Here is a 118,441-nt window from a genome sequence, read left to right as displayed (position 1 = left end):
CCACTCCAGTGCTTAGTACAGTGCCTGGCACATAGTAAGTGCTTAACAAATACCATATTATTATTATTTTAATAATAATAAATGCGATTGAATGAATGAATGGATGGATGGATGGATGGATGGATGGATGGATGGATGGATGGATGGATGAATGGATGGATGAATGGCACAAATACCATTATTATTATTATTTTAATAATAATAAATGCGATGGAATGAATGAATGAATGAATGACAGGGACTGTGTCCAACCCAATTTGCTCCTACCCATCCCAGTGCTCAGTACAGTGCCTGGCACATAGTAAGCGCTTAACAAATACTATTATTATTATTATTATTTTAATAATAATAAATACGATTGAATGAATGAATGAATGACAGGGACTGTGTCCAACCCAATTTGCTCCTACCCACCCCAGTGCTTAGTACAGTGTCTGGCACATAGGAAGCGCTTAACAAATACCATTTTTATTATTATTATTATTTTAATAATAATAAATACGATTGAATGAATGAATGGATGAATGGATGGATGGATGGATGGATGGATGGTTGGATGGATGGATGAATGGCACAAATACCATTATTATTATTATTTTAATAATAATAAATGCAATAGAATGAATGAATGAATGACAGGGACTGTGTCCAACCCAATTTGCTCCTATCCACTCCAGTGCTTAGTACAGTGCCTGACACATAGTAAGCGCTTAACAAATACTATTATTATTATTATTATTTTAATAATAATAAATACGGTTGAAAGAATGAATGAATGACAGGGACTGTGTCCAACCCAATTTGCTCCTACCCACCCCAGTGCTTAGTACAGTGCCTGGCACATAGTAAGCGTTTAACAAATACCATTATCATTATTATTTTAATAATAATAAATACAATTGAATGAATGAATGGATGGATGGATGGATGGATGGATGGATGGATGGAGGGAGGGAGGGAGGGAGGGAGGGAGGGATGGATGGATGGATGGATGGTTGGATGGATGGATGAATGGCACAAATACCATTATTATTATTATTTTAATGATTATAAATGCAATGGAATGAATGAATGAATGAATGAATGAATGACAGGGACTATGTCCAACCCAATTTGCTCCTATCCACTCCAGTGCTTAGTACAGTGCCTGGCACATAGTAAGCGCTTAACAAATACTATTATTATTATTATTATTTTAATAATAATAAATACGATTGAATGAATGAATGAATGACAGGGACTGTGTCCAACCCAGTTTGCTCCTACCCACCCCAGTGCTTAGTACAGTGCCTGGCACATAGTAAGCGCTTAACAAATACCATTATCATTATTATTTTAATAATAATAAATACGATTGAATGAATGAATGGATGGATGGATGGATGGATGGATGGATGGATGGATGGATGGATGGTTGGATGGATGGATGAATGGCACAAATACCATTATTATTATTATTTTAATAATTATAAATGCAATGGAATGAATGAATGAATGAATGAATGAATGACAGGGACTATGTCCAACCCAATTTGCTCCTATCCACTCCAGTGCTTAGTACAGTGCCTGGCACATAGTAAGCGTTTAACAAATACTATTATTATTATTATTATTTTAATAATAATAAATACGGTTGAAAGAATGAATGAATGACAGGGACTGTGTCCAACCCAATTTGCTCCTACCCACCCCAGTGCTTAGTACAGTGCCTGGCACATAGTAAGCGTTTAACAAATACCATTATCATTATTATTTTAATAATAATAAATACAATTGAATGAATGAATGGATGGATGGATGGATGGATGGATGGATGGATGGATGGATGGTTGGATGGATGGATGAATGGCACAAATACCATTATTATTATTATTTTAATAATTATAAATGCAATGGAATGAATGAATGAATGAATGAATGACAGGGACTATGTCCAACCCAATTTGCTCCTATCCACTCCAGTGCTTAGTACAGTGCCTGGCACATAGTAAGCGCTTAACAAATACTATTATTATTATTATTATTTTAATAATAATAAATACGGTTGAAAGAATGAATCAATGACAGGGACTGTGTCCAACCCAATTTGCTCCTACCCACCCCAGTGCTTAGTACAGTGCCTGGCACATAGTAAGCGCTTAACAAATACCATTATCATTATTATTTTAATAATAATAAATACAATTGAATGAATGAATGGATGGATGGATGGATGGATGGATGGATGGATGGATGGAGGGAGGGAGGGAGGGAGGGAGGGATGGATGGATGGATGGTTGGATGGATGGATGAATGGCACAAATACCATCATTATTATTATTATTATTATAATAAATGCAATGGAATGAATGAATGAATGAATGAATGACAGGGACTGTGTCCAACCCAATTTGCTCCTATCCACTCCAGTGCTTAGTACAGTGCCTGGCACATAGTAAGCGCTTAACAAATACTATTATTATTATTATTATTTTAATAATAATAAATATGATTGAATGAATGAATGAATGAATGAATGAATGAATGAATGAATGGATGGATGGATGGATGGATGGATGGATGGATGGATGGATGGAGGGAGGGAGGGAGGGAGGGAGGGATGGATGGATGGATGAATGAATGAAGGGGGGGCTCTCTCAGTCTTCAGAGGGCAGGATCTTTCATCCACAGGCCTCCATCCCTTAGCCAGAGGCCAAGACGACAGGAAGCGCCACAGCGTCTGACTCCCAAGAAAGGGATTTGGGTTTGGAAGGGATTCAAGCCTCAGAAAGAAGCTGTCATTGGTGGGAACAACTTCTCCAGCCTCCGGCCTCCTGGCCCAAAAACCTAAAATGAAGCTAATTCCCGTGATGGGGGAACGGATCCCCATTCTTGGGTCCCCCCACAAACCCCAGCACATCTCTGCTTTTTTCTTTTTTGTATCGTTTTTGTTAAGTGCTTACTATGGGCCAAGTAATAATAATGATAATGATGATGGTATTTGTTAAGCGCTTACCTGGCACATAGTAATAATAATGATAATGATGACGGTATTTGTTAAGCGCTTACTATGTGCAAAGCACTGTATTAAACTCTGGGGTAGATTATTATTATTCATTACTACGGTCTTTGTTAAGTGCTTACTGCTTCCTTGAGAAGCAGCGTGGCTCAGTGGAAAGATCCCGGGCTTTGGAGTCAGAGGTCATGGGTTCAAATCCTGGCTCTGCTGTCAGCTATGTGGCCTTGGGCAAGTCACTTAACTTCTCTGGGCCTCAGTTCCCTCATCTGTAAAATGGGGATTAAAACTGTGAGCCCCTGGTGGGACAACCTGATCACCTGGTAACCTCCCCAGCGCTTAGAACAGTGCTTTGCACATAGTAAGTGCTTAACAAATATCATTATTATTACTATGTGCCAGGCTAGAGTAGTTACAAGGTAGTCGGGTTGGACGCAGTCCCTGTCCCACTTGGGGCTCATCGTTCCAATCCCCATTTTACAGATGCGGTAACTGAGGCCCAGAGAATAATAATAATAATGATGATGGTATTTGTCAAGCGCTTACTATATGCCAAGCACTGTTCTAAATGCTGGGGTAGATACAAGGCGATCAGGTTGTCCCACGTGGGGCTCACAGTCTTCATCCCCATTTGATAGATGAGGTCACTGAGGCCCAGAGAATAATATAATAATAATAATAATGGCATTTATTAAGCGCTTACTATGTGCAAAGCACTGTTCTAAGCGCTGGGGAGGTTACAAGATAATCAGGTTGTACCACATGGGGCTCGCAGTCTTCATCCCCATTTGGCAGATGAGGTCACTGAGGCCCAGAGAAGTGAAGTGACTTGCCCAAAGTCACCCAGCTGACAAGCGGCGGAGGCGGGATTAGAACCCACGACCTCTGACTCCCGAGCCCGGGCGGCTCTTTCTGCTAAGCCACATTGCTGGCGGAGACGGGATGAGCCCGCTGTGGGGTAGGGGCCGTCTCTATTTGTTGCCAACTTGCACTTCCCAAGTGCTTAGTACAGTGCTCTGCACACAGTAAGCGCTCAATAAATACCATTGAATGAATGAATGATTAGAACCCCTGGCTTTCCAACTCCCAGGCCAGGCCAGGCTCTGCCGCTTATCAGCTGTGTGACTTTGGGCAAGTCACTCAACTTCTCTGTGCCTCAGTTCCCTCATCTGGAAAACGGGGATGAAGACTGGGAGCCCCAGGCGGGACAACCTGATTACCTTGTATCTGCCCCAGCGCTTTGAACAGTGCTCGGCACATAATAATAATAATAATAATAATAATAATAATAATAATAATAATAATGACATTTATTAAGTGCTTACTATGAGCAAATCACTGTTCTAAGCACTGGGGAGGTTACAAGGTTTTAGTAAGCGCTTAACAAATACCATTAACATTAATATTATTATTACTCTATCCTCTACGCCAATACCGTCATCATTAATATTATTATTACTCTATCCTCTACGCCAATACCATCATCATTAATATTATTGTTACTCTATCCGCTACTCCAATAGAGTACCCAATAGAGTTGGGTATGCTGCACAGAGTAAGTACTCAAGAAATACCTAATTTTAAAAAATATCAATAGTTATTTAATAATAATAATTATTAAAATAATAATAATGGTATTTGTTAAGCACTTCCGGTGTGCAGAGCACTGTACTAATCATTAATATTATTATTACTCTACCCTCTACGCCACGCTGCTTCAGTAAGTGCTCAATAAATAGGTCGAATGAACGACTGACTAACCTCTCCCCATCTCTCCCCCACTCCAACACTCCCATCTCCTCTGAGCACTTCAGTACTCATTTCACCACTCTGTGAGATGTAAAGATGTTTTTTTTTATACTCAATTTTTTCCCCCTACCTGTGATTCATTTCATGTCTAGACTGTGAGCCCACTGTTGGGTAGGGACCGTCTCTATATGTTGCCAACTTGGACTTCCCAAGCGCTTAGTACAGTGCCCCGCACGCAGTAAGCGCTCAATAAATACGATTGATTGATTGATTGATGTCTGTCTCCCTAAGTAGATGGGAAGTTCCTCCGAGGCAGGGATCGTGGGTGTAACTGTGTCCCAAGCCCTCAGTCGAGTACGCTGCGCAGAGTAAGTACTCAAGAAATACCTAATTTTAAAAAAATAATAGTTATTTAATAATAATTATTCTTAAAATAATAATAATGGTATTTGTTAAGCGCTTCCGGTGTGCAGAGCACTGTACTAAGCGCTTGGAAAGTACAGTTCGGTAACAGAGACAATCCCCACCCAACAGTGGGCTCACAGTCTAGAACGGGGAGACAGACTACAAAACAAAACAAGTAGACAGGCTGATTGGTTAGGCGCTTACTACGTGCCAAGCACTGTTCTAAGCGCTACAGTACGGGGACATTTATTTATTTACTTATTTGTTAAGCGATTCCTGGGTGCCACGCTGCTTAAGTCCTCACGTTGGGAGAGTCTTTGAATATGGGGGAAGCAGCATGGCTCATTCGTTCATTCAGTTGTATTTATTGAGCGCTTACTGTGTGCAGAGCACTGTACTAAGCGCTTGGGAAGTCCAAGTTGGCAACATCTAGAGACGGTCCCGACCCAACAGTGGGCTCACAGACTAGAAGGGGGAGACAGAGAACAAAACAAAACATATTAACAAAATAAAATAAATAGAATATGTACAAGTAAAATAAATAGAGTGATAAATACGTAAAAACATATACAGTGGAAAGAGCCCGGGCTTTGGAGTCAGAGGTCATGGGTTCAAATTCCGGCTCCGCCACTTGTCAGCTGCGTGACTTTGGGCAAGTCACTTCACTTCTCTGGGCCTCAGTTCCCTCATCTGGAAAATGGGGATGACGACTGTGAGCCTCCTGTGGGACAACCTGATCACCTTGGAAACTCCCCAGCGCTTAGAACGGTGCTTTGCACATAGTAAGCACTTAATAAATGCCATTATTATTATTATTATTATGGGGGAAAAAATGGATTTGTTTAATGTATGACCAACTTCCCAAAATTCAAATAAATACTCAGGACCCACACTATCATCATTTTGTCTTTTTTTTTCAGTTCATAGTGAATTCTTCTCAATATGAGAAGAATATTCATATTCTTCCACCCACGATCCCTGCCTTGGAGGAACTTCCCATCCACTTAGGGAGATGAATATCTTGGAACAAGCAGCGTGGCTCGGCGAAAGAGTCCGGGCTTTGGAGTCGGAGGTCATGGGTTCAAATCCCGGCTCCGCCAACCGTCGGCTGTGTGACTTTGGGCAAGTCACTTCACTTCTCTGGGCCTCAGTTCCCTCAGCTGGAAAATGGGGATTAAAATGGTGTGAGCCCCCCCGTGGGACAACCTGATCACCTGGTAACCTCCCCAGCGCTTAGAACGGTGCTTTGCATGTAGTAAGCGCTTAAAAAATACCAACATTATTATAAGCTGCTCTCGTAGAATGCAGTCCCTCAAATGGATCGATGGTACTTGTTGAGTGCCCAAACAGCTAGCCCGGCCTGCTCGGGCCTAGGCCGGGGACTAGAAGCCGGACGGGTGGACGTCTGGTTTTGATCTTTCTGGTTGGGACCTCCCTTGTGCCTCAGTGTACCCCTCTGCACCACAGGGACCGAGGGGAGAGAAGCCGGGAGTTTCCCTCGGAGGATGAATCAGCCAGTGACCCACGGATGGATCCGTGTCAGGCGGCCCGGCCCGGCCTGGAGATGGGCCAGCGGGAGATGAAATCCGTGGCCCCTCCCAACTCCCGGGTCGAAGACTCAGCGTTGGAGCCACTCAGGCCAGGGAATTCCCCCATTTGGGAATTTGCGGCCCATCCAAACCCCAATCCCTCTCCAGTCACCCGTTTCCGGTCGCCTTTTTAACCCCTTCTTCCTGCCGCACCTCTGAGGAAGGGCCGGTTCTCGGGGCGCAGTTCAGGGGTGGCGGGGCGAGAGGGATAATAATAATAAGAAAGGCATTTGTTAAGCGCCGACGATGCGCAAAGCCCTGTCCTAAGCGCCGGGGAGAATCCGAGGTGATCGGCTTGTCCCACGTGGGGCTCGCGGTCTAAATCCCCGTTTTCCAGATGAGGTAACCGAGGCACAGAGAAGTGAAGTGACTTGTCCCAAGTCACACAGCTGACAAGTGACGGAGCCGGGATTAGAACCCGTGACCTCTGACTCCGAAGCCCGGGCTCTCGCCACTGAGCCACGCTGCTTCCCATGGGGGAGACAGCTTGTTATTTTTCCAATTACTATGTGTCACAACACTGGGAATCCGAACGGTCATGGGTAACGTGTCCGTGTGGGGAAGCGGGGAGAAAGAGAGGGGGTCATGGGTTCTAATCCCGGCTCCGCCACCTATCTGCTGTGGGACCTTGGGCAAATCGTTTCACTTCTCCGGGCCTCAGTTCCCTCATCTGTAAAATGGGGATGAAGACTGGGAGCCCCACGTGGGACAACCTGATTACCTTGTATCTACCCCAGCGCTTAGAACAGTGCTTGGCGCATAGTAAGCGCTTAAAAAATACCAACATTATTATTGTTATTCTCTGGGCCTCAGTTCCCTCATCTGTAAAATGGGGATTAAGACTGTGAGCCCCACTTGGGACAGGGGCTGCGCCCAATGCGATTTGCTTGTATCCACCCCAGTGCTCAGTACAGTGCTGGCACATAGTAAGTGCTTAACAAATGCCACAGTTATCATTATTACAAGTCAATTAGACTGTAGTTACAGACTTTAAGCTCATTGTGGGCAGGGAATGTGTCTGTTTATTGTTCTATCGCCCTAATCACAGGTTAGACTTTAAGCTCATTGTGGGCAGGGAATGTGTCTATTTATTGTTCTAGCGTCCTCTCCCAAGCGCTTATTACAGTGCTTTGGACACAGTAAGTGCTCCCTAAATACGATTGAATTGAATAAATGAGAGAAAGGTCAGACCCGATCCCTGCCCCGCGTGGGGCTCCCAGTCTAAATAGGAGGGAGAACAGGGATTTAATTGCCAATTTGCAGTTCATTCATTCATTCAATCGTAAATACTGAGCGCTTACTGTGTGCAGAGCACTGGACTAAGCGCTTGGGAAGTCCAAGTCGGCATCATCTAGAGACGGTCCCTACCCAACAGCGGGCTCACAGTCTAGAAGGGGGAGACAGACAACAGAACAAAACATCTGAGGTAACTGCGGCACAGAGAAGTTGTGATTTACCCAAGGTCACCCAGCAAGGCGTCGGCAGAGCCAGGATTAGAACCCAAGTCCTTTGACTCCCCAGTCTGGGCTCTTTCCACTAGGCTACACTACTTCTCAGTTGATGACGCCCAGGTTACATTCGTTCATTCCTTCATTCAATCGTATTTATCAAGCGCTTTCTGTGTGCAGAGCACTGTACTAAGCGCTTGGGAAGTACAAGTCGGCAACATATAGAGACGGTCCCTACCCAACATGTATATATGTTTGTACATATTTATTACTCTATTTATTTATTTATTTTCCTTGTACATATCTATTCTATTCATTTTATTTCGTTAGTATGTTTTGTTTTGTTCTCTGTCTCCCCCTTTTAGACTGTGAGTCCACTGTTGGGTAGGGACCGTCTCTAGATGTTGCCAGCTTGTACTTCCCAAGCGCTTAGTCCAGTGCTCCGCACACAGTAAGCGCTCAATAAATACGATTGATGATGATGATGATTCATTCATTCATTCATTCAATCGTATTTATAGAGCGCTTACTGTGTGCGGAGCACTGGACTAAGCGCTTGGGAAGTCTAAGTCGGCATCATCTAGAGACGGTCCCTACCCAACAGCGGGCTCACAGTCTAGAAGGGGGAGACAGACAACAAAACAAAGCATATTAACAAAATAAAATAAATAGAATAGTAAATATGTACAAGTAAAATAAATAGAGTAATAAATATGTACAAACATATATACATTATTGAGCGCTTACTGTGTGCAGAGTACTGTAGTAAGCGCTTGGGGAGTCCAAGTTGGCAACATCTAGAGACGGTCCCTACCCAACAGCAGGCTCACAGTCTAGAAGGGGGAGACAGACAACAAAACAAAATATATTAACAAAATAAAATCAATAGAATGAATATGTACAAGTAAAATAAATAGAGTAATAAATTGGTACAAACATATATACACATATACAGGTGCTGTGGGGAGGGAAGGAGGTAAGGCGGGGGGGATGGAGAGGGGGACGAGGGGGAGAGGAAGGAGGGGGCTCACAGCCCCAACATCATCATTGTCATCAATCGTATTTATTGAGCGCTTACTGTGTGCAGAGCACTGTACCAAGTGCTTGGGAAGCACAAGTTGGCAACATCTAGAGACAGTCCCTACCCAACAGTGGGCTCACAGTCTAAAAGGGGGAGACAGAGAACAAAACCAAACATACTAACAAAATAAAATAAATAGAACAGCGGGCTCACAGTCTAGAAGGGGGAGATGGACAACAAAACCAAACATATTAACAAAATAAAATAAATGGAATAGTAAATATGTTCAACCTTGCAGCCTGTACCTTTAAGCGGGCAGAGAACTGTTGTATTGGACTCTCCCGAGCCCACTGTTGGGTAGGGACCGTCTCTATATGTTGCCAACTTGTACTTCCCAAGCGCTTAGTACAGTGCTCTGCACATAGTAAGCGCTCAATAAATACGATTGATGATGACTTAATACAATAGCCTGCGCATGATAAGCTCTCAATAAATACCACTGTTGATGATGATGAGGGTGAGGGGTGAGAGGGGGACCCCACCTCCCCTCCCCAGGCCACCCCACTCCCCTCCTCCCTAAAACTCACATTTATTGAGCGCTTACTGTGTGCAGAGCACTGTACTAAGCCCTTGGGAGAGGACAGTAGAAAAATTAACATCCCAGCCCTCAGTGAGCTTCCAATCTAGAGGGGGAGTTTCCAGCCTGGCCCAATCTTCTCTTCCTGGAATGCCCTCCCTCATAATAATAATAATAATAATAATGATGGTATTTGTTAAGCGCTTACTATGTGCCAAGCACTGTTCTAAACGCTGGGGTAGATACAAGGTAATCAGGATGTCCCACATGGGACTCACGGTCTTCATCCCCGTTTTATCGACGGGGCCACTGAGGCCCAGAGAAGTGAAGTGACTCGCCCAAAGTCACGCAGCTGACAAGCGGCGGAGGCGGAATTAGAACCCACGACCTCTGACTCCCAAGCCCGGGTTCTTTCCACTAGAGAAGCAGCGTGGCCCAGTGGAAAGAGCCCGGGCTTTGGAGTCAGAGGTCGTGGGTTCAAATCCCGGCTCCGCCAACTGTCAGCTGGGTGACTTTGGGTGAGTCACTTCACTTCTCTGGGCCTCCGTTCCCTCATCTGGAAAATGGGGATGAAGACTGTAAGCCCCATGTGGGACAACCTGATCATTTTGTAAACTCTCCAGTGCTTAGAACAGTGCTTTGCACATAGTACGTGCTTAATAAATGCCATTATTATTATCTGGAAAATAGGGATTAAGATTGTGAGCCCCACGTGGGACAACCTGATCGCCCTGTATCGCCCCAGCGCTTAGAACAGTGCTTTGCACATAGTACGTGCTTAATAAATGCCATTATTATTATCTGGAAAATAGGGATTAAGATTGTGAGCCCCACGTGGGACAACCTGATCGCCCTGTATCGCCCCAGCGCTTAGAACAGTGCTTTGCACATAGTACGTGCTTAATAAATGCCATTATTATTATTATCTGGAAAATGGGGATTAAGATTGTGAGCCCCACATGGGACAACCTGATCGCCCTGTATCGCCCCAGCGCCTAGAACAGTGCTTTGCACGTAGTAAGCGCTTAACAAATGCCATCTTTCTTCTAAGCCACGCTGCGCTGACTCTCCCCACCTTCAAAGCCTTATGGAAGGCCCATCTCCTCCAAGAAGCCTTCCCTGACTAAGCCCCCATTTCCTCTTCTCCCACTCCCTTCTGTGTCGCCCTGCCTTGCTCCCTTTATTCTTCCCCCTTCCCAGCCCCACACCACCTATACACATAGACGTCACGTATTTATTTGTATCAATGTCCATCTTCCCACCTCTAGACTGTAAGCTCGCTGTGGGCAGGGAATTCATTCATTCATTCATTCAATCGTATTTATTGAGCGCTTACTGTGGGAAGTACAAGTTGGCAACATATAGAGACGGTCCCTACCCAACAGCGGGCTCACACTCTAGAAGGGGGAACTTCTACATATTTATTACTCTATGTATTAATTAATTAATTAATTAATTAATTAATTAATTTTACTTGTATATATCTATTCTATTTATTTTATTTTGTTAGTATGTTTGGCTTTGTTCTCTGTCTCCCCCTTTTAGACTGTGAGCCCACTGCTGGGTAGGGACCGTCTCTATATGTTGCCAACTTGTACTTCCCAAGCGCTTAGTACAGTGCTCTGCACACAGTAAGCGCTCAATAAATACGATTGATGATGATGATGATGATGAACTGTTATATTGCTATATTACGCTCTCCCAAGCACTTAGTACAGCGCTCTCCCAAGAATACGGCCGAATGAATGAATGAATGAGTGAAAGCCCTTAGAAAAATACCACAAAGATTGTTATTACTGCTCTGTGGCTTCTCCCTCACCCCACGGTGCTCGTGTCCGGATCCTCGATTTATTTATTTCTATTAACGTCTTCCTCCCCCTCTAATAATAATAATGATAATGATGATGGTATTTGTTAAGCGCTTACTGTGTGCCAAGCACTGTTCTAAGCGCTGCAGGTTGGGGTGGGGGATACAAGGTAATCAGGTTGTCCCCCGTGGGGCTCCCAGTCTTCACCCCCATTTTGCAGATGAGGGAACTGAGGCCCGCAGAAGTGAAGTGACTTGCCCAGAGTCACCCAGCTGACGAGTGGCCGAGCCGGAATTAGAACCCACAACCCCCGACTCCCCACGCTGTGCTCGTTCCACTGAGCCGTGCTGTATAATAATGATGGCATTTGTTAAGCGCTTACTATTTGCAGAGCACTGTTCTAAGCGCTGGGGGGGATACAAGGTGATCAAGTTGACCCACGTGGGGCTCACAGTCTTCATCCCCATTTTACAGATGAGATAACTGAGGCTCAGAGAAGTTAACTGACTTGCCCAAGGTCACACAGCAGACGTGGCGGAGCCGGAACTCGAACCCATGGCCTCTGACTCCAAAGCCCGGGCTCTTTCCACTGAGCCAGGCTGCGCTGTAGACTGTGAGCTCGCTGTGGGCAGGGAATGTGTCTATTTATGGTTGCGTTATATACTGCCCCAAGCGCTTCGTACAGTGTTTTGCCTGCAGTGAGCGCTCAGTACGTCCGATTAAATGAATGATGGATTACAGGGGGGCAGGGGAGGGTGGTAGTCCCTTGGGTACGTCCCTTACAACATGAGTTGACTGAGCCCCTTCCTTCCTCTCCCCCTCATCCCCCTCTCCATCCCCCCCATCTTACCTCCTTCCCTTCCCCACAGCACCTGCATATATGTATAGATGTTTGTACATATTTATTACTCTATTTATTGATTTATTTTACTTGTACCTATCTATTCTATTTATTTTATTTTGTTAATATGTTTGGTTTTGTTCTCCGTCTCCCCCTTTTAGATTGTGAGCCCACTGTTGGGTAGGGACCGTCTCTATATGTCGCCAATTTGTACTTCCCAAGCGCTTAGTCCAGTGCTCTGCACATAGTAAGCGCTCAATAAATACGACTGATGATGAGTAAGAATACTGTGCTGCCAAGAGCTCTCCCTTTTAGACTGCGAGCCCACTGTTGGGCAGGGACTGTCTCTATATGTTGCCACCTTGTACTTCCCAAGCGCTTAGTCCAGTGCTCTGAACACAGGAAGTGCTCAATAAATACGACTGATTGATTGATTGATTGCTGTCAAATGGCATGCGCCCCAGGAACCCGGCAAGTTTGCAGGCCCGATGGAGCCTGACGAGGGTGGAGCGGTTGGGTGGGGGAAAGAGGAGGAAAAGGGAGACAAAGGATCCCCGGAAGAGCGGATGAATCACCCCCCGATTACAGGATGGAGGGGTGGGGGAGAATCAAGAAGGGCGTGCTCACCACGGCCCCCTTCTTCCAGGCGGGCCGCGGGCCGGACCCCGGGGACGCCGGACTCCCATCCCAAGGCCGAGGAGCCCCAAAGTGGGAAAGTTGGCCCTTCCTCATCCCCGGAAGAGTGGATGAATCACCCCGAATACAGGATGGAGGGTTGGGGGAGAAGGGCGTGCTCACCACGGCCCCCTTCTTCCAGGCGGGCCGCGGGCCGGACCCCGGGGACGCCGGACTCCCATCCCAAGGCCGAGGAGCCCCAAAGTGGGAAAGTTGGCCCTTCCTCATCCCCAGCCTCATTTCCCCTTGACTCACCCCACTTCCACTTCCCCCACCCCGCGCCCCCCGCCAAGACACCAGTCACCCCCGTGGCATCTCCGCTCCCTGCCTTTGGGATTCCAATGGTGTGAGGCTTCTGGGGCCTGAGTCACCTCTGGCACGAGAGCCGCATCCTGGCGGGCCCGGGGCCAACAGATGAGTCCCCGGGGCCGGACCCTCGATGGAGGGGGGCAGCTGGCAGATGGACACAGAGAGAGAGAGAGAGAGAGAGAGAGAGAGAGAGAGAGTCCCTACAGCGGGAGGGGGCAAATGGCCCAGGCCTGAGTCACACACGGCCAGTGCATTCATTCATTCATTCATTCATTCATTCATTCATTCAATCGCATTTATTGAGCGCTTACTGTGTGCAGAGCACTGGACTAAGTGCTTGGGAAGCACAAGTTGGCAACATTCCTTCCTTCCTTCCTTCCTTCCTTCATTCATTCAATCGTATTTATTGAGCGCTTACTGTGTGCAGAGCGCTGGACTAAGCACTTCGGAAGCACAAGTTGGCAACATTCCTTCCTTCCTTCCTTCATTCATTCATTCATTCAATCGTATTTATCGAGCGCTTATTGTGTGCAGAGCAGTGGACGAAGCACTTGGAAAGTACAAGTTGGCAACATTCCTTCATTCACTCATTCAATCGTATTTATAGAGCACTTACTGTGTGCAGAGCACTGGACTAAGCGCTTGGGAAACACAAGTTGGCAACATTCCTTCCTTCATTCATTCAATCGTATTTATTGAGCGCTTACTGTGTGCAGAGCACTGGACTGAGCGCTGGGGAAGTACATGTTGGCAACATTCCTTCCTTCCTTCCTTCCTTCATTCATTCATTCATTCAATCGTATTTATTGAGCGCTTACTGTGTGCAGAGCACTGGACTAAGCACTTGGGAAGTACAAGTTGGCAACATTCCTTCCTTCATTCATTCATTTAATCGTATTTATTGAGCGCTTATTGTGTGCAGAGCACTGGACTACGCGCTTGGGAAACACAAGTTGGCAACATTCCTTCCTTCATTCATTCATTCAATCGTATTTATTGAGAGCTTACTGTGTGCAGAGCACTGGACTGAGCGCTGGGAAAGTACAAGTTGGCAACATTCCTTCCTTCCTTCATTCATTCATTCAATCGTATTTATAGAGCACTTACTGTGAGCAGAGCACTGGACTAAGCGCTTGGGAAATACAAGTTGGCAACATTCCTTCATTAATTCATTCATTCAAACGTATTTATTGAGTGCTTACTGTGTGCAGAGCACTGGACAAAGCGCTTGGGAAACACAGTGCTCTGCACACAGTAAGCGCTCAATAAATACAATTGATGATGATGATGATAAGTTGGCAACATTCCTTCCTTCATTCATTCATTCAATCGTATTGCTTGAGCGCTTCCTGTGTGCAGAGCACTGGACTAAGCGCTTGGGAAGTACAAGTTGGCAACATTCATTCATTCATTCATTCATTCATTGTATTTATTGAGTGCTTACTGTGTGCAGAGCACTGGACTAAGCGCTTGGGAAGTACAAGTTGGCAACATTTCTTTCTTCCTTCCTTCATTCATTCAATCGTATTTATTGAGCGCTTACTGTGTGCAGAGCACTGGACTAAGCGCTTGGGAAGCACAAGTTGGCAGCATCCCTTCCTTCATTCATTCAATCGTATTTATTGAGCGCTTACTGTGAGCAGAGCACTGGACTAAGCGCTTGGGAAACACAAGTTGGCAACATTCCTTCATTAATTCATTCATTCAAACGCATTTATTGAGCGCTTACTGTGTGCAGAGCACTGGACTAAGCGCTTGGGAAACACAAGTTGGCAACATTCCTTCCTTCCTTCATTCATTCAATCGTATTGCTTGAGCGCTTACTGTGTGCAGAGCACTGGACTAAGCGCTTGGGAAGTACAAGTCGGCAACATCTAGAGGCGGGCCCTACCCAACATCATCATCATCAGTCGTATTTATTGAGCGCTTACTGTGTGCAGAGCACTGTACTAAGCGCTTGGGAAGTACAAGTTGGCAACATACAGAGACAGTCCCTACCCAACAGCGGGCTCGCAGTCTAGAAGGGGGAGACGGACGACGAAACAGAACATATTAACAAAATAAGATAAATAGAATAAATATGTACAAATAAAATAAATAAATAGAGTAATAAATCCATACAAACATATATCCATATATACAGGTGCTGCGGGGAAGGGAAGGAGGTGAGGTGGGGTGGGTGGGAAGGGGGAGGAGGGGGAGAGGAAGGAAGGGGCTCAGTGTGGGAAGGCCTCCTGGAGGAGGTGAGCTCTCAGTAGGGCTTTGAAGGGAGGAAGAGAGCCATCTTGGCGGATGTGCGGAGGGAGGCCATTCCGGGCCAGGGGGAGTGCAGCGGCCCCCTTGGCCTCGGTTTCCCTCCCCATCTTAGAGAAGCAGCGTGGCTCAGTGGAAAGAGCCCTGGCTTCAGAGGCAGAGGTCGTGAGTTCGAATCCCACCTCCCCCACTTGTCAACTGCGTGACCTTGGGCAAGGCACTTCACCTCTCCGGGCGTCAGTGACCTCATCTGGAAAATGGGGATGAAGACTGGGAGCCCCTCGAGGGACAACCTGATCACCTTGTAACTTCCCCCGCGCTTAGAACAGTGCTTTGCACATGGTAAGTGCTTAATAAATGCTATCATTATTATTATTATAATTCTCCGGGCCTCAGTCACCTCATCTGGAAAATGGGGGTGAAGACTGTGAGCCCGAGGGACAACCTGATCACCTTGTAACTTCCCCAGCACTTAGAACAGTGCTGTGCACATAGTAAGCACTTGATAAATGCTATCATTATTATTATTATTATTATTATTATTCTCCAGGCCACAGTTACCTCATCTGTAAAATGGGGATGAAGACTGTGAGCCTGAGGAACAACCTGATCACCTTGTAACTTCCCCAGCGCTTAGAACAGTGCTTTGCACATAGTAAGCGCTTGATAAATGTCATTATTCTTATTATTCTTATTATTCTCTGGGCCACAGTTACCTCATCTGAAAAATGGGGATGAAGACTGTGAGTCCCCCGAGGGACAACCTCATCACCTTGTAACTTCCCCAGTGCTTAGAACAGTGCTTTGCACATAGTAAGCGCTTGATAAATTCTGTCATTACTATTATTATTCTCCGGGCCACAGTTACCTCATCTGAAAAATGGGGATGAAGACTGTGAGCCCCCCGTGGGAAAATCTGATCACCTTGTAACTTCCCCAGTGCTTAGAACAGTGCTGTGCACATAGTAAGCACTTGATAAATGCTATCATTATTATTATTCTTCTCTGGGACTCAGTGACCTCATCTGGAAAATGGGGATGAAGACTGGGAGCCCGAGGGACAACTTGATCCTTGTAACTTCCCCAGTGCTTAGAACAGTGCTTTGCACATAGTAAGCGCTTAATAAATGCTATCATTATTATTCTTCCTCTCCAGGCCTCAGTTACCTCATCTGAAAAATGGGGATGAAGATTGTGAGCCCCCCGTGGGACAATCTGATCACCTTGTAACTTCCCCAGCGCTTAGAACAGTGCTTTGCACATGGTAAGCGCTTAATAAATGCTATCATTCTTCTTCTTCTTCTCCAGGCCTCAGTGACCTCATCTGGAAAATGGGGATGAAGACTGGGAGCCCCCCGTGGGACAATCTGATCACCTTGTATCCTCCCCAGCGCTTAGAACAGTGCTTTGCACATAGGAAGAGCTTAATAAATGCTATCATTATTATTATTCTTCTCCGGGCCACAGTTCCCTCATCTGGAAAATGGGGATGAAGACTGTGAGCCTGAGGGACAACCTGATCACCTTGTAACCTCCCCAGCGCTTAGAACAGTGCTGTGCACATAGTAAGTGCTTGATAAATGCCATCATTATTATTATTATTATTATTCTCCAGGCCACAGTTACCTCATCTGTAAAATGGGGATGAAGACTGGGAGCCCGAGGGACAACCTGATCACCCTGTATCCCCCTCCGGCGCTTAGAACAGTGCTGTGCACATAGTAAGCGCTTAATAAATGCTATCGTTATTATTATTATTATTATTCTCCAGGCCACAGTTCCCTCATCTGGAAAATGGGGATGAAGACTGTGAGCCCCCCGTGGGAAAATCTGATCACCTTGTAACTTCCCCAGTGCTTAGAACAGTGCTTTGCACATAGTAAGCGCTTAATAAATGCTATCATTATTATTATTATTCTCCAGGCCTCAGTTACCTCATCTGGAAAATGGGGATGAAGACTGGGAGCCCCACGTGAGACAATCTGATCACTTTGTATCCTCCCCAGCGCTTAGAACAGTGCTTGGCACATAGTAAGTGCTTAATAAATGCTATCATTATTATTATTATTCTCCGGACCACAGTTCCCTCATCTGTAAAATGGGGATGAAGACTGGGAGCCCCACATGGGACAATCTGATCACCTTGTATCCTCCCCAGCGCTTAGAACAGTGCTTCGCACATAGGAAGAGCTTAATAAATGCCATTATTATTATTATTCTTCTCCGGGCCACAGTTACCTCATCTGGAAAATGGGGGTGAAGACTGTGAGCCCCCCGAGGGACAACCTGATCACCTTGTATCTTCCCCAGCGCTTAGAACAGTGCTTGGCACATAGTAAGCGCTTAACAAATGCCATCATCATCATCACCCCTGCCCCTCTCCAGAGGCTTTTGGGGCTCCCCTTAGTAATAATAATGACGGCATTTATTAAGCGCTTACTATGTGCAAAGCACTGTTCTAAGCGCTGAGCACTGTTCTAAGCGTTGAACTTTGGGGGATCCCGGGCCTACCTCCCCACCAGTCCCAACTCCATCGAGAGGGCGTTTGGCTCTTTCCCCCATCGTACTGACACAGCGTGGCCTAACAACATTAGTGGCAAGCACGGCTCAGTGGCAAGACCCCGGGCTAGAGAGTCAGAGGTCGCGGGTTCAAATCCCGGCTCGGCCACTTATCAGCTGCCTGACTTTGGGCAAGTCACTTCACTTCTCTGAGCCTCAGTGACCTCATCTGGAAAACGGGGATTAAGTCTGCGAGCCCCACGGGGGACAACCCCCCTAAGCGCTTAGTCCAGTGCTCTGCACACAGTAAGCGCTCAATAAATACGATTGATTCATTCAATCGTATTTATTGAGCGCTTACTGTGTGCAGAGCACTGGACTAAGCGCTTGGGAAGTACAAGTAATGAATGAAAGGGACTGTCTCTAGATGTTGCCGACTTGGACTTCCCAAGCGCTTAGTACAGTGCTGTGCACAAAGCGCTCAACAATGTATCTATGTTTGTACATATTTATTCCTCTATTTATTTTACTTGTACATATTCTATTTATTTTATTTTGTTAATTTGTTTTGTTGTCTGTCTCCCCCTTCTAGACTGTGAGCCCGCTGTTGGGTAGGGACCGCCTCTAGATGTTGCCAATTTGTCCTTCCCAAGTGCTTAGTACAGTGCTCTGCACACAGTAAGCGCTCAACAATGTATCTATACATGTACATATTTATTACTCTATTTATTTGACTTGTACATATTCTATTTTGTTACTATGTTTTGTTTTGTTGTCTGTCTCCCCCTTCTAGACCGTGAGCCCGCTGTTGGGCAGGGACCGTCTCTAGATGTTGCCACCTTGGACTTCCCAAGCGCTTAGTACAGTGCTCTGCACACAGTAAGCGCTCAACAATGTATCTACGTTTGTACATATTTATTCCTCTATTTGACTTGTACATATTCTATTTTATTTTGTTAATATGTTTTGTTTTGTTGTCTGTCTCCCCCTTCTAGACTGTAAGCCCGCTGTTGGGTAGGGACCGCCTCTAGATGTTGCCAATTTGTCCTTCCCAAGCGCTTAGTACAGTGCTCTGCACACAGTAAGCGCTCAATAATGTATCTATGTTTGTACATATTTATTACTCTATTTATTTGACTTGTACATATTCTATTTTATTTTGTTAATATGTTTTGTTTTGTTGTCTGTCTCCCCCTTCTAGACTGTAAGCCCACTGTTGGGTAGGGACCATCTCCAGATGTTGCCAACTTGGACTTTCCAAGTGCTTACTACAGTGCTCTGCACACAGTAAGCGCTCAATAATGTATCTATGTTTGTACATATTTATTACTCTATTTATTTGACTTGTACATATCTATTTATTTTATTTTGTTAGTATGTTTGGTTTTGTTCTCTGTCTCCCCCCTCTAGACTGTGAGCCCGCTGTTGGGTAAGCACCGTCCCTAGATGTTGCCAACTTGTCCTTCCCAAGCGCTTAGTCCAGTGCTCTGCACACAGTAAGCGCTCAATAAATACGATTGAATGAATGAATGAACCCGATTCTCTTGTACCTACCCCATCATCAATCGTATTTATTGAGCGCTTACTGTGTGCAGAGCACTGTACTAAGCGCTTGTACTACCCCAGTGTTTAGAACAGTGCTTGGCACATAGTAAGCATTTATATATATATATATATATATATATATATATATATATATATATATATATATATATATGTATATATATTTAACAAATACCATCATTTGTTGAGCACTTACGATGTGCCAAGCATTGGGGTGGATTCAACCAAATCAGATTGGACACAGACCCTGTCCCACATAGGGTTCACATTCTTAATCCCCATTTTTCTTTTTCAATCAATCAATCAATCAATCGTATTTATTGAGTGCTTACTATGTGCAGAGCACTGTACTAAGCGCTTGGGAAGTACAAATTGGCAACACATAGAGACAGTCCCTACCCAACAGTGGGCTCACAGTCTAAAAGGGGGAGACAGAGAACAGAACCAAACATACCAACAAAATAAAATAAATAGGATAGAAATGTACAAGTAAAATAAATAAATAGAGTAATAAATATGTACAACCATATATACATATATACAGGTGACAGATGAGGTAACTGAGGCACAGAGAAGTGAAGTGACTTGCCCAGGATCACACAGCAGCCAAATGGCGGATCAGAACCCAGGTCCCTCCACCTCCCAGGCCTCATCTCTATCCACTAATAGTAATAATAATAATAATAATAATGATGGCATTTATTAAGCGCTTACTATGTGCAAAGCACGGTTCTAAGCGCTGGGGAGGTTACATGGTGATGAGGTTTTGAACCCACGACCTCTGACATGTTTTGTTTTTTTGTCCGTCTCCCCCTTCTAGACTGTAAGCCCACTGTTGGGTAGGGACCATCTCTAGATGTTGCCGACTTGGACTACCCAAGCGCTTAGTCCAGTGCTCCGCACACAGTAAGCGCTCAAGAAATACGATTGAATGAATGAGGTTGTCCCATGCGGGGCTCACAGTCTTAATCCCCATTTTACAGATGAGGGAACTGAGGCCCAGAGAAGTGACTTGCCCAAAGTCACACAGCTGACAAGCGGCAGAGCTGGCCATGCTGCTCTATGATAATTAAAATACTAATTGTGGTATCTGCTAAGCCCTTACTATGCGCCAGGCACTATAATGATGATGATGATGATGGCATTTATTAAGCGCTTACTATGTGCAAAGCACTGTTCTAAGCGCCGCTCTGGGGTGGATACAAATGCCCGTTTCACTTGTTGTGATGTGCACATGTATCTCTATTTCTATTTCTTTTTACTGATGCCTCTTTACCTGTTTTGAGATCTGTCCCTTCTAGACTGCGAGCTCACTGTGGGCAGGGATCGTCTCTCCATTACTGAATTGTACTCTCCAAATAATAATAATATTAATAAAACGGCATTTATTAAGTGCTTACTATGTGCAAACCACTGTTCTAAGCGCTTGGGAGGTACAAGGTGATCAGGTTGTCCCACGGGGGGCTCACAGTCTTAATTACCTCCTCCCCCTCCCCACAGCAACTGTATATATGTTTGTACGGATTTATTACTCTATTTTATTTGTACATATTTATTCTATTTATTCTATTTTGTTAATATGTTTTGTTCTCTGTCTCCCCCTTCTAGACTGTGAGCCCCCTGTTGGGTAGGGCCCATCTCTATATGTTGCCCGCTTGTACTTCCCAAGCGCTTAGTACAGCGCTCTGCACACAGTAAGCACTCGATAAATACGATTGATTGAATGAATGAATGAACCCCCATTTTCCAGATGAGGGAACTGAGGCCCAGAGAAGTGACTTGCCCAAAGTCACACAGCTGACAATGGGCGGAGACTGAATTTGAACCCATAACCTGACTCCAAAGCCCGGGCTCTTTCCACTAAGCCACGCTGCTTCCCCAAGCACTTAGTGCGGTGCTCTGCACGTAGTAAGCGCTCAATAAATGCGACAACGAACGGATACGAGCAAATCGGATCGGACGCGGTCTTTGTCCCATATGGGACTGATGATATTAATCCCCATTTTTTTTCCCGACAGATGAGGTTACCGAGGGTCAGGGAAGTGACTGGTCCAGGTTCACACGGCAGCCAAGGGGCAGAGCCGGGATTAGACTCCCCAAGCCCGGGCTCTATCTACTGGGCCATGCCGCTTCTGGAAAAAACCCAGGCCGGGGACTCAGAGGACCTGGGTTCTAATCTCAGTACCGCCCCCGGCCTGGGGTGTGACTTTGGGCCAATCCCTTGGCTTCCGCGGGCCTCAGTTTCCTCATCTGCGAAATGGGGATGAAAGACCTGTTCTCCCCTTCAGACCGGGATCCCCAAGTGGGTCCGACCCATCTTCTGTTGATTCCAGCGCTTACTACAGTGCTCGTTGTCTCATAACTGCCGAATAGCTACCATAATGACCCGTTCTCCCCTTCGGACCGGGATCCCCAAGTGGGACGGGGATTGGGTCCGACCTATCGTCGTCATCATCAATCGTATTTATTGAGCGCTTACTATGTGCAGAGCACTGTACTAAGCGCTTGGGAAGTACAAACTGGCAACATAATCTGTTGATTCCAGCGCTTAGTACAGTGCTTATCGCATAGTAACTGCCGAACGGCTAACGTAACCTGTGAACGCCCACCCACCGAGGCAGTCGACCAACAGGGCAACCATGGAAGGGAATTAACCAAAAAAAAGTGAAGGGACCTCACTGGTCTTTATTGAAAGGAAGGAAAGGAAGGGGGAACTGTGGTCTCAGTCCAGGGTCGGGGGGAGTGTAGAGATCACCATTTTGGGGGTCAGACCCCACCTCCGCTTCTCCTGCTCCAGGCCAAACAGGGTCGCGACTCCCAACACGCCCCGCGCTCCCCTCTCCACCCGGCTGTGGGAGCGGAGAGGGAAACCGAGGGAGAAAACGGCAGCGTTTGGGGGGGAAGAGCTGGGGAACGGAGCTGAGGTGGCGGGGAGAGGGGATCTGCTTCCAAGAGGGCCGGGTTTCCTCCCAAGCCAAACAGGGTCGCAATTCCCAACACGCCCCATGCTCCCCTCTCCACCCGGCTGTGGGAGCGGAGAGGGAAACCGAGGGAGAAAACGGCAGCGTTTGGGGGGGAAGAGCTGGGGAACGGAGCTGAGGCGGCGGGGAGAGGGGATCTGCTTCCGAGAGGGCCGGGTTTCCTCCCAAGCCAAACAGGGTCGCGATTCCCAACACGCCCCGCGCTCCCCTCTCCACCCGGCTGTGGGAGCGGAGAGGGAAACCGAGGGAGAGAACGGGGGGAAGAGCTGGGGAACGGAGCTGAGGCGGCGGGGAGAGGGGATCTGCTTCCGAGAGGGCCGGGTTTCCTCCCAAGCCAAACAGGGTCGCGATTCCCAACACGTCCCGCGCTCCCCTCTCCGCCCGGCTGTGGGAGCGGAGAGGGAAACCGAGGGAGAGAACGGGGGGAAGAGCTGGGGAACGGAGCTGAGGCGGCGGGGAGAGGGGATCTGCTTCCGAGAGGGCCGGGTTTCCTCCCAAGCCAAACAGGGTCGCGATTCCCAACACGCCCCGCGCTCCCCTCTCCACCCGGCTGTGGGAGCGGAGAGGGAAACCGAGGGAGAGAACGGGGGGAAGAGCTGGGGAACGGAGCTGAGGCGGCGGGGAGAGGGGATCTGCTTCCGAGAGGGCCGGGTTTCCTCCCTGACATTTTTAGCAGCAGGGACGGGAAGACCCGGAAGGGAAGCCGACCTTGCTCCCGGGAACAGGAGCCAGCGCGGGGGCTCTTCCCTTCTGGATGGGCGAGGAGAGGGAGGAGCGGACCCTCCCGAGGGACGGGGTGGGGGGGTTCAGGAGTACACGGTGCATCACACGCGGGGAGGGGGGACGTCGTGAGCGCCGCCGCCGCGCAGGTGTCCTCTCCCCGTGCCGCCCCCGGCCCCCGCCTAGGTGAGCTCCACGTTGCGGGCGCGGTCCAGCACCCGGGAGCAGCGGGGCCGGCTCTCCAGGTGGTAGCGGCTCTCGTAGAGGGTGGGGCAGAGGTGCCAGCGGTTGGCCCGGTAGATGCCCAGGTAGGTGTAGACGTCCGGCTTGTAGGTGAGCAGGCACTTGACGCCGGCGGCCCGGATGGCGGCGTCGGCCTCCAGCACGCCCGCCCGGTCCGTGAAGTCCTCGGTGTAGACGCAGATGACCTGCCGCTCCCCGTGGCCGCCCCGGGGGCTCACCTTGGCCACCCGCAGCTTCCCGGCCACCACGGCCCGGGCGATGCCGGCCCAGGCGTGGTCCAGCTTGAAGCCGGGGGCCAGGTAGATGAGCCACTTGCCCGTGAGGACCCGGTGGGTCAGGGCCAGGTCCTGCAGGGTGGCCGGGGTGACGGGGCGGCCGCCGGCCTGCAGGGCCTCCCAGGCCACCTGGAGCCCCTGGACGTCGCCGGCCCCGGGCGCGTAGTCCGGCCCGTAGGCCGCGATCCAGCCCACGGGCTGGGGGTTGGGGCCGCTGGGTCCCCCGTAGCGGGAGACCCGGGAGGGCGGGTAGGCGGCCAGCCAGGCGGCCAGCTCCGCCCGCGGGGTGCTGCGGGCGTCGAAGACCAGCCAGGGGTCCATGTCGGCCGCCATGGCCTCGGCCGCCAGGTGCTCCGCCGTGAAGCCGTCCTCGCCGCCTCCGGGAGACGACGCCTCCTCCTCCGCCTCGTCCCCCGGCTCCATCCTAAAGGGGGGCTGGGGATGGGGGGATGGATGGGTGGGTGGATGGATGGATGGATGGATGGATGGACGAATGGGAGGATGGATGGATGGGGGGGATGAGATGGAAGGGAGGATGGATAGATGGATGGAGAAATGGAGAGATGGGGGTGGGGATGGGGGGATGAGATAGAAAAGGGTATGGATGGATGGGTGGACAAATGGGAAGATGGATGGATGGATGGAGGAATGGACAGATCGGGGTGGGGACGGGGGGATGAGATAGAAGAGGGGATGGATGGATAGGGAATGAGTAGACGAGGGTGGGGACGGGGGGATGGACGGGAGGATGGATGGAGGGGATGGACAGGAGGATGGACGGGGGTGGGCGGGCGGTGGATGGAGGAGATGAATGGGGGAAGGAATAGACGAGGGTGGGGACGGGGGGATGAGATGGATGGGGGGGTGGACAGGGGTGGGGAAAGGCAGGGGATGACGGGGGATGGATGACGGGGGATGGACGGGGCAGGGATGGAGGGATGGATGGGAGGATGGAGATGGGATGGATGGGAGGATGGAGATGGGATGGACAGGGGGATGGATGGGAGGATGGAGGTGGGGATGGATGAGGGGATGGATGGGAGGATGGAGGTGGGGATGGACGAGGGGATGGATGGAAGTGGGGATGGACGGGGGATGGATAGGGGGATGGATGGGGATGGTATTGAGGGGATGGACAGGCGAATGGATGGAGGAAATAGATGGGGGGTGGGGATGGACGGGGGATGGATGAGGGATGGGATTGAAGGGATGGACAGGCGAATGGATGGAGAGAATCGATGGGGGGTGGGGATGGACAGGGGATATACATGGGGGTGGGGATAAGGGGATGGACAGGGGAATGGATAGAGGAAATGGATGAAAGGATGGATGGGGGGTGGACGGGTGATGGATGGGGGATGGAGAGTATGGATAGGGGTGGGGATGAGGGGATGGCAGGCGGATGGATGGAGGATGGATGGGGTGGGGATGAGGGGATGGACAGGCGGATGGATGGACGATGGATGGGGGTGGGGATGGATGAGGGGATGGATGGGGGATGGATGGAGAGTATGGATAGGGGTGGGGATGAGGGGACGGCCAGGGGAACGGATGGGTGGTATAGATGGGGGTGGGGATGAAGGGATGGGCAGGAGAATGGATGGGAGGATGGATGGAGAGGATGGATGAGGGGATGGACGGGGGGGATGGATGGGTGATGGATGGAGGGGATGGATGGGGTGGGGATGAGGGGATGGACAGGCGGATGGAGGGAATGGATGGGTGGTATGGATGGGGTGGGCATGAGGGGATGGTCAGGATGGATGGAGACGATGGATGAGGAGATGGATGAGGGGATGGATGGAGGGGATGGATAGGTGATGGATGGAGGGAATGGATGGGGGTAAGGATGAGGGGATGGATAGGTGATGGATGGAGGAAATGGATGGGGGTAAGGATGAGGGGATGGACAGGCAGATGGACGGGGGATGGATGGGGAGGTGGATGGGGGATGAGAGTATGGATGGGGGGGATGAGGGAATGGACAGGCAGATGGACGGGGGATGGATGGGGAGGTGGATGGGGGATGGAGAGTATGGATAGGGGTGGGGATGAGGGGATGGACAGGTGAATGGATGGGTGGTATGGATGGGGGTGGGGATGAGGGGATGGACAGGGGGATGGATGGGGTGGATGGGGGTGGGGATGGAAGAGGAGATGGATGGAGGAATGGATGGAGAGTATGGATAGGGGTGGGGATGAGGGGACGGACAGGGGAATGGATGGATGGGGTGGGGATGAGGGGATGGACAGGAGAACGAATGGGGGGATGGATAGAGGGGATGGATGGGGGGATGGATGGAGGGGATGGGTGGGTGATGGATGGAGGGGATGGATGGGGGTGGGGATGAGGGGATGGACGGTGTAGATGGGGGTGGGATGGAGGGGATGGACGGGGGGATGGATGGGGTGGGGATGAAGGAATGGACAGGTGGATGGATGGGGATGGACGGGGGTGGATGGGGGTGGGGATGGATGAGGAGATGGACGGGGGGATGGATGGGGAGGTGGAAGGGGGATGGGTGGAGAGTATGGACAGAGGTGGGGATGGACGAGGGGATGGATGGAGGGAATGGGTGGGTGGGGTGGGTGGGGGTGGGGATGAGGGGATGGACAGGAGAATGGATGGGGAGGATGGACGAGGGGATGGGTGGGGTGGGGATGAGGGGATGGATGAGGTGGGGATGAGGAGAATGGAGGGGGAGGATGGATGGAGAGGATGGGTGAGGGGATGGATGGGGGGATGGATGGAGGGGATGGATGGGGTGGGGAGGAGGGGATGGACAGGAGAATGAGAGGGGGCGGGGCAGCTGAGCCTCCTGCAGGTCTCCCTCTCGCCCCGCTCCCCCCCGCCCCTCCCCCAGCCCGGGGCCCCGACCTCCTCGGGGGAAACGGGAGGGAAGGAGGGAGGGAGGGACAGAGGGAGGGAGGGAGGAAGGGCAGCTCCAAGCCCCCTCCCCACAAACCCAGCCCCTCCTCCATGGGGGCGAGGGGCGCTCACCCCAGCGCTCTGCACACCGGAAGCGCTCAGTAAGTGACGCTGAGGGAATCGGCGGGGGGGGGGGGGGGGGGGCCGGGGGCGGGGGGGGGGCGGGCCGAGCCGGTCCCGCGGGCCGCCGCCATCTCACCGAGCGCTCGCTTCAACAACAACTTTATGGAGACACAGTGGGCGGCCGGAAGGAGGGGGGCGGGGACGGAAGGAGGGGGGCGGGGACGGAAGGAGGGGGGCGGGGCCCCGACGCCCACCCCTTATAGGCCCGTCCGCCTCCCAGAGGGCTGAGCGGCAGCGTCCGCATCGGCAGGCGCTAGGACCCGGGGGCGGGGCGGGAGGGCGGGCGGACGGGCAGGAGAACGGCGGGCGCTAGGACCCGGGGGGACCCGGGCGGGATGGGGGGGAGCGGGGCCTGGGCTCTCATTCATTCAATCGTCTTTATTGAGCGCTTACTGTGTGCGGAGCGCTGGGCTAAGCGCTTGGGAAGGACAAGTCGGCAACATTTAGTGACGGTCACTTTCATTCATTCATTTATTCATTCATTCAATCGTCTTCGTTCATTCAATCGTATTTATTGAGAGCTTACCGTGTGCGGAGCACTGGGCTAAGCGCTTGGGAAGGACAAGTCGGCAACATCTAGTGACGGTCACTTTCATTCGTTCATTTATTCATTCATTCAATCGTATTCGTTCATTCAATCGTCTTTATTGAGCACTTACTGTGTGCGGAGCACTGGACTAAGCGCTTGGGAAGGACAAGTCGGCAACATCTAGTGACGGTCACTTTCATTCGTTCATTTATTCATTCATTCAATCGTATTCGTTCATTCAATCGTATTTATTGAGCGCTTACTGTGTGCGGAGCACTGGGCTAAGCGCTTGGGAAGGACAAGTCGGCAACATCTAGTGACGGTCACTTTCATTCGTTCATTCATTCATTTATTCATTCGTTCAATCGTATTCGTTCATTCAATCGTCTTTATTGAGCACTTACTGTGTGCGGAGCACTGGACTAAGCACTTGGGAAGGACAAGTCGGCAACATCTAGTGACGGTCACTTTCATTCATTCATTTATTCATTCATTCAATCGTATTCGTTCATTCAATCGTATTTATTGAGCGCTTACTGTGTGCGGAGCACTGGACTAAGCGCTTGGGAAGGACAAGTCAGCAACATCTAGTGACGGTCACTTTCATTCATTCATTCATTCATTTATTCATTCGTTCAATCGTATTCGTTCATTCAATCGTATTTATTGAGCACTTACTGTGTGCAGAGCACTGGACTAAGCGCTTGGGAAGGACAAGTCGGCAACATCTAGTGACGGTCACTTTCATTCGTTCATTCATTCATTTATTCATTCATTCAATCGTATTCGTTCATTCAATCGTCTTTATTGAGCACTTACTGTGTGCGGAGCACTGGACTAAGCGCTTGGGAAGGACAAGTCGGCAACATCTAGTGACGGTCACTTTCATTCATTCATTCATTCATTTATTCATTCGTTCAATCGTATTCGTTCATTCAATCGTATTTATTGAGCACTTACTGTGTGCAGAGCACTGGACTAAGCGCTTGGGAAGGACAAGTCGGCAACATCTAGTGACGGTCACTTTCATTCGTTCATTCATTCATTTATTCATTCGTTCAATAGTATTCGTTCATTCAATCGTATTTATTGAGCACTTACTGTGTGCAGAACACTGGACTAAGCGCTTGGGAAGGACAAGTCGGCAACATCTAGTGACGGTCACTTTCATTCATTCATTCATTCATTTATTCATTCGTTCAATCGTATTCGTTCATTCAATCATATTTATTGAGCACTTACTGTGTGCGGAGCACTGGACTAAGCGCTTGGGAAGGACAAGTCGGCAACGTCTAGTGACGGTCACTTTCATTCATTCATTCATTTATTCATTCGTTCAATCGTATTCGTTCATTCAATCGTATTTATTGAGCACTTACTGTGTGCAGAACACTGGACTAAGCGCTTGGGAAGGACAAGTCGGCAACATCTAGTGACGGTCACTTTCATTCATTCATTCATTTATTCATTCATTCAATCGTATTCGTTCATTCAATCGTATTTATTGAGCGCTTACTGTGTGCGGAGCACTGGACTAAGCGCTTGGGAAGGACAAGTCGGCAACATCTAGTGACGGTCACTTTCATTCGTTCATTCATTCATTTATTCATTCGTTCAATCGTATTCGTTCATTCAATCGTCTTTATTGAGCACTTACCGTGTGCGGAGCACTGGACTAAGCGCTTGGGAAGGACAAGTCGGCAACATCTAGTGACGGTCACTTTCATTCGTTCATTCATTCATTTATTCATTCATTCAATCGTATTCGTTCATTCAATCGTCTTTATTGAGCACTTACTGTGTGCGGAGCACTGGACTAAGCGCTTGGGAAGGACAAGTCGGCAACGTCTAGTGACGGTCACTTTCATTCATTCATTCATTTATTCATTCGTTCAATCGTATTCGTTCATTCAATCGTATTTATTGAGCACTTACTGTGTGCAGAACACTGGACTAAGCGCTTGGGAAGGACAAGTCGGCAACATCTAGTGACGGTCACTTTCATTCATTCATTCATTTATTCATTCGTTCAATCGTATTCATTCATTCAATCATATTTATTGAGCACTTACTGTGTGCGGAGCACTGGACTAAGCGCTTGGGAAGGACAAGTCGGCAACATCTAGTGATGGTCACTTTCATTCATTCATTCATTTATTCATTCGTTCAATCGTATTCGTTCATTCAATCGTCTTTATTGAGCACTTACCGTGTGCGGAGCACTGGACTAAGCGCTTGGGAAGGACAAGTCGGCAACATCTAGTGACGGTCACTTTCATTCGTTCATTCATTCATTTATTCATTCATTCAATCGTATTCGTTCATTCAATCGTCTTTATTGAGCACTTACTGTGTGCGGAGCACTGGACTAAGCGCTTGGGAAGGACAAGTCGGCAACGTCTAGTGACGGTCACTTTCATTCATTCATTCATTCATTTATTCATTCGTTCAATCGTATTCGTTCATTCAATCGTATTTATTGAGCACTTACTGTGTGCGGAACACTGGACTAAGCGCTTGGGAAGGACAAGTCGGCAACATCTAGTGACGGTCACTTTCATTCATTCATTCATTCATTTATTCATTCATTCAATCGTATTCATTCATTCAATCATATTTATTGAGCACTTACTGTGTGCGGAGCACTGGACTAAGCGCTTGGGAAGGACAAGTCGGCAACGTCTAGTGACGGTCACTTTCATTCATTCATTCATTTATTCATTCGTTCAATCATATTCGTTCATTCAATCGTATTTATTGAGCACTTACTGTGTGCAGAGCACTGGACTAAGCGCTTGGGAAGGACAAGTCGGCAACATCTAGTGACGGTCACTTTCATTCATTCACTCATTCATTTATTCATTCATTCAACCGTATCCATTCATTCAATCGTATTTATTGAGAGCTTACCGTGTGCAGAGCACTGGACTAAGCGCTTGGGAAGTCCAAGTCGGCAACATCTAGAGACGGTCCCTTTCATTCATTCAATTGTATTCATTCATTCAATCGTATTTGTTCATTCATTCAATCGTATTTATTGAGAGCTTACCGTGTGCAGAGCACTGGACTAAGCGCTTGGGAAGTACAAGTCGGCAACATCTAGAGACGGTCCCTTTCATTCATTCATTCATTCATTCATTCATATATTGAGCACTTACTGTGTGCAGAGCACTGTACTAAGCGCTTGGGAAGTACAAGTTGGCAACATCTAGAGACGGTCAATTCATTCATTCAATCGTATTTATTGAGCGCTTACTGTGTGCAGAGCACTGTCCTAAGCGCTTGGGAAGTACAAGTCGGCAACATCTAGAGACGGTCCCTTTCATTCATTCAATTGTATTTATTCATTCATTCATCGTATTTATTGAGCACTTACTGTGTGCAGAGCACTGGACTAAGCGCTTGGGAAGGACAAGTTGGCAACACCTACAGACGGTCCCTTTCATTCATTCATTCATTCATTCATTCAATCGTATTTATGCATTCAATCGTATTTATGCATTCAATCGTATTTATGCATTCATTCAATCGTATTTATTGAGCACCTACTGTGTGCAGAACACTGTACTAAGCACTTGGGAAGTACAAGTTGGCAACATATAGACACGGTCCCCACCCAACAGCGGGCTCACAGTCTAGAAGGGGGAGACAGAGAACAAAACAAAACATATCAACAAAATAAATAGAATAAATATGTACAGGTAAAATAAATAGAGTAATAAATCCGTACAAACATATATACATATATACAGGTGCTGTGGGGAGGGGGAGGGGGAGAGGAAGGAGGGGGCTTCCTCCCTACCGATCAATGGGCTCACAGTCTAGAAGGAGGAGACGGACAATAAAACAAAACATAGAGGGGTGCCAAAACCGTCAGAATAAATAGAATTAAAGCTATATGCACATCATTAACAAAATAAACAGAATAGTGACTCTGTACAAGTAAAATAAATAGAGTAATCAATCTGTACAAGTATATACAAGTGCTGTGGGAAGGGGAAGGAGGTAGGACTGGGGCGGCATGGGGGATGGAGACGGTGTTTCCTCAACTCCAAGTCCATCCTCGACCCCCTCCAATCTGGCTTCCGTCATTCATTCATTCATTCATTCATTCATTCATTCAATCATTTATTGAGCGCTTACTGTGTGCAGAGCACTGGACTAAGCGCTTGGGAAGTCCAAGTCGGCAACATATAGAGACGGTCCCTACCCGACAGTGGGCTCACAGTCTAGAAGGTGGGCTCCGAAACCGCCCTCTCGAAGGTCACCGATGGCCTCCCTCTTGCCAAATCCAACGGCTCCTACTCTATCCTAATCCTCCTCAACCTCTCAGCTGCCTTCGACACTGTGGCCCACCCCCTTCTCCTCAACACGCTATCCAACCATGGCTTCACAGACTCCATCCTCTCCTGGGTCTCCTCTTACCTCTCCGGTCATTCATTCTCAGTCTCTTTTGCAGGCTCCTCCTCCCCCTCTCACCCTCTTACTGTGGGGGTTCCCCAAGGTTCAGTGCTTGGTCCCCTTCTGTTCTCGATCTACACTCACTCCCTCGGTGACCTCATTCGCTCCCACGGCTTCAACTCTCATCTCTACGCTGATGACACCCAGATCTCCATCTCTGCCCCTGCTCTCTCCCCCTCCCTCCAGGCTCGCATCTCCTCCTGCCTTCAGGACATCTCCATCTGGATGTCCGCCCGCCATCTAAAACTCAACATGTCCAAGACTGAACTCCTTATCTTCCCTCACAAACCCTGCCCTCTCCCTGACTTTCCCGTCACTGTAGACGGCACTACCGTCCTTCCCATCTCACAGGCCCGCAACCTTGGTGTCATCCTCGACTCCGCTCTCTCATTCACCCCTCACATCCGATCCGTCACCAAAACCTGCCGGTCTCAGCTCCACAACATCGCCAAGATCCGCCCTTTCCTCTCCATCCCAACCACTACCCTGCTCGTTCAATCTCTCATCCTATCCCGACTGGATTACTGCATCGGCCTCCTCTCCGATCTCCCATCCTCGTGTCTCTCCCCACTTCAATCCATACTTCACGCTGCTGCCCGGATTATCTGTGTACAGAAACGCTGTAGTTGGCTCATAGTATGCCCTTAACAAATGCCATTATTATTATTATTATTATTATTATTATTTTTGTTATTATAATCCCGGCTCCTGTGTGGCCTTGAGCCAGTCATTTCACTTTCTGGGCCTCAGTTCCCTCATCTGTCAAATAATAACTGTATTTGTTAAGCGCTTACTTATGTGCCAAGCACTGTTCTAAGCGCTGGGCAGGTACAAGGTAATCAGGTTGTCCCACGTGGGGCTCACAGTCTTTATCCCCATTTTCCAGATGACGTACCTGAGGCCCGGAGAAGTGAAGCGACTTGCCCAAAGTCACACAGCTGACAAGTGGTGGAGCTGGGATTAGAGCCCACTGTTGGGTAGGGACTGTCTCTAGATGTTGCCAACTTGTACTTCCCAAGCACTTAGTACAGTGCTCTGCATACAGTAAGCACTCAATAAATACGATTGATGATGATGATGATGATGATGATCTCGCCCTCCCCAGAACCAGCTGTACGCCAGGCCTGCTGCTTTCATTCATTCAATCGAGAGGGGGAGGAGGAGGAGGGGAGGAGGAGGGGAAGAGGACGAGGGGAAGAGGACGAGGGGGGAGGAGAGGAGGAGGAAGAGGAGGAGGGGGAAGGGGAGGAGGAGGGAGGAGGAGGGAGGAGGGGAAGAGGACGAGGGGAAGAGGACGAGGGGGGAGGAGAGAAGGAGGGGGAAGGAGAGGGGGAGGTGGGGGGGAGGAGGAGAAGGAGGAGTAGCAGTCGGTCGGCGCTAGGGCGCGGGGGGATCCCGGGGCGGGTCGGGGGGATCCCGGGGCGGGTCGTGCGGAGCAGGAGGAGAAGAAAGTCTCCGCTAGGACCCGGGGGGAGCCGGGGGCGGGGAGGGTCGCGCGGAGCAGCACGAGGAGGAATCGGGCGGCGCTAGGGCGCGGGGGGAACCCAGGGCGGGGCGGGCCGCTCGGAGCAGTTGGACGGGAATGAGGCGGCGCTAGGACCCGGGGGGAGCCCGGGGGCGGATCGGGTCAAGCGGGGCGGGTCGTGTGGAGCAGTTGTAGGGGAAAGAGGCGCCGCTAGGACCCGGGGGGAACCGGGGGCGGAGCGGGTCGCACGGAGCAGTTGGAGGGGAATGAAGCGCCGCTAGGGCCCGGGGGGCGCCGGAGGCGGGGAGGGTCGCGCGGAGCAGGAGGTTCGGTCGGCGCTAGGACCCTGGGGCGGATTATTTGGGTCGTGGGGAGCAGGAGGAGGGGGGAAAGGCGGCGCTAGGACCCGGGGGGAGCCGGGGGCGGGTCGGGTCAATCGGAGGAGGAGGAGGAGGAGGAGTCGGTCGGCGCTAGGGCGCGGGGGGAGCCAGGGGAGGGGCGGGTCGCTCGGGGCCGGAGGAGGAGTCGGTGGGCGCTAGGACCCGGGGGGAGCCCGGGGCGGGGCGGGTCGGTCGGAGCAGTTGGGGGAAAAGAGGCGCCGCTAGGACCCGGGGAGAGCCGAGCCGGCCGCCGCCGGTGGGGCTGGGGCGGGGGGGGGGGTCCGTCGGCGCTAGGACCTGGGGGGGAGCCGGGGGCGGGGCGGGTCGCGCGGAGCAGGAGGAGGAGTCCGTGGGCGCGGAGCAGGAGGAGGAGTCGGTGGGCGCTAGGACCCGGGGGGAGCCCGGGGTGGATTATTGGGGTCGTGGGGAGCGGGGGGGGGGAAAGGCGGCGCTAGGACCCGGGGGGAGCCGGGGGCGGATCGGGTCGCTCGGAGGAGGAGGAGGAGTCGGTCGGCGCTAGGGCGCGGGGGGAGCCAGGGGAGGGGCGGGTCGCTCGGAGCCGGAGGAGGAGTCGGTGGGCGCTAGGACCCGGGGGGAGCCCGGGGCGGGTCGGCTCGGTCGGAGCCGTTGGGGGAAAAGAGAGGGCTGGAGCGGGGGGGGGGGGTCCCTCGGTGCTAGGACCCGGGGGGGGGCCGGGGGCGGGGCGGGTCGCGCGGAGCAGGAGGAGGAGGAGGAGGAGGCGTCTGCGGGCGCTAGGACCCGGGGGGAGCCCGGGGCGGGGCGGGTCGGTCGGAGCCGTTGGGGGAAAAGAGACGGCGGGGGGTGGTCCCTCGGCGCTAGGACCCGGGGGGAGCCGGGGGCGGGGCGGGTCGCGCGGAGGAGGAGGAGCCTGCGGGCGCTAGGACCCGGGGGGAGCCCGGAGCGGGGCGGGAAGCGGCGGCGGGAGGAGGAGGAGGAGGAGGAAGGAGAGGAGGAGGAGGAGGAGGAGGAAGAAGGAGGAGGAGGCGGAGCGGCGTCGTCCCCGCGCTATGCCGAGCAAGAAGAAGAAGTACAATGCGCGGTTCCCCCCGGTGAGCGGGCGGTGGGGGTGGGTGGGGGGCGGGGGCGGCCCCCGCTTCCCGATCCCGGTCGGTCCCTGATCCCGATCCCGGCCGCTTTTCCCGGCGCCCTCCCCTGTGCCGGCCCCTCCAGGCGCGGATCAAGAAGATCATGCAGACGGACGAGGAGATCGGGAAGGTGGCGGCGGCCGTGCCCGTCATCATCTGTATCCTCGGGGCGGGGCGGGGGGGGGGTCCCGGTGGGGGTGGGGGTGGGGGTCCCCCGGTGTCCCCCCCCCCCCGTTTTTTCCGTTGACGGTTGCCGTCCGGGCGGCGGCACGCCCCAGCCCGGGCCCTGGAGCTGTTCCTGGAGTCGCTGCTGAAGAAGGCCTGTCACGTCACCCAGGCCCGCAACGCCAAGACCATGACCACTTCGCACCTGTGAGTCCGGGCCCTTGCCCTCCAGCCCTCAATCGATCAATCAATCGTATTTATTGAGCTCCTACTGTGTGCAGAGCACTGGATTTTAGCCTGTGAGCCCACTGTTGGGTAGGGACTGTCTCTATGTGTTGCCAGTTTGTACTTCCCAAGCGCTTAGTCCAGTGCTCTGCACATAGTAAGCGCTCAATAAATACGATTGATTGATTGATTGATTGACTAAGCGCTTGGGAGGGACACGCACACACACACACACACACACTGTGCGCAGAGCGTTGGGACACGGGGCCGCCCGCACCCGCAGGCAGAGACAGGCACGGACAGACAGGGAGAGGCAGTCGGAAACTGACCCAGACAGAGGCAGACAGACAGACACAGACAGACGAGGAGAGACAGACACATGGGGTCAGAGAAAGAGAGGCAGACAGATACAGACAAGGAGAGGCAGGCAAACAGACACAGACAAGGAGAGACAGACAGGCAGGCAAACAGACACAGACGAGGAGAGACAGACACATGGGGTCAGAGAAAGAGAGGCAGACGGATACAGACAAGGAGAGACAGGCAAACAGACACAGACAAGGAGAGACAGACAGGCAGGCAAACAGACACAGACGAGGAGAGACAGACACATGGGGTCAGAGAAAGAGAGGCAGACGGATACAGACAAGGAGAGACAGACCAGGCACAGAGAGGCAGACAAGGAGAGGCGGACAAGGAGAGACAAGAAGGCAGGCAAACAGACACAGACAGACGAGGAGAGACAGACACATAGGGTCAGAGAAAGAGAGGCAGACAGATACAGACAAGGAGAGACAGACCAGGCATGTAGAGGCAGAGAGGTAAACAGACACAGACAAGGAGAGACAGAGAGGCAGGCAAACAGACACAGACGAGGAGAGACAGACACATGGGGTCAGAGAAAGAGAGGCAGACAGATACAGACAAGGAGAGACAGAGAGGCAGACAAACAGACACAGACAAGGAGAGACAGAGAGTCAGGCAAACAGACACAGACGGACGAGGAGGGACAGGCACATAGGGGCAGAGAAAGAGAGGCAGACGGATACAGACAAGGAGAGGTAGACAAACAGACACAGACAAGGTGAGACAGGGAGGCAGGCAAACAGACACAGACAGACGAGGAGGGACAGGCACATAGGGGCAGAGAAAGAGAGGAAGACGGATACAGACAAGGAGAGACAGACCAGGCACAGAGAGGCAGACAAGGAGAGACAGGGAGGCAGGCAAACAGATACAGACAGACAAGGAGAGACAGGGAGGCAGGCAAACAGATACAGACAGACAAGGAGAGACAGAGAGGCAGACAGACAAGGAGAGACAGAGACAGACACATAGGGTCAGAGAAAGAGAGGCAGACAGATACAGACAAGGAGAGACAGAGAGGCAGGCAAGGAGAGGCGGACAAACAGACACAGACAAGGAGAGACAGGGAGGCAGGCAAACAGACCCAGACAGACGAGGAGGGACAGACACATAGGGTCAGAGAAAGAGAGGCAGATGGATACAGACAAGGAGAGACAGACCAGGCATGTAGAGGCAGAGAGGTAGACAGACAGACACAGACAAGGAGAGACAGAGAGGCAGGCAAACAGACCCAGATGGACGAGGAGGGACAGACACATAGGGTCAGAGAAAGAGAGGAAGACGGATACAGACAAGGAGAGACAGACCAGGCACGCAGAGGCAGAGAGGCAGACAGACAGACACACACAAGGAGAGACAGAGAGGCAGGCAAACAGACACAGACAGACAAGGAGAGACAGGCAGACAAACAGACGAGGAGAGACAGAGACAGACAGACAGACGAGGAGAGACAGAGACAGACACATAGGGTCAGAGAAAGAGAGGCAGACAGATACAGACAAGGAGAGACAGAGAGGCAGGCAAGGAGAGGCGGGCAAACAGACACAGACAAGGAGAGACAGGGAGGCAGGCAAACAGACACAGACAGACAAGGAGAGGCAGACACATAGGGTCAGAGAAAGAGAGGAAGACAGATACAAACAAGGAGAGACAGACCAGGCACAGAGAGGCAGACAAACAGATACAGACAAGGAGAGACAGGGAGGCAGGCAAACAGACACAGACAGACAAGGAGAGACAGACACATAGGGTCAGAGAAAGAGAGGCAGACGGATACAGACAAGGAGAGACAGAGAGGCAGGCAAGGAGAGGCGGACAAACAGACACAGACAAGGAGAGACAGGGAGGCAGGCAAACAGACACAGACAGACGAGGAGGGACAGGCACATAGGGTCAGAGAAAGAGAGGCAGACGGATACAGACAAGGAGAGACAGACCAGGCACAGAGAGGCAGACAAGGAGAGGCAGACAGACACAGACAAGGAGCGACAGAGAGGCAGGCAAACAGACACAGACAGACGAAGAGAGACAGGCACATAGGGTCAGAGAAGGAGAGGCAGACAGATACAGACAAGGAGAGACAGAGAAGCAGGCAAGGAGAAGTGGACAAACAGACACAGACAAGGAGAGACAGAGAGGCAGGCAAACACACAGACGAGGAGAAACAGATACATAGGGTCAGAGAGAGGCAGACAGATACAGACAAGGAGAGACAGAGAGGCAGGCAAGGAGAGGCGGACAAACAGACACAGACAAGGAGAGACAGAGAGGCAGGCAAGGAGAGGTGGACAAACAGACACAGCCAAGGAGAGACAGGGAGGCAGGCAAACAGACCCAGACAGACAAGGAGGGACAGGCACATAGGGTCAGAGAAAGAGAGGAAGACAGATACAGACAAGGAGAGACAGACCAGGCACATAGGGTCAGAGAAAGAGAGGAAGACAGATACAGACAAGGAGAGACAGACCAGGCACAGAGAGGCAGACAAACAGATACAGACAAGGAGAGACAGGGAGGCAGGCAAACAGACACAGACAGACAAGGAGAGACAGAGAGAGTCAGAGACAGAGAGGCAGACAGACAGACAAGGAGAGACAGCGACAGACACATAGGATCAGAGAAAGAGAGGCAGACAGATACAGACAAGGAGAGACAGAGACCAGGCACACAGAGGCAGAGACAGAGAGGCAGACAAGGAGAGGCTGACAAACAGACACAGACAAGGAGAGACAGCGAGGCAGACAGACACAGACAGACAAGGAGAGACAGAGTCAGGGACAGAGAGGTAGACAGACAAGGAGAGACAGAGTCACAGACAGAGAGGCAAACAGACACAGACAGACAAGGAGAGACAGAGGCAGACAGACAGACAAGGAGAGACAGAGACAGAGAGGCAGACAGACAGACAAGGAGAGACAGAGACAGACAGGGAGGCAGAGAGACAGACAGGGAGAGTCAGAGACAGAGAGGCAGACAGACAGACAAGGAGAGACAGCGACAGACACATAGGATCAGAGAAAGAGAGGCAGACAGATACAGACAAGGAGAGACAGAGACCAGGCACACAGAGGCAGAGACAGAGAGGCAGACAAGGAGAGGCTGACAAACAGACACAGACAAGGAGAGACAGCGAGGCAGACAAACAGACACAGACAGACAAGGAGAGACAGAGTCAGGGACAGAGAGGTAGACAGACAAGGAGAGACAGAGTCACAGACAGAGAGGCAAACAGACACAGACAGACAAGGAGAGACAGAGGCAGACAGACAGACAAGGAGAGACAGAGACAGAGAGGCAGACAGACAGACAAGGAGAGACAGAGACAGACAGGGAGGCAGATAGACAGACAGGGAGAGACAGACACAGAGAGGCAGACAGACAAGGAGAGACAGAGACAGAGAGGCAGACAGACACAGACAGACAAGGAGAGACAGAGACAGAGAGGCAGACAGACACAGACAGACAAGGAGAGACAGAGACAGAGAGGCAGACAGACAGACAAGGAGAGACAGAGACAGAGAGGCAGACAAACAGACAAGGAGAGACAGGGACAGAGAGGCAGGCAGACACGGACAGACAATGAGAGAAGAGAGACACAGAGAGACAGACAGACAAGGAGAGACAGAGACAGATGCAGACACAGAGACAGACACAGAGGAAGAGACAGACAGACACACAGAGTCAGAGACAGAGAGGCAGACAAACAGGCAAGGAGAGACAGAGACGCACAGAGAGGCAGACAGACACAGACAAGGAGAGACAGAGACAGGCACAGAGAGGCAGACAGACAAGGAGAGACAGAGACAGACACAGAGACAGAGACAGACACAGAGGAAGAGACAGACAGACAGACACACAGAGTCAGAGACAGAGAGGCAGACAAACAGGCAAGGAGAGACAGAGACGGACAGAGAGGCAGGCAGACACAGACAGACAATGAGAGAAGAGAGACACAGAGACAGACAGACAGACAAGGAGAGACAGACACAGACACAGAGACAGAGGAAGAGACAGACAGACACACAGAGTCAGAGACAGGCAGACAAACAGGCAAGGAGAGACAGAGACGGACAGAGAGGCAGGCAGACACAGACAGACAATGAGAGAAGAGAGACACAGAGACAGACAGACAGACAAGGAGAGACAGACACAGACACAGAGACAGAGGAAGAGACAGACAGACACACAGAGTCAGAGACAGAGAGGCAGACAAACAGGCAAGGAGAGACAGAGACGCACAGAGAGGCAGACAGACACAGACAAGGAGAGACAGAGACAGGCACAGAGAGGCAGACAGACAAGGAGAGACAGAGACAGGCACACAGAGTCAGAGACAGAGAGGCAGACAGAAACAGATAAAGACAGACAGACAAACATGGGGACAGGCAGAGGCAGAGACAGGCAGACAGAAACAGACACAGACAAGGATGGACAGAGACAGACAAACACAGACAGAGACCAAGAGGCAGACAGACATAGACAAACACAGAGACAGACAAGGACAGACAGAAGCAGACAGAAACAGACACACACAGACAAGGATAGACACAGACAGACAGACGGAGCCAGAGAAACAGAGGCAGAGACAGACGGACTGAGGGCAGAGACGGACATAGACAGAGGCAGCAGAGACAGACACAGACAGACAGACATAGAGGCAGACACACAGAGGCAAACAGAGACATACAGACACAGAGACATAGACAAACACAGAGGCAGAAACAGATGGACATACAGACGTAGAGGCAGACACACAGAGACAGAGAAACAGGCAGAGACAGACAGACACAGAGATAGGTAGACAGACAGAGGCAGACACACAGAGACACAGACAGACAGAGCTTATTAAGAAGAAGGAGAGCGACGAGCACCCCAAGGGTCTAGCAAACCCCAAAATGATTCCTTCCCCCCCTCTCATCTGTGAGCTCACTGGGGGCAGGGATTGTCGCCAGTGATTGTCAATAATAATCAGTATAATAATGATGATTCATTCATTCAATCGTATTTATTGAGCGCTTACTGTGTGCAGAGCACTGGACTAAGCGCTTGGGAAGTCCAAGTTGGCAACATGTAGAGATGGTCCCTACCCAACAACGGGCGCATTAATTCATTCAGTCATATTTATTGAGCGCTTACTGTGTGCACAGCGGTGGACTAAGCGCTTGGGAAGTCCAAGTTGGCAACATGGAGAGAAGGTCCCTACCCAACAACGGGGCTCACAGTCTAGAGGGGGGAGACAGACGACAAAACAAAACGTAGACAGGTGTCAAAGTCGTCAGAGCAAATAGAATTAAAGCCAAATTCATTCATTCAATCGTATTTATTGATGATGATGATGATGGTATTTATTAAGCGCTTACTGTGTGCATTTTTTTCAATAGTATTTATTAAGCTCTTACTGTGTGCAAAACAAAACGTAGGCAGGTGTCCAAGTCGTCAGAGCAAATAGAATTAAAGCCAAATTCATTCATTCAGTCGTATATATTGATGATGATGATGGTATTTATTAAGCGCTTACTATGTGCATTTTTTCAATCGTATTAAGCTCTTGCTGTGTGCAAAACAAAACGTAGGCAGGTGTCAAAGTCGTCAGAGCAAATAGAATTAAAGCCAAATTCATTCATTCAATCGTATTTATTGATGATGATGATGGTATTTATTAAGCGCTTACTGTGTGCATTTTTTCAATTGTATTTATTAAGCTCTTACTGGGTGCAAAACAAAACGTAGGCAGGTGTCAGTCGTCAGAACAAATAGAATTAAAGCCAAATTCATTCATTCAGTCGTATTTATTGATGATGATGATGGTATTTATTAAGCGCTTACTTTGTGCATTTTTTTCAATCGTATTTATTAAGCCCTTACTGTGTGCAAAACAAAACGTAGGCAGGTGTCAAAGTCGTCAGAACAAATAGAATTAAAGCCAAATTCATTCATTCAGTCGTATTTATTGATGATGATGATGGTATTTATTAAGCGCTTACTATGTGCATTTTTTCAATCGTATTAAGCTCTTATTGTGTGCTAAACAAAACGTAGGCAGGTGTCAAAGTCGTCAGAGCAAATAGAATTAAAGCCAAATTCATTCATTCAATCGTATTTATTGATGATGATGATGGTATTTATTAAGCGCTTACTATGTGTATTTTTTTCAATCGTATTTATTAAGCGCTTACTGTGTGCAAAGCACTGTTCTAAGCGCTGGAGCGCTTACTGTGTACAGAGCACTGGGCTAAGCGCTTGGGAAGTCCAAGTTGGCAACATATAGAGACGGCCCCTACCCAACAACGGGCGTATTCATTCATTCAATCGTATTTATTGATGATGATGATGGTATTTATTAAGCGCTTACTATGTGTATTTTTTTTCAATCGTATTTATTAAGCGCTTACTGTGTGCAAAGCACTGTTCTAAGCGCTGGAGCGCTTACTGTGTACAGAGCACTGGGCTAAGCGCTTGGGAAGTCCAAGTTGGCAACATCTAGAGACGGTCCCTACCCAACAACGGGCGCATTCATTCATTCAATCGTATTTATTGAGCGCTTACTGTGTGCAGAGCACTGGACTAAGCGCTTGGAAAGTATAGGTCGGCAACATATAGAGACGGTCCCTACCCAACAGCGGGCTCGCGGTTTCGAAGGGGGAGAGAGACGACAAAACAAAACATGTAGACGGGTGTCAGAATCGTCAGAACAAATAGAATTAAAGCTCTAGGCACATCATTAACAAAATAAATACAATATACTAGTGTATTACAGTGTACAATACAATATACTGTAAATATGTACCAGTAAAATAGAGTAATAAATCTGTACAAATATATATATATATACAGGTGCTGTGGGGAGGGGAAGGAGGGAGGGCGGGGGGGATGGGGAGGAGGAGAGGAAAAAGGGGGCTCAGTCTGGGAAGGCCTCCCGGAGGAGGTGAGCTCTCGGTAGGGCTTTGAAGGGAGGAAGAGAGCTAGCTTGGCAGATCAATCAATCAATCAATCAATCAATCGTATTTATTGAGCGCTTACTATGTGCAGAGCACTGTACTGAGCGCTTGGGAAGTACAAATTGGCAACACACAGAGACAGTCCCTACCCAACAGTGGGCTCACAGTCTAAAAGGGGGAGACAGAGAACAGAACCAAACATACCAACAAAATAAAATAAATAGGATAGAAATGTACAAGTAAAATAAATAAATAAATAAATAAATAGAGTAATAAATATGTACAACCATATATACATATATACAGGTGCTGTGGGCAGATATACAGATGGGCAGAGGGAGGGCATTCCGGGCCAGGTCATGGGTTCTAATCCCGGCTCCGCCACCTGTCAGCTGTGTGACTTTGGGCAAGTCACTTCACTTCTCTGGGCCTCAGTTACCTCATCTGGAAAATGGGGATGAAGACTGTGAGCCCCCCGTGGGACAACCTGATCACCTTGTAACCTCCCCAGCGCTTAGAACAGTGCTTGGCTCCTAGTAAGTGCTTAACGACCGCCATTATTGCGGAAGCAGCTTGGCTCAGTGGAAAGAGCCCAGGCTTGGGAGTCAGAGGTTGTGGGTTCTAATTCAGGCTCTACCACTTGTCAGTTGGGTGACTTTGGGCAAGTCGCTGCACTTCTCGGAGCCTCAGTTACCTCATCTGTAAAATGGGGATTAAAACTGTGAGCCCCCCCATGGGACAACCTGATTACCTTGTATCCCCCCAGCGCTTAGAGCAGTGCTTGGCACATAGAAAGCGCTTAATAAATGCCATTATTATTATTCTCTGGGCCTCAGTTCCCTCATCTGGAAAATGGGGATGAAGACTGTGAGCCCCCCCCCCATGGGACAACCTGATTACCTTGTATCCCCCCAGTGCTTAGAGCAGTGCTTGGCACATAGAAAGCGCTTAATAAATGCCGTTATTATTATTCTGTGTGCCTCAGTTCCCTCATCTGGAAAATGGGGATTAAGACTGTGAGCCCCAAGTGGGACACCTGATTACCTTGTATCCACCCTAGCGCTTAGAACAGTGCTTGGCACATAGTAAGCGCTTAACAAACAACATTATTATTATTATTATTATTATTATTATTATTATTATTATTATTATTATTATTATTATGGAGAGGCGGGAGGCAAGCCCCAAAATAGTTTATTGATAGAAAGAAGCGGGAGAAATCTCGCCAGGTCTGGCAGGGGGCTATGTGTCAGACCTTCCCTCTAGATTGTGAGCTTGTGGTGGGCAGGAGTGTGTCTGTTGTTGTATTGTCTTCTCCAAGCTCTGCACACAAAAAGCGCTCAAAAAATCCAGTTTCCTAAATGAATCTTCCCAGGCTCCCAGCCTCTGGCCCTCCTTTCCCGGAATCCAAAAAGACTGAAAGCTGCCTATGGCCCGGGAATGTGCCTGGCAATTCATTTCTTTAGTCGTCTTCATCGTCCCACGTGGGGCTCGCAGTCTTAGTCCAGTGCTCTGCACACAGTAAGCGCTCAATAAATACGATTGATTGATTAATCCCCCTTTTACAGATGAGGTAACTGAGGCCCAGAGAAATTAAGCGGCTTGCGCACGGTGACAGGTGGCGGATCTGGAATTAGAACCCGCGTCTTCTGACTCCCAAGCCCGAGCTCTATCCGCTAAGCCATGCTGCTTCTCTACGTTTTCTGCCTGGAATAATCAATCAATCAATCAATCAATCATATTTATTGAGCGCTTACTGTGTGCAGAGCACTGTACTAAGCGCTTGGGAAGTACAAGTTGGCAACATTTAGAGACAGTCCCTACCCAACAGTGGGCTCACAGTCTAAAAGGGGCGGGGGGAATAATAAGAATTGTAATAATAATAATAATAATGGCATTTATTAAGCGCTTACTACGTGCAAAGCACTGTTCTAAGCGCTGGGGCGGTTACAATAATAATGATGGCATTTGTTACAAGGTTACAAGGTGATCAGGTTGTCCCTCATGGGGCTCACAGTCTTCACCCCCATTTTACAGATGAGGGAACTGAGGCCCAGAGAAGTGAAGTGACTTGCCCAAAGCCACCCAGCTGACAAGTGGTGGAGCTGAGATTTGAACCCATGACCTCTGACTCCAAAGCCCAGGCTCTTTCCACCACGCCACACTGCTTCGGTGTAGTATTCAGCTTACTGTAGTATTCAGTCAGGGCTTACTAGGTGCCGGGCACTGTACTAAGCGCTTAGAACAGTGCTTTGCACATAGTAAGCGCTTAATAAATGCCATCATTATTATTATTATTATTACTAAGCGCTGAGGTGGATGCAGACAAATCGGGTTGGACACAGGCCCTGTCCCACGTGGGGCTCATAGTCGTAATCCCCATTTTACAGGTGAAGGGACTGAGGCCTTCGTTGAGTCGTTTTTATTGAGCACTTACTGCGCGCAAGGCACTGTACTAAGCTCTTGGGAGAGGACAGTAGAACAATAAACAGACACATTCTAATAAACAGAAGCAGAGTGACTTACCCAAGGTCACACAGCAGATAAGTTGTAGAGCTGGTTTTAGAACCCAGAGCCCTCCGTTTCCCAGACTCCGTGCTTTAACCGCTAAGCCGTACTGCTTCTCTTCCTAGTGTAGAGTCTAGAGATAAGTCTCTAGGGGTGAGAGGAAGACGCCCTTCTCTTAAGAGTCTAGTACAGCACCTCCCGCTCCCCTCAGCCCCTTTAAAAAGAAAAAAAAAAGTATTTGCTAAGCTCTTACTATTTGCCAGGCACTCGACTAAGCGTGGGGTAGATAAGAATAATAATAATAGTGATGGCATTTATTAAGCGCTTACTATGTGCAAAGCACCGTTCTAAGCGCTGGGGAGGTTACAAGGTGATCGGGTTGTCCCACGAAGGGGCTCAGAGTCTTCATCCCCATTTTACAGATGAGGTAACTGAGGCCCAGAGAGTAATAGCGATGGTATTTGTTAAGCGCTTACTATGTGCAAAGCACTGTTCTAAGCGCTGGGGGGGGTTACAAGGTGATCAGGTTGTCCCCCGGGGGGCTCACAGTCTTAATCCCCATTTTACAGATGAGGTAACTGAGGCCCAGAGAAGTGAAGTGACTTGCCCAGAGTCACATAGCTGACAGTTGGCGGAGCCGGGATTTGAACCCATGACCTCTGACTCCAAAGCCCGGGCTCTTTCCACTGAGCCACGCTGCTTAAGTCAAGTGACTTGCCCAAAGTCACCCAGCTGACAGTTGGCGGAGCCGGGATTTGAACCCATGACCTCTGACTCCAAAGCCCGGGCTCTTTCCTCTGAGCCACGCTGCTTCTCTACAAAATCATCAGGTTGGACACAGTCCCTGTTCCCCCGTGGGGCTCGCGGTCTCAATCCCCATTTGACAGATGAGGGAACTGAGGCCCAGAGAAGTGAAGTGACTTGCCCAAGGTCACGCGGCAGACGAGTGAAGCCGCGTGGCTCAGTGGAAAGAGCCCGGGCTTGGGAGTCAGAGGTCAGGGGTTCTAATCCCAGCTCCGCCACTTGTCTGCTGTGTGACCTTGGGCAAGTCACTTCTCTGAGCCTCAGTGACCTCATCTGTAAAATGGGGATGAAGACTGTGAGCCCCACGTGGGACAACTTGATCACCTTGTATCCCCCCAATGCTTAGAACAGGGCTTCGCACATAGTAAGTGCTTAAAAAATGCCATTATTATGATTAAAAATGATTAATTATTAATAATGATTAATAATGATTAATTATTATTAATCATTAATAATGATTAATTGATTATTATTAAAATAATTATTAATTATGATTAATTATGATCTGTCTCCCCCTTTTAGACTGTGAGCCCACTGTTGGGTAGGGACTATCTCTATTTGTTGCCAACTTGTACTTCCCAAGCGCTTAGTCCAGTGCTCTGCACGCAGTAAGCGCTCAATAAATACGATTGATTGATTGATTAATCCCCATTTTACAGATGAGGGAACTGAGGCACAGAGAAGTCAAATAACTTGCCCAAAGTCACACAGCTGACAAGTTCCGGAGCCGGGATTTGAACCCATGACCTCTGACTCCAAAGCCCGGGCTCTTTCCACCGAGCCACGCTGCTTCAACCTCTTGCCCAAATCCTCCCTCTTTTTCCTTTATGGAGCTCGTTAAGTGCTTGCTGTGTGCCAAGCACTGTACTAAACGCTGGGGTAGATACAAGATAATCCGTTCGGCTACAGACCCTGCCCCTCATGGGGTGTCCAGTCTAAATAGGAGCACACAGTAAGCGCTCAATAAATACGATTGATGATGAAATAGGAGGAAGTAGGATTTAATCCCCATTTTACAGAGGGAGGTAACGGAGGTCCAGACTTGCCCAAGGCCATGGAGCAGACAAGTGGAGGAGCCTGAATTAGAACCCAGATCCTCTGAATCCCAGGCTCGTGCCCTTATCTTCTCACTCAGACTCTGCCGTCCCCAACTTTCCCATCACTGTAGACATGACCACCATCCTTCCCGTCTCATGAGCCCATAACTGGGGCGCCATCCTTGACCCCTCTCTGCCATTCAACCCACATTTTCAATCCGTCATTAAATCCTGTCGTTTCGACCTTCACCACGTCGCTAAAATCCTCTCCATCCAACCCTTTCCTCTCCCCTTTCCTCTTCCCATCCTCTTCCCATCCTCCCATCCTCATCCTTTCCTCTTCCCATCCCTTCCTCTTCCCAAGAGGAACCCTTTCCTCTCCATCCAAACTGCCGCCGTGTTAATCCAAGCAACTTATCGTATCCCTAGAGAAGAGAGAGAAGCAGCGTGGCTCAGTGGAAAGAGCCTTGGCTTTGGAGTCGGAAGGTCACGGGTTCAAACCCCGGCTCCGCCGATCGCCAGCTGGGTGACTTTGGGCAAGTCCCTTCACTTCTCCGGGCCTCAGTTACCACATCTGGAAAATGGGGATTAAGACTGAGCACCACCCCGCTCCATCCCCCATCTTACCTCCTTCCCTTCCCCACAGCACCTGTATAGATGTTTGTACTTATTACTCTATTTATTTTACCTGTACATATCTATTCTATTTATTTTATTTTGTTAGCATGTTTGGTTTTGTTCTCCGTCTCCCCCTTTTAGACTGTGAGCCCACTGTTGGGTAGGGACTGTCTCTCTATGTTGCCAACTTGGACTTCCCAAGCGCTTGGTACAGTGCTCTGCACACAGTAAGCGCTCAATAAATACGATTGATTGATTGATTGATTACAGCCTAGAAGGGGAGACAGACGTACATGTATTTAAATCCATTGGCGCGTATGCGCACGCCGGGGGCTGGGAGGGGGGAAGGGTCTCTCAGAGGAGATGTGCCTTTGGTGGGGGGAAGAGCCCCCCAACCTGATCACCTTGTAACCTCCCCGGCGCTTAGAACAGTGCTTTGCACATAGTAAGCGCTTAATTAATGCCATTATTATTATTATTATCCCTCCTTAATTACGGTATCAGCCTCCCCACTGACCTCCCAGCCTCCTGTCTCTCCCCACTCCAGTCCATATTTCACCCGGCTGCCCGGATCGTTTTTCTGCGGAAACGTTTAGGACGCGTCTCCCCGCTCCTCAAGACCCTTGCCCATCCACCTCTGCATCCTCAAAAATCTCCAGTGGCTCCCAATCAACCTGCGCATCAGGCAGAAACTCCTCACCCTGGGCTTCAAGGCTGTCCATCCCCTCACCCCCTCCTACCTCACCTCCCTTCTGTCCTTCTCCAGCTGGAGTCAGAGGTCATGGGTTCGAATCCCAGCCCCTCCACGTGTCTGCTGTGTGACCTTGGGCAAGTCGCTTAACTTCTCTGCGCCTCAGTTACCTAATCTGTAAAATGGGGATGAAGACTGTGAGCCCCCCATGGGACAACCTGATCACCTTGCATCCCCCCCAGCGCTTAGAACAGTGCTTTGCACATAGTAAGCGCTTAACAAATGCCATTATTATTATTATTATTATTATTATTATAATCTCCTCACCGTTAGGCCTCGTTCTCGCCTGTCCCGCCGTCGACCCCCGGCCCACGTCCTCCCCCTGGCCCGGAATGGCCTCCCTCTGCCCATCCGCCAAGCTCGCTCTCTTCCTCCCTTCAAGGCCCTGCTGAGAGCTCACCTCCTCCAGGAGGCCTTCCCACACTCAGCCCCTTCCTTCCTCTCCCCCTCGTCCCCCTCTCCATCCCCCCCATCTTACCTCCTTCCCTTCCCCACTGCACCTGTATACATGTATATATGTTTGTACATATTTGTTACTCCATTTATTTATTTATTATTTATTATGATGCCAATTTGTACTTCCCAAGCGCTTAGTCCAGTGCTCTGCACACAGTAAGCGCTCAATAAATACGATTGATGATGATGATGATTTATTTATTTTACTTGTACCTATCTATTCTGTTTATCTTATTTGGTTAGTATGTTTGGTTTTGTTCTCTGTCTCCCCCTTCTAGACTGAGAGCCCACTGTTGGGTAGGGACTGTCTCTAGATGTTGCCAACTTGTACTTCCCAAGCGCTGAGTCCAGTGCTCTGCACACAGTAAGCGCTCAATAAATACGATTGATGATGATGATGATGCCTCAGTCGGAAACTCTTCAACATTGACGTGAAAGGCCTCAATCCCCTCGTCCCCCCCACTTCACCTCTCCCCTCTCCTCCAACCCATCTTCGCCCCTCTAACACCAACCCGCTCATCGTGCGTCAGTCTCGTTTATCATTTATCGTTTATCTCACTGCCGATCCTTCGCCTACCTTCTGCCTCGACGCCCTCCTTCCTCAGATTCATCAGACAGACCGTCTCTATATGTTGCCAGTTTGTACTTCCCAAGCGCTTAGTACAGTGCTCTGCACATAGTAAGCGCTCAATAAATACGATCGATGATGGTGATGATGATCAAAGGCTTAGCGAAGGCACATCTCCTCTGAGAGACCCTTCCCCCCTCCCGGCCCCCAAACACTCATGCGTGTGCATACGTGTCAGTGGATTTAAACACACGTATGTCTGTCTCCCCTTCTAGGCTGTAAGCTCGTCGTGGGCCGGGAAAGTGGCCGTTTACTATTCCAGCAAACTCTCCCCGGCGCTTAATACAGTGCTCGGCACACAGCCAGCGCCTAACGAACGGAGAAGCAGCGTGGCTCAGTGGAAAGAGCCCGGGCTTTGGAGTCAGAGGTCATGGGTTCAAATCCCGGCTCCGCCAAGCGTCACCTGTGTCACTTTGGGCAAGTCACTTCTCCGTGCCTCAGTGACCTCATCTGTAAAATGGGGGTGAAGACTGTGAGCCCCTCTGTGGGACGGCCTGATCACCTTGTAACCTCCCCAGCGCTTAGAACAGTCCTTTGCACAGAGTAAGGGCTTAATAAATACCATTTTTTAAAATACCATAATTATTATCATTATTATAAAATGGCTCCAAAGCCCGTGCTCATGCTCTTTAATAATAATAATAATGGCATTTGTTAACCGCTTACTATGAGCAAAGCACTGTTCTAAGCGCTGGGGAGGGGAAACAAGGTAATGAGGTTGTCCCACGTGGGGCTCACAGTCTTAATCCCCATCTTACAGATGAGGTAACTGAGGCCCAGAGAAGTTAAGTGACTTGCCCAAGGTCACGCAGCAGACACGGGGTGGAGGCGGAATTCGAACCCATGACCTCTGACTCCAAAGCCCGTGCTCTTTCCACTGAGCCACGCTGCTTCTGGACTGTGAGCCCGCTGTTGGGTAGGGCCGTCTCTAGATGTTGCCAACTTGTACTTTGCAAGCGCTTAGTACAGTGCCCTGCATCAGTAAGCGCTCAATAAATACAATTGAATGAATGAATTAATAAATGCTGTTGACTGACTGACTTTCCACCAGGCCACAGTGTTCGTCTGGCCTGGAAGTCCCCTCCCCCCGTCTTATACGGCAAATAATAATAATAATAATGGTATTTATTAAGCGCTTACTTTGTGCAAAGCCACTCTCCCCACCTTCAAAGCCTTATTAAAATCACATCTTCAAAAATGCCATCTCCAACCAAGCTCTCATTTCCCCTACTCCCTTTTCCTTCTGTGCTTCTCATCATCATCATCATCATCATCAGTCGTGTTTATTGAGCGCTTACTGTGTGCAGAGCACTGTACTAAGCGCTTGGGAAGTCCAAGTTGGCAACATATAGAGACAGTCCCTACCCAACAGTGGGCTCACAGTTCTCTTGCGCTTGTATCCACCCCACCCTCATCCTCTCAGCACTTGGGCAGGGAATATGTTGTATTGCTTAGTAGAGCACTCAATAAGTAGGACTGATTGTTCGTATTTATAATCACAATAGAATTTGTTATGTGCTTATTGGGTGCCAAGCACTGTTTTGTTTTGTTGTCTGTCTCCCCCTTCTAGACTGGGAGCCCGTTGTTGGGTGGGGATTGTATCTAGCTGTGGCCAAATTGTACTTTCCAAGCGTTTAGTACGGTGCTGTGCGCACAGTAAGCGCTCAATAAATACGATTGAATGAGTGAATGAGTGAATGGGGTAGATACAAGATCATCAGATTGGACACAGTCCCTGTCCCACATTCATTCATTCATTGTTGAGCGCTTACTGTGCGCAGAGCACTGTACTGAGCGCTTGGGAAGTCCAAGTCGGCAACATCTTGAGACGGTCCCTACCCAACAGCGGGCTCCCAGTCTAGAAACAGCGTGGCTCAGTGGAAAGAGCCCGGGTTTTGGAGTCAGAGGTCATGGGTTCAAATCCCAGCTCCGCCAGTTGTCAGCTGGGTGACTTTGGGCAAGTCGCTTCACTTCTCTGGGCCTCAGTGACCTCATCTGGAAAATGGGGATTAAGACTGTGAGCCCCCCGTGGGACAACCTGATCACCTTGTAACCTCCCCAGCGCTCAGAACAGTGCTTTGCACATAGTAAGCGCTTAATAAATGCCATCATTATTATTAGAAGGGCAAGACAGACAACAAAATAAAACATAGTGCTCACCTGCTAAGCGGGAGGGAGAACAGGTATCGAATCCCCATTTTATAGATTAGAGAGCTGAGGCACAGAGAGTTTGAGTAATAATAATAATGGCATCTATTTTTTTTTTGATGGCATTTATTAGGCGCTTACTATGTGCAAAGCACTGTTCTAAGCGCTGGGGAGGTTACAGGGTGATCAGGTTGTCCCACGGGGAGCTCACGGTCTTCATCCCCATTTTCCAGATGAGGGAACTAAGCCTTTATTAAGCGCTTACTATGTGCAAAGCACTGTTCTAAGCGCTGGGGAGGTTACAGCGTGATCAGGTTGTCCCACGGGGAGCTCACGGTCTTCATCCCCATTTTCCAGATGAGGGAACTAAGCCTTTATTAAGCGCTTACTATGTGCAAAGCACTGTTCTAGGCGCTGGGGAGGTTACAGCGAGATCAGGTTGTCCCACGGGGAGCTCACAGTCTTCATCCCCATTTTCCAGATGAGGGAACTAAGCCTTTATTAAGCGCTTACTATGTGCAAAGCACTGTTCTAAGCGCTGGGGAGGTTACAGCGTGATCAGGTTGTCCCACGGGGAGCTCACGGTCTTCATCCCCATTTTCCAGATGAGGGAACTAAGCCTTTATTAAGCGCTTACTACGTGCAAAGCACTGTTCTAAGCGCTGGGGAGGTTACAGCGTGATCAGGTTGTCCCACGGGGAGCTCACGGTCTTCATCCCCATTTTCCAGATGAGGGAATAAGCCTTTATTAAGCGCTTACTCTGTGCAAAGCACTGTTCTAGGCGCTGGGGAGGTTACAGTGTGATCAGGTTGTCCCACGGGGAGCTCACGGTCTTCATCCCCATTTTCCAGATGAGGGAACTAAGCCTTTATTAAGCACTTACTATGTGCAAAGCACTGTTCTAGGCGCTGGGGAGGTTACAGCGTGATCAGGTTGTCCCACGGGGAGCTCACGGTCTTCATCCCCATTTTCCAGATGAGGGAACGAAGCCTTTATTAAGCGCTTACTCTGTGCAAAGCACTGTTCTAGGCGCTGGGGAGGTTACAGCGTGATCAGGTTGTCCCACGGGGAGCTCACGGTCTTCATCCCCATTTTCCAGATGAGGGAACTAAGCCTTTATTAAGCGCTTACTCTGTGCAAAGCACTGTTCTAAGCGCTAGGGAGGTTACAACGTGATCAGGTTGTCCCACGGGGAGCTCACGGTCTTCATCCCCATTTTCCAGATGAGGGAATAAGCCTTTATTAAGCGCTTACTACGTGCAAAGCACTGTTCTAAGCACTGGGGAGGTTACAGCGTGATCAGGTTGTCCCACGGGGAGCTCACGGTCTTCATCCCCATTTTCCAGATGAGGGAACTAAGCCTTTATTAAGCGCTTACCACGTGCAAAGCACTGTTCTAAGCGCTGGGGAGGTTACAGCGTGATCAGGTTGTCCCACGGGGAGCTCACGGTCTTCATCCCCATTTTCCAGATGAGGGAACTAAGCCTTTATTAAGCGCTTACTCTGTGCAAAGCACTGTTCTAAGCGCTAGGGAGGTTACAACGTGATCAGGTTGTCCCACGGGGAGCTCACGGTCTTCATCCCCATTTTCCAGATGAGGGAATAAGCCTTTATTAAGCGCTTACTACATGCAAAGCACTGTTCTAAGCGCTGGGGAGGTTACAGCGTGATCAGGTTGTCCCACGGGGAGCTCACGGTCTTCATCCCCATTTTCCAGATGAGGGAACTAAGCCTTTATTAAGCGCTTACCACGTGCAAAGCACTGTTCTAAGCGCTGGGGAGGTTACAGCGTGATCAGGTTGTCCCACGGGGAGCTCACGGTCTTCATCCCCATTTTCCAGATGAGGGAACTAAGCCTTTATTAAGCGCTTACTACGTGCAAAGCACTGTTCTAAGCTCTGGGGAGGTTACAGCGAGATTAGGTTGTCCCACGGGGAGCTCACGGTCTTCATCCCCATTTTCCAGATGAGGGAACTGAGGCCCAGAGAAGTGAAGTGACTTGCCCAGAGTCACCCAGCTGACAATTGGCGGAGCCGGGACTTGACCTCGTCGTCACCATCATCATCAACCCTGACTCCCAAGCCCGAGCTCTAGCCACTAGGCCACACTGTGACTTTGGGCGAGTCACTTGACTTCTCTGAGCCTCAGTGACCTCATCGGTCAAATGGGGATGAAGACTGGCACGAACTCCAGAGCCCGTGCTCTTTCCGCCGAGCCGCGCTGCTTCTCTTGTTAGGTGACTTGCCCCGGTGACTTGCTGGGATTATAAGGGGCGTGTGGCCCCCCACCAGATGACGGGGTTGGGGCGAGCACCTCCAGTCTGGGCCAACATCAGCGGAGGCCGTCCGGAGAATCAGAGGGAAGGGGGTTCATTCATTCATTCATTCATTCAATCGTATTTATTGAGCGCTTACTGTGTGCAGAGCACTGGACTAAGCGCTTGGGAAGTCCAAGTTGGCAACATCTAGAGACGGTCCCTACCCAACAGCGGGCTCACAGTCTAGAAGGGGGGAGACAGACAACAAAACAAAACATATAAACCAAATAAAATAAATAGAATAAATATGTACAAGTATAATAAATAAATAAGTAGAGTAACAAATATGTACAAACATATATACAGGTGGTGTTGCCCTTCAGACCCGAGACCGGCCTTGCCCTTCCCCTCCTTGGCCCTTTCATTCGTATTTATTGTATCAATCGTATTATATCAATATTATATCAATCGTATTTATTGAGCGCTTACTTTGTGCAGAGCACTGGACTAAGCGCTTGGGAAGTCCAAGTCGGCAACTTAGAGAGATGGTCCCTATCCAACAGCGGGCTCACAGTCTAGAAGGGGGAGACAGACAACAAAACAAAACATATAAACCAAATAAAATAAATAGAATAAATATGTACAAGTAAAATAAATAAGTAGAGTAACAAATATGTACAAACATATATACATATATACAGGTGGTGTTGCCCTTCAGACCCAAGACCGGCCTTGCCCTTCCCTTCCTTGACCCTTTCATTCGTATTTATTGTATCAATCGTATTATATCAATATTATATCAATCGTATTTATTGAGCGCTTACTTTGTGCAGAGCACTGGACTAAGCGCTTGGGAAGTCCAAGTTGGCAGCATACAGAGATGGTCCCTACCCACCAGCGGGCTCACAGTCTAGAGGGGGGAGACAGACAACAAAACAAAACATATAAACCAAATAAAATAAATAGAATAAATATGTACAAGTAAAATAAATAAATAAGTAGAGTAACAAATATGTACAAACATATATGCATATATACAGGTGGTGTTGGCCTTCAGACCCAAGACCGGCCTTGCCCTTCCCTTCCTTGGCCCTTTCATTCGTATTTATTGTATCAGTCGTATTATATCAATATTATATCAATCGTATTTATTGAGCGCTTACTGTGTGCAGAGCACTGGACTAAGCGCTTGGGAAGTCCAAGTTGGCAGCATACAGAGATGGTCCCTACCCACCAGCGGGCTCACAGTCTAGAGGGGGGAGACAGACAACAAAACAAAACATATAAACCAAATAAAATAAATAGAATAAATATGTACAAGTAAAATAAATAAATAAGTAGAGTAACAAATATGTACAAACATATATGCATATATACAGGTGGTGTTGGCCTTCAGACCCAAGACCGGCCTTGCCCTTCCCTTCCTTGGCCCTTTCATTCGTATTTATTGTATCAGTCGTATTATATCAATATTATATCAATCGTATTTATTGAGCGCTTACTTTGTGCAGAGCACTGGACTAAGCGCTTGGGAAGTCCAAGTTGGCAACATATAGAGACGGTCCCTACCCACCAGCGGGCTCACAGTCTAGAAGGGGGAGACAGACAACAAAACAAAACATATAAACCAAATAAAATAAATAGAATAAATATGTACAAGTAAAATAAATAAATAAGTAGAGTAACAAATATGTACAAACATATATACATATATACAGGTGGTGTTGCCCTTCAGACCCAAGACCGGCCTTGCCCTTCTCCTCCTTGGCCCTTTCATTCATATTTATTGTATCAATCATATTATATCAATATTATATCAATCGTATTTATTGAGCGCTTACTTTGTGCAGAGCACTGGACTAAGCCCTTGGGAAGTCCAAGCTGGCAACATCTAGAGACGGTCCCTACCCAACAGAGGGCTCACAGTCTAGAAGGGGGAGACAGACAACAAAACAAGACATATAAACCAAATAAAATAAATAGAATAAATATGTACAAGTAAAATAAATAAATAAGTAGAGTAACAAATATGTACAAACATATATACATATATATAGGTGGTGTTGCCCTTCAGACCCAAGACCGGCTTTGCCCTTCCCTTCCTTGACCCTTTCATTCGTATTTATTGTATCAATCGTATTATATCAATATTATATCAATCGTATTTATTGAGCGCTTACTTTGTGCAGAGCACTGGACTAAGCGCTTGGGAAGTCCAAGTTGGCAACATATAGAGATGGTCCCTACCCACCAGCGGGCTCACAGTCTAGAGGGGGGAGACAGACAACAAAACAAAACATATAAACCAAATAAAGTAAATAGAATAAATATGTACAAGTATAATAAATTAGTAGAGTAACAAATATGTACAAACATATATACAGGTGGTGTTGGCCTTCAGACCCAAGACCGGCCTTGCCCTTCCCCTCCTTGGCCCTTTCATTCGTATTTATTGTATCAGTCGTATTATATCAATATTATATCAATTGTATTTATTGAGCTCCTCCTTTGTGCAGTGCACTGTACTAAGCGCTTGGGAAGTACAAGTCGGCAACTTAGAGAGACGGTCCCTATCCAACAGCGGGCTCACAGTCTAGAAGGGGGAGACAGACAACAAAGCAAAACATATAAACCAAATAAATAGAATAAATATGTACAAGTAAAATAAATAAATAAGTAGAGTAACAAATATGTACGAACATATATACAGGTGGTGTTGCCCTTCAGACCCAAGACCGGCCTTGCCCTTCCCTTCCTTGGCCCTTTCATTCATATTTATTGTATCAATCGTATTATATCAATATTATATCAATCGTATTGAGCGCTTACTTTGTGCAGAGCACTGGACTAAGCGCTTGGGAAGTACAAGTTGGCAAGTTAGAGAGACGGTCCCTATCCAACAGCGGGCTCACAGTCTAGAAGGGGGAGGCAGACAACAAAGCAACATGGAGACAGTTGTCAAGTCGTCAGAACAAACAGAATTAAATCTAAATGCGCATTCATTCATTCAGTTGTATTTATTGAGTGCTTACTTTGTGCAGAGCACTGTACTAAGCGCTTGGGAAGTACTAGTTGGCAACATAGAGAGGCGGTCCCTATCCAACAGCGGGCTCACAGGCTAGAAGGGGGAGGCAGACAACAAAACAAAACATGGAGGCAGTTGTCAAGTCATCAGAACAAACAATTAAATCTAAATGCACATTCATTCATTCATTCAGTTGTATTTATTGAGCACTGACTTTGTGCAGAGCACTGGACTAAGCGCTTGGGAAGTACAAGTCGGCAACTTAGAGAGACGGTCCCTACCCAACAGCAGGCTCACAGTCTAGAAGGGGGAGGCAGACAACAAAACAGAACATGGAGACAGTTGTCAAGTCGTCAGAACAGACAGAATTAAATCTAAATGCACATCGTGGAAAGAGCCAGGGCTTGGAAGTCAGAAGTCATGGGTTCAAATCCCGGCTCCACCAATTGTCAGCTGTGTGACCTTGGTCAAGTCACTTCACTTCTCTGGGCCTCAGTTCCCTCATCTGGAAAATGGGGATTAAGACTGTGAGCCCCCGTGGGACTGTGAGCCCACTGTTGGGTAGGGACTGTCTCTATATGTTGCCAGTTTGTACTTCCCAAGCGCTTAGTACAGTGCTGTGCACACAGTAAGCGCTCAATAAATACGATTGATGATGATGATGGTGACAACCTGATCACCTTGTAACCTCCCCAGCGCTTAGAACAGTGCTTTGCACATAGTAAGCGCTTAATAAATGCCATTATTATTATTATGATGATTCATTCATTCAGTTGTATTTATTGAGCGCTGACTGTGTGCAGAGCACTGTACTAAGCGCTTGGGAAGTACAAATCGGCAACTTAGAGAGACGGTCCGTACCCAACAACGGGCTCACAGTCTAGAAGGGGGAGGCAGACGACAAAACAAAACTCGTGTCTTGTCCGCCCCCGGCCTGCCTCGACCTCTCCCCTTTCCCGGCCCCCCGGCTCTTGTGCCTCCAGGAAGCAGTGTATCGAGCTGGAGCAGCAGTTTGACTTCCTGAAGGACCTGGTGGCCTCCGTGCCGGACATGCAGGGCGATGGAGAGGACAACCACGTGGATGGGGACAAGGGACCCCGCAGGTAGGGGAGCCCCCCGGGCCCGGACCCCCGAGGGAGCTGGAGGGGGTGGCCACGACGGCGGGGGGAAGGCGAGCACGGGGCATAATCGACTGTGAGACCACCGTTGGGTAGGGACCGTCTCTATATATTGCCAACTTGGACTTCCCAAGCGCTTAGTCCAGTGCTCTGCACACCGTAAGCGCTCAATAAATACGACTGACTGAATGAATAATAATAATAACAATATAATCACGGCGTTGATTAAGCGCTTACTATGTGCAAAGCACGGTTCCAAGCGCTGGGGAGGTTACAAGGTGATCGGGTTGTCCCACGGGGGGCTCCCAGTCTTCATCCCCATTCTACAGGTGGGGGAACTGAGGCCCAGAGAAGTGAAGTGACTTGCCCAAAGTCACACAGCTGACAGGTGGCACGAGGTCCTAGGCTGCAGTAGGGGTTGGGGGCTTCCCTTGGAGGGAGGAATAGTAATAATAATGATGATAATGATGGCATTTGCTAAGCGCTTACTATGTGCAAAGCACTGTTCTAAGTGCTGGGGAGGATACAAGGGGATCAGGTTGTCCCCCATGGGGCTCCCAGTCTTCATCTGTATATATGTATATATGTTTGTACATATTTATTACTCTATTTATTTATTTATTTTACTTGTACATATCTATCCTATCTATTTTATTTTGTTAGTATGTTTGGTTTTGTTCTCTGTCTCCCCCTTTTAGACTGTGAGCCCACTGTTGGGTAGGGACTGTCTCTATATGTTGCCAATTTGTACTTCCCAAGCTCTTAGTACAGTGCTCTGCACATAGTAAGCGCTCAATAAATACGATCGATGATGATGATGATCCCAGCAGCGTGGTTCAGTGGAAAGAGTACGGGCTTTGGAGTCAGAGGTCAAGGGTTCGAATCCTGACTCTGCCACACGTCTGCTGTGTGACCTTGGGCAAGTCGCTTCACTTCTCTGAGCCTCCGCGACCTCATCTGTAAAATGGGGATCGAGACTGTGAGCCCCACATGGGACAACCTGATCACCTTGTATCCCCCCCCCAGCGCTTAGAACAGTGCTCTGCACGTAGTAAGCGCTTAACAAATGCCATCATCATTATTATTATTATTATCTCCATTTGACAGATGAGGTCACTGAGGCTCAGAGAAGTGAAGTGACTTGCCCAAAGTCACAGTGGGGCCTAGTGGCTAGAGCTCGGGCTTGGGAGTCAGGAGGACCTGGGTTGGTGATGATGGTATTTGTTAGCGCTTACTATGTGCCAAGCACCGTTCTAAGCACTGGGGGAGATACAAGGTGATCAGGTTGTGTGCCAAGCGCTGTTCTAAGCGCTGGGGGGTTATGAGGTGATCAGGTTGTCCCCCGGGGGGCTCACATTCTTAATCCCCATTTTACAGACGAGGGAACTGAGGCCCAGAGAAGTGAAGTAACTTGCCCAAAGTCACTCAGCTGACAGTTGGCGGAGCTGAGATTTGAACCCACGACCTCTGACTCCAAAGCCCGGGCTCTTTCCACTGAGCCATGCTGCTTCTCTATACAGAGACGGCCCCTACCCTTCAACGGGCTCACAGTCTAGAAGTTGCCCTGTCCTCTCCCGAGCGCTCTGCACGCAGTGAGTGCTCAATAAATGCAACTGAATGGATAATAATAATAATAATGATGATGGCATTTGTTAAGCGCTTACTATGTGCAAAGCACTGTTCTAAGCACTGGGGAGGATACAAGGTGATCAGGTAGTCCCCCGGGGGGCTCACAGTCTTAATCCCCATTTTACAGATGAGGGAACTGAGGCCTAGAGAAATGAAGTGGCTCGCCCAAAGTCACACGGCTGACAAGCGGCGGAGCCGGGATTAGAACCCATGACCTCCGACTCCCAAGCCCACGTTCTTACCACTAAGCCATGCCCCGCCTCTTGTCCGCTGTTGTGATCTTGGGCGAGTCACTTCGCTTCTCTGGGCCTCAGTTCCCTCATCTGTAAAATGGGGATTACAATGATGAGCCCATGTGACTGACCCAATTTACTTGTATCCACCTCAGCTCTTCGTCCATTGTTTGGCGCATCATATACAGCTACCACAATTATTTTTATTATCATTATTGTAGAGCACAGGCCCGGGCGTCAGAAGGACCTGGGTCGTAATTCCGGCTCTGTCCTTGTCTGCTGGGTGACTTTGGGCAAGTCACTTCCCTTCTGGACCTCAGTTCCCTCATCTGGAAAATGGGGATGAAGCCTGTGGGCCCCTCGTGGGACAGGGACCCTGCCCAACCTGAGTAACATAATCATAATAATAATAATGACATTTATTAAGCGCGTACTGTGTGCAAAGTTTACTGTTCTAAGCGCTGGGGAGGTTACAAGGTGATCAGCGTTAGAGAAGCAGCGTGGCTCAGTGGAAAGAGCCCGGGCTTTGGAGTCAGAGGTCACGGGTTCAAATCCCGGCTCTGCCAACTGTCAGCTGTGTGACTTCGGGCAAGTCACTTCACTTCTCTGGGCCTCAGTTCCCTCATCTGTAAAATGGGGATGAAGACTGTGAGCCCCCCGTGGGACAACCTGATCACCTTGTAACCTCCCTAGCGCTTAGAGCAGTGCTTTGCACACAGTAAGAGCTTAATAAATGCTGTCATTCAGGGGAAAAGAGCACGGGCTTTGGAGTCAGAGGTCACGGGTTCAAATCCCGGCTCCGCCAATTGTCAGCTGTGTGACTTCGGGCAAGTCACTTCACTTCTCTGGGCCTCAGTTCCCTCATCTGTAAAATGGGGATGAAGACCGTGAGCCCCCCATGGGACAACCTGATCACCTTGTAACCTCCCTAGCGCTTAGAGCAGTGCTTTGCACACAGTAAGCGCTTAATAAATGCTGTCATTCAGGGGAAAAGAGCACGGGCTTTGGAGTCAGAGGTCATGGGTTCAAATCCCGGCTCCGCCAATTGTCAGCTGTGTGACTTTGGGCGAGTCACTTCACTTCTCTGGGCCTCAGTTCCCTCATCTGTAAAATGGGGATGCAGACTGTGAGCCCCCCGTGGGACAACCTGATCACCTTGTAACTTCCCCAGCGCTTAGAACAGTGCTTTGCACATAGTAAGCGCTTAATAAATGCCATAATTATTATTATTATTATTATTATCAGGTTGTCCCAAGGGGGCTCGCAGTCTGAATCCCCATTTTACAGACGAGGTAACTGAGGCCCAGAGAAGTCAAGTGACTTGCCCAAAGTCACCCAGCTGACAAGTGGCGGAGCCGGGATTGGAACCCATGACCTCTGACGCCAAAGCCCGGGCCCTTTCCATTGAGCCACGCTGCTTCTCATGTATAACTACCCCAGCACTTAGTGCGGTGCTTGGCACGTAGTAAGCGCTTAACAAATACCATTAAAGAAAATAATAAAGTGGGACAGAGGATGCAGGAGGGATGGGGAGGGAGAGGTCAGTCAGTCCATCGTTGTTCCTGAGCGCTTACCGTATGCAGAGCCCTGTACTTAGCGCTTGGGAGAGCGCAGTACAACAATAAACAGACACATTCCCTGCCCACAACGAGCTTCAATCAATCAGTCAATCAATCGTATTTATTGAGCGCTTACTGTGTGCCGAGCACTGGACTAAGCGCTTGGGAAGTCCAAGTTGGCAACATATAGAGGCAGTCCCTACCCAACAGTGGGCTCACAGTCTAAAAGGGGGAGACAGAGAACAAAACCAAACATACTAACAAAATAAAATAAATAGAATAGATATGTACAAGTAAAATAAATAGAGTAATAAATATGTACATACATATATACAGGTGCTGTGGGGAAGGGAAGGAGGTAAGATGGGGGGATGGAGGGGGGACGAGGGGGAGAGGAAGGAAGGGGCTCAGTCTGGGAAGGCCTCCTGGAGGAGTTGAGCGCTCAGTAGGGCCTTGAAGGGAGGAAGAAAAAATATGGAATGCGTCACGAATTTGCTTCAAGTCTAGAAGGTCAGTGCCAGGGAAGTCGAGGGCTTGCCGGGTGACGTCGGGACAGGCTGGCAGGCCTCTAGACTGTGAGCTCTTTTTGGGCGGGGAATGTGCCTCTTTGTTGTATCGTCCTCTCCCAAATGCTTAGTCCAGTGCTCTTCAATCAATCAATCAATCAATCGTATTTATTGAGCGCTTACTGTGTGCAGAGCACTGTACTAAGCGCTTGGGAAGTCCAGGTTGGCAACATATAGAGACAGTCCCTACCCAACAGTGGGCTCACAGTCTGCACCCGGTAAGCGCTCAGTAAATAGCACTGAGTGAAGGACTGAAACCATCCTCTCCCTCCGCTCGTCTCCAGGGGCCGGAGGTCCGGCAGCGGGCGGAAGAACGGCGGAGCCGGCGGGAAAGGGAAAGATAAGAAGCAGTCGGGGACGGACTCGGAGCAGGAGGTGAGGAGAGCCTTCTCGGGACCCCAGCGGGCCGCTCGCCCCCACGGGGGGTTGGGGTGTGGGGGGGGGTCCCCTCTCTTCCGACTCCCGCCCCTCACCCGCGGAGCCTTGGTGCCATCCCTGCCGGACGCCCTTCGACCCTTCCAGGACGACTCGGAGGGCACAGAGACGGACGGGGAGGAGGAGACGACGGCGCCGCTACCGCCCCAGGCCGGCAGGCCCCCCCCCGCCCCGGTTCCAGAGGTGATGATGATGGCATCTCTTAAGCGCTTACTAGGTGCAGAGCACTGTTGTAAGCGCTGAGCACCATTCTAAGAGGCCGAAGCGGAGGGCTGGGGCGGCCCTGTTCGGGGAAGTGGAGGCGGGGAGGAGGGCGTCCAGGTGGAGTCTGTTTCCTGCCCCAAAGCCTCCCAGGAAAGAAGGGGTTTAAGTGATGATGATGGCATCTATTAAGTGCTTACTAGGTGCAGCGCACTGCTCTAAGCACTGAGCACTGTTCTAAAAGGCCGAGGAGGGGGGCTGGGGGACCCTGATCGGGGAAGTGGTGACGGGGAGGAGGGCGTCCAGGTGGAGTCTGTTTCCTGCCCCAAAGCCTCCGAGGAAGGAAGGGGTTTAAGTGATGATGATGGCATCTATTAAGTGTTTACTAGGTGCAGAGCACTGTTCTAAGCGCTGAGCACTGTTCTAAGAGGCCGAGGCGGGGGGCTGGGGGGACCCTGATCGGGGAAGTGGTGGCGAGGAGGAGGGCTTTTCGCTTACTAGGTGCAGAGCACTGTTCTAAGCACTGAGCACCGTTCTAAGAGGCCAGAGTGGAGGGCTGGGGTGGCTCTGACTGGGGAAGTGGTGGCGGGGAGGAGGGCGTCCAGGTGGGGTCTGTTTCCTTCCCCAAAAGCCTCCGAGGAATGAAGGGGTTTAAGTGATAATGATGGCATCTATTAAGCGCTTACTAGGTGCAGAGCACTGTTCTAAGTGCTGAGCACTGTTCTAAGAGGCTGAAGTGGAGGGCTGGGGCGGCCCTGACCGGGGAAGTGGTGGCGGAGAGTTGGGCTTCCAGGTGGAGTCTGTTTCCTGCCCCAAAGCCTCCGAGGGGTTTAAGTGATGATGATGGCATCTATTAAGTGCTTACTAGGTGCAGAGCACTTGTTCTAAGTGCTGAACACAGTTCTAAGAGGCCGAGGCAGGGGGCTGGGGGGACCCTGACTTGGGCGTGGTGGTGGGGAGGAGGGCTTCCAGGTGGAGTCTGTTTCCTGCCCCAAAGCCTCCGAGGAAAGAAGGGGTTTAAGTGATGATGATGGCATCTATTAAGCGCTTACTAGGTGCAAAGCATTGTTCTAAGCGCTGAGCACTGTTCTGAGAGGCTGAAGCGGAGGGCTGGGGCGGCTCTGACCGGGGAAGTGGTGGCGGGGAGGAGGGCTTCCAGGTGGGGTCTGTTTCCTGCCCCAAAGCCTCCGAGGAAAGAAGGGGTTTAAGTGATGATGATGGCATGCATTAAGCGCTTACTAGGTGCAGAGCACTGTTGTAAGCGCTGAGCACTGTTCTAAGAGGCCAAAGTGGAGGGCTGCGGCGGATCTGACGGGGGAAGTGGTGGCCGGGAGAAGGGCATCCAGGTGGGGTCTGTTTCCTTCCCCCAAAGCCTCCGAGGAAAGAAGGGGTTTAAGTGATGATGATGGCATCTATTAAGTGCTTACTAGGTGCAGAGCACTGTTCTAAGCGGTGAGCACTGTTCTAAGAGGCCGAGGCAGGGGGCTGGGGGGACCCTGACCGGGGGGTGGTGACAGAGAGGAGGGCGTCCAGGTGGGGTCTGTTTCCTTCCCCCAAAGCCTCCGAGGAAAGAAGGGGTTTAAGTGATGATGATGGCATGCATTAAGTGCTTACTAGGTGCAGAGCACTGTTCTAAGCGCTGAGCACCGTTCTAAGAGGCCGAAGCGGAGGGCTGGGGTGGGCCTGACTGGGGAAGTGGTGATGGGGAGGAGGGCTTCCAGGTGGAGTCTGTTTCCTGCCACAAAGCCTCCGAAGAAAGAAGGGGTTTAAGTGATGATGATGGCATCTATTAAGCACTTACTAGGTGCAGAGCACTGTTCTAAGCGCTGAGCACCGTTCTAAGAATCCGAGGCTGGGGACTGGGGGGGCCCTGATCGGGGAAGTGGTGGCGGGGAGGAGGGCATCCAGGTGGAGTCTGTTTCCTGCCCCAAAGCCTCCGAAGAAAGAAGGGATTTAAGTGATGATGATGGCATCTATTAAGTGCTTACTAGGTGCAGAGCACTGTTCTAACCGCTGAGCAGTGTTCTAAAAGGCCGAAGTGGAGGGCTGGGGCGGCTCTGACCGGGGAAGTGGTGGCGGGGAGGAGGGCTTCCAGGTGGGGTCTGTTTCCTTCCCCAAAAGCCTCCGAGGAAAGAAGGGGTTTAAGTGATGCTGATGGCATCTATTAAGCGCTTACTAGGTGCAGAGCACTGTTCTAAGCGTTGAGCACTGTTCTAAGAGGCCGAAGTGGAGGGCTGGGGCGGCCCTGACCGGGGAAGTGGTGGCGGAGAGGAGGGCTTCCAGGTGGAGTCTGTTTCCTGCCCCAAAGCCTCCGAGGGGTTTAAGTGATGATGATGGCATCCATTAAGTGCTTACTAGGTGCAGAGCACTGTTCTAAGTGCTGAGCACAGTTCTAAGAGGCCAAGGCAGGGGGCTGGGGGGACCCTGACTTGGGCGTGGTGGTGGGGAGGAGGGCTTCCAGGTGGAGTCTGTTTCCTGCCCCAAAGCCTCCGAGGAAAGAAGGGGTTTAAGTGATGATGATGGCATCTATTAAGTGCTTACTAGGTGCAGAGCACTGTTCTAAGCGCTGAGCACTGTTCTGAGAGGCTGAAGCGGAGGGCTGGGGCAGCTCTGACCGGGGAAGTGGTGGCGGGGAGGAGGGCTTCCAGGTGGAGTCTGTTTCCTGCACCAAAGCCTCCGAGGAAAGAAGGGGTTTAAGTGATGATGATGGCATCTATTAAGTGCTTACTAGGTGCAGAGCACTGTTGTAAGCGCTGAGCACTGTTCTAAGAGGCTGAAGTGGAGGACTGGGGGGACCCTGACCGGGGGGTGGTGGCAGGGAGGAGGGCTTCCAGGTTGAGTCTGTTTCCTGCCCCAAAGCCTCCGAGGAAAGAAGGGGTTTAAGGGAGTGGGGGACCCCTCGGGGTGGGCATGCATTCATTCATCATCATCATCAATCGTATTTATTGAGCGCTTATCATGTGCAGAGCACTGTACTAAGCGCTTGGGAAGTACAAATTGGCAACATATAGAGACAGTCCCTACCCAACAGTGGGCTCACAGTCTAAAAGACATTCATTCATTCAATTGTATTTATTGAGCACTTACTGTGTGCAGAGCACTGTATTAAGCGTTTGGGAAGTAGAAGTTGGTCAGCGTGGCTCAGTGGAAAGAGCCCGGGCTTTGGAGTCAGAGGTCATGGGTTCAAATCCAGACTCTGCCAATTAATAATAATAATAATAATAATAATAATAATAATGGCATTTATTAAGCGCTTACTATGTGCCAAGCACTGTTCTAACCGCTGGGGAGGTTACAAGGTGATCAGGTTTTCCCAAGTGGGGCTCACAGTCTTAATCCCCATTTTACAGATGAGGGAACTGAGGCCCAGAGAAGTGAAGTGACTCGCCCAAAGTCACACAGCTGGCAATTGGCAGAGCTGGGATTCGAACCCACGATCTCTGACTCCAAAGCCCGGGCTCTTTCCAGTGAGCCCGGCTCCGTCTCACAATTGCCAATTGTCGGCTGTGTGACTTTGGGTAATCAATCAATCAATCAATCGTATTTACTGAGCGCTTACTGTGTGCAGAGCACTGTACTAAGCGCTCGGGAAGTACAAGTTGGCAACATATAGAGACAGTCCCTACCCAACAGTGGGCTCACAGTCTAAAGTCACTTCACTTCTCTGGGCCTCAGTTCCCTCATCTGGAAAATGGGAATTAAGACTGTGAGCCCCCCGTGGGACAACCTGAGCACCCTGTTACCTCCCCAGTGCTTAGAACAGTGCTTTGTGCATAGTAAGCGCTTCACGAATGCCATCATTATCATCATCATCAATTGTATTTATTGAGCACTTACTATGTGCAGGGCACTGTACTAAGCGCTTGGGAAGTCCAAGTTGGCAACATATAGAGACAGTCCCTACCCAACAGCGGGCTCACAGTCTAGAAGGCAGGGCCTGGGGTGGGCACAGAACGGGGACAGAGGAGGGGGCTGCCAAGGTCCGGCAGGTCCGTCCGTCCGTCCGGAGCTGGGCAGGCGACGGGGGAGAAGGAATCAATCAATCAGTCGTATTTATTGAGCGCTTACTGTGTGCAGAGCACTGTACTAAGCGCTTGGGAAGTCCAAGCTGGCAACATATAGAGACGGTCCCTACCGAACCAGCGTGGCTCAGTGGAAAGAGCCCGGGCTTTGGAGTCAGAGGTCGTGGGTTGGAATCCCGGCCCCGCCACACGTCTGCTGTGTGACCTTCTCTGAGCCTCAGTTACCTCATCTGTCAAATGGGGATTAAGACCGAGCCCCACGTGGGACAACCCGATCACTTTGTATCCCCCCCCAAGTGCTTAGAACAGTGCTTTGCACATAGTAAGCGCTTAACAAATGCCAACATTATTATTATCATTAGAAGGGGGAGACAGAGAACAAAACCAAACATACTAACAAAATAAAATAAATAGAATAGATAGGTACAAGTAAAATAAATAGAGTAAAAAATATGTACAAACATATATACGGGTGCTGTGGGGAAGGGAAGGAGGTGAGATGGGGGGGATGGAGAGGGGGAGACGAAGGAGGGGGCTCAGTCTGGGAAGGCCTCCTGGAGGAGGTGAGCTCTCAGTAGGGTCTTGAAGGGGGAAGGCCTGGGCGGGAAGGGTTAGGGGTTCTGCCGGTGGATCTGACCCCTCTTTTTTCCTCTCTCCCCCCCGCACCCCAATTTCCAGCCCCCCGACCCCTTTCCTGCCCTTCCCCTCCACCCTGCCCCTGCCTCCGCCGCCGCCCCCCGCTCCCGCAGCTGCTGACGAAGAAGAAGAAGATTACGACTCGTAGCCCCTTTCCCCCGCTAGCCCCCCACCCCCTTTTAGTCGGTTTTAGTTGCCCCCCGGGGGGGAGGTGGGGAGGGTGGGGACGTTCTTAAATTTATTAAAAAAAAAAAAAAAAAAAGGAAAAAAAGCAGAAAAGCGGCCGAGTCTGTGTGTCACTCGTCACCCTCCGGGGCCCGGGAGTCGGTGGTTTCCACCGCGTGGCGCAGTGAGGTCGTGGGTTCAAATCCCGGCTCCTCCGCTCGTCAGCTGGGTGACCTGGGGCGGGTCACCTCTCTGGGCCTCAGTGACCTCATCTGGAAAATGGGGACTAAGACTGTGAGCCCCACATGGGACAACCCGATCACCTTGTATCCTCCCCAGCGCTTAGAACAGTGCTTTGCACATAGTAAGTGCTTAACAAATACCGTCTTTACCGTCACAGTCTTTTAGACTGTGAGCCCACTGTTGGGTAGGGACTGTCTCTATATGTTGCCAATTTGTACTTCCCAAGCGTTTAGTCCAGTGCTCTGCACATAGTAAGCGCTCAATAAATACGATTGATGAAATACCAACATTATTATTATTTTATTGAGCGCTAACTCACTGGCCTAAACGCTAGGAAAAGGATTCCACGACAGCATCAGTAGATATATTCCATGCCCACAATGAGCTCCCGGTTTAGCTTCCAGTTTTCCGCCCCCCTCGATCTCCCATCCCCCCAATAATCTCCCGTCCCCCCAATCCCCCGACGCGAGGTGTTCGGTTCCAGGCGATCGCTTGTCCGCCCCCCTGCAACGTCCACTAAAGCCAAGTCGTCCGGGACCCGAGGAAGCCTCCGTGGGAAGGGAAACTAAGCTGGCGAAGCTGGGATCCGGGAAGAACCGAGATTCCCTTCTCCTGCAGGAAGCTGCCGATAGCTCCAGCCTCCCTTCTAATATCTGGTGTTTGTTACCGACGCTTACTTACTTAGGTACTGTACTAAGCGCTGGGGTGGGTACAGAGAAGCAGCGTGGCTCAGTGGAAAGAGCCCGGGCTTTGGAGTCAGAGGTCATGGGTTCAATCAATCAATCATACTGAGCGCTTACTGTGTGCAGAGCACTGTACTAAGCGCTTGGGAAGTACAGAGAGACGGTCCCTACCCAACAGTGGGCTCATCCCAGTTCCACCGACTGTCAGCTGTGTGACTTTGGGCAAGTCACTTCTAGACTGTGAGCCCACTGTTGGGCAGGGACCGTCTCTATATGTTGCCAACTTGGACTTCCCAAGCGCTTAGTACAGTGCACGCAGTAAGCGCTCAATAAGTGGGATTGAACGAACTTCTCTGGGCCTCAGTTCCCTCATCTGTAAAATGGGGATTAAAACTGTGAGCCCTCTGTGGGACCACCTGATCGCCTTGTAACCTCCCCAGCGCTTAGAAGAGTACTTTGCACATAGTAAGCGCTTAACAAATACTATCATTATTATTATGGGTTCAAATCCCAGGTCCGCCAATTGTCAGCTGGGTGACTTTGGGCAAGTCACTTCACTTCTCTGGGCCTCAGTTCCCTCATCTGTAAAATGGGGATGAAGACTGAGCCCCCCGTGGGACAACCTGATCACCTTGTAACCTCCCCAGCACTTAGAACAGTGCTTTGCACATAGTAAGCGCTTAATAAGTGCCATCATTATTATTATACAAGCAAATGAGGTTGGACACAGTCCCTGTCCCACGTGGAACTCACTGTCGTTCATTCATTAGATCGTATTTATTTAGTGCTTACTGTGTGCAGGAGCACTGTACTAAGCGCTTGGGAAGTACAAGGTGGCAACATATAGAGACGGTCCCTACCCAACAGTGGGCTCACAGTCTGTCACAATCCCCATTCTCCGGCTGAGGAAACTGAGGCCCTGAAGTGTGAAGCGACTTGCCCAAGGTCACACAGCAGCACACAAGTGGCGGAGCCGAAATTAGAACCCAGGTCCTTCTGGCTCTCAGGCCCGGGTGCTGCTCCTCTCTCCCTCCCTCACCCCCCACCCCGACTCCTTATTTCATCTTCCTGTGAGAAGCAGCGTGGCTCAGTGGAAAGAGCCCGGGCTTTGGAGTCAGAGGTCATGGGTTCAAATGCCGGCTCCACCAATTGTCACCTGGGTGACTTTGGGCAAGTCGCTTGACTTCTCTGTGCCTCAGTTACCTTATCTGTAAAATGGGGATTAAGACTGTGAGCCCCCCCGTGGGACAATCTGATCACCTGTAACCTTCCCAGCACTTAGAACAGTGCTTTGCACATAGTAAGTGCTTAATAAATGCCATCCTCATTATTATTATTATTATTATTATTATTATTAGAAGGGGGAGACAGAGAACAAAACAAAACATATTAACAAAATAGAATAAATATGTACAAATCAATCAATCAATCGTATAAAATAGAGTAATAAATCCATACAAACATATATACGTATATACAGGTGCTGTGGGGAGGGGAAGGAGGTAAGGCGGGGGGGATGGGGAGGAGGGGGAGATAATAATGGCATTTATTAAGCGCTTACTATGTGCAAAGCACTGTTCTAAGCACTGGGAAGGTTACAAGGTGATCAGGTTGTCCCATGGGGGGCTCACAGTCTTACTCCCCATTTTACAGATGAGGTAACTGAGGCCCAGAGAGGTTAAGCGACTTGCCCAAAGTCACACAGCTGGCAATTGGCGGAGCTGGGATTTGAACCCATGACCTCTGACTCCAAAACCCGTGTTCTTTTCCACTGAGCCACGCTGCTTCTCTAATGATGGTACTTGTTAAGCGCTTACTATGTGCAAAGCACTGTTCTAAACTCTGGGGTGATACAAGGTGATCAGGTTGTCCCATGTGGGGCTCACAGTCTTAGTCCCCATTTTACAGATGGAGGGAACTGAGGCACAGAGAAGTGAAGTGACTTGCCCAAAGTCACCCAGCTGACAAGTGGCGGAGCTGGGATTTGAACCCATGACCTCTGACTCCAAAGCCCGGGCTCTTTCCACTGAACCACACTGCTTCTCTGTTGTAAGTAACTCTGGAGGTCCCCAGGATCAAGGGGGGGAGCCATGTCCAGGGTAAACAAGACTCAAGGGAAGGTGGGAGGCCCCGGTGGTGAGTGACCCCAAAACCCCACCCTCCCCACACTCCTGCCACCATGCTGTTTCAGTTTTTATTTTATATTTTATTTTATTTTATTTTATTTTTTATTTTATTATTTTATTTTATTATTTTATTTTATTTTATTATTTTATTTTATTTTATTATTTTATTTTATTACTTTATTTTTTTGTTTTATTTTATTTCATTTTATTTTATTATTTTATTTTATTTTATTTTATGGTCTTCCTTAGGCGCCTACTAGGTGGCAGGCCCTGTACTCTCCCTCTCCCCCTCCTCCCCCACCACCCCCGCCTCACCTCCTTCCCCTCCCCACATCACCTGTATATATGTATATATGTTTGTACAGATTTATTACTCTATTTATTTTACTTGTGCATATTTATTCTATTTATTTTATTCTGTTAATATGTTTTGTTCTGTTGTCTGTCTCCCCCTTCTAGACTGTGAACCCGTTGTTGGGTAGGGACTGTCTCTGTATGTTGCCAACTTGGACTTCCCAAGCGCTTAGTCCAGTGCTCTGCACACAGTAAGCGCTCAATAAATACGATTGAATGAATGAATGAGGAAGAGAAGCAACACGGCCTAGTGGACAGGACCCGGGCATCCGAAAAAGCTGGGTTCTAATCCCGGCTCTGCGGCTTGTCTGTTATGTGACCTGGGGCAGGTCACTTCTCTTCTCTGGGCCTCAGTTCCCTCATCTGTAAAATGGGGATTAAGACTGTGAGCCCCATGTTGGGTAGGGACCGTCTCTATATGTTGCCAACTTGGACTTCCCAGGCACTTAGTACAGTGCTCTGCACACAGTAAGCGCTCAATAAATACCATTGAATGAATGAATGAATGAATCTTCTAGACTGTGAGCCCACTGTTGGGTAGGGACCGTCTCTATACGTTGCCAACTTGGACTTCCCAAGCGTTTAGTCCAGTGCTCTGCACACAGTAAGCGCTCAATAAATGCCATTGAATGAATGAATAAATGAATGAATGAATGAATCTTCTAGACTGTGAGCCCACTGTTGGGTAGGGACCGTCTCTAGATGTTGCCAACTTGGACTTCCCAAGCGCTTAGTCCAGTGCTCTGCACACAGTAAGCGCTCAATAAATACCATTGAATGAATGACTGAATGAATCTTCTAGACTGTGAGCCCACTGTTGGGTAGGGACCATCTCTATATGTTGCCAACTTGGACTTCCCAAACGCTTAGTCCAGTGCTCTGCACATAGTAAGCGCTCAATAAATACCATTGAATGAATGAATGAATGAATCTTCTAGACTGTGAGCCCACTGTTGGGTAGGGACCGTCTTTCTATGTTGCCAACTTGGACTTCCCCAGCGCTCAGAACAGTGCTCTGCACACAGTAAGCGCTCAATAAATATGATTGATTGATTGAGCACTTACTATGTGCAGAGCACTGGACTAGGCGCTTGGGACATCCAAGTTGGCAACGTATAGAGACGGCCCCTACCCAACAGCGGGCTCACAGTCTAGAAGGGGGAGACAGACGACAAGGCAAAACATGTGGACAGGTGCTTATTGTCGTCGTGTCCCTTCCCAAACGCTTAGTACAGTGCTCTGCACACAGTAAGCGCTCAATAAATATGATCGAATGAATGAATGACCCAGGAACGAGACACCCCCGCTGCTCCCGATTCCGGTCTCTGCTTCCCTGTGTCCAGGGGGCCACCGTGTTCTTTTTTTAATGGCATTTATTAAGCGCTTACTATGTGCAAAGCACTGTTCTAAGTGCTGGGGAGGTTTCAAGGTGATCAGATTGTCCCACGGGGGGCTCACAGTTTTAATCCCCATTTTCCAGGTGAGGTAACTGAGGCCCAGATTATAATAAGAATAATAATAATGGCATTTATTAAGCGCTTACTATGTGCAAAGCACTGTTCTAAGCGCTGGGGAGGTTTCAAGGTGATCAGGTTGTCCCACGGGGGGCTCACAGTTTTAATCCCCATTTTCCAGGTGAGGTAACTGAGGCCCGGAGAATAATAATAATAATAATAACGGCATTTATTAAGCGCTTACTATGTGCAAAGCACTGTTCTAAGCGCTGGAGAGTTTACAAGGTGATCAGGTTGTCCCACGGGGGGCTCACAGTTTTAATCCCCATTTTCCAGGTGAGGTAACTGAGGCCCAGAGAATAACAATAATAATAATAATAATGGCATTTATTAAGCACTTACTATGTGCTAAGCACTGTTTCAAGCGCTGGGGAGGTTACAAGGTGATCAGGTTGTCCCACGGGGGGCTCACAGTTTTAATCCCCATTTTCCATGTGAGGTAACTGAGGCCCAGATAATAATAATAATGATGGCATTTATTAAGCACTTACTATATGCAAAGGGAAGTGAAATGACTTGCGCAAGGTCACACAGCTGACAATTGGCAGAGCCAGGATTTGAATCCATGACCTCTGACTCCAAAGCCCGGGCTCTTTCCAGTGAGCCACGCTGCTTCCCTCCTTCCTCAACCCGGCCAGGTTCCCTGAAACGTCACCTCGGGCAAGTCACTTCACTTCTCCGTGCCTCAGTTACCTCATCTGTAAAATGGAGATTAAAACTGCGAGCCCCATGTGGGACAGGGACTCGGTCCAAACTGATTAGCTACTCCGGGACTCCTGGCACATAGGAAGCGCTTAACAAATACCACAATTATTCGTTTATTTATCAAGCAGCTCAGCCCCCGCTATCTGAGGCGCGCACCTCTCCCCGCCGCCTACCAGCTGCTATCTCTGCTTCCAGAAGCAACGCGGCCTAGTGGATAGAGAGGCCGGGCCTGGGATTCAGAAGGACCTGAGTTCTAATTCCGCCTCCGCCACGCATCTGCTGTGTGACCTTGGGCCTGTCGCTTCACTTCTCCGGGCCTCAGTTCCCTCATCTGTAAAATAGGGATTAAGGCCGTGAATCCCATGTGGGATAGGGACTGGGCCCATCCGGATGAAGTTGCATCTACCCCAGCGCTTAGTACAGCGTCTGGCATGTAGAAAGTGCTCAACAAATACCGCAGTGGTTATTATTATTGTTATTACTATCCTTTCCATTCGTTCAGTCGTATTTATTGAGCGCTTACCGTGTGCAGAGCGCTGTTCTAAGCACTTGGAAAGCACATTTCAGCAATAAAGAGAGACAATCCCTGTCCACACTGGGATTACGGTCTAGAATAATAATAATAATAATAATAATAATAATAATAATAATAATAATAATAGCATTAATTAGGCGCTTACTATGTGCAAAGCACTGTTCTAAGGGCTGGGGAGTTTACAAGGTGAACTGGGGAGACAGGCATCAAAATGAATCAATCCATCAATCGTATTTATTGAGCGCTTACTATGTGCAGAGCACATAGAATAAACATAGAATAAACGGGTGTTAGTATTTCCAGTCACTCCCCCCCAGGGTCCACGCTTTTAGACTGTGAGCCCACTGTTGGGTAGGGACTGTCTCTATATGTTGCCAACTTGGACTTCCCAAGCGCTTAGTACAGTGCTCTGCACACAGTAAGCGCTCAATAAATACGATTGATTTTCCGAGACCTCCCTGAGTCACGATCCAGGGCCGCAACGGGAGAGGTGGGAAGACGGGCCGGCAGAGAATTCCCCCCAGTCCCACCCTTTCTCATCCTGGCGTTGGCCCCGGTCCTCTCGTGGGTACCTATGAGAATAATCAGAATGATAAAAAATAATAGGAATAATGGTGTTCGTTAAGTGGCTACTGTTGCTAAGCACGGTACTCCGTGCCGGGATCGCTACGAGGCGATCGGGTCGGACACGGTCTCCGTCCTTCGAGGGGCTCACGGTCTAAATCGGAGGGAGAACAGGGATCGAATCCCCATTTCACCGAAGAGGAAGTTGAAGCCCGGACCAGTGAAGTGACTCGCGCACGGTCACCCTCTAGACTGTAAGCTCGTCGTGGGCAGGGAAGGAGTCTGTTTATCATTCATTCATTTAATCGTATTTATTGAGCATTTACAGTGTGCAGAGCACTGTACTAAGCGCTTGGAAAGTACAAGTTGGTGACATATAATAATAATGGCAATGGCATTTATGAAGCGCTTACTATATGCAAAGCACTGTTCTAAGCGCTGGGGAGGTTACAAGGTGATCAGGTTGTCCCCCGGGGGCCTCACAGTCTTAATCCCCATTTTACAGATGAGGGAACCGAGGCCCAGAGAAGTGAAGTGACTTGCCCAAAGTCACACAGCTGACAGTTGGCGGAGCTGAGATTTGAACCCGTGACCTCTGACTCCAAAGCCCAGGCTCTTTCCACTGAGCCACGCTGCTTCTCTATATGGAGACGGCCCCTACCCTTCAACGGGCTCACACTCTAGAAGTTGCCCTGTCCTCTCCCAAGCGCTCTGCATGCAATGAGTGCTCAATAAATGCAACTGAATTCATTCATTCATTCAATCATATTTATTGAGCGCTTACTGTGAATGGGTAATAATAATAATAATGATGATGGCATTTGTTAAGCGCTATGTACAAAGCACTGTTCTAAGCGCTGGGGAGGATACAAGGTGATCAGGTTGTCCCACGGGGGGCTCACAGTCTTAATCCCCATTTTACAGATAACTGAGGCTCAGAGAAGTGAAGTGACTTGCCCAAGGTCACACAGCAGACATGTGGCGGAGCCGGGATTCGAACCCATGACCTCTGACTCCAAAGCCCGAGCTCTTTCCACTGAGCCACGCTGCTTCTCTGTATGGAGACGGCCCCTACCCTTCAACGGGCTCACAGTCTAGAAGTTGCCCTGTCCTCTCCCGAGTGCTCTGCACGCAGCGAGTGCTCAAGACGGTGAGCCCCCTTCTAGACTGGGAGTTGGGTAGGGACCGTCTCTAGATGTTGCCAACTTGTACTTGCCAAGCGCTTAGTCCAGTGCTGTGCACACAGTGAGCGCTCAATAAATACGATTGATGAATGGATGAGGCAGGTGGCCGCAGGCCGGGGCTGCCTCTGCTAGGCCGCGCCGCTTCCCTCGGCGTCGGGGCCGGGCTCCGGGGCGGAGGGGGGTCCCCGCGCCCCCAGGACTTCGGCCAGCAGCGTCTCGGCCCGGCGGAAGGTGGGCTGCTTCTCCAGGGCGACTTGCAGGGCGGCGACGGCGGCCTCCAGGTCTCCGGGCCCCCCGCCTCGCCGGGCGGCGTCCAAGTGGTGACGCCCCAGGTCGAAGTGGAGCTTGGCGTGGTCGGGGGCCAGGTCCAGGGCCCGCCGCAGCAGCCCCAGGGCCCGGGTGGGGGACAGGGCCCGGGCCACCGCCCTCAGGACCTCGGGGTCCCGGCTGTGGCGCGCGGCCTCGTCCAGAAGGGCCGCGGCCCTGCCGGGCTCCCGCTCGCGCAGCAGCAGGGCCAGGGCCACCTTGGCCTCGTAGTTCCCCGGCTGGCGGCCCGCCACCTGCTCCAGCTGCTCCCGGGCCTCCCGCCCCACCTCCTCAGCCCCCTCCCGGGCCCGCGGGTGCTTCCAGGCGGCGAAGAGCGCCAGGGCCAGCCCGGCTCGGTGGTCCTCGTCCTCCGGTTGCCCCCGCAGGGCCTCCCGGAAGCAGCCGGTTGCCCGGGCCGCGAACCGCGGGCCCAGGGCCAGCAGGGCCCGGCCCCTCAGGGCGGCCGTCTCGGGGCCCGGGGCGGCCCAGGGCATGGGGCTCCCCAGCCCGCGGCAGATGGCCCAGACCTCGGCCAGGGCCTGCTCCAGCTCCTCGGGACGGGCCAGCTGGTCGGAGAGCCAGGCCCGGTCGCCGCAGAGCACCAGGGCCTGGTGCGGGGTCAGGGCCGGCTGGCGGCCGGCCTCGCCCAGGCTGCCGAGGGCTTCCTCGGCCCGGCCCTGCCTCTGCAGCAGGAAGGCGCGCAGGGCCAGGAGCTCGGCCCGCCGGCCCGCGGGGCAGCGGGCCAGGCGCAGGGCCACCGAGGCCAGGCCTTGGGCCGGGTCCAGGGGCTCGGCCGCCGCCCCGTCCAGATCCCAGGTGAAGTGGCACTGGAGATCCTGCAGGGCATCGTGGAGGAAGGGCAAGCTGCCGGCGGGCGACAGAGACACGGGAAAATCAATCAATCAATCAATCAATCAATCAATCAATCGTATTGACTGAGCGCTTACTGTGTGCAGAGCACCGGACTCAGCGCTTGGGAAGGACAAGCCGGCGACACATAGAGACGGTCCCTACCCAACAGCGGGCTCATAGTCTAGAAGGGGGAGACGGAGAACAAAACCAAACAGACTAACAAATAGAATAGATATGTACAAGTAAGATAAATAAATAGAGTAATCAATCAATCAATCGTATTGACTGAGTGCTTACTGTGTGCAGGGCACTGGACAAAGCGCTTGGGAAGGACAAGTTGGCAGCATATAGAGACAGTCCCTACCCAACAGTGGGCTCACAGTCTAGAAGGGGGAGACGGAGAACAAAACCAAACAAACAAAATAAAATAAATAGAATAGATAGGTGCAAGTAAGATAAATAGAGTAATCAATCAATCAATCAATCGTATTTATGGAGCGCTTACTGTGGGCAGACCACTGGACTAAGTACTTGGGAAGGACAAGTCGGCGACACACAGAGACGGTCCCTGCCCAACAGCGGGCTCACAGTCTGGAAGGGGGAGACGGAGAACAAAGCCAGACTAACAAAATAAAATAAATAGAATAGATAGGTACAAGTAAGATAAATAAATAAATAGAGTAATCAATCAATCAATCGTATTTATGGAGCGCTTACTGTGGGCAGAGCACTGGACTAAGCGCTTGGGAAGGACAAGTTGGCAGCATATAGAGACGGTCCCTACCCAACAGTGGGCTCACAGTCTAGAAGGGGGAGATGGAGAACAAAACCAAACAGACTAACAAAATAAAATAAATAGAATAGATAGGTACAAGTAAGATAAATAAATAAATAAATAGAGTAATCAATCAATCAATCAATCAATCGTATTGATTGAGCGCTTACTGTGGGCAGAGCACTGGACTAAGCGCTTGGGAAGGACAAGCTGGCAACACGTAGAGACGGTCCCTACCCAACAGCGGGCTCACAGTCTAGAAGGGGGAGATGGAGAACAAAACCAAACTTACTGACAAAATAAAATAAATAGAATAGATAGGTACAAGTAAGATAAATAGAGTAATAAATATGTACAAACGTATACACATATATACAGGTGCTGTGGGGAAGGGAAGGAGGTAAGATGGGGGGGATGGAGAGGGGGAAAAGCGGGGTCAGAGGAGCGCAGTCGGTGGGGGACGAGGAGAGGGCTGAAAGGACGGCCTAGTGGGGGGATCTCAAGCCTGGGAGGACCCGGCTTCTAATTGATATTATTCTCCCTGCCTCAGTGACCTCATCTGTAAAACGGGGATGAAGACTGTGAGCCCCCCTGTAGGACAACCTTCTTACCTCCCCAGTGCTTGGAATCAATCAATCAATCGTATTTATTGAGCGCCTACTGTGTGCAGAGCACTGTACTAAGCGCTTGGGAAGTCCAAGTTGGCAACATATAGAGACGGTCTCTACCCAACAGCGGGCTCATGGTCTAGAAGTTGGAACGGTGCTTTGCACATAGTAAGCGCTTGGGAGGACCCGGCTTCTAATTATTATTATTCTCTGTGCCTCAGTGTACTGAGCAGCGAAGCTCAGTGGAAAGAGCCCGGGCTTTGGGCTTTCTAGACTGTGAGCCCACTGTTGGGTAGGGACCGTCTCTATATGTTGCCAACTTGGACTTCCCAAGCGCTTAGTACAGTGCTCTGCACACAGTGAGCGCTCAATAAATACGATTGATTGATTGATTTGGAGTCAGGGGTCATGGGCTCGAAATCCCGGCTCTGCCAATTGTCAGCTGTGTGACTTTGGGCAAGTCACTTCACTTCTCTATGCCTCAGTTCCCCCATCTGTCAAATGGGGATGAAGACTGTGAGCCCCCCATGGGACAACCTGACCTTCTTGTTACCTCCCCAGCACTTGGAACAGTGCTTTGCACATAGTAAGCGCTTAAAAAGTACCATCACTATTATTATTATTATTCTCTGTGCCTCAGTAACCTCATCTGTAAAATGGGGATGAAGACTGTGAGCCCTCCGTGGGACAACCTGATCTCCTTGTAACCTCCTCAGTGCTTAGAACAGTGCTTTGCACATAGTAAGTGCTTAATAAATGCTATTATTATTATTAATAATAAAAATCCCAGCTCCACCACTTTGCTGCTGTGGGACCTTGGGCCAATCACTTCACTTCTCTGGGCCTCAGTTCCCTCGTAATAATAATAATGATGGCATTTATTAAGCGCTTACTATGTGCCAAGCACCATTCTAAGCGCTGGGGAGGTTACAAGGAGATCAGGTTGTCCCACGGGGGGCTCACAGTCTTCATCCCCATTTGCCAGATGAGGGAACTGAGGCCCAGAGAAGTGAAGTGACTTGCCCAAAGTCACACAGCTGACAACGGGCAGAGCCGGGATTCGAACCCATGCCCCCTGCCTCCGAAGCCCGGGCTCTTTCCACTGAGCTACGCTGCTTCTCTGTCAAATGGGGATGGAGACTGGGAGCCCTATCAGGTCCAACCTGATTAGCCTGTGCCCACTCCTGCGCTTAGTACAGTGCCTGGCACATAGTAAGCGCTTAACGCATACCATAAAAAAAAATAATCTTAATGCTATGGGGAGGGGACGGGATGGTGAAAGGAGCAGAGCTGGGAGGAGGGGGAGAGGGTGCAGGGTGGCGGTGATGTTGGGAGGAGGGGGATGAAAGTTAATAGTAATAATAATGTTAATAATAATCAAAAAATGATGTTACAGGGGGAGGGGATAATAACGATATTATTAATGATGGCATTTATTAAGCACTTACTATGTGCAAAGCACTGTTCTAAGCGCTGGGGAGGTTACAAGCTGCTCAGGTTGTCCCATATGGGGCTCACGGTCTTCACCCCCATTTTCCAGATGAGGGAATGGAGGCCCAGAGAAGTGAAGTGACTCGCCCCAAGTCACCCAGCTGACAGGTGGGGGAGCCGGGATTTGAACCCACGACCTCCGACTCCAAAGCCCGGGCTCTTTCCACTGAACCACGCTTCTCGGATGGGGTGGCGAGGGGAGCAGGGCTGGGAGGGACAGTGGGAAGGCCGCGTTGGGAAGAGGGGGCTGGAAAGTTAATAATAATAAATAATGGTAGTAATAATCTTTTAGACTGTGAGCCCACTGTCGGGTAGGGATTGTCTCTATATGTTGCCAACTTGGACTTCCCAAGCGCTTAGTGCAGTGCTCTGCACATAGTAAGCGCTCAATAAATATGATGGATTGATTGATTGATTGATTGGTATTCCCAAGCGTATAGTCCAGTGCTCTGCACACAGTAAGCGCTCAATAAATCATCATCATCATCATCAATCGTATTTATTGAGCGCTTACTATGTGCAGAGCACTGTACTAAGCGCTTGGGAAGTACAAATTGGCAACATATAGAGACAGTCCCTACCCAACAGTGGGCTCACAGTCTAAAAGGGGGAGACAGAGAACAAAACCAAACATACTAACAAAATAAAATAAATAGAATAGATGTGTACAAATAAATTAAATAAATACGATGGATTGATTGATTGATTGGTATTTGTTCAGCCAAGGGAGTGAGGAAGGGGAACCCTCATGAGCTGGGGTTTGGAGGGGGTCACCTGTCCCTCACCTTACCTTCCCGCCTGTCCCATGGTTATCCGGGCCGTTAGCCTCCGAGACGACCGGGTTCTGCTCCTGGGGCGACCGAGGGCCAAGGGGTAAACTGAGGCTGGACCCACAGCCCTGGGTGGCTCCCCCAGAAAGGAGGGTGGGGCCCCCCAAAGACAAATTCCTAGTCGCCTGATAGAGAGGGGCCCGTTTATTATCGCCCACAAATAACCTCTCCAGGCTGGAAGGGGTGGAGCTGCAAAATTCTGGCCTCCTCCTGTGCGGCCGTGTGCCCGGAGAGATAATCATAATAATAATTCCGGTATTTGTTGAGCGCTCACTATGTACCAGACACTTACTAAGCGCTGGGGTGGATCCGAGCAAATCGGTCCCACGTAGACCTTCTGGTCTTCGTCCCCATTTTGCAGATGAGGGGGACTGAGGCCCGGAGAAGTGACTAGCCCATGGGGGTGAAAGGTTAATAGTAATAATAACGTTAATAATAATAATTAGAAAATGATGTTACAGGGGGAGGGGATAATAATGATGTTATTAATGATGGCATTTATTAAGCGCTTACTATTTGCAAAGCATTGTTCTAAGCGCTGGGGTGGATCCGAGCAAATAGGTCCCACGTAGACCATCAATAGTAATAATAATGTTAATGATAATAATAAAAAAAAATGATGTTACAGGGGGAGGGAATAATAATGATGTTATTAATGATGGCATTTATTAAGCGCTTACTATTTGCAAAGCATTGTTCTAAGCGCTGGGGTGGATCCGAGCAAATCGGTCCCACGTAGATCTTCTGGTCTTCGTCCCCATTTTACAGATGAGGGGGACTGAGGCCCGGAGAAGTGACTAGCTCACGGGGGTGAAAGGTTAATAGTAATAATAATGCTAATGATAATAATGAAAAAATGATGTTACAGGGGGAGGGGATAATAATGATGTTATTAATGATGGCATTTATTAAGCGCTTACTATTTGCAAAGCATTGTTCTAAGCGCTGGGGTGGATCCGAGCAAATCGGTCCCACGTAGACCACCAATAGTAATAACAATGTTAATGTTAATAATAAAAAAATGATGTTACAGGGGAAGGGGATAATAATGATGTTATTAATGATGGCATTTATTAAGCGCTTACTATTTGCAAAGCATTGTTCTAAGCGCTGGGGTGGATCTGAGCAAATGGGTCCCACGTAGACCTTCTGGTCTTCGTCCCCATTTTACAGATGAGGGGGACTGAGGCCCGGAGAAGTGACTAGCCCACGGGGGTGAAAGGTTAATAGTAATAATAACGTTAATGATAATAATACAAAAATGATGTTACAGGGGGAGGGGATAATAATGATGTCATTAATGATGGCATTTATTAAGCGCTTACTATTTGCAAAGCATTGTTCTAAGTGCTGGGGTGGATCCGAGCAAATCGGTCCCACGTAGACCTTCTGGTCTTCATCCCCATTTTACAGATGAGGGGGACTGAGGCCCGGAGAAGTGACTAGCCCACGGGGGTGAAAGGTCAATAGTAATAATAATGTTAATGATAATAATAAAAAAATGATGTTACGGGGGAGGGGATAATAATGATGTTATTAATGATGGCAGTTATTAAGCGCTTACTATTTGCAAAGCATTGTTCTAAGCGCTGGGGTGGATCCGAGCAAATCGGTCCCACATAGACCACCAATAGTAATAATAATGTTAATGATAATAATTTAAAAAATGATGTTACAGGGGGAGGGGATAATAATGATGTTATTAATGATGGCATTTATTAAGCGCTTACTATTTGCAAAGCATTGTTCTAAGCGCTGGGGTGGATCCGAGCAAATCGGTCCCACGTAGACCTTCTGGTCTTCGTCCCCATTTTACAGATGAGGGGGACTCCACATGGGGCTCCAAGTGTAAGTAGAACCAATCAATTGATCAGTGCTATTTATTGAGCGCTTACTACGTGCAGAACATTGTACTAAGCGCTTCAGTGGACGGAAGAATGGGATTAGATGGGTGTAAAGAGCTTCACCTTGTCTGCAGGGTGCCAGGAGGGGAGTCCAGGAGAATTAAAGGTATTCACTCCTTCAGTCATATTTATTGAGCGCTTACAGTGTGCAGAGCACTGTACTAAGCACTTGGGAGAGGACAATAGAACAGTGAACGGACACATTCTCTGCCTGCGATGAGTTACAGTTTAGAGGGGAAGACAGACATGAACAGAAATAAATGATAGGAATGAAAGTGGTTGGGAAACAGCCTGGCCTCCTGGAAAGAGCCCCAGCCTGGAGTCAGAGGACCTGGGTTCTAATCCTGACTCACGCCACATAATAATAATAATAATAATAGCATTTATTAAGTGCTTACTATGTGCAAAGCACTGTTCTAACCGCTGTGGAGGTTACAAGGTGATCAGCTTGTCCCTCAGGGGGCTCACAGTCTTCATCCCCATTTTACAGGCGAGGGAACTGAGGCCCAGAGAATAATAATAGTAATAATAATAAAAATAATGGCATTTAATAAACGCTTACTATGTGCAAAGCACTGTTCTAAGTGCTGGGATAGAAACAAGGTAATCAGGTTGTCCCACATGGGGTTCACAGTCTTCATCCCCATTTTACAGGTGAGGGAACTGAGGCCCAGAGAAGTGAAGTGACTTGCCCAAAGTCACACAGCTGACAGTTGGTGGAGCCGGGGCTTGAACCCATGACCTCTGACTCCAAAGCCCGGCCTCTTTCCACTGAGCCACGCTGCTTGTCTGCTGTGTGACCTTGGGAATACTTCCCAAGCGCTTAATACAGTGCTCTGCACACAGTAAGCGCTCAATAAATACGATTGATTGATTGAGTGTCTGTTAACTTCTCTGTGCCTCAGTTACTTCATCGGTAAAATGGGGAGAGTAAGACTTGCCAACCCCTTGTGGGCAGATATAACTTCTCCGTGCCTCAGTTACTTCATCGGTAAAATGGGAAGGAAGACTGTCAACCCTTTGTGGGCAGATATAACTTCTCTGTGCCTCAGTTACTTTATCAGTAAAATGGGGAGTAAGACTTGCCAACCCCTTGTGGGCAGATATAACTTCTCTGTGCCTCAGTTACTTCATCAGTAAAATGGGGAGTAAGACTGTCAACCCTTTGTGGGCAGATAATAAGTATTTAGCAAATGCCATCAAAAAACCAACCAAACAACAACAAAAATAAACCCAAACTGAGAATGGGGTGAGGGAAGCAATATGACGTGGTGGAAAGAGCTTGGGCCTGGAAGTTAGAGGATAATAATAATAATAATAGCATTTATTAAGTGCTTACTATGTGCAAAGCACTGTTCTAAGCGCTGGGGAGGGTACAAGGTGATCAAGTTGTCCCCTGGGGGCTCACAGTCTTTTAATCCCCATTTTACAGATGAGGTCACTGAGGCCCAGAGAAGGGAGCAGAGAAGCAGCGTGGCTCAGTGGAAAGAGCGCGAGCTTGGGAGTCAGAGGTCATGGGTTCGAATCCCGGCTCCACCACTTGTCAGCTGTGTGACCTTGGGCAAGCCACTTGACTTCTCTGTGCCTCGGTTACCTCATCTGTAAAATGGGGATTAAGACTGTGAGCCCCACGAGGGACAACCTGATCACCTTGTATCCCACCCAGCGCTTAGAACAGTGCTTTGCACATCGTAAGCGCTTAACAAATACCACTAATAATAATAATAATAAGTGACTTGCCCAAAGTCACCCAGCTGGCAATGGGCAGAGCCGGGATTTGAACCCATGACCTCTGACTCCAAAGCCCGGGCTCTTTCCACTGAGCCACGCTGCTTCTCGTGGGTTCTAATCTCAGCTCTGCCCCTTGCTTGCTGTGTGACCTCAGTAAAGTCAGTCGCCTTTGCTGTGGCTCAGTTTCCTCTTCTGGAAAATGGGGATTTGATACCTGTTTTCTTCCTACTTAGACTGCGAGCCCCGTGCGGGGCAGGGGCTGTGTCTAATCGGATTAAGGTGTATCTACCCCAGTGCCTGGCAACATGCTTGGTACATAATAGGCGCTTAGCAAATACCACAGTTATTTATTATAATTTGTGGGTTGAGGGAGAGCGGGCTTAGCCTGGTGAAAAGGATTATGGAAGTCGTGGGCAGCTAGTGATGATGATGATGATCATCATCATCATCAATCGTATTTATTGAGCGCTTACTGTGTGCAGAGCACTGTACTAAGCGCTTGGGAAGTACAAGTTTGATGATGGCATTTGTTAAGCGCTTTCTATGTGCCAAGCACTGTTCTAAGCGCTGGGGAGGTTACAAGGTGATTAGGTTGTCCCTCATGGGGCTCACAGTCTTCATCCCCATTTTACGGATGAGGGAACTGAGGCGTAGAGATGTGAAGTGACTTGCCCCAAGTCACACAGCTGACAAGTGGCAGAGCCGGGATTTGAACCCATGACCTCTGACTCCAAAGCCCGGGCTCTTTCCACTGAGCCACGCTGCTTCTCCGATGCAGCGGAGGGGGGAGGGACGGGGCTGGGCTGGATTCAGCGCTTAGAACAGTGCTTTGCACATAGTAAGCGCTTAATAAATGCCATCATCATTATTATTATTATTATTATTATTGGCAGAATCAATCGATCAATCCATCATATTATTATTATTATTATTATTATTATTATTATTATTGGCAGAATCAATCAATCCATCAATCAATGGTATTAATCGAGCGCTAATTATGCTTGGGAGAGTGCAATATAACAGAATCAACAGACAGAGTTGGCAGAAGAGAGCGATAATAATAATAACTGTGGTATTTGTTAAGTGCTTACTCCGTGCCGGGCACTGTACTAAGCGCCGGGGTTGATACCAGGTAACCAGGTTGGACGCAGTCCCTGTCCCTCATCTTCATCGCCATTTTCCGAGTGAGGGAACTGAGGCCCAGAGAAGTGACTTGTCCAAGGTCACACGGCAGACAAGTGGCGGGGCCGGGATTAGAACCCAGGTCCTTCTGATTCCCAGGCCCGGGGACTGGCCACTAAGCCACGCTGCTGCTCTATCACTTCAGCAACAGCATTTTCAGAAATGGAAATCGATCAATCAATCAATCAATCGTATTTATTGAGCGCTTACTGTGTGCAGAGCACTGTACTAAGCGCTTGGCAAGTCCAAGTTGGCAACATATAGAGACGGTCATCATCATCATCATCAATTGTATTTATTGAGCACTTACTGTGTGCAGAGCACTGTACAAAGCGCTTGGGAAGTCCAAGTGGGCAACGTCTAGAGACGGTCCCTACCCAACAGCGGGCTCACAGTCTAGAAGGGGGAGACAGACAACAAAACCAAACATATTAACAAAATAAAATAGAATAGATATGTGCAAGTAAAATAATAAATAGAATAATAAAATAATAAATAAAATAAAATAATAAATAAATAGAGCACTTGTATATATGGATATCCTCCCCCTCCCCATCCCCCCCAACTTACCTCCTTCCCCTCCCCACAGCACCTGTATATGTGTTTGTATGTCTTTATTACTCTATTTATTTTATTTGTACATATCCATTCTATTTATTTTATTCTGTTAATATGTTTTGTTTTGTTGTCTGTCTCCCCCTTCTAGACTGTGAGCCCGCTGTTGGGTAGGGACCGTCTCTAGATGTTGCCAACTTGGGCTTCCCAAGCGCTTAGTCCAGTGCTCTGCACAAAGTAAGCGCTCAATAAATACGATTGATTGATTGATTGATTTTGGGCTGAGCGGAGGGGAGAGAGGCCGGTGAGGAGGAGGAGGAGGCAGTGGGGCCCAGAGCCCAACTGAGCCATGACTGCATCTCCAGTCCGGGGAATTTGGCCAGGAGACTGGAGAGAAGTGGGAAGAGGGGATTCATTCCTTCATTCAATCGTATTTATTGAGCGCTTACTGTGTGCAGAGCACTGGACTAAGCCCTTGGGAAGTACAAGTTGGCAACATCTAGAGACGGTCCCTACCCAACAGTGGGCTCACAGTCTAGAAGGGGGAGACAGACAACAAGACAAAACATAGTAACAGAATAAATAGAATAAATATGTACAAGTAAAATAAATAGAGTAATAAATACGTACAAACATATATACACAGTCCCTTCTAGACTGTGAGCCCACTGTTGGGTAGGGACCGTCTCTATATGTTGCCAACTTTTACTTCCCAAGAGCTTAGTCCAGTGCTCTGCACACAGTAAGCGCTCAATAAATACGATTGATTGATTGATATACAGGTGCTGTGGGGAGGGGAAGGAGGTAAGGCGGGGGGATGGGGAGAATGTGAAGGAAGAAATATATGTATATATGTTTGTGCATTTTTATTACGATATTTATTTATTTTACTTGCACATATTTATCCTATTTATTTTATTTTGTTAATATGTTTTGTTTTGTTGTCTGTCTCCCCCTTCTAGACTGTGAGCCCGCTGTTGGGTAGGGACCGTCTCTATACGCTGCCGACTTGGACTTCCCATGCGTTTAGTACGGTGCTCTGCACACAGTAAGCGCTCAATAAATACGATTGATTGATTGATATACAGTTGCTGTGGGGAGGGGAAGGAGGTAAGGCTGGGGGGTTGGGGAGAATGTGAAGGGAGAAATATATGTATATATGTTTGTGCATATTTATTATGCTATTTTTTTATTTTACTTGCACATATTTATCCTATTTATTTTATCTCGTTAATATGTTTTGTTTTGTTGTCTGTCTCCCCCTTCTAGACTGTGAGCCTGCTGTTGGGTAGGGACCGTCTCTATACGCTGCCGACTTGGACTTCCCAAGTGCTTAGTACGGTGACAGTAAGCGCTCAATAAATACGATTGAATGAATGAATGAGAAGGGTCTGGGGGTCGGCCGGCGAGGGGTTCGGGTTTTCCGTTTCCCTCTGGGCCCGCTCCCCTTTCCTCGCATCCGCCCCCACCATCCCCATCTCCTTCCCCTCCTAGGCCCGTTGCCATGGTGTCCGGGATGTTGGAGGAGGAGGAGGAGGTGGTTGCCATAGAAACCGTGGAGGCTTCCTCCTGCGGGAGAGCATCATGTTGGGTCCTCAGCGTCCCGCCGTTTTGGCCCCCCGGTCTGGGAAGCCCAGACTGGACTCCCGAGGGCCCGGGGCCTGGTGGGGAAAAGGGGCCTCCATGGGGTTTTTGGGAATCCTGGCCGGACCATCCCTAGGCCTTCAGGTACAGAGGGCTGGACGACGGGGAGGAGGAGGCGTGCCAACCACCAGAACTGGGCAGGTGGGCCACAAGCAGCGTGGCTCAGTGGAAATCAATCAATCAATCAATCAATCGTATTTATTGAGCGCTTACTGTGTGCAGAGCACTGGACTAAGCACTTGGGAAGTACAAGTTGGCAACATATAGAGACAGTCCCTACCCAACAGCGGGCTCGCAGTCTAAAAGGGCCCGGGCTTTGGAGTCAGAGGTCATCGGTTCAAATCCCGGCTCCGCCACTTGTCAGCTGGGTGACTTTGGGCAAGTCAACTTTTCTGCGCCTCAGCTACCTCATCTGTAAAATGGGGATTAAGACCGTGAGCCCCCCGTGGGACAACCTGATCACCTTGTAACCTCCCCAGCGCTTAGAACAGTGCTTTGCACAGAGTAAGCGCTTCATAAATGCCATCATTATATTATTATTATTTGGGGGGCGAGGGAGAGGGCCCACATTTATTCATTCCTTCATATTTATTGAGCGCTTACTGTGTGCTGAGCACTGTACTGAGCGCTTGGGAAGAACAAGTCGGCAACATCTAGAGACGGTCCCTACCCAACGACGGGCTCACAGTCTAGACGGGGGAGACGGACAACAAAACAAGACATGTGGACAGGTGTCAAGTCATCAGAATAAATAGAAGTAAAGCTAGATTCATTCAGTGTCGTATTTATTGAGCGCTTACTGTGTGCAGAGCACTGTACTAAGCGCTTGGGAAGTCCAAGTCGGCAACATATAGAGACGGATGGCGGGCTCACAGTCTAGAAGGGGGAAACAGACAACGAAACAGAACATGTGGACAGGTGTCAGGTGGTCAGAATAAATAGAAATAAAGCTAGATAATAATAATAATAATGATGATGGCATTTATTAAGCGCTTACTATGTGCAAAGCACTGTTCTAAGCGCTGGGGTAGATACAGGGTAATCAGGTTGTCCCAAGTGGGGCTCACAGACTTAATCCCCATTTTCCAGATGAGGTAACTGAGGCACAGAGAAGTGACTTGCCCAAGTCACACATCCCGTTCTCCTCCTCAGGGGCCGTCGGAGCCAGGAGACGGAAGGCAGCGGAGAGGGAGCCCGGCTCGGGAAGCATCCTCTCTGGGGAAGATCGACGGCCGGGCCAGGAAGGGACCCCCGCCCCGAGAGTACGTAACCACCGGGGCCCGGGGCCTCTGCGGCTACAACCTGGGGCCTGCGAATCAGAAGGTCATGAGTTCTAATCCCGGCTCCACCACTCGTCCGCTGTGTAACCTTGGGCAAGAGGCTTCACTTCTCTGGGCCTCAGTTCCCTTGCCTGTAAAAATGGGGATTAAAACTGTGAGCCCTATATGGGACGGGGACTGTGTCCAACCCGATTTGTTTGTAACCCCAGCGCTTAGAACAGTGCCTGGCACGTTCATTCAATCAATCGTATTTATTGAGCGCTTACTGTGTGCAGAGCACTGGACTAAGCGCTTGGGAAGTACAAGTCGGCAACATCTAGAGACGGTCCCTGCCCAACAACGGGCTCACAATCTAGAAGGGGGAGACAGACAACGAAACAAAACCTGTAGACAGGGGTCAAAATTGTCAGAACAAATCATCAGAAAAATATGGAACGCCAATGCCACGATTATTATTATTATTCCTTTTACGTCGTCTCCCCCATTGCCGTGGGATCTCCTTGTGGGCATGGAACACGTCACTGCTTATTTTGCCCCTCCCAAGCTCTTAGTCAATCAATCAATCAATCAATCGTATTGATTGAGCGCTTACTGTGTGCAGAGCACTGGACTAAGCGCTTGGGAAGTACAAGTTGGCAACATATAGAGGCGGTCCCTACCCAACAGCGGGCTCACAGTCTAAAAGGGGGAGACAGAGGACAAAACCAAACATACTAACAAAATAAAATAAATAGAATAGATATGTACAAGTAAAATAAATAAATAGAGTAATAAATATGTACAAACATATATACATATATGCATATAGTCCAGTGCAGAGCCCTCAGGGGGCGTTCAATAAGTACAACTGCTCCTGCTACTAGAGCTGAGGGAGGAGAAGAGGCCTTGGGGATCTTGAGAAGTCAGTCATCCATCAATCAATTGGGGCACTTACTCTGTCTGGACCAGTCGGTCAGTTAATTGTATTTATTGGGCGCTTCCCTTGTGCAGAGCACTGCAAGTCACCTAACTTCTCCGGGCCTTAGTTACCTCCTCTGTAAAATGGGGATTGACCGTGAGCCCCCCGTGGGACAATCTGATCACCTTGTAACCTCCCCAGCGCTTAGAACAGTGTGAAGCACATAGTAAGTGCATAATAAATACCATCATTATTATTATTGGGAAGCAGCGTGGCTCTGTGGAAAGAGCCCGGGCTTTGGAGCCCGAGGTCATGGGTTCGAATTCCGGCTCTGCCGCATGTCTGCTGTGTGACCTTGGGCAAGTCGCTTCACTTCTCTTAAGACTGTGAGCCCCACATGGGACAATCTGATCACCTTGCATCCCCCAGCGCTTAGAACAGTGCTTTGCACATAGTAAGCGCTCAACAAATGACATTATTATTATTATTATTATTATTACCAGGCGCTTGGGAGAGTAATAATAATAATAATAATGATGGCATTTATTAAGCACTTACTATGTGCAAAGCACCGTTCTAAGCGCTGGGGAGGTTACAAGGTGATCAGGTTGTCCCACTGGGGGGGCTCACAGTCTTCATCCCCATTTTCCAGATGAGGGAACTGAGGCCCAGAGAAGTGAAGTGACTTGGCCAAAGTCACACAGCTGACAAGTGGCGGAGTACAGTATAACATTTAACCATCACAAGACCGATAAAATCCTCCCTCTCCTCTCCACCCAAACCACTACCACGCCGGTCCAAGCACTTAATCCAACTTGCCAACTGGCCAACTTGTACTTCCCAAGTGCTTAGTACAGTGCTTTGCACACAGTAAGCGCTCAATAAATACGATTGATTGATTGATTGATTGATTGATTAATTAATCCGATCTCACCTTGACTACTGATCGGCCTCCATTCCGACCTCCCTGCTTCCTGTCCCTCCCCCGTCCAGTCCATACTTCACGCTGCTGCTGCTTGGATCATTTTGCTAAAAAAAACCAGTTCAATCCATCTTTCCCCACTCCTCAAGAACATCCAGTGGTTGTCCATCCATCCCCACGTCAAACAGAAACTCCTTGTTGTTGGGCTTGTTGTTTGGGCTTCTTATCCATGGGAGGTGGGTCTTCTCTTTTAGGAGTGGCTCAGCGGAAAGAGCCCGGGTTTTAGAGTGAGAGGTCATGGGTTCAAATCCCGGCTCTGCCAACTGTCCGCTGGGTGACTTTGGGCGAGTCACTTCGCTTCTCTGGCCCTCAGTTACCTCATCTGGAAAAGGGGGATGAAGACTGTGAGCCCCCCGTGGGACAACCTGATCACCTTGTAACCTCCCCAGCGCTTAGACCAGTGCTTTGCACATAGTAGGCGCTTAATAAATGCCATTATTATTGTTATTTTGTCCAAGAAGATCCCTAACGTTCAGTACACCCTGATCGGGTCTCCAGCCGCCCACCTGAATGGGCCACTTCCCCGCTTTGGGCCAGTAGAATCGGGCTGGGGCACCAACTGGCCCTGGTCCAATTCGCAACTAGGGCCATGGGGAAGGTTTTTTGTTTCTTAAGTATATATGTATATATGTTTGTACATATTTATTACTCTATTTGTTTATTTTAATTGTACATATCTATTCTATTTATTTTATTTTGTTAGTATGTTTGGTTTTGTTGTCTGTCTCCCCCTTTTAGACTGTGAGCCCACTGTTGGGTAGGGACTGTCTCTAGATGTTGCCAATCTGTACTTCCCAAGCGCTTAGTACAGTGCTCTGCACATAGTAAGCGCTCAATAAATACGATTGATGATGATGATGTATATATGTTTGTACATATTTATTACTCTATTTATTTATTTTAATTGTACATATCTATTCTATTTATTTTATTTTGTTAGTATGTTTGGTTTTGTTCTCCGTCTCCCCCTTCTAGACTGTGAGCCCACTGTTGGGTAGGGACTGTCTCTATGTGTTGCCAACTTGTACTTCCCAAGCGCTTAGTCCAGTGCTCTGCACACAGTAAGCGCTCAATAAATACGATTGATTGATTGAAGGGGGAGGGAGTTTCAGGTTGGGGGGGCGGACCTGAGCCAAGATGCCCGGATCTCCAGAGCGGCCTAGGGGACCCCAAACCTCGACATTGACCGGGGCCTTCTCTCTGTCTCCCCCAGCCCCGTTCCCCCACCTCCCCGCCGCCTCTCCTTCCCCTTCCAGCGGGCCTGGGAGAGCTTCATCGCCGAGGGCCACGCCGCCCTCCAGCCCGGCTCCAAACCTGCCCGCTGGGCCCCCCGGCGAGGCCGGAGGACCCCCGAGTCGGAGCGGACGGCCCGGCCGAGACCCCGGCCCCCGGGCCCCGGGCCCGGCCTTCCCTCCTCCGGGCCGTCGACGGAAGGACGACGCAAGAACCAGAGGAGGCAGCCCAACGCCTGGGCCTGCTTCAGGCGGGGCCCACCGAGGACCCGGCAGGCTGGACATGATGGCGGGATGGAGGCCGGGCCCAAGTCAGGGAGGGGGTCAGGCCTCCGGGGCCGGAGCCTGCAGGAGGAAGAAGAGGCGGGAGCGGAGGCCGGGGACGAAGTGGAGGCCGAGAGGAGGCGGGTCAGAGGCCCTTCTGGGCCGCCCCGAATGCTCTGGAAAGCCCAGAGTTTGGAGGAGGAGGAGGAGGAAGAGGAGGAGGAAGGGGAAGAAGGGGAGGCTGAGGAGGTGGAGGTCAGAATCTGGAAAGGGAAGGAACCCCTAAGGAGGGCCTGCCCTCGGAGGAGGGACGTGACGGAGGAGGAGAGGCAGGAGGAAGAAGAGCGCGAGGAGGAGGAGGAAGATGGGACCAGAAGGGAGGCCGGTCCTGCCGCCCGACGAGGCCACCCGTCAGGCCGGATGTGGCTGAAACAGGGGAGTTCCCAGAAGCAGCTGCGGGAAGAGTTCGAAGAGCTGGGCCTCCATGGTGAGGCCCGAGGCCGGGGCCGGGGCGGAGGCCGGGTGGAGGACGGGGTCGAGGGAAAGCCAGAGCTGGGGACCCCTTCCTGGGTTCTGGTTGCCGGGGAGGGATGCGGGTGGGTAGGATTCATTCAATCATATTCACGGTGCTTTGCACATAGTAAGCGCTTAATAAATGCCATTATTATTATTCAGTCATATTTATTGAGCTCTTACCCTGCACAGAGCACTGGACTAAGCACCCAGGAGAGGACAACAGAACAATAAATGGACACAGTTCCTGCCCACAATGAGCTTACAGTCATGAGGGGGGAGCTTATAGTCTAGTTTCAGGGGCTGGGAGATGGGGTGCAGCGGAGGAGAGGGGACCCTTGCCGCTAGTCTCCTCACCGTTAGGCCTCGTTCTCGCCTGTCCCGCCATCGACCCCCGGCCCCCGTCCTCCCCCGGGCCCGGAATGCCCTCCCTCTGCCCATCTGCCAAGCTAGCTCTCTTCCTCCCTTCAAGGCCCTACTGAGAGCTCACCTCCTCCAGGTGGCCTTCCCAGACTGAGCCCCTTCCTTCCTCTCCCCCTCGTCTCCCTCTCCATTCCCCCACCTTACCTCCTTCCCTTCCCCACAGCACCTATATATATGTATATATGTGTGTACATATTTATTACTCCATTTATTTATTTTACTTGTCCATATCTATTCTATTTATTTTATTTTGTTAGTATGTTTGGTTTTGTTCTCTGTCTCCCCCTTCTAGACTGTGAGCCCACTGTTGGGTAGGGACCGTCTCTATATGTTGCCAACTTGTACTTCCCAAGCGCTTAGTCCAGTGCTCTGCACACAGTAAGCACTCAATAAGTACAATTGATTGATTGATTGACCCGACCTCCCCCAGTCTTTGGGGAAGAGTCTTGGGGCGGGGGCCGCGTTGGATCAGGGTGGGGGGAGCGTCTTCTCCCTGTCCGGTGCTCGGCTGGGCCTCACTCCGGCGCGGTCTCTCTGCCAGAGGCGCCCCTGGCTCCTGTGGGGCGGCCATCCAGGGACCCCGTCCCTCCGCGAAGCCACGGCGAGAGGGCCTGTGGGGATGGCGAGCCCTGCCCAGCCTCCAACTCCCCGACACGAACCTCCCAAAAGCGCCAGGAGGCCACAAGGTACCGGGGAAATCGGGGGGCTGGCGAGGGGGGAGAGGGGGCCAAGAGAAAGATGGGGGGAGATCCATCCTCGCCCTCCCCACGAACCACTCTTCCTCAGAAGCCCAGTGGTGTTCAGTCAAGGAGTCTCCCCCCATCATCCCCTTCAGGCCATGACCTTTGACCGCCCACGGCCCTCCCCTGGGCTCCTGCTCTCCCCCTTCTAGACTGTGAGCCCACTGTTGGGTAGGGACCGTCTCTCTATGTTGCCAGCTTGTACTTCCCAAGCGCTTAGTACACTGCTCTGCACACAGTAAGTGCTCAATAAATACGATTGATCAGGCCACGTGCCACCCGCTTCCACGTCGCTGGGCCCTCGCGGGAGGTCCCCGGCGGCTCATTCATCCATTCATTCGTTCAGTCGTATTTACTGAGCGCTTACTGTGTGCAGAGCATTGTAGTAAGCGCTTGGGAAGTCCAAGTCGGCAACATCTAGAGACGGTCCCTACCCAACAGTGGGTCTAGAAGGGGGAAGGTGGTGACTCGAGTCACCGTGGGTCTGCCCCTGGGGTGGGTCAGGATCCTTTTGCAGGCCTGGGAGCGGCGGGAGCTGGAAGAGCGGCTAAGAAAGGAGCAGCACCAGGCCCGGGCGCAGAGGGTGCAGCGCCAGGTGGCTCGCTGCCTGGCGTCCTACACACCCACTGGGGCCGCTGGTTCTGGTTGGGGCGCCCAGCGGAAGACAGAGGAGCTCAGGTAGCCCCTTCTGGGAGGAAAGACAGGATGGGTGGCGCGGGCGCCCAGACTAGGGGCATGGCCAAAGAGTTTAAATTGGGTGGGGGGACCCGGGACGGCAGGGAACGCGGTGCTTTCTGGTGAGCTTGCAGGAGTTTTTTAATAATAATAATAATGATGGCATTTATTAAGCGCTTACTATGTGCAAAGCACTGTTCTAAGCGCTGGAGAGGTTACAAGGTGATCAGCTTGCCCCTCAATTGTATTTATTGAGCACTTACTATGTGCAGAGCACTGCACTAAGCGCTTGGGAAGTACAAGTTGGCAACATATAGAGACGGTCCCTACCCAACAGTGGGCTCACAGTCTAGAAAATAATAATAGTAATAATGGCATTTGTTAAGCGCTTACTATGGGCAAAGCACTGTTCTAAGCGCTGGGGAGGTTACAAGGTGATCAGGTTGCCCCACTGGGGGCTCACATTTAACCCCCGTTTTCCAGATGAGGTAACTGAGGCCCAGAGAAGTGAAGTGACTTGCCCGAAGTCACACAGCAGGCAAGCGGCAGAGCCGGGATTTGAACCCATGACCTCTGACTCCATAGCCCGGGCTCTTTCCACTGAGCCACGCTGCTTCTCAATGCTTCAGTGGTATTAGTTAAGCACTTACTATGTGTCTCTGGGCTGTTACTCCCCTCCTCAAAAATCTCCAGTGGCTGCCTGTCAACCTCTGGATTAAGCTTAGTACAGTGCTCTGCACATAGTAAGCGCTCAATAAATACGATTGATTGATTGATTAAGCAAAAACTCCTCACTTTGGACTTCAAGGCTGTCCATCCATCCATCCCCTGGCCCCCTCCTCCCTCACCTCCCTTCTGTCCTTCTCCAGCCCAGCCTGCACCCTCCGCTCCTCTGCCACCGCTCACCTCCTCACCAGGCCTCCTTCTCGCCCGTCCCGCCATCGACCCCCGGCCCCCGTCCTCCCCCTGGCCCGGAATGGCCTCCCTCTGCACATCCGCCAAGCTCGCTCTCTTCCTCCCTTCAAGGCCCTCCTGAAAGCTCACCTCCCCCAGGAGGCCTTCCCACACTGAGCCCCCTTTTTCCTCTCTTAATAATAATGGTATTTATTAAGTGCTTACTATGTGCAAAGCACTGTTCTAAGCACTGGGGAGATTACAAGGCGATCAGGTTGTCCCACAGGGGGCTAACAGTCTTAATCCTCATTTAACAGATGAGGTAACTGAGGCCCAGAGAAGTGAAGTGACTTGCCCAAAGTCACCCAGCTGACAAGTGGCGGAGCCGGGATTTGAACCCATGACCTCTGACTCCAAAGCCCGGGCTCTTTCCACTGAGCCACGCTGCTTCTCCTAAAGCAAAGCGAGTTGGACACAGTCCCTTTCCCACGTAGGGATCACAGTCTTAACTCCTATTTTACAAATGTGGTAACTGAGGCCCAAAGAAGTGAAGTGACTTGCCCAGGGCCACACAGCAAGCAAGTGGTGTATCGAGGATTCAAACCCGGGTCCTTCTGACTCCCAAGCCCGTGCTCTACCCACTAGGCCATACTGCTTCTCCTCCTCCCCATCCCCACCGCCCTACCTCCGTCCCCTCCCCACAGCACCTGTATATATGTTTGTTCAGATTTATTACTCTATTTATTTTACTTGTACATATCTACTATTCTATTAATTTTGTTAATGATGTGCAATTTAGCTTTAATTCTATTTGATCTGACGACTTGACACCCATCCACATGTTTTGTTTTGTTGTCCGTCTCGCCCTTCTAGACTGTGAGCCCATTTTTGGGTAGGGACCGTCTCTAGACGTTGCCGACTTGTACTTCCCAAGCGCTTAGTACAGTGCTCTGCATGCAGTAAGCGCTCAGTAAATACGATTGAATGAATGAATGAATGTGTCAGGCACTGTACCAAATACTGGTGTAGATACAAGCTAATCAGGTTGGACGCAGTCCCTGTCCCACATAGGGCTCATGGTCTTAATCCCCATTTGACAGATGAGGGAACTGAGGCCTGGAGAATAATAATAATAATAATAATGGCATTTATTAAGCGCTTCCTATGTGTAAAGCACTGTTCTAAGCGCTGGGGAGGTTACAAGATGATCAGGTTGTCCCACAGGGGGGCTCACAGTCTTCATCCCCATTTGACAGATGAGGGAACTGAGGCCCGGAGAAGTGAAGCGACTTGCCCGAGGACATACGGTGAACAAGTGGCAGAGCCAGGATTAGAACCCAGGGCCTTCTAACTCCAAGCCTGGGCTCTAATAATAATAACGACAACAACAGCATTCATTCATTCATTCACTTGTATGCATGGAGTGCTTACTGTGTGCAGAGCACTGTACTAAGCGATTGGGAGAGTATAATACAGCAACAAACAGATATTGTCCCTGCCCACACTGAGCTCACAGTCTAGAGGGGGAGACAGATATTAACATAAATAAATTAATATATTCCAGGTAAGTGCTATGGGGCTCTATTTATTTCCTTTATTTATTTACTCTATTACTCTATTTACTCTATTTATTTATTTACTCTATTTATTTTACTTGTACATATCTATTCTATTTATTTTATTTTGGTAATATGTTTTGTTCTCTTCTCTGTCTCCCCCTTCTAGACTGGGAGCCCACTGTTGGGTAGGGACCGTCTCTAGATGTTGCCAACTTATACTTCCCAAGCACTTAGTACAGTGCTCTGCACACAGTAAGCGCTCAATAAATACGATTGACTGATTGACTGATTGAGAGGGAGGATGAATGAAGAGACGGTCAGGGCGACGCAGAAGGGAGTGGGAGAAGAGGAGAGCCCACTGTTGGGAAGGACTGTCTCTATATGTTGCCAACTTGTACTTCCCAAGCGCTTAGTACAGTGCTCTGCACATCATCATCATCATCAATCGTATTTATTGAGCGCTTACTGTGTGCAGAGCACTGTACTAAGCGCTTGGGAAGTCCAAGTTGGCAACATATAGAGACAGTCCCTACGCAACAGTGGGCTCACAGTCTAAAAGTAAGCGCTCAATAAATACGATTGATTGATTGATTGATTGGTTGCGAGGAGGACGTAGGGAAGGTTTCTTGGAGATGAGCCTTCAATAAGGCTTTGAATTATTATTATTATTATTATTATTATTAATAATAATAGCCAGGCCCCCTTTAGGCCAGGCCAGGGTGGATGCAAGTAGAGCAGGAAGCCATGAGAGGGTGAGCAGAGACGGTTAGGTTTTCCTAGTTTTCCTAGTTTGGGAGCTGCTTCAGCCTCAGCACGATTCCATACTGAAATTGGGAGGCCGGCAGCCAGTGTCTGCCCACCTCATCATCATCATCATCATCATCAATCGTATTTATTGAGCGCTTACTATGTGCAGAGCACTGTACTAAGCGCTTGGGAAGTACAAATTGGCAACATATAGAGACAGTCCCTACCCAGCAGTGGGCTCACAATCTAAAAGGGGGAGACGGAGAACAAAACCAAACATACTAACAAAATAAAATAAACAGAATAGATATGTACAAATAAATTAAATAAATAAATAAATAGAGTAAAAAAATATGTACAAATATTCTCCAAACATATTCTCCAAACACATCAGAAAACAAAACAAAAAAATCAATCAATCATATTTACACCAGTAACATTACTGTAAATTAACTGTAAATTGCAGTTACTGTAATTACTGTAAATTACAGTAAGCTACTGAACCTACTGAGTAGAAGGCCTTGCGTTAATCCACCGGTGAGCTGACGATGCCCAGATTCCAACTCAGACTGCCAAAATTATTATAGCTATTCTTGATATACTATTTGTAGTGGGTGGAAGAGAAAATTGAAATAGCTGACCATTTTTCTCTCCTGGGATCGATAATCAATAATAAAGCAACTAATAGTCAAGAAATACGGTGATGATTAAAGTTAGGAAGACTTGCTTTGAAGAGTCTGGAAAAAGTCACGCAATGAAATGTGCTGATGTAACAGTAAAAAAAACCCTCAACCAGCTAAATTTCTAGTGGTTTGCATATTGCTCAGCAAATATTTGAATAATCGATTTCAAGTGTGCCAGGAGTTTAGCTGCAATTAATGACGGCAATTCTGCTCCGGTCTGCTCGTTTAAGAGTGGGGCCCCCAGTAAATAAATAATAATGATGATGATGGTATTTGCTAAGCACTTACTGTGTGCCAAGCGCTGTTCTAAGCGCTGGGGGGATATGAGGTGATGAGGTTGTCCCACGGGGGGCTCACAGTCTTCATCCCCATTTTACAGATGAGGGAACCGAGGCCCAGAGAAGTGACGTTACTTGCCCAAAGTCACACAGCAGACAATTGGCGGAGTCGGGATTTGAACCCATGACCTCTGACTCCAAAGTCCGTGCTCTTTCCACTGAGCCACGACTATGTGCCAAGCACTGTTCTAAGCGCGCGGGGGCGGGGGGATACAAGGTGATCAGGTTGTCCCACCTGGGGCTCAAAGTCTTCATCCCCATTTTACAGATGATGATGATGATGATGGCATTTATTAAGCGCTTACTATGTGCAAAGCACTGTTCTAAGCGCTGGGGAGGTTACAAGGTGATCAGGTTGTCCCTCAGGGTGGGGGGGGGGGGGCTCACAGTCTTAATCCCCATTTTCCAGATGAGGGAACTGAGGCCCAGAGAATAATAATAATGATAATAATGATGGCATTTATTAAGTGCTTACTATGTGCCAAGCACTGTTCTAAGCGTTGGGGAGGTTACAAGGTAATCAGGTTGTCCCACGTGGGGATCACAGTCTTAATCCCCATTTTCCAGATGAGGGAACTGAGGCCCAGAGAATAATAATAATAATAATAATGGCATTTATTAAGCACTTACTATGTGCAAAGCACTGTTCTAAGCGCTGGGGAGGTTACAAGGTGATCAGGTTGTCCCACGTGGGGATCACAGTCTTCATCCCCATTTTACAGATGAGGGAACTGAGGCCCAGAGAAGTGAAGTGACTTGCCTCAAGTCGCCCAGCTGACAAATGGCAGAGCTGGGATTAGAACCCATGCCCTCCGACTTCCAAGCCCATGATTTTTCCAAATACTAATAGGTCTTCGGGCCTTTCAGCGGAAGTCAGTCAGTCAATGGGACTTTCAGCGGAAGTAAGTCAGTCAGTAAGTGGTATTTTTGGAGTGCTTACTGTGTGCAGGGCACTGTACTAAGCGCTTGAGCAAGAACAATAGAACAATAAGCAGATTCATTCCCTGCCCACAATGAGCTTACAGTCTAGAGGGGGGAACAGGGAGGTCAACGAACCGGTAGTTTCGTCTCTCGGCCCTTTCACGGAGGTGGAAGTTTCAAGCCAGCGAGGGCTGGGTGGCGTCCACCTGAAAGGCGATGGATGACTGTATATGTACGTATTTATGTTTATAATTCCATTTATTTTTATTAATCATCCAATCAATCATTCGATTGTATTTATTGAGCGCTTACTGTGTGCAGAGCACTGGACTAAGCGCTTGGGAAGTACAAGTTGGCAACATATAGGATATGTGTATATGTGTATATGTGTACATGTGTATATATTTATAATCATCATCATCATCAATCGTATTTATTGAGCGCTTACTATGTGCAGAGCACTGTACTAAGCGCTTGGGAAGTCCAAATTGGCAACATATAGAGACAGTCCCTACCCAACAGTGGGCTCACCGTCTAAAAGGGGGAGACAGAGAACAAAACCAAACATACTAACAAAGTAAAATAAATAGAATAGATATGTACAAATAAATTAAATAAATAAATAGAGTAAAAAAATATGTGCAAGCGTATATCCATATATACAGGTGCTGTGGGGAAGGGAGGGAGGTAAGATGGGGGGATGGAAAGGGGGATGGGGGGAGAGGAAGGAAATATAATAATATATTATAATATATATTATATTATAATAATATATTTTAATATATATTACATAATATATATTATAATAATATATTAGAATGATGCTCCTGATGCCTGTTTACTTGTTTTGATGTCCGTCTCCCCCCTTCTAGACTGTGAGCCCACTGTTGGGTAGGGACTGTCTCTATGTGATGCCAATTTGTACTTCCCAAGTGCTTAGTACAGTGCTCTGCACATAATAAGCGCTCAATAAATACGATTGATTGATTGATTGATTGATTGATTTCTTGCTGAATTGAACTTCCCAAGTGCTTAAGTTGAATTGAATGAATTAAGTTGAATTGAATGAATTAAGTTCATTGAATGAATGAATTCTTTCAATCGTATTTATTGAGCGCTCACTGTGTGCAGAGCACTGGACTAAGCGCTTATGAGGATGTTGTCCTGCGGGAGAGGAGGATTTTGAGTGGCGGGCCCAGTTGGGCGCTCGCTCTCCCGGCCTTCAAAGCCTTATCGAAGGCCCACCTCCTCCAAGAGGCCTTCCCCGACTAAGCCCTCCTTTCCTCTTCTCCCACTCCCTTCCGCGTCACCCTGACTTGCTCCCTTCATTCATCGAGAAGCAGCGGGGCCCGGTGGAAAGAGCCCGGCCTTGGGAGTCAGAGGTCGGGGGTTCAAATCCCTGCTCCGCCACTTGGCAGCTGTGTGACTCTGGGCAAGTTGCTTAACTTCTCTGGGCCTCAGTTTCCTCATCTGTAAAATGGGGATTAAGACTGTGAGCCCCCCGTGGGACAACCTGATCACCTTGTATCCCCCCCAGGTGCTTAGAACCATGCTTGGCACGTAGTAACCGCTTTACAAATGCCATCGTTATTATTACTATTATTATCTCTCCCCCAGCCCCACACCACTAATGTCCATATCTGACATTTTTTAAATTTCTATTCATGTCTATCTTCCCCTCTAGACTATAAACTCATAGTGGGGAGGGAATGTGTCTGTTTATTGTTGATTTGTCCTCTGCCAAGTGCTTAGAACTGTTCTCGGCACATAGTAAGCGCTTAACAAATGCTATTATTATTATTATCTCTCCCCCAGCCCCAAACCACTAATGTCGATACCTGTCATTTTTAAAATTTCTATTCATGTCTATCTTCCCCTCTAGATTATAAACTCGTTGTGGGGAGGGAATGTGTCTGTTTATTGTTGATTGGTCCTCCCCCAAGTGCTTAGTACAGTGCTCAGCACGCAGAGAGCGCTCAATAAATACAATTGCCTGAAGGATTGATTGAGCGACTGTGCTGTAGGCATCAGGAGAAGCAGCGAGCGGCGGAGTACCGGGCCGAGCTACGGGGGATGCGCCACAGAGTGCAGGCCCGACCCTTCCTCTTCGAGCAAGCCATGCAGGTGAGGGCTTCTCCCCTGCTCCTGGACGAGATTCCTCTTTTTCCACCTGGACCCCCCAAATTCCAGCCCTGGACCGGCTCCCCGCATCGCCCGGCGTAACGGAGAGCCCAGGCCTAGGAGTCGGAGGGACCTGGGTTCTAATTCCGCCTGTCTGCTGGGTGACCTCAGGCAAGTCGCTTCACTTCTCTGGACCTCAGTTCCCTCATCTGTAAAATGGGGGTTAAGACTGTGAGCCCCACGTGGGACGGGGACTGTGTCCGTCCCACTTAGCTTGTAATAATAATAATAATATTGATGGAGGCGCTTACTATGTGCAAAGCACTGCTCTAAGCGCTGGGGGGGATACAAGGTGATCAGGTTGTCCCACGTGGGGCTCACAGGCTTCATCCCCATTTTACAGATGGAGGGAACTGAGGCTCAGAGAAGTGAAGTGACTCACCCAAAGTCACACAGCAGACTGTGAGCCCGTTATTGGGTAGGGACCGTCTCTCTATGTTGCTGACTTGTACTTCCCAAGCGCTTAGTACAGTGCTCTGCACACAGTAAGCGCTCAGTAAATACGATTGAATGCGGCAGGGCCGAGATTAGAACCCATGCCCTCTGACTCCCAAGCCTGGGCTCTTTCCACTGAACCACGCTGCTTCTCTATCCACACCAGGGCTTTGTACGGCTTTGTACAGAGAAGCAGCGTGGCTCAATGGAAAGAGCCCGGGCTTTGGAGTCAGAGGTCATGGGTTCAAATCCCGGCTCTGCCAATTGTCAGCTGGGTGACTTTGGGCAAGTCACTTCATTTCCCTGGGCCTCAGTTACCTCATCTGGAAAATGGAGATTAAGACTGTGAGCCCCCCGTGGGACAACCTGATCACCTTGTAACCTCCCCAGCGCTTAGAGCAGTAAGCAAATAGTAAGTGCTTAATAGATGCCATCATCATTATTATTATTAAACCCCCTTTTACAGATGAGGCCCAGAGAAGTGAAGCGACTTGCCCCAGATCACCCAGTAGACAAGTGGCGGAGCCTGGATTAGAACCCAGGTCCTTTGGGCTTCCAGGCCTGTGCTGTAACCACTAGGCCATTCATTTATTCAGTCGTATTTATTGAGTGCTCACTGTGTGCAGAGCACTGGACTAAGTGCTTGGGAAGTACAATTCAGCAACAAATAGGGACAATCCCTGCCCACAATCAATCAATCAATCAATCGTATTTATTGAGTGCTTACTGTGTGCAGAGCACTGTGCTAAGCGCTTGGGAAGCCCAAGTCGGCGACATATAGAGACAGTCCCTACCCAACAGTGGGCTCACAGTCTAAAAGGGGGAGACGGAGAACAAAACCAAACATACTAACAAAATAAAATAAATAGAATAGATATGTACAAGTAAAATAAATAAATAAATAAATAGAGTAATAAATCTGTACAAACATATATACATATATACAGGTGCTGTGGGGAAGGGAAGGAAGTAAGATGGCGGGGATGGAGAGCCCACAACGGGCTCACAGTCTAGAGGGGTGAGACAGACAATAAAACAAATAAACAGGCAGCAGTAGTATCATTATAAATAGAATCATGGTTCATTCATTCAGTTGTATTTATTGAGCACTTACTGTGTGCAGAGCACTGGACTAAGCGCTTGGGAAGTACAATTCAGCAACAAAGAGAGACAATGCCTGCCCACAACGGGCTCACAGTCGAGAAGTGGGGAGACAAACATCAAAGCAAGTAAGCAGGCATCGGCCAAACTAGCTCTCTTCCTCCCTTCAAAGCCCTACTGAGGACTCACCTCCTCCGGGAGGCCTTCCCAGGCTCGTCCCCCCTTTTTCCTCTGCTCCTCCTCCCCATCAGTCATTCATTCATTCATTCATTCAATCGTATTTATTGAGCGCTTACTGTGTGCAGAGCACTGTACTAAGCACTTGGGAAGTCCAAGTTGGCAACATATAGAGACGGTCCCTACCCAACAGTGGGCTCACAGTCCATCGCCCCCACTCCCTCCCTCTGCCCTCTCCAAAGCACTTGTGTATATTTGTAATAATAATAATAATGGCATTTATTAAACGCTTACTATGTGCACAGCACTGTTCTAAGCGCTAGGGAATTTACAAGGTGATCAGGTTGTCCCATGTGGGGCTCACAGTCTTAATCCCCATTTTACAGATGAGGGAACTGAGGCCCAGAGAAGTGAAGTGACTTGCCCAAAGTCACACAGCTGATGAGAGGCAGAGCCGGAATTGGAACCCGTGACCTCTGACTCCAAAGCCCGGGCTCTTTCCACTGAGCCACGCTGCTTCTGTACATGTTTATTACTCTATCTATTTTATTAACGATGTGCATATAGCTATAATATAGAGAGAAGCATATAGAGAAGCAGCGTGGCTCAGTGGAAAGAGCATGGGCTTTGGAGTCAGAGGTCAGGGGTTCGAATCCAGACCCCACCACCTGTCTGCTGTGTGACCTTGGGCAAGTCACTTAACTTCTCTGAGCCTCAGTTTCCTCATCTGTAAAATGGGGATTAAGACTGAGCCCCACGTGGGACAACCTGATCACCTTGTATCCCCCCCAGCGCATAGAACAGTGCTTTGCACATAGTAAGCGCTTAACAAATGCCATCTCTCCCCCTTCTAGACTGTGAGCCCACTGTTGGGTAGGGACCGTCTCTATATGTTGCCAACTTGTACTTCCCAAGCGCTCAGTACAGTGCTCTGCACACAGTAAGCGCTCAATAAATACGATTGATTGATTGATCATTATTATTTTTATTATTCTATTTATTCTGATGATATTGACACCTGGCCACCTGTTTTGTTTTGTTGTCTGTCTCCCCCTTCTAGACTGTGAGCCCATTGTTGGGTAGGGACTGTCTCTATCAGTTGCCGAATTGTACTTCCCAAGCGTTCAGTACAGTGCTCTGCACACAGTAAGCGCTCAATAAATACGACCGAATGAATGTATTAGCAGGCCACACCGCCGCTCCGGTTCTGGGGCAGGCTGCGTCGGCTTGGGCTGTAACAATAATGATGATGGTATTTTGTGAAGCGCTTACTATGTGCAAAACACTGTTCTAAGCGCTGCAGAGGTTACAAGGTGAACAGGTTATCCCACGGGGGCTCACAGTTTTAATGCTCATTTTCCAGATGAGGGAACTGAGGCACAGAGAATCAATCAATCGTATTTATTGAGCGCTTACTGTGTGCAGAGCACTGGACTAAGCGCTTGGGAAGTCCAAGTTGGCAACATATAGAGACGGTCCCTACCCAACAGCGGGCTCACAGCCTAGAAGAGCGAAGTGACTTGCCCAAAGTCACCCAGCTGACAGTTGGCAGGGTCGGGATTCGAACCCATGACCTCTGACTCCAAAGCCCGGGCTCTTTCCACTGAGCCACCCTGCTAGATTCCGGGCCCTCGGGGTATGAGAAGCAGCGTGGCTCAGTGGAAAGAGCCCGGGCTTTGGAGTCAGAGGTCATGGGTTCAAATCCCGGATCTGCCACATCATCATCATCATCATCATCAATCGTATTTATTGAGCGCTTACTATGTGCAGAGCACTGTACTAAGCGCTTGGGAAGTACAAATTGGCAACATCTAGAGACAGTCCCTACCCAACAGTGGGCTCACAGTCTAAAAGGACACATATCTGCCACATGCCACATATCTGCTGTGTGACCTTGGGCAAGTCACTTCACTTCTCGGAGCCTCAGTGACCTCATCTGTAAAATGGGGATGAAGACTGTGAGCCCCACGTGGGACAACCTGATCACCTTGTATCCCCCGCCCGCGCTTAGAACAGTGCTTTGCACATAGTAAGCGCTTAACAAATGCCATTATTATTATTATTATTATTATTATTATTATTATTATGAGCCCTTGGGGAGGTGATGCCCAGGGGGTGGGGAGGGGGAAGCACCCATCATGGAGCCCAGTGGCTACTGTCTCCTACTAGGCCAATGCCCGTCTTTCGGTGGCACGACGCTTTTCCCGGGTATTGGCGGCCCTGGGTGTGGATGAAGACCAGCTGTGGATCCAGGCGGCGAAGGTGGCAGCGGCCAAGGGAACTTGCTCCGAATGCTCGTAAGGCCCGCACCGAATCATCCCTGTGGCATTCGTTAAGCGCTTCCTAAGTGCCCGGAGCTGTACTAAGCGCTGGGGTGGATACAAGGTAATCGGGTTGGACACAGTCCCTGTCCCACATGGATCTCACAGTTCGAATCCCCATTTTACAGATCAATCAATCGTACTGATTGAGCGCTTACTGTGTGCAGAGCACTGGACTAAGCGCTTGGGAAGTACAAGTCGGCAACACATAGAGACAGTCAATCAATCAATCAATCAATCGTATTTATTGAGCGCTTACTGTGTGCAGAGCACTGGACTAAGCGCTTGGGAAGTACAAGTCGGCAACACATAGAGACGGTCCCTACCCAACAGCGGGCTCGCAGTCTAGAAGGGGGAGACAGAGAACAAAACAAAGCATATTAACAAAATAAAATAAATAGAATAGATATGTACAAGTAAGATAAATGAATAAATAAATAGAGTAATAAATATGTGCAAACATATATACAGGTATACATATATACAGGTGGGGCACAGAGATGAAGTGACTCGCCCGAGGTGCCCTAATAATAATAACATGGGTTTTTGTTAAGTGCTTATTATGTGCCAAGCACTGTTCTAAGCACTGGGATCAATCAATCAATCCATCAATTGTATTTATTGAACACTTACTGTGTGCAGAGCACTGGACTAAGCGCTTGGGAAGTACAAGTCGGCAACGCATAGAGACGGTCCCTACCCAACAGCGGGCTCGCAGTCTAGAAGGGGGAGACAACAACAAAACAAAACCTCTTAACAAAATAAAATAAATAGAATAAATATGTACAAGTAAGATAAATAAATAAATAAATAGAGTAATAAATATGTACAAACATATATACATATATACAGCTGCTGTGGGGAAGGGAATCGTACTGATTGAGCGCTTACTGTGTGCAGAGCACTGGACTAAGCGCTTGGGAAGTACAAGTCGGCAACACATAGAGACAGTCAATCAATCAATCAATCGTATTTATTGAGCGCTTACTGTGTGCAGAGCACTGGACTAAGCGCTTGGGAAGTACAAGTCGGCAACACATAGAGTTGGTCCCTACCCGACAGTGGGCTCACAGTCTAAAAGGGGGAGACAGAGAACAAAACCAAACATACTAACAAAATAAAATAAATAGAATAGATACGCACAAGTAAAATAAATAAATAAATAAATAAATAAATAGAGTAATAAATATGTACAAACATATATACATATATACAGGTGCTGTGGGGAAGGGAATCGTATAGATTGAGCGCTTACTGTGTGCAGAGCACTGGACTAAGCGCTTGGGAAGTACAAGTCGGCAACACATAGAGACAGTCAATCAATCAATCGTATTTATTGAGCGCTTACTGTGTGCAGAGCACTGTACTAAGCGCTTGGGAAGTACAAGTCGGCAACACATAGAGACAGTCAATCAATCAATCAATCGTATTTATTGAGCGCTTACTGTGTGCAGAGCACTGGACTAAGCGCTTGGGAAGTACAAGTCGGCAACACATAGAGTTGGTCCCTACCCGACAGTGGGCTCACAGTCTAAAAGGGGGAGACAGAGAACAAAACCAAACATACTAACAAAATAAAATAAATAGAATAGATACGCACAAGTAAAATAAATAAATAAATAAATAAATAAATAGAGTAATAAATATGTACAAACATATATACATATATACAGGTGCTGTGGGGAAGGGAATCATATAGATTGAGCGCTTACTGTGTGCAGAGCACTGGACTAAGCGCTTGGGAAGTACAAGTCGGCAACACATAGAGACAGTCAATCAATCAATCGTATTTATTGAGCGCTTACTGTGTGCAGAGCACTGTACTAAGCGCTTGGGAAGTACAAATTGGCAACATATAGAGACAGTCCCTACCCAACAGTGGGCTCACAGTCTAGAAGGGGGAGACAGAGAACAAAACCAAACATACTAACAAAAAATAAATAGAATAGATATGTACAAGTAAAATAAATAGAGTAATAAATATGTACAAACATATATACATATATACAGGTGCTGTGGGGAAGGGAATCGTATTGATTGAGCGCTTACTGTGTGCAGAGCACTGGACTAAGCACTCGGGAAGTACAAGTTGGCAACACATAGAGACAGTCAATCAATCAATCAATCAATCGTATTTATTAAACGCTTACTGTGTGCAGAGCACTGGACTAAGCTCTTGGGAAGTACAAGTCGGCAACGCATAGAGACGGTCCCTACCCAACAGCGGGCTCGCAGTCTAGAAGGGGGAGACAGAGAACAAAACCAAACATACTAACAAAATAAAATAAATAGAATAGATATGCACAAGTAAAATAAATAAATAAATAAATAAATAGAGTCATAAATATGTACAAACATATATACATATATACAGGTGCTGTGGGGAAGGGAATCGTATTGATTGAGCGCTTACTGTGTGCAGAGCACTGGACTAAGCGCTTGGGAAGTACAAGTCGGCAACACATAGAGACAGTCAATCAATCAATCAATCAATCGTATTTATTGAGCGTTTACTGGGTGCAGAGCACTGGACTAAGCGCTTGGGAAGTCCAAGTCGGCAACACATAGAGACGGTCCCTACCCAACAGCGGGCTCGCAGTCTAGAAGGGGGAGACAGAGAACAAAACCAAACATACTAACAAAATAAAATAAATAGAATAAATATGTACAAGTAAGATAAATAAATAAATAGAGTAATAAATATGTACAAACATATATACAGGTATACATATATACAGATGGGGCACAGAGATGAAGTGACTCGCCCGAGGTGCCCTAATAATAATAATGAGGGTATTTGTTAAGCGCTTACTATGTGCCAAGCACTGTTCTAAGCGCTGGGATCAATCAATCAATCAATCAATCGTATTCATTGAGCGCTTACTGTGTGCAGAGCACTGTACTAAGCGCTTGGGAAGTACAAGTTGGCAACATATAGAGACAGTCCCTACCCAACAGTGGGCTCACAGTCTAAAATAGATACAAGTTGATCAGGTGGTCCCACGCGGGGGCTCACAGTCTTAATCCCTATTTTACAGTTGAGGGAGCTGTAGCACAGAGAAGTTAAGTGGCTTGCCCACGGTCACACAGCAGTCAAGTGGCAGAGGCGGGATTAGAACCCAGGTCCTTCTGACTCTCCCTCAATCCACTGGGCCACTGGGCTTCCTGGCTCAGCTCTACCGGGTCTCGCAGGCCTTTGAGGCCAGATTTAGGAGCTTACTGTGTTTTCCTCCAAGCCTCACGAGAAGCAGAGTGGCCTTTTCATCTGTAAAATGGGGATGAAGACTGTGAGCCCCCCGTGGGACAACCTGATCACCTTGTAACCTCCCCAGCGCTTAGAACAGTACTTGTCACATTGTAAGCATTTAATAATCAATCAATCGTATTTATTGAGTGCTTACTGTGTGCAGAACACTGGACTAAGCGCTTGGGAAGTCCAAGTTGGCAACGTATAGAGACAGTCCCTACCCAACAGTGGGCTCACGGTCTAAAAGGGGGAGACGGAGAACAAAACCAAACATACTAACAAAATAAAATAAATAGAATAGATATGCACAAATAAAATAAATAAATAAATAAATAGAGTAATAAATATGTACAAACATAAATACATATAAACAGGTGCTGTGGGGAAGGGAAGGAGGTAAGATGGGGAGGATGGAGAGGGGGATGAGGGGGAGAGGAAGGAAGGGGCGCAGTCTGGGAAGGCCTCCTAAAAATTCCATTATTATTATTATTATTATTATTATTATTATTATTATTATTATTATTATTATTATTATTATAGCCCGGGCCTTGGAGTCAGAAGGTCATGGGTTCTAATCCCAGCCCCGCTGCTTGTCTGTTGTGTGACCTTGAGCAAGTCACTTCACTTTTCTGTGCCTCAGTTACCTTATCTGTCAAATGGGGATGGAGACTGTGACCCCACCACGTGGGACAGGGACTGCGCCCAACCTGATGATCTTGGATCTATCCCAGTGCTTAGTACAGAGCCTGCTACATAGTAAGCGCTTAAGAGAAGCAGCGTGGCTCAGTGGAAGGAGCCCGGGCTTGGGAGTCCAGAGGTCAGGGGTTCAAATCCCGGCTCCGCTGCTTGTCAGCTGGGTGACTTTGGGCAAGTCACTTCACTTCTCTGGGCCTCAGTGACCTCATCTGGAAAATGGGGATGAAGACTGTGAGCCCCCCGGGGGACAAACTGATCCCTTATAACCTCCTCAGCGCTTAGAACAGTGCTTTGCACATAGTAAGCGCTTAATAAATGCCATCATCATCATCATCTTGAATCCTCCCCAGCGCTTAGAACAGTGCTTTGCACATAGTAAGCGCTTAACAAATACCAAAATTATTATTATTAACAAATACCATTAAAAGAAAAAAAAACCCCTCAGAGGTTACAAAGCCCATCCCTCGGGACAGAGAGGCACAGAAAAGTTAAGAGATTTGCCCAAGGTCACACAGCAGATAAGCGGTGGGGCCAGGATTAGAACTCAGGGCGTCTGACTCCCTTCCCTGTGCTCTTTCCACTAGCTCTCGCTGCTTCCTGAAGCCCCCGCAGAGAAGTAGAGGTGAGGGTGGGGCAATGAGAAGGTCATGGGTTCTAATCCTGGCTCTGCCACTTGTGCGTTGTGTGACCTCTCCATCCCCCCCCATCTTACCTCCTTCCCTTCCCCACAGCACCTGTATATATGTATATATGTTTGTACAGATTTATTACTCTATTTATTTATTTATTTTATTTGTACATATCTATTCTATTTATTTTATTTTGTTAGTATGTTTGGTTTTGTTCTCTGTCTCCCCCTTATAGACTGTGAGCCCACTGTTGGGTAGGGACTGTCTCTATATGTTGCCAATTTGTACTTCCCAAGCGCTTAGTACAGTGCTCTGCACATAGTAAGTGCTCAATAAATACGATTGATGATGATGATGATGATGACCTTGGGCAAGTCACTTCACTTAATCAGTTTGGACCCAGTCTCTGTTCCACATGGGCTCCAAGTTTAAGTAGGAGGGAGGAGGTTTTATTCTCCATTTTACAGATGGGAGAACTGAGGCACCGAGAAGTGAAATGACGAGCCCAAGGTCACCCAGAAGACATGTGCCAAAGCTGGGATTAGAACCCAGGCCCAGGCTCTTTCCATTAGTCACTCTGTTTCTCACTTTTTTTTTCATTCACTCTGTATCAAACACTCTTCTAAGTGCTGAGGTAAATACAGCTTAATCAGTTTGGACCCAGTCTCTGTTCCACATGGGCTCCAAGTTTAAGTAGGAGGGAGTAAGTTCTCCATTTTACAGATGGGAGAACTGAGGCACCGAGAAGTGAAATGACGAGCCCAAGGTCACCCAGAAGACATGTGGCAGAGCTGGGATTAGAACCCAGGCCCAGGCTCTTTCCACTAGCCACTCTGCTTCTCACTTTTTTTTCCATTTACACTGTATCAAACACTCTTCTAAGTGCTGAGGTAAATACAGCTTAATCAGTTTGGACCCAGTCTCTGTTCCACATGGGCTCCAAGTTTAAGTAGGAGGGAGTCGGTTCTCCATTTTACAGATGGGAGAACTGAGGCACCGAGAAGTGAAATGACAAGACCAAGGTCACCCAGAAGACATGTGGCAGAGCTGGGATTAGAACCCAGGCCCAGGCTCTTTCCACTAGCCACTCTGCTTCTCATTTTTATTTTCATTTACTCTGTATCAAACACTCTTCTAAATGCTGAGGTAAATACAGCTTAATCAGTTTGGACCCAATCTCTGTTCCACAGGGGCTCCAAGTTTAAGTAGGAGGGAGTAGGTTTTATTCTCCATTTTACAGATGGGAGAACTGAGGCACTGAGAAGTGAAATGACAAACCCAAGGTCACACAGCAGACATGTGGCAGAGGTGGGATTAGAACCCAGGCCCAGGCTCTTTCCACTAGCCACTCTGCTTCTCACTTTTTTTTTTTCATTTACTCTGTATCAAACACTCTTCTAAGTGCTGAGGTAAATACAGCTTAATCAGTTTGGACCCAGTCTCTGTTCCACATGGACTCCAAGTTTAAGTAGGAGGGAGTAGGTTCCCCATTTTACAGATGGGAGAACTGAGGCACTAAGAAGTGAAATGACGAGCCCAAGGTCACCCAGAAGACATGTGGCGGAGCTGGGATTAGAACCCAGGCCCAGGCTCTTTCCACTAGCCACTCAGCTTCTCACTTTTTTTTTAATTTACTCTGTGTCAAACACTCTTCTAAGTGCTGAGGTAAATACAGCTTAATCAGTTTGGACCCAGTCTCTGTTCCACATGGGCTCCAAGTTTAAGTAGGAGGGAGTAGGTTCTCCATTTTACAGATGGGAGAACTGAGGCACTGAGAAGTGAAATGACGAGTCCAAGGTCACCCAGAAGACATGTGGCGGAGCTGGGATTAGAACCCAGGCCCAGGCTCTTTCCACTAGCCACTCTGCTTCTCACTTTTTTTTCCATTTACACTGTATCAAACACTCTTCTAAGTGCTGAGGTAAATACAGCTTAATCAGTTGGGACCCAGTCTCTGTTCCACATGGGCTCCAAGTTTAAGCAGGAGGGAGTCGGTTCTCCATTTTACAGATGGGAGAACTGAGGCACCGAGAAGTGAAATGACAAGACCAAGGTCACCCAGAAGACATGTGGCAGAGCTGGGATTAGAACCCAGGCCCAGGCTCTTTCCACTAGTCACTCTGCTTCTCACTTTTTTTTTCATTTACACTGTATCAAACACACTTCTAAGTGCTGAGGTAAATACAGCTTAATCAGTTTGGACCCAGTCTCTGTTCAATCAATCGTATTTATTGAGCGCTTACTATGTGCAGAGCACTGTTCCACATGGGCTCCAAGTTTAAGTAGGAGGGAGTAGGCTTTATTCTCCATTTTACAGATGGGAGAACTGAGGCACCGAGAAGTGAAATGATAAACCCAAGGTCACCTAGCAGACATGTGGCAGAGTTGGGATTAGAACCCAGGCCCAGGCTCTTTCCACTAGTCACTCTGCTTCTCACTTTTTTTTTCATTTACACTGTATCAAACACTCTTCTAAGTGCTGAGGTAAATACAGCTTAATCAGTTTGGACCCAATCTCTGTTCCACGTGGGCTCCAAGTTTAAGTAGGAGGGAGTAGGTTCTCCATTTTACAGATGGGAGAACTGAGGCACTAAGAAGTGAAATGACGAGCCCAAGGTCACCCAGAAGACATGTGGCGGAGCTGGGATTAGAACCCAGGCCCAGGCTCTTTCCACTAGCCACTCAGCTTCTCACTTTTTTTTTTAATTTACTCTGTGTCAAACACTCTTCTAAGTGCTGAGGTAAATACAGCTTAATCAGTTTGGACCCAGTCTCTGTTCCACATGGGCTCCAAGTTTAAGCAGGAGGGAGTAGGTTCTCCATTTTACAGATGGGAGAACTGAGGCACTGAGAAGTGAAATGACAAATCCAAGGTCACCCAGAAGACATGAGGCGGAGCTGGGATTAGAACCCAGGCCCCGGCTCTTTCCACTAGCCACTCTGCTTCTCACTTTTTTTTTCATTTACTCTGTATCAAACACTCTTCTAAGTGCTGAGGTAAATACAGCTTAATCAGTTTGGACCCAGTCTCTGTTCCACATGGGCTCCAAGTTTAAGTAGGAGGGAGTAGGTTCTCCATTCTACAGATGGGAGAACTGAGGCACCGAGAAGTAAAGTGTGGCTCAGTGGAAAAAGCCCGGGCTTTGGAGTCAGAAGTCATGGGTTCGAATCCCAGCTCCGCCACATGTCTGCTGTGTGTCCTTGGGCAAGTCACTTCATCATCATCATCATCATCAATCGTATTTATTGAGCACTTACTATGTGCAGAGCACTGTACTAAGCGCTTGGGAAGTACAAATTGGCAACATATAGAGACAGTCCCTACCCAACAGTGGGCTCACAGTCTAAAAGGGGGAGACAGAGAACAAACCAAACATACTAACAAAATAAAATAAATAGAATAGATATGTACAAATAAAATAAATAGAGTAATAAATATGTACAAACATATATACATATATACAGGTGCTGTGGGGAAGGGAATGAGGTAAGATGGGGGGGATGGAGAGAGAGAAGGCTCACTTCTCTGAGCCTCAATTCCCTCATTTGTAAAATGGGGATGAAGACTGTGAGCCCCCCGTGGGACAACCTGATGACCTTGTATCCCCCCAGCGCTTAGTACAGTGCTTTGCACATAGTAAGCACTTAATAAATGCTATTATTATTATTATTATTAAAGGGACGAGCCCAAGGTCACCCAGCAGACATGTGGCGGAGCTGGGATTAGAACCCAGGCCCTCTGACACCCGGGCCCAGGCTATGGGTGCAGAGAAGGAGCAGGCCTTGAGGGAGGGCCCCGCGGTGACTCAGTGGCCCTCGACTCCTAGGTCTTCGAGCCCGGGGAAGAGGCCGGTGGCCGGAATGGGGCCGTCCTCACGGAGCGCTCAGAAAATAGCCGAGGTGGACGAAGCCCACCGCCCCTGCAGCCGCTGGACCCGGGACTCAAGGGACGACGGGGGTGGGCGTGAGAAATGAAATTGTTATCCAAGACGCTGCCTGCTGTCGGCCTTCTTTGCATCTGGGAACATCAGTCAGTCCATCGGTCAACGGCATTTGTTGAGCACTTACTACAAGCGCTTACTATAGTCTCTAGACTATAGAGAAGCAGCGTGGCTCAGTGGAAAGAGCTTCGGAGTCAGAGGTCATGGGTTCAAATCCCTGCTCCGCCAACTGCCAGCTGGGTGACTCTGGGCAAGTCACTTCACTTCTCTGGGCCTCTGTTACCTCATCTGGAAAATGGGGATTAAGACTGTGAGCCCCCTGTGCGACAACCTGAACACCTTGTAACCTCCCCAGCGCTTAGAACAGTGCTTTGCACATAGTAAGTGCTTAATAAATGCCGTCGTTATTATTATAGACTGTAAGCTCATTGTGGGCAGGGAACGTGGCTGTTGTAATATTGTCCTCTCCCAGACAGTTAGCCGAATACTCTGCACATAGTAAGCGCTCAATAAATACCGTTGACTGGCTATGTGCGGAGCACTGGACTGAGCACCTGGGAGAGAAATATACACCAGAAAAGATATTCGGGTTCTTTCTCTTAATGGTACCTGTGAAGCATTTAGAGAAGCAGCATGGCTCAGTGGAAAGAGCCCGGGCTTTGGAGTCAGAGGTCATGGGTTCAAATCCCAGCCCTGCCAATTGTCAGCTGGGTGACTTTGGGCAACTCACTTCACTTCTCTGTGCCTCAGTGACCTCATCTGTAAAATGGGGATTAAGACCGTGAGCACCCCCGTGGGACAACCTGATCGCCTTGTAACCTCCCCAGCGCTTAGAACAGTGCTTTACACATAGTAAGCGCTTAATAAATGCCATCATTATTATTATTTACTACGTGCCACACTCTGTTGTAATCACTGGGGTAGATACAAGCTAATCAGGTTGGACACACTCCTTGTCTCACATGGGGCTCACAGTCTTAATCCCCATTTTATAGATGAGGGAATTGAGGACCAGAGAAGTGAAGTAATAATAATAATGGTAATTGTAGTATTTGTTAAGAATTTTCAATGTGCCAAGCACTGTTCTAAGCACTGGGATAGAAACAAGGCGAACGGGTTGGACAAAGTCCACATGGGCCTCACAATCTTAATCCCCATTTTACAGATGAGGTAAATGAGGCACAGAGAATCAATCAATCATATTTATTGACGCTTACTGTGTGCAGAGCACTATACTAAGTGCTTGGGAAGTACAAGTTGGCAACATATAGAGACGGTCCCTACCCAGCAGTGGGCTCACAGTCTAGAAGACTGTGAATAATAATAATAGTGACCTTTTCCAGCACTTAGAACAGTGTTTGGGACAAAGTAAGCACTTAACGAATACCGTTATTATTATTAAATAATGCTTACTATGTGCCAACCACTGTTCTAAGCGCTGGGACAGATACAAGCAAATCAGGTTGGACAGTCCCTGTCCCACACGAAGCTCATGGTCTTAATCTCCATTTTAGAGGTGAGGTAATTGAGGCACAGAGAAGTGAAGTGTCTTGCCTGAGGTCACACAGAAGACAAGGGGCAGAACCGGGATTAAAACCCAGGTCTTTCTGACTCCTAAGCCCAGGCTCTAGCCACTAGGCCACGGTTTCTGGGCAAGGAGTAAGGCTGTGAGTAAGGCACCCTCCGCTCCTCTGCCGCTAATCTCCTCACCATTAGGCCTCGTTCTCACCCGTCCTGCCATCGACCCCCGGCCCACGTCCTCCCCCGGGCCCGGAATGGCCTCCCTCTGCCCATCCGCCAAGCTCGCTCTCTTCCTCCCTTCAAGGCCCTACTGAGAGCTCACCTCCTCCAGGAGGCCTTCCCACACTCAGCCCCCTCCTTCCTCTCCCCCTCCTCCCCCTCTCCATCCCCCCCCCACCTTACCCCCTTCCCCTCCCCACAGCACCTGTATATAGGTATGTTTGTATGTATTTATTACTCTATTTATTTAACTTGTACATATCTATTCTATTTTGTTAGTATGTTTCGTTTTGTTTTCTGTCTCCCCCTTTTAGACTGTGAGCCCACTGTTGGGTAGGGACTGTTTCTATACGTTCCTGACTTGTACTTCCCAAGCGCTTAGTACAGTGCTCTGCACACAGTAAGTGCTCAATAAATACGATTGATTGATTGATTTTCTCAAAAATCCTCCTGCGCATGACTTCCCATTCCTCAAAAACCTCCAAATGGTTGCCTGTCCACTTCCACGTCAAGCAGAAACTCCTCACCTTCAGCCTTAAAGCCTAGCTCTCTTCCTCCCTTCAAAGCCCACCTGTATATATGTTTGAACATATTTATTACTCTATTTATTTATTTTACTTGTACATATCTATTCTATTTATTTTATTTTGTTAATATGCTTGGTTTTGTTCTGTCTCCCCCTTCTAGGCTGTGAGCCCACTGTTGGGTAGGGACTGTCTCTATAGGTTGCCAACTTGGACTTCCCAAGCGCTTAGTACAGTGCTCTGCACACAGTAAGCGCTCAATAAATACGATTGATTGAGAGCTCACCTCCTCCAGGAGGCCTTCCCACACTGAGCCCCTTTTCCTCTCCTCCTCCCCATCCCCCCACCTACCTCCTTCCCCTCCCCACATCATCTGTATAGATGTTTGTACAGATTTATTGCTCTATTTATTTTACTTGTACATATTTACTATTTATTTTGTTAATGACGTGCATCCAGCTTTATTTTTATTTATTCTGATGACTTGACACCTATCGACATGTTTTGTTTTGTTGTCTGTCTCCCCTTCTAGACTGTGAGCCCATTGTTGGTGGGTAGGGACCGTCTCTAGATGTTGCCAACTTGGACTTCCCAAGAGCTCAGTACGGTGCTCGGCACACAGTAAGCGCTCAGTAAATACCATTGAATGAATGAATGAATGAATGAATGAATGAATATCCAGGTGGCGCGTGCGCAGTTCCCTCTATCCGGGGCCCGGAGACATGGCGTCAGTGATCAAGTAGCGCATGCGCAGTTCCCTCTATCCGGGATCGAGACATGGCGTCAGTACTCAAGTGGCGCATGCGCAGTTCCCTCTATCGGGGCCCGAAGACATGGCGTTAGTGATCAAGTGGCGCATGCGCAGTTCCCTCTATCCGGAACCCGAACACGGCGTCAGTACTCAAGTGGCGCGTGCGCAGTTCCCTCTATCCGGGACCTAGCGTCAGTTATCACATGGCGCGTGCGCAGTTCCCTCTATCCGGAGACATGGCGTCAGTACTCTTAGCGCGTGCGCAGTTGCCTCTATACGGGACTCGGAGACAAGGCGTCAATAATCAAATGGCGCGTGCGCAGTTCCTTCTATCCGGGGCCCGGGGATGGCGTCAGTACTCGCGGCGCATGCGCAGTTTCTTCCATCCGGGACTCAATCAATCAATCAATCAATCGTATTTATTGAGCGCTTACTATGTGCAGAGCACTGTACTAAGCGCTTGGGAAGTACAAATTGGCATCACATAGAGACAGTCCCTACCCAACAGTGGGCTCACAGTCTAAAAGGGGGAGACAGAGAACAGAACCAAACATACCAACAAAATAAAATAAGTAGGATAGAAATGTACAAGTAAAATAAATAAATAAATAAATAGAGTAGTAAGACGGGGGGATGGAGAGGGGGACGAGGGGGAGAGGAAAGAAGGGGCTCAGTCTGGGAAGGCCTCCTGGAGGAGGTGAGCTCTCAGTAGGGCCTTGAAGGGAGGGAGAGAGCTAGCTTGGCGGATGGGCAGAGGGAGGGCATTCCAGGCCCGGGGGAGGACGTGGGCCGGGGGTCGATGGCGGGACAGGCGAGAGCGAGGTACAGTGAGGAGATTAGTGGTGGAGGAGCGGAGGGTGCGGGCTGGGCAGTAGAAGGAGAGAAGGGAGGTGAGGTAGGAGGGGGCGAGGTGATGGACAGCCTTGAAGCCCAGGGTGAGGAGTTTCTGCTTGATGCGCAGATTGATCGGTAGCCATTGAAGTTTTTTGAGGAGGGGAGTAATATGTCCAGAGCGTTTCTGGGCAAAGATAATCCGGGCAGCAGCATGAAGTATGGATTGAAGTGGAGAGAGACACGAGGATGGGAGATCAGAGAGAAGGCTAGTGCAGTAGTCCAGACGGGATAGGATGAGAGCTTGAATGAGCAGGGTAGCGGTTTGGATGGAGAGGAAAGGGCGGATCTTGGCAATGTTGCGGAGCTGAGACCGGCAGGTTTTGGTGACGGCTTGGATGTGAGGGGTGAATGAGAGAGCGGAGTCGAGGATGACACCAAGGTTGCGGGCTGGTGAGACGGGAAGGATGGTAGTGCCGTCAACAGAGATGGGA

General features: G+C 49.1%; 2 protein-coding genes across 4 annotated transcripts; one reads left to right on the top strand and one right to left on the bottom strand.

The window, feature by feature from the left end:
- Nucleotides 1-22,391: 22,391 nt before the first annotated feature.
- Nucleotides 22,392-27,102, bottom strand: C22H11orf68 (chromosome 22 C11orf68 homolog). 2 transcript variants are annotated; one of them, XM_038764425.1, is made up of 2 exons: nucleotides 27,080-27,102; nucleotides 22,392-24,386 (listed from the first exon to the last, which is right to left on the bottom strand). In XM_038764425.1, the coding sequence occupies exon 2, from the start codon at nucleotides 24,372-24,374 to the stop codon at nucleotides 23,616-23,618; it is 759 nt and encodes a 252-aa protein (XP_038620353.1). In that variant the 5' UTR covers nucleotides 24,375-24,386; nucleotides 27,080-27,102; the 3' UTR covers nucleotides 22,392-23,615. The 2 variants fall into 2 exon arrangements, with proteins under 2 accessions (XP_038620353.1, XP_038620354.1); XM_038764426.1 differs by lacking the exon at nucleotides 27,080-27,102 and adding an exon at nucleotides 26,953-26,970.
- Nucleotides 27,103-34,837: 7,735 nt separating this feature from the next.
- LOC119943474 (testis-specific protein 10-interacting protein-like) lies at nucleotides 34,838-114,143 on the top strand. 2 transcript variants are annotated; one of them, XM_038764469.1, is made up of 13 exons: nucleotides 34,838-34,908; nucleotides 35,030-35,102; nucleotides 35,223-35,316; nucleotides 57,855-57,974; nucleotides 62,261-62,351; nucleotides 62,499-62,594; nucleotides 88,377-88,486; nucleotides 91,598-92,367; nucleotides 93,358-93,502; nucleotides 94,061-94,234; nucleotides 101,398-101,497; nucleotides 105,437-105,564; nucleotides 113,988-114,143. In XM_038764469.1, exons 1-13 carry the CDS (start codon nucleotides 34,867-34,869, stop codon nucleotides 114,133-114,135), a joined length of 2,091 nt encoding a protein of 696 aa, XP_038620397.1. In that variant the 5' UTR covers nucleotides 34,838-34,866; the 3' UTR covers nucleotides 114,136-114,143. The 2 variants fall into 2 exon arrangements, with proteins under 2 accessions (XP_038620397.1, XP_038620395.1); XM_038764467.1 differs by lacking the exons at nucleotides 34,838-34,908; nucleotides 35,030-35,102; nucleotides 35,223-35,316; ... (1 more) ...; nucleotides 62,261-62,351; nucleotides 62,499-62,594 and adding an exon at nucleotides 87,165-87,308.
- The last annotated feature ends 4,298 nt before the right edge of the window (nucleotides 114,144-118,441 follow it).

Source organism: Tachyglossus aculeatus, chromosome 22, assembly GCF_015852505.1.
Source record: "Tachyglossus aculeatus isolate mTacAcu1 chromosome 22, mTacAcu1.pri, whole genome shotgun sequence".
Classification (NCBI taxonomy): Eukaryota; Metazoa; Chordata; class Mammalia; order Monotremata; family Tachyglossidae; genus Tachyglossus; species Tachyglossus aculeatus.
This window is presented reverse-complemented; position numbering and strand designations above follow the sequence as displayed.

What these genes read in the sequence shown, in the direction of transcription:
- C22H11orf68 (XM_038764425.1), bottom strand. Translation starts at nt 24,374, where the DNA reads ATGGAGCCGGGGGACGAGGCGGAGGAGGAGGCGTCGTCTCCCGGAGGC.
- LOC119943474 (XM_038764469.1), top strand. Translation starts at nt 34,867, where the DNA reads ATGCCGAGCAAGAAGAAGAAGTACAATGCGCGGTTCCCCCCG. An exon ending in CCCCCGCCCCGGTTCCAGAG is followed by an intron (nt 62,595 to 88,376) that starts GTGATGATGATG and finishes TCTCCTCCTCAG; the next exon opens with GGGCCGTCGGAGCCAGGAGA. An exon ending in GGAACTTGCTCCGAATGCTC is followed by an intron (nt 105,565 to 113,987) that starts GTAAGGCCCGCA and finishes CTCGACTCCTAG; the next exon opens with GTCTTCGAGCCCGGGGAAGA.